We start from the raw sequence: 144179 nt of genomic DNA, 5'->3' as shown, positions 1-144179 counted from the left end.
TATGATCATGCCACTGCACTACAATCTGGGTGATAGAGTGAGAACCCATCTCTAAAGGAAAAAAAAGAAGACAAAGAGGTTAAAACCATTACCTGGCCGGGTGCAGTGGCTCAAGCCTGTAATCCCAGCACTTTGGGAGGCCGACACGGGCGGATCACGAGGTCAGGAGATCGAGACCATCCTGGCTGACATGGTGAAACCCCATCTCTACTAAAAAATACAAAAACTAGCCGGGAGGTGGCGGGCGCCTGTAGTCCCAGCTATTCGGGAGGCTGAGGCAGGAGGATGGCGCAAACCCGGGAGACGGAGCTTGCAGTGAGCTGAGATCCGGCCACTGCACTCCAGCCTGGGCGGCAGAGCGAGACTCCGTCTCAAAAACAAAAAAAAAAACCATTACCTTAGCAAAGTCCCTCCACATAGAACCTGTGATTTCCCATATTATATAGTAGTTTCAAAGAAAAAAAAAAAACAGAGGGGAAGAATTAGTAAAAAATACATACATATGTATATATGGCTTTTTCCCCCAACCAATAAAACACATCCATCTAGAAGCAGTGGCTCATGTCTGTAATTCCAACACTTTGGGCAGCATAGGTGGGAGGATCACTTGAGCCTAGGAGTTCGATGCTGCAGTAAGCTATGATGGTACCACTGCAGTACAGCCTGGGTGACACAGTGAGATCATCCCTTTAAAAAAGGACAAAAAAAAAAAAAGAGAGAGAGGTTGAGTGTGGTAGCTCATGATTGTAATCCCAGAATTTTGGGAGGCTGAGGTGGGAGGATTGCTTGAGCCCAGGAGTTCAAGATCAGCCTGGGCAACAAAGGGAAACCTCATCTCTGCAAATAATTTTTAGAATTCGCCAGAGGTGGTAACACCTGTGGTCCCAGCTACTCAGGAGGCTGAGGTGGGAGGACCGCCTGAGCCAGGAGGTTAAGGCTGCAGTGAGCCATGATCATGACACGGCACTCCAGCCTAGGGAACAGACTGAGGAGGTCCTGTCTCAAAAAAAAAGAAAAAAAAAAAGGCTGGGAGCGATGGCTCATGCCTGTAATCTCAGCACTTTGGGAGGCCAAGGCAAGCAGATCACATGAGGCCAGGAGTTTGAGACCAGCTGAACCACAAAACCCCATCTCGACTAAAACCACAAAAATTAGTCAGGTGGAGTGGCACGTGCCTATAATCCCGGCTACTCGGGAGGCTGAGGCAAGAGAATCGCTTGAACCTGGGAGGCAGAGCTTGCAGCAAGCCGAAATTGGGTCACTGCACACTAGCCTGGATGACAGAGCAAGACTGTGTAAAATAAAATAAAAACCAAAAAAAAAAAAAAAGCAAGCAATAACCAGAAAAAGTAGAAAATTTAAAACAAAGTATCACATCACTGTAGAATTTCTTCAGAGAAGTTCAAAACGAGGCCAGGCATGATGGCTCAGACCTGTAATCCCAGCACTTCGGGAGGTCAAGGCAGGCAGATCACTTGAGATCAGGTGTTCAAAACCAGCCTCTGGCCAACACGGTGAAACCCTGTCTCTGCTAAAAATACAAAAGTTAGCTGGGCAATGGTGGCGCACGCCTGTAGTCCCAACTACTTGGGAGACTGAAGCAGGAGGATCACTTGAACCCGGGAGGCGGAGGCTGCAGTGGGCCAAAATCATACCACTGTACTCCAGTGTGGGTGACAGAGCAAGACTCTGTCTCAAGAAAAAAAAAAAAATTAGCCTTTGGTGCAGATTTAATAATGTTTCTTTAATGAATTCAACCTAAAATTACAAGACAAAACAGCACTTAAGTCATTTCAATCAACAATGATGTTTGAATCACAAGTAATGGCAAGCTGCTTCATATACTTCCTGTGCTATACAAAGTTAAAACAAGAAGCAATACCTCCATTCCCCCACAAACTATAGTTTCAGCAGTGCCTTCCAGACCTTGTTGCAATCACAAGGAAACTTCTATATTTCAAAGTCCAATTAACTGTGCAATTGAGGAGATTCCACCTAATTTAATTGGAAGTGACTGATCTATAGTGTTTGATCTATTTAATCTACAATACATGTTAAAAGGAAAAAATACCAGAGAAGAACCTAATAGAATTATATAAATATTTTCCAAGCAATGAGTATGCTCAATTAAAGTCATATACAGATGCTCCTCGACTTACAACAGGGTTAGGTCCTGATAAACCCATTTTGAGTTGAAAATACTGTAAATTGAAAATGCATTTAACCTAACCTACTGAACATTAACAGTTTAGCCTAGCCTACCTCAAACATGCTGAGAATGCTTACATAAGCCTACAGTTGGGGAAAATCATCCAACACAAAGTCTATTTTATAATAAAGTGTTGAATATCTCATGTAATTTATTGAATACAATACTGAAGTGAAAAACAGAAAGATCATATGGGTACTCAAAGATCGGTATCTCCTGAATGCATATCACTTTTTTGCACCGTGGAAAGTGGAAAAACCCTAAGTTGAACCAACATAAATTAGGGACCATCTGTACTCATAGATTGCTATCAGTATTTCATATTAATATATTGGCAGTACCTAGCTGTGTGGAAAGACATTTTCAAAGATAGAATATGTAAAATCTCATTACAAATCAGACTTAACAGATGAACACTGGCAATTGACTGACGAACACTTAATTTTAAATCCCAATAAAGCAAAATGTTATCCCAATAAAAATTCCGTCATTCTTACTAGAACTGTATTACCAAAACATATACTATATTTTGAACTTCATAAAAATTTTCACCAAAAATTTGCAGAAATTTTTCTTTTTTGATATACAAGTACTTACATAATATCCTCAATTTTGCCTCCTGACTGACAAAGCCCAAAGTGTTTATTAGCTGGACCTTTTACAGAAAATATTTGGTGATCTCTGGGATTTATACTTTTTTAAAAGTATGACTGGACAACTGGTTATCCATATTTTTAAAAACACAGTAATAAAATTAGATTTTTGCCAGGCATGGTAGCTCACACCTATAATCGCAGCACTTTGGGAGGCCAAGGAGGGCAGATCACTTGAGGCCAGGACTTCGAGGCCAGCCTGGCTAATATGGTAAAACCCTGTCTCTACCAAAAATACAAAAATTAGCCAGGCGTGGTGGCGCATGCCTATAGTCCCAGCTACTCAGGAGGCTGAGGTGGGAGAGTCACTTGAACCCGGGAGGCAGAGGTTGCAGTGAGCTGAGATCACGCCACTGCACCCCATCCTGGGTGATGGAGTGAGACCTCATCTTAAAAAAAAAAAATTAGATTTTTTAATGTTAAAAAAAAAACTAATAAAATTTTTAGAATAAGATACAAAAAGTGCAAACCATAAAAGATCAATAACTGATTAAATTTTATGACTTTATAAACAAGGAGCAAACATAAGCTATGGACTTAGAGAATACATTTGCAACTCATATAATCAACAAAAAATTAGCATTCAAAATAAAATGAATTTTTACAAGTCAAATTTATAAAAAGAAAAAACAACCCAATAGAAAAGCAGGCAATTCATAAAAGGAGAAATCCTAATGTCTAGAAAGTATGAAATAATGCCTGATCTTACTAGTAATAAGAGGAAATACAAATTTTTTAAGTTTTGGGGGGTTTTGTTGAGACGGAGTCTCGCTCTGTCACCCAGGTTAGAGTGCAATGGTGTGATCATAGCTCACTGCAACCTGCACCTCCCCGGGTTCAAGCGATACTCCTGCCTCAGCCTCCCAAGTAGCTAGGATTATAGGCAGCTGTCATCATGCCTGGCTAATTTTTGTATTTTTGTAGAGATGGGGTTTCACCACGTTGGCCAGGTTGGTCTTGCACTCCTGGTGATTCACCCGCCTTGGCTTCCCAAACTGCCAGAATTATAGGCATGTGCCACTGCGCCCAGCCTAAAAAGATTTTTTACGAAAGAAAAATATAGACTGATCTGAGTACATACAGTGGTATTCACAACTAAATGATGCCTTCTCCGGAGCTGCTTCACTTGACTAGCCTTTAAAAAAAAGTGAGAAATAAAATTTTCCACAGATCAGTAATTTTTTTTAAACCTAACAATATTGACCAAGCATGATAGCTCGCGCCTGTATTCCCAGCACTTTGGGAGGCCGAGGAGGGCAGATCAGGAGGTCAGGAGAACAAGACCATCCTGGCCAACATGGTGAAACCCCAGCTCTACTAAATATACAAAAAAAAAAATTAGCCAGGCATGGTGGCAGGCGCCTGTAGTCCCAGCTACTCGGGAGGCTGAGGCAGAAGAATTACTTGAACCTAGTGAGCCAAGATCACGCCACTGCATAGCCTGGGTAATAGAGGAAGACTGTATCTCCAAAAAAAAAAAAAGGAAAAAAAAATTGTTTTAAATTAGCTGGGCGTGGTGGCAGTCCCAGCTACTCCAGAGGCTGAGGCAAGAGGGCCCCTTGAGCCCAGGACTTCTAGGTTACAGTAAGCTATGATTCCAGCACTGCACTCCAGCCTGGGCAACAGAGTGAGACCTTATCTTTAAAAAAAAAGAAAAAAACTAACAATACCAATAACTGCTAAAAATGTAAGCACGTAAGAAGCAGGAACTCTCATGTTCTATTGGTGTCAATGTGAAAGAGCACAACCCATTAGAAGAGTACTTTGGCTATATCTAGTGAGGTTAAAAATGAGTATACCCAGTCATTTCACCTATAGGTATCATTTCACTCACAGGTATGTGCCCCAGATAAATTCTCAAATGTGTGCACAAGGAACCATATACAGTTCTCTGAAACACTAGAAACAACTTAAATGAAAAACAAAAAGAGAAAAGATAAATTGTGGCATAGACATAAAACAAAATACAACAGAAAATTGTAACCAAATGACAATAGGAAAATAAATAATGATGTATTCATCAACAAAATATTAAACATTGGTTAACACAAATAACTAATATTACACTGATTGACATGGATAAATCTCCAAGCAATGTTAAACCAAAAAACAAACAAAAAAAAAGATTATGAGACATCTAATGTGATACTTTTCTATTTCTATAATGTTTTAAAACATGCAAAAACAATGACATATACTGCTTAAAAAGTATGTTTACTAAAAAGTATACACCTATAGACAAATGGTATGGTATATACATGAAATTTAGATAATGGTTAACACTGAAAAAAGAAGGCAGAGAAGGTAACGGGAAGAGGCAACATAAAGAGGGTTTCAACTGTATCTGTAAGGTTTTGTTTCTATATATATGTATGTTTTATATATACATACATGTTTTCTATATAACATATATGTCATATATATTCAAAGACAGGGTATCAGTCTGTCGCTCAGGCTGCAACACAATGACGTGATCATAGCTCACTGTAACCTCCAACTCCTGGGCTCCTGCGATACTCCTGCCTCAGCCTACCAAAGCACAGGGATTACAGGCATGATGAGCCACTGTGCCCAGACTAAACATTATGTTTTGATCCAAACAAAAAACAAGAAATAAAGTGACCAAACAAACAAACAAAAAACTGAAAAGTATATCTTTATGTAACAAGCCAAAGGAGAAAAGGAAGAAGACAGAAATGGCAGCAAGACTTTAAAACAGGCACTATTCTAGGCACTGGGGATATAAGCAGTAAACAAAACTAATTCCTTGCCCTTGTGATGAAACATTCCAGTGCAGGAAAACGACAATGCACAAGTAAATTTATGTCAAATGACAGTAAGTGCTATGAAAAAAAAAAAAAAAAAAAAGAGTAAGAAAAAACATGAAGATAGGAAAACAATAAAATTTATTTTATACGCGCTGATATTTAAAGTCATGAGACTGGATAACATAGGGAGTAAGGGTAGATGAGAAGTCTGAAAATTGAGCCCTAGACAATCCAAAATTTAGAAGTCAGGGAAATGAGACGAGATCTGTGAATAAGCAGGAAGAGAACTATGAACAGTGGTAACCTGAAAGTCAACTGATCAAAGCATTTCAAGAAGAATGATGCACTATGCAATATGATGCTGACAGGTTGACTAAGATAACTTGAGAATTGACCAATGTAAAGATATCAGTGACCCTGAACTAGCTATTTCAGTGTAACAATAGTGGCAGAAGTCTACTCTGAGTGACCTTAAGAAATAATGGGAACAGATGAATTACAAACTGCAAGTACAGATAACTCAACAAGTTTTGCTACAAAGTTACCAGAGAAACTGACTAGCCAGAAGGACATAGCTCCAAGGGGATACAGAATAAAGAAATTTTTTCTCCTGAAGATGGAAACAATTACAGTGTATTTGTATGCTCCTGGGGATGACCCAGTAGGACAAACATTGCTAGAGAGTCACTAACTACATGTGGGAAGGGACTACTGAAGGAAAATAGAAAAGAGAGGAGATACTCATGCATGAATTCAAAAGGCAAATATGACCAAAGAAAACATGTGCCAAGAAAAGGAGCACAAAATAGCACAACAGAAGATAAAGATGAAGATAGAATGTTAAGAATAAAATAGAAGGCCTTGGACATCACCTGCCATTATGAGAAGTTTGTTAGAAGGAATGAAATGAGAGAATACAATCCATTTATACTCTAATTACTGCTTAGTACCTGTTCAGTAATGTATTTTCATAGAATAGCACTTAAATCTATCGTGTAGTAACAGTACTGTCTGGCTGGGCACACAGTGGTTCATGCCTGTAATTCCAGCACTTTGGGTGGTCAAGGCAGGAAGATCACTTGACTTCAGGATCCAGGAATTCGAGACCAGCCTGGGTGGCATGGTGAAACCCCATCTCTACAAAAATTAGTCGGGTGTGGTGGTGTATGCCTGTAGTCCCAGCTACTCAGGAGACTGAAGTGGGAGGATCACTTAAGCCTGGGAGGTGGAGGTTGCAGTGACCTGAGATCACACCACTGCACTGTATCCTGAGGCAGAGTGAGCCACCATCTCAAAAAATAAAATAAGGCATAGAAATTATTTAAAATGTTACCAGTGGTTAATGCAGCATAGAATAATTATGGAGAATTCTCTTGTCTTGAGATAGGGTCTCACTCTGTTGCCCACACTGGAGTGTACTGGTGTGATCATGGCTCACGACAACGTCAAACTCCTGTGCTCAAGCCATCCTCCCACCTCAGACTCCCAAGTGGCTGGGACCACACCAGCTTGGTGGTGCACACCACAAAAAAAGCCCAGCTAATTTTTTAATTTTTTGTAGAGGTAGGGTCTTGTTTTGTTGCCCAGGCTGGCCTCAAACTCATGATCTCAAACGATCCTCCTGCCTTGACTTCTCAAGATGCTGGGATTATAGGCATGAACCAGCGCACCCAGCCAGAATTCTTAAATTTTCTTTTTATCTAAGGTTCCTGCCCTATGATGACCACATAATACTTCTTTATTGTTATTTAACACTTATCTTCCTGTAATTATGAAAAAATAAATAAAACAAAAGTCAAATCTCCCCTTCCTTTCCCCAGAGAAATAAGCTTGCTGAATACCATACCTAATCATTTCTGTACATATATATAAATACGTTAAAAACTATAATTTAGGTAAACATATAACAGTAATGTTTTTTCCTTTTACAAATGTAATTATACATTTTGTTTTGCCACTAGTTTTCATTCAACAATAAATCAGAGGAGATCTATTTCAATACATAAAACCACCTATTCTTTTTATAGCTATGTATTATTTTCATTGTAAAACTGTATCATAGTTTAATCTTTATTCAACCAATGGAAAACAAAGTTGTACCAACTTTTTACTACTACAAAAAATGCTACAAAGAAAGCTTTATTCATGGCCTTATCCAATAACTGTACACATATAAAAACAGTAATGGCTAACATTTGAGTGCTTACTATGCCAAGCACAAGCTTCCACATAAAATACACAGTATCAACATATGCATCTGTACTATTTGTATTATTTGTACTTCTGTAACCTGTCCATATTCATTTTCTCTGAAAATCAATTGCTTTAAAACAACTGGCCAAAATACGCTTAAAACAAATTTTTTTTTAGAGATGGAAGGATCTCATTTTGTTGTGCAGGCTGGTGTTGAACTCCTGGGCTCAAGCCATCCTCCCACCTCAGCCTCCCAAATAGCTGGGATTATAGGCATGTGCCACTGTGCCCAGCTTCAGAATACAATTTTAATCTAAGAAATTTCTGGCAAAATATCCCCATGGGTTCTGTGAAAATACCTGGCATGTAAGCACTCATACACTCGTGCATTCTACAAATATTATTTGAGAACCTAAAATGTGCTGGATATTGAGTGAATAAAACAGACATGATATCCGTACTCGTGGGCATTTAGCCTTGCAAACATTTAAAGTGAATTAAGTGGAAAGCAAAAAGAAAAGTGAAGAGGCAAACACATCAGCTACAGAAAGACTAGTACCATTTGTGTCAACACACAATTATAACTGATTCTTAAGCCAGTCTGCCACATCCTATGGATTTAAACTACTGCTTTAATCTTAAAATACTGCTTTATTTTTATCATTTCATGCTCAGGAACCCACAAATTTTCTTAGTATTTACCACGTATATACTTCACCCATTTTCTACATTAGCTATTTCAAACCTTCACACTCAAGGCTTCCCCTATGCATCCCACTATTTCCCCTAGAGTTTCCCAGAGGACCACCTAAGTACATTTTAATGACTACTTTACAGAAAAGGGGGGAAAGTTACCCTTTCAAGTTTTCACTGCCTGCATCCACACTAATTACAACTTCCTTCGCTCTAAGTGAAGATATTTTCTCATCTCTCTAAAATGAGTCTCTCTACATATGTTCTTAAGATTAATCCTGGCCGGGCGCGGTGGCTCAAGCCTGTAATCCCAGCACTTTGGGAGGCCGAGGCGGGCGGATCACGAGGTCAGGAGATCGAGACCATCCTGGCTAACATAGTGAAACCCCGTCTCTACTAAAAATACAAGAAAATTAGCCGGGTGTGGTGGCGGGCACCTGTAGTCCCAGCTACTCGGGAGGCTGAGGCAGGAGAATGGCGTAAACCCGGGAGGCGGAGCTTGCAGTGAGCCGAGATCTCGCCAGCTTGCAGTGAGCCGAGATCTCGCCACTGCACTCCAGCCTGGGGCACAGAGCAAGACTCCATCTCAAAAAAAAAAAAAAAAAAAAGATTAATCCTGTCACCTCACAACTATCTAAGGATCTGTTACTATTACTAGTAATTTATTACTAGTAATCTACTACTGTCTGTATCTTCAACATCTCTACTGATTCTTTTTTTCTCAAGCAAGGCATGCTCACTTCTTATTCATCTTGAAAAAAACACTCTCTTGCTACAATGTACTGTTTTTATCCTAAAATCTCCTCTCATCCCTTCCCCTTTAAAACCAAACAATGTGTACTTCACCATTCAAAATTTCTCACTCTTGGCCGGTCGTGGTGCCTCACGTAATCCTAACACTTTGGGAGGCTGAGACAGGTATCACTTGAGGTCAGGAGTTCAAAATCAGCCTGGCCAATATGATGAAACGCCCTCGCTACTAAAAATACAAAAATTAGCTAGGCATGGTGGCACATGCCTGTAATCCCGGCTACTTGGGAGGCTGAGGCACGAGAATCCCTTGAACTCGGGAGGTGGAAGTTGCAGTGAGCTGAGACCATGCCACTGCACTCAAGCCTGGGTGACAGAGCAAGACTCCATCTCAATCAACGTCTCATTCTCCATTCATCCTTAACTCACTACACTCTGGTTTCTGCCTCCATATCACTCCTTTGAAACTTTCACCAGTAGTAATTTCTTGAGTCTCCAAAAGAGACTCAGTCCTAGTACTACTTGACCTCTGTTTTATCTATCATCACTCCTTGCTTCAAGCATTCTCCTCCATTGGTTCATTTAAAAAAAAAAAAAAAGCTACTATCAGCTGCTTCCCAACTGCTCCTTTTCAATTTCAATTGTTTATGGGTTGCTCTTCTTCTGTGTCCTTATGAATATTCTTAGACTTAGAGACATGAGTTGACTTGCTAAAGGTCACATACCAGTAGATAGCAAACTAGAAACACAAATGACAAAACAAAAGTCATACTTTACATATCCCTATTCTAGCACCTATTATATTTAATGCATTTCAGTTTCAGTATCTGCTCCCTGACTCTCCTATAGCAGATCATAAGCTTCTTAAAAGCAAAAGAGTTTTTACCATCATTCAGTTCTTTAAAAACAGGGCATTTTTGTTTGTTTGTTTTCTGTTTTGGTTTTTTTTTTTTTTTTTGGCTTTTTTTTTTTTTTTTTTTTGAGACACAGTCTGGCTCTGTTGCCCAGGCTAAAGCGCAGTGGGTGCGATCTCGACTCACTGTAACCTCTGCCTCCTGGGTTCAAGCAATTCTCCTGCCTCAGCCTCCCCAGTATCTGGGATTACAGGCACCCACCACCACGCCCAACTAATTTTTGTATTTTAGTAGAGACAGGGTTTCACCATGTTGGCCAGATAGGCCTCCAACTCCTGACCTCAGGTGACCCACCAGCCTTGGCCTCCCAAAGTGCTGGGATTACAGGCATGAGCCACCGCACCCAGCCAGAAAAACAGAGAGCTTTTTCGGGTTTTTTTGTTTTTGTTTTTTTGAGACAGAGTCTCACCCTGTCGCCCAGGCTGGAGTGCAATGGCACAATCTCAGCTCACTGCAAACTCCACCTCCCAGATTCAAGCAATTCTCCTGTCTCAGCTGGGATTACAGAGGTACGCAACCACGCCTGGCTAATTTTTTGTATCTTCAGTAAAGACAGGGTTTTACCATGTTGGCCAGGCTGGTCTTGAACTCCCGACCTCATGATCCGCCTGCTTTAGCCTCCCAAAGTGCTAGGATTACAGGTGTGAGCTACCGCGCCTGGCCAACAGAGAGCTTTTTAATGCTAAATCTTATTTTCCTAAAACACACACACACACACATTTTAGTTATAAACAATATATACTCTTTCTATTCTTACTAGCCCATCAGCCCACATTAAAGAAATCAGTCAGGCCCGGTGCAGTGGCTCATGCCAGTACTCCCAGCACTTTGGGAGGTCAAGGTGGGCTGATTGCTTGAGCTCAGGAGTTTGAGACCAGCCTGGGCAACAGAGCGAAATACCATCTCTTTAAAAAAATACAAAAATTAACTGGGCATGATGGTGTGCACCTGTAGTCCCAGCCACTTAGGAGGCCAAGGTGGGGAGGATGGCTTGAACCTGGTAGGTGGAGGCTGCAGTGACTTGAGATCATGCCACTGCACTCCAGCCTGAGTGACAGAGCCAGACTATCTCAAACACAAAACAAAACAAAATAAGGAAATCAGTCTAAGGAATAGTAAGAGACAAAAGATATGTTTATTAAAGTTATACTAGTATTCATAAGATTTAACATACTTCGACCTTAAAAGCACTTACTTTGTTAAATGAGTTTGAATCGCATGAAGTAATACCCAGGTTACCTCTACTTTACAAGACAAGTGGGAGTGCAAAAAAAGAGATTTGGATTCATTTGTTCATTTATATCAGACTAATGAATTGTTGTCAATCTCCTGGAATTTATGCACATGGAAGTCATAATGATTTCTCTGTAGCTGTGAGATTTTATGATCATTTTAGCAATATTTGTGTGTCTGTGTGTATGTGAAACGAAACACACACAAATGAAATTACTGGCTCACGTACTGAATGAAGCATTACTGTTCCAGGAGGTTTCATTGTAAATATCAACAAATAAACCTATGTTCTTCCCATCCAATACAAAAAAAAAAAAAGTTATCTTATTTCCTGGTGTATAGTTTTCTTCTGATACCTTAGATTTATATAAAGCTTCTGCTCAGTATAGGTGCTGCCAAAATGAGCAAAAGGCTTCTGCTCAGAAGTGAGCCACTTCACTAGCAAACTATTCAGGAAGCCAACAAATGTTAGTGTTCTCAATGCAACTGTTCCGCTCACTCGAATTGTGATCCTCCTCCTGTTCAACAGCATACAACAGTAAACAACATAATATTCAGAAATAGCCTGTACCTTACTCAGCATACACCCACCCATTATTTTCTATAATATATTGAAATTTTATTTTATTTATGTATTTATTTTTGAGACACAGTCTTGCTCTGTTACCCAGGCTGGAATGTAGTGGCGTGATCTTAGCTCACTATAACCTCTGCCTCCCGAGTTCAAGCAATTCCCCTGCCTCTGCCTCCCAAGTAGTTGGGATTACAAGCGCCTGCCACTACAACTGGCTAATTTTTGGTTTTTGGTTTTTTTTTTTTTTTTTTTTTTTGAGACAGAGTCTCGCGCTGTCGCCCAGGCTGGAGTGCAGTGGCGCGATCTCAGCTCACTGCAAGCTCCGCCTCCCGGGTTCACGCCATTCTCCTGCCTCAGCCTCCTGAGTAGCTGGGACTACAGGTGCCCGCCACCGCGCCCGGCTAAATTTTTGTATTTTTTAGTAGAGACGGGGTTTCACCGTGGTCTCGATCTCCTGACCTTGTGATCCGCCCACCTCGGCCTCCCAAAGTGCTGGGATTACAGGCGTGAGCCACCGCGCCCGGCCAATTTTTGTATTTTTAGTAGAGACAGGGTTTCACCATGTTGGCCAGGCTGGTCTTGAACTCCTGACCTCAGATGATCCACCGACCTCCGCCTCCCAAAGTGCTGGGATTATAGGCATGAGCCCCCACGCCCAGCCTGAAAATTTATTAAGATAACCATCTCCTCACTTGTAACAGTCTGACCAAAATTTAAATTAGAAGGGTTTGCCCTTCGGAAGTTTATATATCTTTTCAGCCGGGTGTGGTAGCTCACACCTGTAATCCCAGCACTTGGAGAGGCTGAGGTGGGCAGATCCCCTGAGGTCAGGAGTTCAAGACCAGCCTGGGCAACTTGGTGAGACGCCCCACCACCACCACCACCCCCCACCTCCATTTCTACAAAAAATTAGCCAGACATGGTGGGGCAGGTTGTGATGGTGCCTCTGTACTCCAGCCTGGGCGATGAATTGAAACCCTGTCTCAAAATATTTTTTAATCATTAAAAAAAATAAAAAAGAAGTTTATATACTATTTCATTTGTTCTTTCCTCCTCCATAGAAATACAGATCATTTTACAAGCAGGTTAAACATGGAGGGTGCTTTGTACTTGTTTTATTCAATCCAAAATACCTAACATTAAGTGTTCTTCATTGTTAAAATTATTTACTATTCAGAATGCACCACGGCCAGGCCAGGTGCAGCGGCTCACCTGTGCCTATAATCCCAGCACTTTGGGAGGCCAAGCAGGGCAGATCATCTGAGCTCAGGAGTTCGAGACTAGCCTAGACAACATGGCGAAACCTCATCTCTACAAAAAATTAGCTGGGCATGATGGCACGTGCCTGTAGTCCCAGCTACTGGAGAGCCTGAGGTGGAAGGATCACCTGAGCCTGGGAGGTCAAGGCTGCAGTGAGCCATGATCATGCCCCTGCACTCCAGCCTGGGTTACAAAGTGAGATCCTGTCTCAAAAATAAAAATAAAAATAAAAAATAAATAGAAAACTACTAATCCTGCCCAACTAGAATTTCCACTCAATGCCAATAAAAATTTGAATATCAATTCCCAACCTGAAGTCCCTTAACCCTTCTAGAAGGGTTTGTTTTCTGTTTTGTTTTCTGTTTTGGTTTTTTTTTTTTTTTGGCTTTTTTTTTTTTTTTTGAGACACAGTCTGGCTCTGTTGCCCAGGCTAAAGCGCAGTGGGTGCGATCTCGACTCACTGTAACCTCTGCCTCCTGGGTTCAAGCAATTCTCCTGCCTCAGCCTCCCCAGTATCTGGGATTACAGGCACCCACCACCTGTAATTCCAAGGGAATCAACACTTGGTGAGCATTTAATACAGATCTCTAAAAAAGTGTAATAGGTGTCCTGGAAATACGCCCAACATTTCAAAAAAAGCTGAATACAAATTACACATATGCTGAAGTAAAATTCCGCAGGTTATTAATAAATGAAGACTGGTAAATCTTTCAAGATATTATTTCACCACATATTACTCTAAATGTGTCCTCCTCTGGTACTTATTCAAAAGACATATAATATGATGCTATGTACTGTAATGGATCATGTACAAAATCCTACTGAAATACAATGGAAGGAGGAATTAGTTCTGCTTAGAAAGACTTCACAGAGGGAATATCTCAGCAGAATCTGGAAGGATAATTCAGCTCTCTGGGCTGCAGATGCCTCCTAAGTGTGTTTCTGGTTACAAAAATTCACAGAATTGAATTTGGGTAAGTCTTTAAAGATCACCTAGTCCTGAGGTTTTCCACCTTCATTTTAAACTAATAACATCTTTTCTTCAAAAGTCTAATTGAAACTCCAGTATATAAAACAGGTAATATGGAAGAACTGCTCTTTTGAAAGGGGAGGGTTATTGAAAAACACTGTTGTTCTAACCAACCCCCTTCGTTTTTAAACTAAGCTGAAACACTAAGAAGGACAATGACTTGGCAAAAGCCATATAAAGACAAAAACGCAACAATTATTCAAAGAACAACTCTTAAGCATTATCTCCTCTTTGAAGTCTTTCCTTTCTCCCCCGCTGGAATTTACCAATGTATTTCATTCCTCAATATATCTAGGACGTACTTCCATTATGGCTTCTATAAAACTTTAGTGTCCTAATTTTATTTATTTGTTTTTTGAAACAGCTAAGGGATCTTCCTACCTCAGCTTCCCAAGTAGCTGGGTCTACAGGCACACACCACCACACCCAGCTAATTTTTTCTGTGTATAGACAGGGTCTCACTATGTTGCCCAGGCTGGTCTCGAACTCCTAGGCTCAAGTGATCCTCCCAATTCCGCCCCCCAAGTGCTGGGATTACAGGCATGAGCCACCATAACAGTCTCTAATTTTTTTTTTTTTTTTAATGTGTCTGTGTCTGTCTCTACTGTTTTCCCTGAAGGCATGTACTGGCTCAATCATTTTTGTATATTCACCCAGACTAACATTTATTACATTGACCAAGTTTCAGAAAATATTTAATCTAGCTTGGTGCCTGGCACAGAGCAGGACTTAATAGGTATCTGTCAAACAAATTTACCAAAAATGAGGTCAGTAAATGAAATAACACATTTAAAGCAGTTACAACAGTAGCTGAAACATAGTGTATATTCCATAAACATTAGTTATTACGTAACTTTATATAGACAGGAAAAAACCCTGAAACCATTATTGAACATTTGATCTGGAAGGCAAAAACTAAGCACCTTTAATCAAGTTTTCAACTTGCTAATTTACATATTGCCAATACAGGTTGAGTATCCTTTATCTGAAACACTTGGGACCAAAAGTATTTCAAATTTTGGATTTTTTTGGATTTTGGAATATTTGCGTATACATAATGAGGTATCTCGGGGATGGGACCCAGTATAAATACAAAATTCATTTATGTTTCATATATACCTTATAAACATAAACTGAAGATAATTTTATACAATATTTTAAATAATTTTGTGCATGAAACAAAGTTTGTGTACATGAACCAACCATCAAAAAGCAAAAAATACAAAGTCCACAGGTGTGGACTTTTTCACTTGTGGTGTCACATTGGCACTCATAAAGTTTTGGATTTCCAAGCATTTTGGATTTTTGGATTAGGGATACTCAACCTGTACAACCACCTCTTTGATGAGAAAGCAAAAATTTAGCTCATTTATAAAGATCTCTTGACTCTGGCAGCCTGGGGAAAATGTATCTAGACTTGAAGTGACAGGAGAAATTAGGCGGGTCCTAAACTTGGGGCTAAGTCACTTCTTTCTAGACCTCAGTTTTGGTCATCTGTCAAAGAGAGGTGGTGGGAAGTGGAAAAGATTATAAGGTTCTTTCTTGCTCTAATGCTGTAGGGGCTTATAACAAATTTAGAGCTAGAATCTTTCAGTTTTCAATTCACATGAGCAAGAACTTTGTAAAAAATCAGCAAATGGGCTGGGCGCGGTGGCTCACGCCTATAACCCCATCACTTTGGGAGAAGAGGCGGGCGGATCACGAGGTCAAAAGATGGAGACTATCCTGGCCAATATGGTGAAACTCCGTCTCTACAAAAAATACAAAAAAATTAGCTGGGTATGGTGGCGAGCACCTGTAGTCCCAGCTACTGGAGAGGTTGAAGCAGGAGAATCGCTTAAACCCGGGAGGCGGAGACTGCAGTGAGCCGAGATCGCGCCACTGCACTCCAGCCTGGTGACAGAGCCAGACTTCGTCTCAAACAAAAAAAAAAAAAAAAAAAAAAAAAAGAAAGAAAGAAAGAAATCAGTAAATGATACACTGAATTTGGTGTCAGATAGTAGGGGTCATTATACCAGCTCTGTTATTATTTAGCTGTGTGATTCGAAGCAAGAAGCAAACCCTCTGGGTCTCGATTTCCTCAATCTGTTCAACAAAGTTGTTGGACAATATAAACTCTATTTAAATATCAAAGTCCAGGCCGGGCACAGTGGCTCATGCCTGTAATCCCAGTACTTTGGGAGGCCAAGGGAGGAGGATTCCCTAAGCCCAGGAGTTTGAAATTAGCCTGGGCAACATCGCAAGACCCAGGCTCTCATTAAAACACACACGCACACACACACACACACACACACAAAAGATACATCATAGTCATGATACTCCATGAAATAAGCTACCTCTGAAGGAGATATTCAGGTGGGGACTGAATCACTGATTATTAGAAATGTTTAGAGGACTCCCGCACAAACCAAAAGTAGAGAATTTCAAGATTAGAAGAAACCTTACAACTCACCCAACTGAGACCCAAGTCCTCTCTAATATATTCCTGGAAGAGGTCGCCCAACCATTTTGGTAACGGAGAACTACCCATGGAAACAAGCCACTTCAATTTAGGCCAAATATGATGCAAAGTTACTTTACTGAAGTCACACCATCCTCTGGTAACTTTCGTCCACTAGTTTCATCTATCACTTAAGCGTCCCTCAAATATTTTGGATAGTGATAATACGCCCCTTAAATATCCTGTCCTCCAAAATTAAAGTACCCAACTCCATCAACCTTTTCTGGTAACATGATACCAAGACTCCCTCACCATTCAGGCTGCGTTCCTCAAAGAAACCTCCATTCTTGCTTTAGCGACTGTATTCAAATGACTCGATAAGCTTCTCCCATTCTGACATCTTAGAACCCAAGATTTCCCACTTGCCCAGCTGACACCACAGGGAAGCCTCTAATCACGCTTGCCACCTCCACCCACGAAAGCATTTGGGGTGGAAAGTGTGCCCTGTTGCTCCACTGGGAGACATGGAGACAAGAAGTCACGGCGGCACCGACAGAGAAGCCGGCACACTGTTCGCCTCCCCAGTGCAAGCCTCCTCCCTCACCGGTATTGCTTGGGGTCGCTGGGAGACTTGACGATCTCAGGGTCCCCGGCATTACTGAGAGACCCCCTCCGTCCCTCTTCCTCAGATTCATCCGCTCCTAGACGGGCAACCCGGCTGTTCTCGCCCAGATCCTGTCCATTGGGCTGCAGGTCAGGGCAGCTGCAGGTAGACTTCGCCTTGTTCCTTCCAGGCATGGCCAGAATAGGAAAGGATCTGGCAGGAGCAGAGTCTTCGCACCGACCCCGCGCTTCGATTCGCCAGAGCGCCGCGAGCTCCCGCCCGGCCTCACACAACTTCCTCCGGGTGGCACAGACTGCAGCAACAGTGACTCTCCTCAGCATTCACCACCAAGCTGGAGCGATGGACATCCCGCTTCCCAGGACCCACCTCCTCCGCGTTCCAGAGGCGGCGGCGGCCGGCGCTGGTGCTGCCGCAGCCGCGGGGAACAGGCCTGAACCCCTCCCCCAACCCAGTCTCCCTCACGCCGACTTCACTCATCCCTCCGCCCTCCCGGCCGCCGATGACGCTCCTGAGTTTAGCCAATCATGAGGGAAGAAAGTAGTCACGCTCACGTAAACAACCAATGAGAACAGGAAAGGAGAGGAACCAACGTGACCCGGACTGATTCTCGGAACAACCAGCGAGCATTTCGAAACCCAAGTGGGCGGGGCGAGGGAGAAGAGGCGGAGAGAGTGGCGCGGAGGACGACGGAAGAAGGGCAGCTGGCGCGTTTATGACGTACGCAGGGAGTGTTTTGTAACAACCACTGAGTAGTCCTCCGCGTCTCATAGAAAAATATTCCCCTAATGAGAAAACTGAGAAACGAGTGCAGAGAATTGATTCCAAAGTTTTAAAATTTCCCATTCGTGTCATAGTTTGAGTACCCTACCCCTCGGACCCGGGGCAAGCCTTCGGCTGTGACTCAGCACGTAAAAAACCAGAACGCCGGAAGTATTTTCCTACACCCGCCGGATGGACGCTGCTTCCCAGCGCCGCAAATAATTGGCTCTTCTCTACCCTACAGCCGGCCGTACGCTGGTGGGGTTTCATCCTCAAGGCCTAAGAAAGTGCTAAAAAGACCGGTCTAGACGTGCTCACTCTTCTGTGCGAAAACATTTTTTAGCTCCTCCAGCCTACTGTTAAATTCGGCCAATTTTTGAGCAGCTACAGCGTCTGCTGCCCTCAAGTCTCCTTTCGCAGTTTTTCCCGCTAGCAATGGTCTTTGGTGAGCAATGTAAAATGTGACGGAAATACAAACATAAATGAAAGCTAAAAAGCAGCCGAAATTAATAAGATGCACTATACTGACACCATGGGGTAAGAGATCCTAGCTCATGCATATGAATGAATGGAGAAAGACTTGAAGCAGGGAGATGTATTGGTAGGTACTGTATCTTCGAGGTTTTCGAGACCTCTTCTGAGTTCCAAATGCAAGGAATACAACCATGAACAAAATAAAACTTGCCTTAGGCTGGGCGTGGTAGCTCACACCTATAAGCCCAGTACTTTGGGAGGCCGAAGCGGGAGGATTGCTTGAGCCCGGGAATTTGGTACCAGCCTGGGCAACATGGTGAGACCCCCGTCTCTACAAAATTCTTTTTTTAATTTAGCCAGGGGGGCTGGTGGTGCGTGCATGTGGTCCCAGCTACTCAGGAGGCTGAGACGGGAGGAACGCTTGAGTCCGGGAGGTCGAGGCTGCAGTGAGCCATGATTGCAACACTGCACTCCAGCTTCATTGACACAGTGAGACCCTGTCTAAACAATAACAACAAAAATTTTAAGCCTTGCCTTCGTGGAGCTTGCATTCTAATGGGAAGGAACAGTAAAATATGTCAACTAAAGAAAATCAGGCTTTTAAATAATTCAAGTTAGCTTTCTTCAGAAGTCTTACTGAGGACTGCCACCTGGGAGAGTCAGAGAGTTTTTTTAGACTGCTCCAAAGCAGTGTTTCAGCCCGCAGCTTATATACAGGTGGTGGCCGCTCTGCATGTGCTTGGAAGTTAAATCAAATGTGCTTAGAAGGGCTGTGGTGGTGGCTCCGGCCTGTAATCCCAGTGCTTAAGGAGGCTGAGGCAGAAAGATTGCTTGAGGCCAGGCGTTTACAACCAGCCTGTGTAACATATCAAGACTCTGTCTCCACACACATAAAAAAAAAAAAAAAAGCAAGGCGTAGTAGAACATGTCTGTAGTCCTAGCTACGGGAGAGACAGAGGTAAAAGGATTGCTGGAACCCCTGAGTTTGAGGTTACAGTGAGCTATGATTGTGCCACTGCATTCTAGCCTGGCATTCTAGTCTAGCTTTCTTGCTGTAATAGAGCAAGACCTTGTCTCTAATAAAAAAGAAAAAAATGTACTCAGGAGTTACACTAGAGCAAAATCTCATGAAGGTTTGGGTGGAAGAGAACACATGTTTATAGATTATGGAGGCATAGTCATTAATCCTGTCAGACATATACAGGAAGAGGCAAGGTCGAGGATCGTTGGATTTATCTTTTCTAAAAATGCAGTAATTCAGGCAAGAGACATGGGAACTTGTACTCTATCCTACTTATCTTCAGGGTATTCTGGAGGGCTGTGCATAGTCACTGTCTGAGGCTGTGAAATTCTGCTGGCCAGAGAGTTTGTGAAATTCTGCTGGTAAACAGAATGAGCAGACATGGCTTCTTATGTTTGCTGCTTTGTCTCGCATGTCCAAAAAACAATAAATGCAATGAAGACAAATTGTATGGGATAGGAAGATAAGGAGCTAGGGAGGAAGGGTACAATGATTTAGGTAGAAAATGATGCAACCTAAACTGGAGCAGTAGATGAGGTAAATTGAAAAATACTGTTCAAATATTCCAGTTTGTTTCCATACATCTCTTCAAGAACTTACCAGTTTTTAAACTAAGCAACTCCACTAGACTTCCCTTCTTCAGAGCAGGAGGTTGTTGTTGGTTTTGTTTGTTCGTTTAGAGATGAGTTCTCACTATGTCTATCCAGGCTGGTCTCAAACTCCTGGCCTTAAGCCATCCTCCCACCTCAGCCTCCCAAATCACTGGGATTACTATAGGCATAAACTAATGCACCTAGTTCACAGCAGTGGTTTTTAATTAAATTTTTCTAACTAGATACAAAGGTGGGCTGGATCCAATGGCGTGTGTCTGTAGTCCCAGCACTTTGGGAGGCTGAGGAAGATGGATCGCTTGAGCCCAGGAGTTTGAGACCAGTGAACATAGAGAAAACCCATCTCCACAAAAAATACAAATAATTAACTGGGTGTAGTGATGCATGCTTGTAGTCCCAGCTACTTGAAAGGCTGAGGTGGGAGGATCACCTGAGCCCAGCAGGTCAAGGCTGCAGCAAGCCATGATCATGCCACTGCACTCCAGCCTGGGTGATAGAGTGAGACCCTGTCTCAAAAAAAAAAAAAAAAAAAAAAGATCCTGAAGTGTGAGCTGCTTTATAAAGAAGTCTCTGGCGGAGGTTGCAGTGAGCCAAGATTGCACCACTGCACTCCAGCCTGGGCAACAGAGCAAGACTGTCTCAAAAAAAAAAAGTCTCTTTGTGGTGGCGGGCGCCTGTAATCCCAGCTACTCAGGAGGCTGAGCCAGAGCATTGCTTGAACCCGGAAAGTGGAGATTGCAGTGAGTGGAAATTGTGCTACTGCACTCCAGGCTGGGTGATGGAGTGAGACTCTGTCTCAAAATAAAAAAAAAAATAAAAATAAAAGTCACTGAATCTTACCGGTTACCAGACTGTAGACATATGGTAACACGCACAGGAAAGATTCCTCTGATGCTGAGCCCAACGCAATTCTAACTCCATAGCACACGTGAGGCAGTCCATTCTTCATTCAGCCAACAAATTGAGCTCGTGGTATGTGCCAGACACTGGGAATACAGTGACGAACGAGAAATTTTCCTGTTCTCTTGGAACATAAAAGAGAACTTGTGGGAGAGACAGACATTAAACAAACACACAAATTTTAAATTTATAATTGTGAGTAGTTCTGGAAAGATACATACAAAGGGACCTAGACTGGTCAGAGAGTTACTCTAAAGAAGAGAAATGGGCCAGGCACGGTGGCTCACCCCTGTAATCCCAGCACTTGGGGAGGCAGAGGTGGGCTGATTAGATCATGAGGTCAGGAGTTCGAGACCAGCCTGGCCAACATGTTGAAACCCTGTCTCTGCTAAAAATAAAAAAATTTTTTTAAAGTTTAGCTGAGCATGGTGGCATGCATCTGTAATCCCAGCTACTAGGGAGACTGAGGCAGGAGAATCACTTAAACCTGGGAGGCGGAAGTTACAGTGAGTCAAGATCGTGCCACTACACTCCAGCCTGGACGACAGCGAGACTCCAACTCAAAGAAAAAAAAAAAAAAGTAAATAAGGGAAATGTAAATTAACGTTTGAAAAATGTATAGGAATTGGGTGTAGGAATATACATACTTGTTCAAAAGCCCTGAGAAAGCAAGTCAGTATGGCTAAATTTTAGTGTACTAATCTGGAATCAAAGGGGAAAGGAGTCCATGATCGAGATCATACAGAACCTTCCTATGAGTAAGAGGTCATTGCTTGATCTATTTTATATATCACTGGATCCCCAGCTTCTAGAATAGTTTCTGGCACACTGTGGTACTCAGTAGATAATGGTTGAACAAAAAAAAAGAGAGGGTATGATCACAAGTGTTTTCCAAGTAGACCACTCTGGCTCATGTATGAAAAACATTGGATAGTGGGGGCAAAGGTAAGACTGGAAGAAAAGAGAGCAGTTAGAAGGCTGCTGAAATAGGCAATAGAAGATGATACCTTGGATTTGAGGAGTGATAGTGGTGATGGAAAGATGTAGGTAAATATGTATTCAGGAAGTAGAATTGCCCAGGTTTAGGTAGTAATTGATTTGATGTGGCAGAATGAAGAGAGAAGTGTTAGGTATAACTCCCTGCTCTCTGGTTTTCTGGATGGATCGATGATGGTGCCAGTAACTCAATAAACAGGAAATTCTGAAAAAGGAGCAGTTTTGGTAGGAGAAGAGTATACTAGCTCAGTTTTGGACATATTAAGTTTGAGTTATTCATGAGATGCACAGATGAAGAACAGGTCTGAAGCTCAGAAAAGAGACCTAAATTGGAGATAAAAATTTGAGGTTTATTGGTTTCTAGGTGGTAACCAAAGCTTATTGAATGAGATCACCTACATTGAGACTGGGAAGTGAAGAAAGGGCCCAAGGAGAAAGCCTCAAGGAACTTAAAGAAGAGGAAGAACTCACAAAAGAGACTGAGAAGGAACTACCAGGGTGTTAAGAAGAAAACCTGTGTGATCACAGGAAAAATACCTCTGATGCTGAGCCCAATACAATTCTGAGCCCACAGCACATGTTAGAAGTGTCAGATCAGAGGCCTGGTGCAGTGGCTTATGCCTGTAATCCCAGCACTTTGGGAGGCCAAGGCAGGGGGATCAATTGAGGCCATGAGTTCAAGACCAACCTGGCCAACAGGGCGAAACCCTGTCTCTACTAAAAATACAAAAGTTAGCCAGCTGTGGTGGTACACGCCTGTAATCCCAGCTACTTGGGTGGCACACGCCTTTAATCCCAGCTACTTGGGAGGCTGAGGCGAGAATTGAAGTCCGTCTCAAAGAAGAAGTAGTCTCAGATTAGATATATAAAATATAAGAATTGGCAAGGGATCTCAGAAGTATTTTAGTCTGATGTCTTCAGATATAAAGATAAATACCTATTTAGATGAAACTCACAAATGACCAATGGGCATAGCCAGGACTTGCAAACCAGAAGTATTGTTTTCCTATTTAAAATAATTTAGAAAGTTACCATCTTTCATTTGTATTATAAAGAGTATTCCTCAGAGGAAACAGGTAAATTAAGCTATTACTTTGTTTTTGTTTTTGTTTTTGTTTTCCTTTTTGGAAACAGGGTCTAGCTCTCTCACCCAAGCTGGAATTCAGTGGCATGAGCATGGCTCACTGCAACCTCTGCCTCCCAGGCTCAAGCGATTCTCCTGCCTCAGCCTCCCGAGTAGCTGGAACCACAATCACAGGCATGCACCACCATGCCTGGCTAATTTTTTGTACTTTTTGTAGAGGCAGGGTTTCTCCATGTTGTGTGAGCTGGTCGTGAACTCCAGGGCTCAAGTGATCTGCCCGCCTCGGCCTCCCAAAATCCTGGGATTACAGGCATGAGCCACCGCGCCCAGCCAAAATATAACTATTATATAGGAAACTGAGGGCCAAGGTTGCAATGAACCAAGATTGTGCTACTTCACTCCAGCCTGGGCAATAGAGTGAGACTCTGTCTCCAAAAAAAGGGAAACTGAGGCATCAGAAAGTTAAAAAGAACTTGAGATCCCCAATAAAGTTAAAGAATACAAGATTATAATTTTTAACCTCATTTACTGAGACATTATCTTTTCTTTTTTGAGACAGGGTCTTTCTGTGTCACCCGGGCTAGAGTGCAGTGGTGCATTCATAGCTCACTGCAATCTCAACCTCCTAGACTCAAGCAATCCTCCCACCTCAGCCTCCCAAGTAATTGGGACTACAGGCATGCACCACCGTGCCTGGCTAATTTATTTTTAAGAGATGGGGGTCTCACTATGTTGCCCAGCCTGGTCTTGAATTGCTGGCCTCAAGCAGTCCTCCCACCTTGGCCTCTCAAACTGCTGGGATTACAGGTGTGCACAACTGAGCTCAACCCAGACTTTTTCTTTAAGTTTATTTTTAATTTTTAAATATTTCTTCGGTTTCAGACCCTGACAGACTTTCTTAGAGTGTAGTATTTAAAGGCTTTTTTACATTTCCACTTCATCTTCAGTCACCCTAAACTCCTTTCCATTTTTACCTCAAGGATTTCCCTCCCATCAGATTTGGTGAGTGTTGTCTCCCTATTATTCTGGTGAAAGTTTAGAAATCATGAAAATTAAAAACAGCTCATTTCTGTGTTCGATCCCTGCCTTTGAAAGTTAATTTAGTCAATGCAATGACTCTCTGCAAGAGGGACAGATCTGAGCCTTACTTATTTTTTAGATAAGTCTCACTCTGTTGCCCAGGCTGGAGTGCAATGGCGTGATCTCAGCTCACTGCAACCTCTGACTCCCAGGTTCAAGCAATTCTTTTGCCTCAACCTCCCAAGTAGTTGGGATTACAGACATGCACCACCACACCTGGCTAATTTTTTCTATTTTTAGTAGAGATGGGGTTTCGCCATGTTGGCCAAGCTGGTCTCGAACTCCTGACCTCAGGTTATCCACCTGCCTCGGCCTCCCAAAGTGCTAGGATTACAGGCGTGAGCCACCGTGCCTGGCCTGAGCCTTACTTTTAAAAATTAAAAGATAAATTATTCTTAACTTAATTATCCATCTTTATAATTGAAAGTCAGGATAAGGCAGAAATGTGAAATGTTGATTCTACATTGAGTAGATTGGAATGGTATGAGCGCATTAACGTCTTAAAGCCAAAATTATCTCCCCCTTGCTTTAATGTCTAAAATTCCCCCATTAGTGATTCATGTCCCTTTTTATAACTCCTGTTAAATGCCAATAACACCCTCGAAAGGAGTGAGAAACTAACCCATTTTGTGAATGGATATGTTTTATTTCCTCTAGTTTGAAGCACACTCTAGGCAGCTTCAGATCACTATGAACCTGGGGCAGGTGAAGAGATTGCTAGATCTAGGGGGAAAGACACAGAAAGAAGAGGTAGGTAACAAGAGAAATATTACCCACTTCAACATTTTGTCCAGGGCCCATGCTCTAAGACATTATACCTTTGGAGCTCTAGTTATTAATTGTCCCACCCACTTATTGCTATCCACATTTGACAGCTTTGTATCTAGGTCAAGAAGTAGGCATGTTCTTATGGAGTCTTCTCCCCGAAACTGAATGTGTGCACGATATACCACGCAATTTGTGTGATGATAAAAATAGTTTTCTCAGCCAGGCATGGTGGCTCACACCTATTATCCCAGCACTTTGGGAGGCCAAGGCAGGTGGATTACCTGAGGTCAAGAGTTCGAGACCAGCCTGGCCAATATGGTGAAACCCCGTCTCTACTAAAAATACAAAATTAGCCGGGCATGGTGGCTCACGCCTGTAATGCCAGCTACTTGGGAGGCTGAGACAGAAAAATCCCTTCAACACAGGAAGCAAAAGTTACAGTGAGCTGAGATTGCACCACTGCATTCCAGCCTGGGCAACACAGTGTGACTCCATCTCAAAAACAAACAAACAAAGTTTTCTCCTATACTAGAAACATAGTTCTAGAAGAATTTGGTGTTCAAAACTTCATGATAAATTAGGAGTGACTTTAAAAAATGTGACAAATGAAAGATTATTTTTATCACAAATCCAGCTAAGTTGCTCCTCCTCTCTGGACTAAAGATACACATTTTGATGCTCTGCCTGGAAAGAAGAATGTGAAGACACAAAATGATATTTAAAAATCTAATTATTTGCTTTTAAGAAACCCATCATGGCATTCCTTTGCACTTTGAATAAAATCCAGCTGCTTGCTATCACTTATATGGCTTGCTTATTAATTATTTCTGTGCTTCCTCTAAGTCTACCATCTCATCTACCATTCAGCTTTTTGCTCCAGTCCACACTGGCTTTTTAATGTCCTTCAACACACTAGAGTAGTTCCTGCTTTAGGGCCATTACCTCTACTTCTCTGCCTGGAGTGTTCTTACTCTAAATTTTGCATAGCTGAGTTCTTTACACCAGTCATATGTCAGCAAACATGTCACTGTTAAGAAAGGCCTTTTCTTATTCTACCTAAAATAGTACTGATGGTCAGGCATGGTGGCTCACACATATAATCCCAGCACTTTGGGAGGCTGAGGTGGGTGGCTTGCTCAAGCCAGGAGTTTGAGACCAGCCTGGGCAACATGGTGAAACCCCATCTCTACAAAAAATACACACACACACACACACACAAATTAGCTAGGTGTGGTGGTGCATGCCAGATACTTGGGAGGCTGAGGTGGGAGGGTTGCTTCAGCTCAAGAGGGTGAGGCTGCAGTGAGCCATGATCATGCCACTGTGCTCCAGTTTGGATGACAGAACAACACCCTGTCTCAGAAAAATAATTAATTAAAATAATACTCATCATCTGAAATTATATTATTTGTCTATTAGCTTACTGTCTATATACCCTCTCTATATTATAGGCCCATGAGAAAGTTGGTACTTCATTTGTCTTGTTCCCCACTACATCCCTAGAGTCAAAAATGGGGCCTGGCACGTAGTGGGTATTCAATAAATACTTGTCAAATTGATGAATGAATGATATGGGAAATTGAAGTTTCAAGATCCCTGGAGAGACAGAAGAGTGGGATTAGCCTTAAATTGGAGAGGAAGATCGTTAGCATTGGGCCTAGAAGGAAAGAGACACAGATAGGTGAAAATGCAGCAAAAATTTTAAATAGTTTTAGGAAGAAAGAAGCAGCAGGAATTTAAAAGAGTTCCCTTCTGACAGTCCCCAGCCTCCTCTTTTTTTTTGTTTGTTTGTTTTGTTTTGTTTTGAAACATGATACAAAGTCAACGTTGAGACTGAAAGGATAGGTAGTAGTATAGAAAGTTCTGCTTTTGTGGGAACTGGTAAATGTGATATTTGCTTTTTTTTTTTTTTTTCTTATTTAAATTTCACATGTCTTGAAGCCAAGCCCAGCTAGTAGTTTCTGTTTCTTGAGTAACTAATACTTTGTGCCAAGACTGTTACTTTCTTTTTTTTTTTTTTTTTTTTTTGGCCGGGGTGGGGACAGTGGTGGGGATGGAGTCTTGCTCTGTTGCCCAGGCTGGAGTGCAGTGGTGCAATCTCAGCTCACTGCAACCTCTGTCTCCTGGGTTCAAGCAATTCTCCTACCTCAGCCTCCTGAGTAGCTGGAATTACAGGCACCTGCCACCATGCCCAGCTAATTTTTGCATTTTTAGTAGAGACAGGGTTTCACCACATTGGTCAGGCTGGTCTTGAACTCCTGACCTCAGGTAATCCACCTACCTCAGCCTCTGGAAGTGCTGGGATTACAGGCATGAGCCACTGCGCCCGGCCTCTAAGACTGTTACTTTCATTAACTCACTTAATCCTCGCAGGAACCTAAATCTGTTATTCACCAGTTTATAGATGAAGAAACTGAGGTTGAGAGAAGTTAGATAACTTGCACAAAATCAACAATAAGAAAGTGGGACTACCAAAATTGCAAACCATGAATGTCTGATTCCAAAGATTATATTCTTTCATCTCTTACATGTTGCCTGTCACATACCTAGAATAAATAGGCTTATGATGTGTTAATTTGATCATTGATATTCTCTCTTGCTTGGGGTTAACACCCCAAGTCTAAGCTTTATTTATTTTATTTAATTTTATTTTTTGGAAACAGGCTTTCACCATGTTTCCCTGTCTGGTCTTGCACTCCTGGGCTCAAGCGATCCATTCAAGCACCTTGGTCTCCCGAAGTGCTGGGATTACAGGGTGTGAGCTACCGTGCCCAACCAACCCCCAACTCTAACCTTTAAATGTAATATGCAAAGTAACAAATGTTATAACATATACACAAAATGACACAAAAATGACAGTTGATAACTGTCATTAAGAAAGCATCTGGCTTTCCAACAGCCTGCCTACCTTTCTAAATAATTGTGTCTAAAAGTCATTTACTTAGGGTAGAGCTAAGCAAGCCTGGCACCTGTGCCCAACATGTGTGGTAACAGCATGATGATATTTGTTAGAGCATGCACAGTTAAGGAGGGTGACCACATAGGCTGATGGTGCAGTGTCAGAATTCAAGCAGAGTAAGGAGCGGAGTGGTGAGGGCCACAGTAACAATGGGAGATTGGTTACAAAGAGGGGTGATTTATCAAATAAATAAATATATTGAAGATAATGGGAAATGGGAGCCAGGCTTCTCACAGTGGGTGTAAGGAGTTACAAATATGGAAAGGCAGAAAATTAGAATGAACTCTGTGGTGTTGGATTGGAATTGTAGGTATTTGTGTAAACTCATGATTTGCAATAGGTGGACATAGAATAAAACATAGATGTGTGTGTGTGTGTGTGTGTGTGTGTGTGTGGTCAGGCACGGTGGCTCATGCCTGTAATCCCAGCACTTTGGGAGCCCGAAGCGGGTGGATAACCTGAGGTCAGCAGTTTGAGACCAGCCTGGCTAACATAGCAAAACCCTGTCTCTACTAAAAATACAAAAATTAGCTGGGTGTGGTGGCGCACGCCTATAGTCCCAGCTACTCGGGAGGCTGAGGCAGGAGAATCACTTGAACCCGGGAGGCGGAGGTTGCAGTGAGCCGAGATTACACCACTGCACTCCAGCCTGGGTGACAACGCAAGACTGTCTCAAAAATAATAAGGGGTGTGTGTGTGTGTGTGTATACATATTCTCTATGTTCACTAAGAGGACCTAGGAGCAGTGACACCCAACAGCAATGAGCACACCTAATGCCTCCATTTTGGTTTCCAAATGCATTCTTTACTAAAAGGCCATTTTCCAATAAAAAGAACCAGGGCTTCCTGGAGAAATGACTGATTCCAAGGCTAGGGCAGAGAAGGTACAAGATGAACCTGGAACATCTTGCTAAGCCACAAAGTAAAGAAGTATTCATAGAATAATGAGGACATGTCAAAAAGCCCCAGAGGCTAGCTTGAAGGGACTCTCACTCCCAGGGCCAGAATGTGGACAGTCTGAGCCTCAAAATAAATAACAATAGTAACAAATTATAACTCATTGTGTAAAATAGGAAGTAATGTGTCTAAACTGCTGCATGAATGAATGAATGAATGAATGAAAAGAGAAAACTTTGTATTACAGTATAATGCCAACAATAAATGTACAAGCAATGATGGAATTAGAAAATCCCCACTTGGCCATCATAACAGTAATGAATCAACCAAGAAACATCTATGTATGCTAAACTTCTTAGTACACATCTGATGAGGAATGGAATATTTACATAGTCTCAAAGTATCTCCCCACAAAATACTTCTTAATTAAGAAGAGACAAAGATAACTTAACAGTGGAAAAACCTGGCAAACACCATTTAATCTGTAAATTAATAATATTAGTAAGGAGACAATTGAAATTTCTCCAGCCTGATGGTATGTCATGAGGAAAAACCCAGCATGCCTTCTGTGCTATTCCTGCCCAAAATGCATAACTTGAATCTAATCAAGAAGAAACATCAGACAAATCAAATTGAGGGATATTCTATAAAATAACTCACCTATAATCTTTACAAGTAGCAAGGTCATGAAAGTCGAAGAAAGACTAAAGAACTGTTCTGATTAAAGATTAATGAGACATAACTAAATGCATCACTTTCAGTGACATTATTGGGATAACTGCTTAAACTTAAATGGGTTCTGTGGATTAGATGATAGTAATACATCAGTGTTAATTTCCTGATTTTGAGAATTTGTGAATGATGGAACATATCGGGGTGACCTACTCTCGAAGGGGAAAAAGTGACTTCTTTGTACTGTTCTTGTTACTTTCCTGTAAGTTGGAAATTATTTCAAAATAAAAAGGAAAAATGTTACAACAGATGGGAGACAAAAAGGGTACCATTTGAAACATTCGAACTATCAGAGTCTTAAATGAACAATGTAAATTCCTGAAATTGTGGGCAGAAAAATGATGTTTGTGGGGGTAATAGTAGCAATTATTCTTCCTCTACCCACACTCTCCAAGATCCTGCTGAAGACCTACCTCCTCCTAGAAGCCTTCTTTGACTATTACAGCCCACACTCATTCCATACCTGAACTTTGACTATTACAGCCTGTATCTGTTCCATACCTGAACTTGGGATACATGTTGTTGGTATCACTTCCTTGGCAGTAAATCATGTATAACCTGTGACTTCTCTTGTACTATTGTCTTATATAAATTCTGAACTCCTGTTTAAATCTTCTCATGAATATTACCTCCCTAATTATATTGTAATTAATTGAGGAGTAGATACTATATATGATCTCTTTTCCTCCCCAAAGTAGCTAACACATGTTTTGCAACCACATTTCCACATCCCAAGGACTGTCAAGTAATAATTAATCTCACTTAGCAAATGTTTTTTGCCTACTAATTATGTATCAGGCACTGTAAATAATAATTTCCTACATGTATAGGATGCATTGGCCGGGCGCAAGGGCTCACGCCTGTAATCCCAGCACTTTGGGAGGCAGAGGTGGGTGGATCACGAGGTCAGGAGTTCAAGGCCAGCCTAGCCAAGACGGTGAAACCCTGTCTCTACTAGAAATACAAAAATTAGCCAGGCGTGATGGAGGGCACTTGTAATCCCAGCTACTAAGGAAGCTGAGGCAGAGAATTGCTTGAACCCGGGAGGCGGAGGGTGAGCCGAGATCATGCCACTACATTCCAGCCTGAGTGATAAAGTGAGACTCCGTCTCAAAAAAAAAAAGAAAAAAAAAAAGAAAACCACAACTTCCAAGTCCAGTGGTTTTTCCATTCCACTATAGGAAACAGGTAAAAAGTCTGGATACAGTAATGGACTTATGTGGGTTGTATTAGTTTTCTATTACTGCTGTAACAAATTACCACAAACGTAGTGGCTTAAACAATACAAATGTATTATTTCACAGTTCTGTAGAAGTCTGACACAGTTCTCACTGGCCTAAAATTAAGGGGTGGGCAGAGTTGCATTCTTTTCTAAAGGCTCTAGAAGATCGTCTGTTTCCTTGCTATTTCCAGCTTCCAGATGTTGCTCACATTCTTTAGCGTGTGTTCTTCTTCCTCCATCTTCAAAGCAAGCAACATTATATCTCTCTGTCTGTCTTCCATAGTTGTATCTTCCTCTGACTCTCTATTTTACTTTTTTTTTTTTTTTTTTTTTTTGAGACAGAGTCTCGCTCTGTCGCCCAGGCTGGAGTTCAGTAGCACAATCTCGGCTCACTGCAACCTCCGTCTCCTAGGTTCAAGCGATTCGCCTGTTTCAGCCTCCCGAGTAGCTGGGACTACAGGCACCCGCCACCATGCCAGGCTAATTTTTTGTATTTTTAGTAGAGACAGGTCTCACCGTATTAGCCGGGATGGTCTCCTGATCTCGTGATCCGCCCGCCTCAGCCTCCCAAAGTGCTAGGATTACAGGCCTGAGCCACCGTGCCCAGCCTATTTTACTTTTAAGGATACTTGAGATTACGTTGGGCCAACTCCAATAATCCAAGATAACCTCGATATTCAGTTGATTAGTAACCTTAATTTCTTAAGTAATTTTAATTCTCCTTTGCCATATATCTTAACATATTCACCGATTCCAGGAATTAGGGCGTGGACATCTTTGGGAGGCCATTATTCTGCCTATTGTGTATATGTTCTTCGAAATTTCACTTCCCAAAGATCTACTGAGTGCTTTCGCACCTTAACTCATGGTGTGACCACTTCTTCCATCTATTGAAAATCAGTCATTAGATTCTAACAGGACAATTTGTTTACTGGTATACCAACTTTAGCAATTACTTTCTATGAAAAATAAGACAGATTTACAAAAGTTAGTATCCTCTGAGTCCACTGACTCCTCGTTCAACAATAAGGAAATTGAGGCCAGAAACATTAATAACTTGCCCAAGGACACACAGCTAGCAAGTGGCAGAGCAGGAATGCAGACTTAGGTCCTACTACAAAGCTCACAGCTTTTCCATTACACCATTTTATCACCAATAATAGCTACTCCTAGGGCCTACATCAAATGCCTGTGGTTTAAAGTTAATTCGTTCCTTTGAATTATCCACTTCTTTATGGACTGCCTTGAAAATGCAAATTCAAGGAAGAGAGGAAGTCAAATTGCCTCTGTTTGCACATGACATGATGGTATATTTAGAAAACCCCATCGTCTCAGCCCAAAAACTCCTTAAGCTGGTAAGCAACTTCAGCAAAGTCTCAGGATACAAAATCAATGTGCAAAAATCACAAGCATTCCTATACACCAATAATGGACAAGCAGAGAGCCAAAGCATGAGTGAACTCCCATTCACAACTGCTATAAAGAGAATAAAATACCTAAGAATACGACTTACAAGGGACGTGAAGGACCTCTTCAAGGAGAAATACAAACTACTGCTCAAGGAAATAAGAGAGGACACAAACGGAAAAACATTTTATCCTCATGGACAGGAAGAGTCATTATCGTGGAAATGAACATACTGCTCAAAGTAATTTATAGATTCAATGCTATTTCCATCAAGCTATCATTGACTTTCTTCACAGAACTATGAAAAAAAAACTGCTTTAAATTTCATATGGAACCGAAAAAGAGCCTGTATAGCCAAGACAATCCTAAGCAAAAAGAATAAAACTGGAGGCATCACACTACTTGATTTCAAACTATACTACAAAGCTACAGTAACCAAAACAGCAGGGTACTGGTACCAAAACAGATATATACATCAATGGAACAGAACAGAGGCCTCAGAAATAACACCACACATCTACAACTACCTGATCTTTGACAAACCTAACAAAAACAAACAATGGGGAAAGGATTCCCTATTTAATAAATGGTACTGGGAAAACTGGTTAGCCATATGCAGAAAGCAGAAACTGGACCCCTCCCTTATACCTTATACAAAAATTAAGTCAAGATGGATTAAAGACTTAAGCATAAAACGTAAAACCATAAAAACCCTAGAAGAAAACCTAGGCTATACCATTCAGGACGTAGGCATGGGCAAAGACTTCATGACTAAAACACCAAAAGCAATTGCAACAAAAGCCAAAATTGACAAATGGAATCTAATTACAGAGCTTCTGCACAGCAAAAGAAACGATCACCATACTAAACAGGCAACCTACAGAATGGTAGAAAATTTTGCCAGTCTATTCATCTGACAAAAGTCTAATATCCAGAATCTATAAGGAACGTAAACAAATTTACAAGAAAAAAAACAAACAATCCCATCAAAAAGTGGGCAAAGGATATGAACAGACACTTTGCAAAAGAAGCCATTTATGTGACCAACAAACATATGAAAATAAACTCATCATCACTGGTCATTAGGGAAATGCAAATCAAAACCACAATGAGATACCTTCTCACGCCAGTTAGAATGGCGTTCATTACAAAGCTAGGAAACAACAGATGCTGGAGAGGATGTGGAGAAACAGGAACACTTTTACACTGTTGGTGGGAGTGTAAATTAGTTCAACCATTGTGGAAGACAGTGTGGTGAGTCCTCAAGGATCTAGAACCAGAAATACCATTTGACTGAGCAATCACATTACTGGGTATGTACCCAAAGGATTATAAATCATTCTACTATAAAGACACATGCACACTTATGTTTATTGCAGCACTATTTACAATAGCAAAAAACTTGGAACCATTCCAAATGCCTATCAAAGGTAGACTGGATTAAAAAAAATATATGACACATATACACCATAGAATACTATGCAGTCATAAAAAAGGATGAGTTCATGTCCTTTTCAGGGACATGGATGAAGTTGGAAGCCACCATTCTCAGCAAACTAACACAGGAACAGAAAACCAAATACCGCATGTTTTCACTCGTATGTGGGAGTTGAACAATGAGAACACATGGACACAGGGAGAGGAATGTCACACACTGGAGCCTGTCAGGGGGTGGGGAGCAAGGGGAGGGAGAGCATTAGGACAAATACCTAATGCATGCAGGCGTTAAAACCTAGATGATGGGTAGATAAGTGCAGCGAATCACCATGGCACATGTATCCCTATGTAACAAACCTGCACGTTCAGCACATGCATCCCAGAATCAAAAAAAAAAAAAAAGGCGGTGAAAGAGAATGCTGTATTCTATCTCAGCCTAGAATACGCTGTCCTGAGGTCATCTATTCACTCCCCTGTGCTTCTGTTGTCCTCAATTACAATGCAATTTTGATGATCCCAAAGTCACTATTTTAAGAAGGCAAGTTTTGCATTAAATGCTTATTTACTATTGCTCTGGTATATTTAGAAAACAGAGCAGCCTATTGAGAAGTAAGCGCCTACTCAAATCTCCCTTCTGATTTTAAACTTCAACCATCAGGAGCCACACAACCTACTCACACCACTCTGTGTGCGGACTTTCTTGTATCTGCCCTTTCTTTCCCCTCTTCCTGGGAGGTCCCCTCAACTCTCTCCCATTCCTAACAGCCAGACATTTATACCTAGAGAATACTTCCTGGTCTGTTAGCCCTGTTTCTAAACTTTCTCCTATTCTCCAGGTACAGACAGATACTCTGTCTTCTTTCCTCCAGCACTTGGTGTTATCATTTATCTCACAACTCTCAAATTTTCTGTTCCATTGGCAGAAGGACAGAAAGTGTTTGCAGGCAAACACAGGACATCACACAAAAAAGAAAGAAAATGCAGATTCCAGCAGTAGGAGCATACCATCACTAAATATATTTTGCATTTAATGGATTTAATATTAATATTCATTTCCATTAATCAAAAGTGATGAACCCCAGTGGTCCCTGACCTGGAATAATTTTTAACATCATTACAGGGCCAGTTTAGATCATGCACCATGATGCTGGTCTGTGGGAAAATGTCCCTTAGTAAATCAGCCTAGTCAATCTCCTATAGCATCCAGGGCCCTCTGCCTTCCCAGCTCAAGCAATCCTCCCACCCTCAGCCTGCCGAGTAGCTGGGACTATAGGTGTGTGCTATCATGCTTGGCTAATTTTTGTATTTTTTGTAGAGACAGGATTTTGCCAGCCTGGCTAATTTTTGTATTGTTTGTAATGTCGGGGTTTCATCATGTTTCTCAGAGTGGTCTTGAGTTCCTGAGCTCAAGTGATCCACCCACCTCGGCCTGCCAAGGTGCTGGGATTACAGGCACGAGCCACCGTGCCCCACCTCATCCAAGTGTTAACTTTGCTTTACTGTACTCTTCTCATTGTACATGTGTCTTGTTTGGAAATTATATTCTACAGTGTCACTCCTAAAGTAGGGGGTTTTGCTAGAGTCTTCAGATGAATTCTTTGGTAATATCAAGAAACTATTGACAAGAAGTTGTGAGAAGTCATCACAAGTCAGCTTGAGAAGTTGCATGTTATTCATATAGTTGAGAAAGGAGCCCTGGGTTAAACTCACTACTTAAAAGCCATATGACCTAGGGAAAATTAGGCTATTTCTCTAAGCTTCACCTTCTTCTAAAAAAAGGATATTAATTCCCACTTAATAGAGTTGTTGTGAGAATTAAATAAAATGATTGATGTACAAGCATGTTGTAAGGGAAAAGAAAAACATATGTGATAGATGTGCACATGAGTGTATACACAGACAGCAGTGAATGAAAACAAAGGCCTAGAAGATGCTGGGTTCAAATCCTGCCTCTGCCACTTGTGTGATCTTAGACAAGTCCTAAATTCTTGAAACTCTCTTAATCTGAATTTTTCTCATTATAAAATACATTTGTCATAAGATTATTGTGAGGATTAAATGTCATTATGCTCAAAAAGCACTTATTACAGAGCCTGGCCCAAAGTACACGTTCAAGAGCTGTTGGCACAGCATAAAGATCTCGGCTCTTTTTAACCTAATTCACCCATTGTGGCCAGAATATGTGATTTCTTGATAAACCTCAAGGTGGAGCTAGAGACACAGAAGTGGGTATCTTGTTCTTCAACAAGAATGTTTGGTCTTAAGGGGGAAAAAGAAGCAGCTTTTCCATCTGGATTTTGCTAGAACACATCCTATCTCCCTTTAAATCACCACCCATGTTCCTCCATTATGAGAGCCTTTGGGGTTTTTTGTCCGTTCGTTTTGGGTTTTGTTTGCAAAAAAAGAGTCAAAGGAGCATTCAATAGATGTTGTTCTGGTTTTGGTTTTGTTTTGAGACAGGGTCTCACTTTGTCGCCCATGCTGGAGTGCAATGGCACGACCTCAGTTCACTGCAGCCTCCACCTCTGGGGTTCAAGCGATCCTTCTGCTTAAGCCCCCCAAGTAGCTAGGACTGCAGGCGTGTGCTACCACGCCCAGCTAATTTTTGTATTTTTTGTAGAGACAGGGTGGGGGAAGTGGGGAGGGTGTGCAGGGGTCGGAGTTTGGGGGAGGTGGGTGGTTTTGCCATGTTGGCCAGGCTCAAGCAATCTTCCTGCCTCGGCTTCCCAAAGTGCTAGGATTACACGCATGAGCCACTGCGCCCAGTCTAGAAGTTCTTCAATATTGTGAATTCACTTCTACTTGGAGAAAATATGTTATCTGGTATATAGAAGATGACTATATAGTTTTGAGAAAACAAACCTTTATTACATTTTATTTTCTTCTCATTCTTCAGCCCACAGCTCAAAAGCAGCTTTTGTCTACATTCCACTCATGTGACTGATTTCCTATCTGTCAGAGCCCAGTCATCTTTCCAAAGGGAATACTTACCATAGCTCCCATATTTCTCATTGGGAAATAGCTCCCATATTTCTCAATGCAAATAAGACTCCTAGAAGTCTATCTTAGCATCCCAAGATTCCAGGAATATAGATTAGGTTACAGTGGTTTTCAAAAGATCCCTTCGAAGTTATATATTGATAAGCTCATTAAAAACTCAACTCATTACTTTCACTACTATCTTGTAGGCTAAGTACCTATCATATATAATTAGAGCCTTATGAAAATAAAAAAAAAATCCACATAAAAGATGAAAATACTACCAAATATAAGCCTCAACATGCCACTACTTTCAGAAAATCATTGCTACTGGCTGGGTGCGATGGCTCATGCCTGTGATCCCAGCTACTCGGGAGGCTGAGGCAGGAGAATCACTTGAACTTGGGAGGCGGAGGTTGCAATGAGCAGAGATTGCACCACTGCACTCTAGCCTGGTGACAAGAGTGAGACTCCGTCTCAAAAAAAAAAAGCATTGCCACAGAAACAGAGCTTAGATTCCCCCAAAATCTAGCTGGGTAAGAGAAACCCCTTCATTTCTATGTATAAGTAAAGGATGAGTAAGAATTAGTTCAGTGAAGGAGAATGAAAGGGGAGAAGGATCATTCCAAGCAGAGTTCCAGGACATGAGTAAGGTCAAAGAAAGGAATGCTCTTGTAGGTTTGAAAGTAATTACATGTGGCTCAACCGGAAAGGTTGAGAGGAAAATGGCGAGAGTTAAGACAGGAGGGGTGAACTGGAGATAATTATTAAGCCCTGCATTTTATGTTAAGGAGTAAAGACTTTATCCTGAGAGAAATGGGGAGCTACCAGCGTGCATCAGATGAGGCAGAACAAGATCATTTTCTGCTTTAGAAAGATCGTTCTGGCTGCAAGACAAAGAACGGAGGAGGGCAAGGCTAGGAGGAACGTGTGCTAGATATTTTCTGTTTGCATCTCCAGGATACAGTAAGTCCTCAATGTCATCGATAGATTCTTGGAAACTGTGACTAAGGGAAACAACGTATAAAGAAACCAATTTAGCTGTAGGCTAATTGATATAAATAATTAAGTTCCTATAGCATATTTCTGGTCACAAAACATCATCAAACATCTAAATAAAGACCCAAAACACTTCCAATATTAAACCTTGAAATATAATAAATGTGAGCTATACATACATTTAAGAAAGATTAATAAAAATAAGTATAAGATAATTGTTTTCCCAATTATTCCAGATCAGGGTTACAGGTGGCCAGAGCCTATCCCAGCAGCCGAGCACAAAGTAGGAACCAGCCCTGGACAGGACGGCATTCCCTCACAGGGCACACTCACACACACGCCACACCCAGACTGGGACCGTTCAGACACATGAGTTCATCTAATGTGCACATTTTTGGGATGTGGGAGGAAACTGGAGTACCCAGAGAAGACCCACGCAGTCATGGAGAGAATGTGCAGACTTCACACACAGCGGCCTCTGCCAGGAATCAATTTTTTTCATCCGCGTCATAATGAAACGTCGCTGAACATAATGGCATTAATCGAAGACCTGCTGTACTCCCTCTACTCTACCTGCTGCGTATCCCTGAAGTTTGACCTATGTGGGCTCCTGCTGGACTCCTTTGCCCTCTGGCTTTTGGTTGAGTCCAGCATTGGGAGATAGCAGTAGGAGATCAGAGGTCAGAGGGAAAGACAGGTCCAAGAATTGATCCCCCAGCTCCTTCCCTAGTGAGTCTTTGTGTGAGGACACTTCTCTCCACCAAAGGTCACTGCTCTTAGCAGACAGCATCTGCCACACAGTTGCTCTCTTCAGATTCTGGTAATCAAATCACTCCCACCCCAGCCCTTGTTACTACCTTTGGGTAGTGATGATTAGCAAGCTGTTGCTAGCTAGCACTGGGGAAACTTTGTATCCCTTTTTGGTCTCCCTGAACCCTGCACTCATCTTGTAAATGATTCCTTTATTAAGCGCTCTTCAAATTATCTAGTTTGAGTATGCCCCCTGATTCCTGCCAGAACTCTGATACAGAAAGAAACCAGGAATAGTATGGCAGCTAGCATTTATTGCCTCCCAGGTATTCTTCTAAGCAGTTTATATATATTAACTCATTTAATTCTCACAGCAACCCTAAGAAGTATCCCGCCTTTACAGGTGTGGAACCTGAGTTATAGAGAGATTAAGGAGATTAAGTAATTTTCCCAAAGATGCATAGCTAGTGAACCAGAATTCAAATCTACAGAGTCTGTTTCCAGAACCTGTGTTCTTAACTACTATGCTCTTCTGGTGAGGTAAATTGATGGTGTAAACTGCAGCAATAGGCCGGGCGCGGTGGCTCAAGCCTGTAATCCCAGCACTTTAGGAGGCTGAGGTGGGCGAATCACAAGGTCAGGAGATCAAGACCATCCTGGCTAACACAGTGAAACCCTGTCTCTACTAAAAATGCAAAAAAATAGCCAGGCGTGGTGACAGGGGCCTGTAGTCCCAGCTACTTGGGAGGCTGAGGCAGCAGAATGGCGTGAACCCGGAAGGTGGAGCTTGCAGTGAGCTGTGCCATTGCACTCCAGCCTGGGCAACTAAGCGAGACTCCGTCTCAAAAGAAAAAAAAAAATTGCAGCAATATCAATGAAAAGGGGAAAAATGAAGAAATTTAGGAGAGATTGTTGCTAATCCCAGGAGGATCAGTTGAGATCAAGAAGCAATGAGATTCATCAGTTACGAATACAGATTTTTTTTTTTTTTTTTTTTTTTTGAAACTGCGTCTCACTCTGTTGCCCAGGCTGGAGTGCAATGGCAGGATCTTGGCTCACTGCAGCCTCCAGCTCCTGGGTTCAAGTGATTCTCCTGCCTCAGCCTCTCCAGTAGCTGAGATTACCGGGACTCGCCACCACACCTGGCTACTTTTGTATTTTTTTTAGTAGAGACAGGGTTTCACCATGTTGGTCAGGTTGGTCTCAAACTCCTGACTTCAGGTGATCCACCTGCCTCAGCCTTCCAAAGTGCTGGGATTACAGGCGTGAGCCACCGTGCCAGGCTTTTTTTTTTTTTTTTTTTTTTGAGTTGGAGTCCTGCTTTTGTCACTGGGGCTGGATGAGGCCTCAGCCTCCCAAGTAGCTGGGATTACAGGTGCCCACCACCACGACTGGCTAATTTTTTTTCTTTTCTTTTTTTTTTTTAAATTAGAGATGGGGTTTCACCATTTTGGCCAGGCTGGTCTCAAACTCCTGACCTCAGGTGATCCACCTGCCTCAGCCTCCCAAATAAAGTGCTGGGATTATAGGCGTGAGCCACCACACTTGGCTCTTAATAAATCTTTATTAATAAATCATCCCAGAGAAACAGGGGGGCACCTGTTGGAATTTAGAAATATTAGCTCTAAAGTACCATCCTCTGTGGCTGAGGACCACCCTGAGATCAAACCAGTCCTTCCTTTCCTTTGGATGCCCGCAGTACTTTTGTTGTTTTTATGACTGTCTTTAACTCTGATATCACATTTATTGGTTTATATGTCTCTCTCCCTGCCAAGCTCCACTAGTCCTGATTCATACCCTTATCCTTACTCTCATCATATGAAGCACATAGTAAGTGCTCTATAATATTTGTTGAATGAATGAATGACTCAGTACTCCTAGGAAATTATTCCCTGAGTGCCACTGCACTCCAGCCTGGAGACAGAGCAAGACTCCATCTAAAAAAAAAAAAAAAAAAAAAAAGGCTTGCTGGGAGGACCAGTAGCTGTGGCCATGCCTGTAATCCCAGCACTTTGTGGGGCTGAGGTGGGTGGATTACCTGAGGTCGGGAATTCAAGACCAGCCTGGCCAACATGGTGAAACCCCATCTCTACCAAAAACACAAAAATTAGCCAGGTGTGGTGGTGGCAGGCGCCTGTAGTTCCAGCTACTCAGGAGGCTGAGGCAAGAGAATTGCTTGAAACCAGGAGGCAGAGGTTGCAGTGAGCCAAGATTGCACCACTGCACTCCAGCCTGGGCGACTGAGCAAGACTTCGTCTCAAAAAAAAAAAAAAAAAAAAAAAAAAAAAGGGCTTGCTTGCTGGAGGGGATTTGCCCTTTTTGCCCCTTCTATTTTTTCCACCTTGTGGGGATGCAGCATTCCTCCCCTCCAGAGAACGCAGCAACAAGGTGCCATCTTGGAAGCAGAGAATAGCCCTCACCAGACACCAGTCATACTGGAGCCTTTATCTTGGGCTTTCCAGCCTCCAGAATGGTGAGGAAATAAATTTGTGCCATTCATAAATTTCCCAGTCTTGGGTATTTTGTTATAGCAGCACAAAGATAAGTGGAGTCCTTTGGAAAAGCAAACAAATGAAGAAAGGGAAAGGGGTGACCCTGATCCTAGCAGTCAAGGGATATTTATGCAGATCTAATCTGCTGAGGATGAGCAGTCTTATGGAACAGAAGTATTTCTAGAATCATATTTTTAATATAATGTAAAGAAATCTGCTCATGTGATGGGTAAAATATATACATACATATGCATATTGTACACACACACACACACACACAACCCTATGTTGAAAAATAGCTACTTATTTTTAGCTACTGTTCTTTTAACGAGTTGGTTTATTGAGTCATACAGAGAAAACCCAAGTATTTAATGTAGACAATTAATAGCTAATTCAAAGACATCCTGTATATCTACTGTGCAAAGCAGAAGCACACCATTAAGGAGGGGCTAGAGGCCTCCTTTTCTATAGGCACAGTTTTTATTCAGGCAGCTCATGCAAAAGCAGGGAGTTGGAAAAACAGCTCCCTGGCTGGGGATTGCAGCTCATGCCTGTAATTTGAGAGACTGAGATGAAAGGATCACTTGAGGCCAGGAGTTCAGGACCAGCCTGGGCAGCATAGTGAGATCCCATCTCTCAAAAAAATTGTTTTTGAGTTAGCCAGGCATGGTGGCATGAGACTGAGTCCTAACTACTTGGGAGGCTGAGGTGGGAGGATTGCTTAAGCCCAGTAATTCAAGTTTACAGTAAGCTATGATTGTACCACTGCACTCCAACCTGGGTGACAGAGTGAGACCCTGATACTGCCCCTCGCCCCCAAAAAGAAAGGAAAAACAGTTCCCATAGGTGCGCAATAGTGGACTCTGTGTACTATTACCAACTTATTCTTGAATAAATATAGCAAAAAGAATTCTCCAACTTAAGCAGACTGCAGAGGTTTTAGGAAAGGATTTAAATAAGACCTTGGGCCAGGAAGGACTTTACATTTGTGATGGCTTAAACAAACAATTTTCTTCACAGACCTCTCTAGAACTAGCTAGACTATGATTTCTCCATTCTCTCAATGTCCTTCCAAAATACCATCACTACCACCACCCTTCAGCCAAAACATCTAAGATATCAGCAACTGCCTTGTCTAGGTATCATCCCATCTGGAACGAGCATTCAGTTCTCTTCATTCAACAGATGGGCATTGGATACCCTCAATGTGCCAGAACCTGTGTGGGACCCGGGGATTGAAAAGGAAACCAAACGTTCTTCCCCAACCTCCAGAAGCTCACTGCTAGTGGTGGCAAAGACGCACATAACTGACTGGATCACCTAACACTCTGTATCTTAAAGGATCTCCCAGTAGTATCCCATAAAACGCTGGGTGCAGCTGCCAAGGCCAGAGAAGGTTGAAACGCGAATAGTTGAGAGAGGTCCTCTTCTTTGCTCTCTTACTGCCAGTGCTGGAGTGGGTTCCTTTGAATGTGTCCCATGAGATGTAATGGGGGCTGTGTTTCCAGCACCAGTCCATATTCTTGCTATCAGCGTGAATCCCTGCCCAGGTTTCAGGGGCTCTTCAGGATGCGAAGGAGGATAATTCCCTATCCCAGGGCTGTACTTAACCAAGAATTACCTTGCTCCTTCCTACTTACTGCATTGTAAATCAACCCTGATAGCCATTTTCCCAGACCCAAGCCTGCTTAGTTAGAATAGATGCAAATTCCAGTATCACTGTCTCACAGATCCCCAGCCACTGTTCCCCTTCAATACCTGTCCTGATTCCTGAGTTAGTTAATTGGTTCCATCTATTTCCATTTTCTTGGTAACTGTATTCATTCAAGGATTTATACTAGGCAGAAGTACAATGTAGAGGTTAAGGGTGGAAACTCTGGGAGTTCAGTCCTAGCTGTGTATTAACTAACTGTATGACCTTAGGCTGATTAACTGTCCTCTTTGTTTCCTCATCATAAATTGGGGATAATAATATTACTTATAAGGATAATAATAGAACCTGTCTCATAAGGTTGTTGTGAGGATTACATTGATGAATATATAAAGGGCTTAGAATAGTGCCTGGAACCTAGTAAGAGCAATATAAATGTTAGCTGGAATTGATCTAAGTTCTAATATTAACTCATTTAATCTTCACGATCACCCTAAGGGGTTGGTACATTTATCAATGAGAGATTTTGTAACAGATGTTTTAAGTAAAACAGAGGCTAAGTAACTTGCCCAAGCCTCTGACAGTACTGCATGAACAAAACAGGCAAGATATCTGTTATCATGGAACTTTCATTAAACAAATAAAATAATTTCATGATGATAAATGTAATGAAGAAAACAAAATAAGATGAAGGTAGGCCGGGCGTGGTGGCTTACGCCTGTAATCAATCCCAGCACTTTGGGAGGCCAAGGCGGGCACATCATCTGAGGTCAGGAGTTTGAGACCAGCCTGGCCAACATGGCAAAATCCCGTCTCTACTAAAAATACAAAAATTAGCCGGGCATAGTGACGCATGCCTGTAATTCCAGCTATTCCAGAGGCTGAGGCAGGAGAATCACTTAAATACGGGAGGCAGAGGTTGCAGTGAGCTGAGATCGTGCCATTGCGTTCCAGCCTGGGCGACGGAGTGAGACTCCATCTCAAAAAAGAAAAAAAAAAAAAAAAGATGAAGGTATGTGATAGGGTCACTTCTCTAAGGAAGTGACATTCCAGGGACTTGTTGCCCTTCCCTGCTACTGGCCTGTGTTCAGAGCCACTGTGGTTTACTTCAACACACTTCAATAATTCTGCATCTTGGTGAAACTATTGGAGTCTCATTTCCTTTGTTTAAGGAGGTCCCCGGACCCCTTAATGGCCATTTGCCTACTGCTTATTTGTTTTACTTCACAGGAAAATGTATTCTGCATCATTGGACAATCTACTCCACAGATAACCAGAAAATTACAATACAGCACAGGAAGTTCCATGGCAAAGGAAAGCAAAAGGGGCTATGGATTCCCAGAGGAGGTGCCTAACTGAGCTTGGTGGACAGAGGAGTACAAAGAATAGCATATGCAGAGGCTCTCATCTAGAGTGTGCCCCCCAAAATAAACAAAAAATAATAATAAAGTGTGCCCTAGTCATCTTCTCAAACCAATGAGAGTTTGCCTCTCATTTTTCTTGTAGCCCTATAGTTTCAAAATACTGTTTACTTTGTGTGTGAAGGTGGAGGAAACAGGCACTTCCAGGATACTGTTAGGCAGTAGTACCCATGAGGAGGCCCACATACTTCTGCTGGGATCTCTTGGGTACCTCGAGTGTTTCTATCTTCTACCAGGACACTGCGGGGGCAGGGCAGGGGGAGCTTTACTCTCAGGCTTCTGCTAGCTCATATAGCACCTGGGTTCCTTTCCTAGGGCTGCTGTCACAAAGTACCACAAAACTAGGTGGCTTCAGAAAACAGAAACAGATTCTCTTAACAGTTCTGGAGCTGGCAGTCCAAAATCAAGGTGTCAACAGGGCTGGATGCATCTGGAGGCTCTGAGGGAGCACCTGCTCCATGCCCATCTCTTTGCCTGTGGTGGCTGCCAGCAATCTTTTGCATTCCTTGGCTCATGGCTGCAGTGCTCCAATCCCTGACTCCGTCCCTGGAAAGCCTTCTTCCCTTTGTACCTCTGTCTGAATCTCCCTCTCATTTCTTTTCTAAAGACATCAGTCATTGGATTTAGGGTCTACCCAAATGCAGTATGGCCTCATCTTAACTTGATTACATCTGCAAAGATGCTATTTCCAAATAAGGTTACACTCACAGGTACCAGAGGTTAGGGCTTGAACATATCTTTTGGGAGGATATGATTCAACCCAGGACTGCATCTTTGTGCAGAGTGGAGACAGTGCCCACTCTGGATGGATGCTGCCCCTCTGCTCATGGCTTAGTGAGGAGACAGCACCCTTGTGTGAATTACACCAAAGAGCCCTTTCTCCTAGTGCAGCTCCACACCAGGACACAAGGCTTTGCACTCGGAGTCTAGGCTGATTTCAACTCCCATTTAGCCTCCCTCTGGCCCCCTTAGCAGGACACGGCTTGTTCAATCACATGTACTGACCTTTGACTGCTCTGCCCTCAGCTGGCTGCTTCTGTTCTGCCCCTCCCCACATCCCTACCCATCCTATTCCTTTCATCCCCATATCCTGAGGGTATAACCCATTCTCATTCTCAGTCCAGTTTTTGGATGTCTTTTGTGGAGTGATCTGATTCTGTAGCTCCTGTGACTAGCTGGTACGTTTGCCTGGACAACATCTATTATCTTCTCTTCTGGAAACAGCACCCTAATTTTCCTTTGGGGCAACCATGCCTCTTCCACTTGCAGTTCATCTGGTTTGGGTGGGACTGACCCCACATTACAACTCAAGATTGGCATAAAATCTAGGGTTGGCCAACCAGAACACCCCATCCCCTGGCATAATGATTAATCCTAGACTATTCTAAGCATGACCAGGACTTTTGCCAAAACTACTGAAGGAGAGGCATTCTCTCTCTGTCCAGATGGCTATATGAGTAGGATAAGGCTGGAGTGGCCTGAGAATAAAGCTGACCCAGAGAAAAGTGATGCTGAGAGAGAGAGAATTCTGACAATATAATTTAGTCACCTGCTTCTATCCATGCCTGAAGCTACATCTAGCCCTGGGCTTTATAAGTAACATGAGCTAACAAATTTCCCTCGCACCATGATCCCCTCTTTTACTGTGTGACTACTAAAAGTGGGTCTATGTCCCTTGTAATTGAAAGAATCCTATAGAGGGATCTTTAAAATGCCAAGAAGGGAAAGGAAGGGAAGGGGAAGGGGAAGGGAGAAATAAAGAAAAGGAAGGAAGGAAGTGAGGAAGAAGAGAAAGAAAGAAAGAAAGAAAGAGAGAGAGAGAGAGAGAGAGAGAGAGAGAGAGAGAGAGAGAGAGAGAGAGAAAGAAAGAAAGAAAGAAAGAAAGAAAGAAAGAAAGAAAGAAAGAAAGAAAGAAAGAAAGAAAGAAAGAAAGAAAGAGAAGGAAAGGAGAGAGAGAAAGAAAGGGAGAGAGAGGGAGAGAGGGAGGGAGGGAGGAAGGAAGGAAGGAGAAGGAGGAAGAGGATAAAAGAAAGGAAGGAAGGAAGGAAGGAAGGAAGGAAGGAAGGAAGGAAGGAAGGAAGGAAGGGAGGGAGGGAGGGAGGGAGGGAGGGAGAGAGGGAGAGAGGGAAAGGAATTCCAACTGAATGCATCTCTGACACCTCCATTATCTCTGCTCTGTGCTTCCAAAGTTCTGTGACCTCCCTGGCCCACCAGGGTCCCCATGCCTGAGTGCTGGCAGATGAGTAGGAGTTAACCAGGCTAAGAAAGGGAAAAGGTTTCTAGCACGTCATGGTGGGGATGGAGTAAAATTGGACTGAATATGCTGCCTGCTTAGACTTATTAAACTTTTTGAGGAGAGGTGGGGGTAGGGAGTAGGTTTTGCCCCTTCCTGGGGCTGCGAGTTCTGTCTGCATTTGGTTTCATTTTCCTGTGGACTCTCTGCTTTCCAGCTCAGCAGCCTTGTTCCCACGTGCCGTCCAGCAATGTATCTTAAACCTCCGCTATGAGCTAATACTGAGGTAAGCTGCTGGGAGGCACACATTGCCCCTCGTTATTCTCTGCAACCTCTGTACCACCTAGCACAGAGCCACAGCCCAGCGGTTCTCCAGAAGTGCACACTAATAGGCACTCCCTGACCTCTTGCAATGTCAGTCCTTCCTTCACCATGAAGCCTTCTCTGATTGTTGTAGTCCATCCTGATACCCTGCTTTCCTGAGTCCATCATGAGCTATTGCATCATATTGTGTCTTTTATTGCATCGGTGCTGGATCTGTTTTCCAGTTCCTCTTAAAGATCTCTGAATGCAAGAATCTCTACCCAAAGTTCATTTTTTTGAGATGGAGTCTTGCTCTGTCGCCTAGGCTGCAGTGCAATGGGATGACCTCAGCTCACTGCAATCTCCGCCTCCTGGGTTCAAGCAATTCTCCTGCCTCTGCCTCCCCAGTAGCTGGGACTAACAGGTGCCCACCACCACATCTCGCTAATTTTTGTATTTTTAGTAGAGATGGGGTTTTGCCATGTTGTCCAGACTGGTCTTGAACTCCTGACTTCAAGTGATCCACCTACCTTGGCCTCCCAAAGTGCTGGGATTACAGGCATGAGTCGCTGCGGCCAGTGTCCTCTGCCCGAAGTTCTTAGCACAAACTCAGGAAAGAGTCACTCTACAAATGATACACAATTCAGAAGAACTTTAATGTATATACCATCATTGCCACTATAATAGAGATAGAAGATACATTAAGAAAATTCAGTTTGTATCAACAAAACAGATCAACACAGAACAAGGAAACACCATAGACATTTGTAAATGAGATCTTCTCTTTTGCTACTGTGTATATATATTCCTTTATATTTATACAAACTCACAACACCACATGACATTTCATATTTCATATGCCACTGAGGAGAGGTGTCAGTATACAGAACATAGGAAGAAGAAAAAAGCAGGAGAACATCTGCTTAATTCGAATCTGATGGGGAAAGACGTGAGAGCTATTGTTCCTCTCTCCGCTCAGGCCTATCGAGAGACAACTTCAGTTTTTGCTAATTGTTCCTCCTGAGGAATTCTGCTCATACTGCATCTCCTAGGTTGGCATGAGACCAGCCTGGTCCCCGGTTGAATAAATTAGAAAGAGCAGTTCAGGGAATTGAAGATGACATGCAAACTGCATACGGTGACATCTCTCTGTGTGGCCGCAGAGATAGATCATCTGCCCCTGGCTCCTGGATCTGAGGGAAGCCGCTGCTGCTCAACCTGCTCCAGGGTTTAATTTTGTTGGGTTTGTGGGGCTGGCAAGGGGAATGTGTTCCTTTCCTTCCTTCTCTCCCACAAGCAGAGGAAGTCATATGTAGACAAAACAGATGTTTAGGTATTCTCTTCAGCAGCCTTCCTCTTGCTCCCCTCTATTACCCCCAGATAGGTGAAGTTCAGAATTAGGACTGCCCACTGCAGGGGGTACAGACCCTACCCTGTTCTGAGACTAACCCTGCCATTTACTGCCTTCTCTATGTAGTCTTGGATAGATTGCTTCACTGACGCAGGCCTCAATTTTCCTCATCTGTACTGGGAATAATAAAACCCACATCACAGTGTTGTATCAAAGATCATCAGGGCATGGATAGGAAAGTGCTTTGGGAACTGTAAAGCGCCGAACACATGATCGATGATTTTTGTTATAATATTTGAATGTTATGTCTCCTGCCTGCTCCTCCTGGACCCCAGCCCCATCACAGCTCACTGCTCTGTTCATCCAGGCCCAGCATGTAGTGGCTGATTCTTCTTGGCTGCTTTTAGCCTCCAGAAGTTTCTCTGAAGCCAACCAAACCTCTGGGTGTAAGGCATGTTGACCCGGGTATTTTTGGTGAGGTTAGGTTCCTGGGACAGGAATGTGTATTGAGGTTGGGGGAAGGAGCTGAAGGAAGGAGGGGATCCTTGGAAAGGTCTCTGGGAGGGGTGTATTCGGTTTCATTCTGAGACGAATACCATCTTCTCCCCAAGACTCTCACAGTGGCTCCACCTTAAATGTCCACAGCATTTCACTTTCTGAAAGGTACTTTTATTTGTCTCTCATAACTATTTTGTGAAGTAGGGAAGATTGTCAGCCTCATTAGGTGAAAATATGTTGGTTCAAGATCACAGTTAGTATGCTGCAAAGTCAGGACTCAAACCCAGGTCTCTGGAATCCTGGTTTTCTGAGTGTTGAAGGGTACCTCTAACAAAGGCTCCAGAGCACTCTAAACTCTCATTCTGGGCTCACTCCTCACTCCTGGAGGCTGATCTCTGGGGGAAGGAGGAAGTGCATGAGGTACCTTTCTGTCAGGTGACTGGTGGCAGCCCCTACTTTAACCCAGCCCAACAAAGTCATGCTACAGAGCTGCTCATGGCATTTTCCTGGACTCTCCTCCCTTGGTCCTGGCTGGATTCTTCCACCCTGATCCAATTAGTAAGCCCAGACTCCATCTCCTACTTACACAACGCCCCTTCTCTTGCTCCTTTGCTCACGGTGTTTACACTGGCTTTCTCCATTCTCTGGTTCTCAGTCCCCTTACAAAAGATCCTGGATTAGATTTGCCTGCCTAGCTCTGCCTGATTGGGATTACTTTGTGTAGTGCCAACATCACACGTTCGGCATCTACCGTGTGTGCATGACACTGTGCTAAGGGTTTTACACCCATTCTGCATTTAATCCTTTCAACAGCCCCGTGAAGTAGATATTATTACTTCATTTACATATGAAGTAACTGAAGTTCACTGAGGCTCCGGGAGTCATCTTCCCAAAGTCACAAAACTAGTTAGTGACAAAGACTCAAGAATTGAACCCAGGTCTGTCAGACTGTAAGCCCTGTAGCCTTAACTACTCTGCCTTATGACTTTCTGAAACCTCATCCTGTGGTCTGATGCTTACAGGGGTTTGAAGATAGTTTACTACATGCAGTCCTTTTAGTTTCCAGGCTCCTAGCTGCATGGCAGAGTTTGTCCTCAGAAAGATCTTGCCCAGCTCAGCCTTGCACACACTGGTCCATTAATTTAGTCCTCCTTGAGGTAGAATGCATTTCTGGCACATAAACATGGCTGCTTGGTGTCTCTTCTCAAACAAATGGGACTATGCTCTATTCTCAACAAGTGTCAGAGATTCTTGTTTCTCTTCTTCTTCTTGTTACTCTTTAGGAACCCCTAGCCTAGGATAGTCAGGCATGGACCATCCAGACACAAATTGCTAAGATACTTTTTGGCAGCCTCAGAAACCAGGACCATACACCTGGCTAAGTGATGAGGCGGTCACACAGCCTTGGCTCTTTTCACTGCACCCGAGAAGAAAGGAAGCTTTAGTAATGAAAGGATTGCTGCCAAAATCCTGTTTGCCCCTTGCAGCTCTTACAGAAAACAGCCACAGAACCCCAAGGCATCAGCATCAAGAGAGCCCCTAGAAACTATCTGGTCTAAGCTCCTGAAACCCAGAGATAAGAATGACTTAACCCAAGCTACACAGCCTCTTAGCTTTATCCCAGTCCACTGTTAACCCCAGAAAGAGATGCATGCGAATCTGAAAGGAGACAGGAATCCTAATCCTACTGCTCAGGGACTTGCTGACTTACTTTGCTGTCTATTAGTCTTTCAGTGACATGATTTTCTACCAACCAAAGTCTTTTATTCACGTCTCCCAGAGATTTCCTATTTAAGCGTTTGCTATTTGGCCACTTGAAAAAGACAGAAGAGAAGTAAACAGAAGCACACAACTCAGTCCAGTCAGTAGTTGACTCTCAAGATGGTGGATGTCACTGAGATGGCTGAGAAATAGGAACGGATGTGGAGAAAGGAGTGGCAGTGGAGTTAGCTGTTTTGTCTACCTGCTGGAAACCTGGGAAGCCAGACTCTGTGTGGACAGTGATCCCTAGTCATAGGAACCTTTGCCTGTACTGTCATCAGTGTCCATGGAGAACTGCTTCTCACCTTGAGAAATCCCTCTTCTTCGTTCCTTCAGGTACAGGAAGAGAGGATGGAGATGAGGGTAGGCTTCTTTTCCAGATTATACAGTCTGGATCAGAAAGTCTATATCAGTGGGATTTTCGGAAAGACCCAGTTTTTTTTTTTTTTTTAATTAGAATTTCTATACTTTGGAGCTAGAAGGACATATAAATGAGAAAACTGAGAACCAAAGAGGAGACAATATATTTTTGGTTGCAAGTGATAAGAACCTAACTCCAACATGCAAAGCAAAGGGGGGTTTTATTAGAAAGATACGCTGAGCTTTCTAACAGAATCAAAGGAAGAGGTGATCAGCCAAGCCTCCAGAAACCAGAATCAGGGTCTGGAAAACCAGAGGTCACACTCTTTCTCACCTGTCTCTGCTGCCCGCTGCCTAATGGCCTTGTTTCCTCTTACTATAGACCAGAATCTACACAGGAGTGGACAATAAACCATCACAGTTTTAGACCTCATATCTTCACATATTTGCCACTCAAGTGGAAAAAGAATAGGTCCAGCTTATATAAAAATCTTAGGGAAGGATTCTGATGGGCTCTACTTGATCACATGCTCCCTTTAATGACAGTCTTCGCTAGAATCACCTGGTTTGGGTAAGGGAGTAGTAGTACTACTAAAGAAGAGACTACTATTTCTGGAAGGAACAAGGAGAGAGGTGAGAGTTGCTTATTACAGGAAATGATTTACCAGAGATCCTATAGCAAGTTAGAAGCAGATTCAGGCTAGAAACAGAATCAATAAAATAGGTACTATTAATAATGGAAGTCTCTGAATTCTCTTTGTTTCTTTCTTTCCTTTTCTTCTTTTTTTTTCTTCATTTCTTTTGAGAGGGGGACAGGGTCTTGCTCTGTCACCCAGGCTGGAGTGGCACAGGAGTACAATCATGGATATGGCTCACTGTATTCTTGACCTCCAGGGCTCAAGCGATCCTCCCACCTCAGCCTCCCAAGTAGTTGAGACTATAGGTGCAGGCTACCATGCCCAGTTAATTTTTTGTATTTTTTGTAGAGACAGGGTTTCACCACCTTGCCAAGGTTTGGATTGTTTTTGTATGGGGTATTGAAGTAAACCTCAGTGTTACTGAGCTGTTCATTTATTTAGATTTTTAAGAGATTGCCATTGAGGTGGCTCATACAAACAATCTGAGTGACTCAGGAGGCCAAGGCAAGAGGATCGCTTGAGGCAAGAATTTGAAACCAGCTTGGGCAACATAGCAAGACTTTGTCTCTACAAAAAATAAATACATAAATAATATATATAGAGAGAGTTGCTCCTGTGAGAGAAATGGACTAATGGGGAGTAATTATGTGAGTAGGGAAACGTTAGGAACTCTGTGGTAGCTCTCTAGGGCAGAAAACAATGGTGGCCTGGACCAAGGTCACGGCAATGAAAATGGAGAAAAATGATCAGATTTGAGATATATTTAGAAGTAAAACTCTAGGATCTGCTGCTAGATTAGACAAGGAGGCTAAGAAAAAGAGAAAAATCAAAGAATTAAGGATGGCACCTAGTTTTCTGTGAAGACTGGGGTTCAAACAAGTTTTGGGGGCAGAATCACAAGTTTCAATTTGGACATGTTAAGTTTGAGACATGAAAATGTCCAGTAGGCACTTAGGTACACATGTTATTATCAAAGACTTGACATCTAAAGCCTCGGGACTAGACGAGTACGTCAAGGAAGGAAGTACAGTTAGAACAGAAGGCCCAACTGTTTTTGGAGCCACCTTTTCTGCATATACTGAATCTTTCTGCTGGGCTTCTGGCCAGTAACTTCAGGTAGGAATTACAACCATTATCTATGGTGAATCCTGTGAAATGAGAAGTCAGATTCGTCCCTTGGGGATAGCTAAGAAGTATCCAAATGGACTGTTTAACAAGCATCAAAACTTCTTCATCTAGAAGTGTCTTGATTCCTCCAAAGTAAATCCTTCGGATAACTACTAAACAAATGATAAGACTGCCCTGCCCTAAACGATTTTGCCACTTGTCTTTGGTGATACCATCAGAGCCACGTTTTAAGACCCCAGGACATCTACCAGACATAGTTTCAGAGAACTGAGGGTGCTTCCTGTGGTAGATTGAAAAACTGGTCACTGTATTTTGTAGCTCCTTCCATAAGGAGATGGCATCTATTCCCCCAACATTTTTTTTCTTTTTTTTTTTGAGACTGAGTCTGGCTCTATCACTCAGGCTGAAGTGCAGTGGCATGATTTGGGCTCATTGCAACCTCCTCCCCCTGGGTTCAAGCAATTCTTGTGCTTTAGCCTCCCAAGTAGCTGCGATTACAGATGCCCGCCACCACGCCCAGCTAATTTTTGTATTTTTAGTAGAGATGGGGTTTCACCATGTTGGTCATGCTGGTCTAGAACTCCTGACCTCAAGTGATCCGCCTGCCTCAGCCTCCCAAAACGCTGGGATTACAGGCGTGAGCCACCGAGCCTAGCCCTATTTCTCCATTTCTTAAAACTGGGCTTGGCCAGGGAACTTGTGTTCATCAGTGAGACATTTGCAAATGTGATGAAAACAGAGCTTGAAAAGTGCTTCTGTGTTGGGTCTTGCCCTCTCTTGCTTTGAGGAAACTCCTGCCACCATATGGACAAATCTGGGCAGCCTTCTGGAGGATGACACCACAGGGAGAAAGGCCTCAACAGCCCCAGTCATCTCAGCTGGGACCCCAGACATACGGATGTAGCTATCCTAGACCATCCTGCCTCAGCCAGAAGAACCACCCAGCCAACCCACAGAATCATAAGAAATGATACATGTTTGTTGTTTTAAGCCTATAAGTTTTGGAGTGGTTGGTTATATCCTTCAGAAAACAACAATGAACTCATAGCCAAGCAGCCTAACAATGTTTCACAGGTACAGATATTCCTTCTCCTATCCTTACTCTTCTTAGGGCATTTGTATTTGATCAGCCATCAAAGGTTAGCACTAAAAGATGAAAGCTGAGTTGAGGAATGTAAAGCAATGGCCAGTGGGCAGCAGAGATATTTGGGAGCAGTAGACTTCCAAGAGCCCCTGAAACAGTTTCTCAAAGGTGATTCAGGTTTCCCAGGTGAATGTTCTCATAGCATCATGTGCCTTTCCTTTAGAGTACTTTGTAATTATATTTGGGTGATGATTTGACAACGTCTAGACTAAACCATGAAGCTATACGTTTCATGAAAGCAAGAACGGTGCCTAATTTGCCACTGCTCGCATCCTGGCACATAATATATATTCATTTGTTGAGAAAATAAATGAATAAATAAATTTGAATTTTGCCTACTTCATATAACGGATCAGGACCTTAAAAAGCCATCATTTAACAGTATTTATAGCTCATGGACTAGTGTTTTGCATCTACTTCCAGCCACAGGATGCTACTTGATTCCCCAACTATGGCAGGTAATTGGGTGTAGGCTTGGGACGGGGAATCTGAAATCAATGAGATCCCAGGACACTGATTATTGTAGTTCTTTTCCCTTCCCCCAAACTGTTGGCAAACAAAGTCAAACAAACATTCCTCATATACTTCTTAGCCTTCCTGGATATACTTGATATCCAAGCAAGGAGCTTAGTGGCAGCAGGAGCAGGTGATAAGAGTTGGGGAGTCAGGTCTGGAGAATGGTCTTATTCTGCGGATGTTATAAGGCTTCGGTCACCAAGCAATTGTGGTTATTTAATTAACTGAGGTTATTTAACTCTAAGAATCCTTGGGCACCTGGTACTACCAGAGGGTATATCCCATCTACCCTTCTAAGACAATCTGAAGAAAAAAATTTAAAAGAGCATGAGTCAGAGAGAGGAGGGTTCAAATGATATTAGTGGGTGACTTGAGCATGTTAACTTTTCCAGGGCCATTTCCTTGACTACCAAATTGGGATAACAATATTTTAGAAACAGCACCTCCGTTAGACCATAAGGACCTTGCAGGCAGGGATCATTTCTTTTCACCTGTATTTATCTAGTGCTTAATAATGCTAGGCCCTAGTCCATACTCAAATAGCTAAGTGTCTTCTTAGAGGTGATCCAGGACCTAGTCCTGGCGCCATCACTGCAGTACTCTCAGAATAATTAGGAGATTTCCTTCTGATCCTTGGACGTCAACCTTCCCTTCTATAAGATAGGAGGCTGGAACAGATCTTCTCTAAGCTCCTTTCCAGATCTGATGATCAATGAGTCTGTGACCATTCAGTACACTATACCCGACTGCTGCTCCTAGAAGTTAATAATGCTACAGACTGAGGAGACAATAAGTCACGAATCACTTTGTATTTACAGATACACATGCATTTAAAATAGATGTTGTAAACAAACACAATACTGTATCACACTTTTGGCCTACTTTTGCCTCTTTAGTAGTCAAGAGGTTTTGTTGTTGTTGTTGTTGTTTGTTTTGTTTTGAGATGGAGTCTTGATGTGTCACCCAGGCTGAAGTGCAGTGGCACGATCTCGGCTCACTGCAACCTCCGCCTCCCAGGTTCAAGCAATTCTCTGCCTCAGCCTCCTGAGTAGGGATTTCAGGTGCCCGCCACCACGCCTGGATAATTTTTGTATTTTTAGTAGAGATGGGGCTTCACCATGTTGCCCAGGCTGGTCTTGAACCAGGTGATCTGCCCACCTCAGCCTCCCAAAGTGCTGGAATTACAGGTGTGAGCTGCTGCGCGCAGCCAGAAGTCAAGAGTTTTAAAATATTTTATTTGGATTGTTTAGGAAGATTAAATCCAGGACAAGTTGCCACTAACACATATTATGCAGCTTGAACCTTGGTGGCTAATTGCGCTATTACTGTGATTGATGACCACTATGCTGCAATCAGCTGGAAGCTGCTGCCTTTCATTCGACAGAAATGAGGTCACAAAGCAGGGCTGGGGAGCTGCCATCTCACAAGTAGGTCTGGTTGTCTGTTGCCCAGTAGATGAGCTTGCCACTATAACATTTAACTCTTGATTCCATCTATTGTGAAGACGCCTGTTTCCTTGAACTGGCTCCTGAGTTTTACAGAATTTGACAGTTTTAAAAAAAACAATTTGATCTTTGCCTGAATATTCAGTAGGAGAGAAAAGATTATTGGATACAGATACTAAAATACCCAGGGGTCATGAGAACCTTGGTCTGAAATCCTAGTACTAAAGTAGATGAGTGTTAATGACCAGAAAAAAACCAGTAATTATCTGTGACACTGTATACAATGTTACAGTGTAAAAATCACACCCAGAATCACTGCCCTCTGAAGCAACCGTATTATACCCATGGTCAGAAAAGTTAATCAAGTCACTCTTCACAAATGCCCCCTTGCTGGAGCATGGAGGCTGTTCAAAGTGGAGCATGGAGGCTCCTGCTGCTTGGGAGCCTGCTAAGTGTTGCCTGGCAGAGGCAGGTACAGGGAAAGCCAGCACTTGGGACTGGGAAGCATTGGGCATTTTCTACCCAGGCCCATGGGATCTGTTGCCTCAGAGACTGACTCGCCCTTCCTGAGCATGAGACATCCATCACCTCGGATTAGTCTGAGTAGTTGAGCAATGTGTTAACAGATTAGAGATATACATCTTTTCTCCAGTGGACTTGGAATCTGATGGCCTTGGAATTGAATCCTAATGTGGCTTTAACACTCTCTTGGTATGTGATCCAATTCTCGTAATCCCTCTGGATCATAGTTTGTCTATAAAAGATGCAGCCCAGAACGTGGTTAAGAACACAGACCTTGGAACCTACTGCCTGGATGTGAACTACAGCTCTACCACTTACTTCCTATGTGACCTTAGAGGTCAAGCTAGAACCTCTTTGTACCTTTGTTTCCTCATCTTCAAATGAGGCTCACTGTAGTGCCTCCCTCACAAGATGTTGGGAAGATAAATGAGTTAATGCATGTAAAATGCTTGGAACAATGTCTAGTACAGAGTAAGCATGACATCAGAGTTGGCCAAGACAACACTGGGATACCGATCCTGATCTCTCAGGTTTGTTTGGTGATCAACTGAAATGGTGAAGGTAAGAAAAAAGAGTCACCAAGTTATTAGTGCCAAAAGGGACCTTAAAGATCATCCAAATAAGCTCCCTCATTTTATAAGTAGGAAATCAAGACTCAAAAATGAGGAGTAACTGGTCCAGAGTCACAGTTGATTTAATGACAGAGTCTAGGTCTCCTGATTCCAAGTCCAAAGCTCTGTTCTCTGCATTGCATCAAAGAAAGCAGCATCTTTGTAGAGCTGACTCCTTTAAAAAAAAAAAAAAAGAGAGAGAGAGAGAGAAAGAGAGAGAGAGATAAAGAGAGAGAGGGTCTTACTCTGTCACCCAGACTGGAATGCAGTGGCATGATTACAACTCACTGCAACCTCAAATTCCTGGGTGCAAGCAATTCTCCTGCCTCAGCCTCCCAAGTAGCTGAGGCTATAGGTGTGCACCACCACATGTGGCTTTTTTTTTTTTTTTGTAGGGATGGAATTTGACCATATTGCTCAGGCTGGTCTTGAACTCCTGGCCTCAAGTGTTCCTCCTGCCTTGGCTTTCCAAAGTGCTGGGATTACAGGTGTGAGCCACAGTGCCCTGGATGGTCCTTTTATTTAGTCATTGGACTAGTTGCTAGCTAATGTACTTTTCTAGGACAATGAGCCTCATTTGAAATGAAGAGAAAACTGGGGAGAGACTCCCCCTGCCCGCTGACTTTTGAGGTGGCTGAGGATTCAGACCATGATATAGAAGAAAGATTTTCTGGAATCATTGCCAGTTCTATGTCATTATTTCAGCCCAAACCAAATATGTCCCTGTGGCCAAGCAAGCTAGAATAATGAGCGAATTCATTCTGGTCTCTGAGTTTCTTTTCTTTTTTTCCTCAGGTGTTTAATTAAGGGGCTTCCACCAGAAGTGGTTTCCCACGCTCTCTGGTAGAAACTAAGGTTTCACTCCCAGGAGAACGGGGTTGGGATCGGGATCTTTTAGTTCAATTTTCTCAATTTTTTCAGGGTCATACCACCTTAGATTTATTTTGCTTCAAATCACACTTCTCAGTTAGACTGCTCAAGAGCAATTAAAAGATAGATTGCAGGAAAGGGGCAGGATGGGGAGAAGAGCCTATGAAGAACAGCCAATGGAATTATAGAGGTATTGACCTAGAGAAAAGGCAAGTCCCAGGAGTCATGATTCGTGTTCTCAAATAGTCCGAGGGTGTCACAGGGCAGAGAGAGCGGAGACTGTGAAGTCTCTGACAGCAGAGCTGGTACCAACAGGGAGGGAAGAAGAAGAATTTCCAGGAGGCAGATTTGAGCTTGAAGCAAGGAAAACTTTCTATGAGAGTTAACCAAGATGGTGTGGAAAATGAGCTCTTGTCCCTGCCTAGAAGGTGTGCTTTAGAAGAAAGAGATTTGGTTGTTAGGCTTGACAGTCACTTGTCAGAAAAAGGAAGGTTAGAATTGACTAGTCAAACTAGGTAAATTTGGGAATCCCGTCAACTCTAAAATCCTCAGGTTCTAGAAGTCTAAGAACCAATCGCCAATTTTACTAAGTTCCCACAGTTAAGAACCAATTGGAAAGCAGCAAAATCAGAAACTCATGATCTGTGTCTTGATCTTGCCTGTTTCTTTTTTTCTCTGTTTGTCTTTCTTGAGCATACGTGCCTGCTCTTTCCTATAGCAGGAACCTCTGACATTCTGTAGGGGATAATCATTTTCTCTTAAGTGTGTTTCTGACTCAGCCTTTGCTCCTTCAGCATCATTAGAGAGTCTGAGCTCTCTGAAGATTAGCTCTGCCTGTCACCACAGCAACTGCCCAGGCCCTGTGGGCATCCGTGGTAACAGGCACAGGGCTTTGAGAGCCCAAGCTTGACTTGTAGTGAGAGAAAGCCCCACAGGGAGCCCGATAGGAAACAAGCACGTTGTGCTTTGGGAAGTTGTCTTTAATAGGATTAGCTATGCAGGCGAGCCTCACTTTACGCAATTGGCATGCCCCTGAAGAATGTGGGTGTGTCAAATTTTGGTAAATGGAGGAACTCTCATTTTAAAGGCAGAGAAGAGACTGCTTTTAAGTCCCTGTAGTGAATCCCCTTCATAAAACAGAGTCTTCTTTTGCAAAGTGAATCTCCACCCATGTAGTGACCTGTTCTGTTAGTCTAGTGCTGAGTATCTATTACTGGGAACATCTGCAGAGAACCCTGGGGGCAGGCAAAGAATAGCAGCAGCTCATCTTGGTCGGGGCTGAGAGTGGACAGTGTGTAACAGGGAGAAGCAGACTGGATGTGGGGCCACAACGAGGGGAGGTCAGGAAGGTGGGCCTTGCCTAGCATGAGCAGTTCTGCTGCAGCAGCGGTGGGGTGTCCGAGAGACGCGTGTTCTTGGAGGAGCCCAGCATCGAGGGGTCTGTGTCCAGCGAATCAGACATCTTGTCGCAAATGGCATCCACCAGGCGCTCGAAGGCCTGCCTTACACTGATGTTCTCCTTCGCACTGGCTTCAAAGAAATCAAACCCTGGAAAGAGGAGAGATACGGATAAGGTCTTTTCCCATCCCTTCTGCTGGAACCCTTCTGTGCCCTCAGCCCAAGCACTCTGGATTAATATTTCCCGTGCTCAGGAGTGAAGCAAAGAGGCCCAGTTCCATGGACAGGGGATTCTGCTTCAAGGAGATGGCACAGGGCAGGAGTTTCCTGCACTGGTCTTTCAGTCAGACTGATCCTAGCTGTACCACTGCCCAGCTGTTTAATTCCAGGCTAAGTCACTTATTCTCTTTACAAATCAATTTCCTGGTTTGTAAAAAAGGGATAATTTTACCTACCTCATAGAGTTATTTCAAGGATCAGGCAAGACGATGTATGTGAAATGTATAGCCCTGTGCCTGACACAAAGGGGGTCATTAGTGTTTGCTGACAGAACAAATGCATAAATGTGTGTCCACAGCACTTCACAGTTTCCAAAGCACTTTTCACATAGATTATTTTATTTGATCTTCATGTTGCCCCTGGGGAAGAAGTGTCAGTCAGATCCTCTCCACTTCACTAATGCAAACACTGGCTTACAGAAGTAAGCTAGCTTGCCCAAGATAAGGAAAAGCACCAGTATGAGAAACCCAAGTTTTGGACTTTTTCACAGGGATTTTCCTCCTCTTTCCCCTGCCTCTCATTCCCCCTAGGCTGGCCAGCTCCAGTCTGGGCTCTAGGAGGCACCTCAAGATTCACACTGAATAAGTCTTCTTTGCCCTTTCCACCCATAGCCACACTGGTTTATTTCCACTTAGTGGGGTTTCCCCTCCCTGAATTCCACTGAAATGATCCAACAGATCTCACCCTCCCTCCACAAACCCAACAAAAGGCCCAGGGAAAACTACATCTGAGGTGTGCAATGTTCTTGTCTATTTTGTATCTTGAGACCCTTAGCGACACTTTCTGTGATGAACAGAACTTGGTTGTCCCAAGAGACACAGCAAAGGCCCTCCTGTTTCAAAAAGGCTGCTTTCTACCCGAGGAATCTTGGTCAACTTGGTGGCAGCCCTTAGAAGCAAAAGTGGCACTTTCCATCAGTCCCTGGCCCTCTCCCACTTCTCTTGTCTGTCTGCCTTCCTCTTTCCCTTCTTTCGGAGCCTTTCCCCTGTGTCCCTTGCACTTTCTCCTTGGGATTCCTAATATCTTTGGGGCAACTACTATATGCCAGACACTATGCTAGGAGCTTTACTGATATCATCTTTAATCCTCACAATAACCAGTTGGGTAAATAACATCTCCAATTTATAAATGAGAATATGAGGGACAGCATAACTCACACAGTCATGTGGCTGTATCAGCGGAAACTGGGTTTAGACCTGGGTTTGGCTGTCTGCAAAGTCCACACACAGCTCTGCCTCTCATTTCTTCCCCCTTTTCTCTTTCACTTGGCTTTTTTTTTTTTTTTTCTCCTGATTATACCTTTTTCTTCCTTTACAAGTGTCTTCGACCTCCTCTGCTTTAATCCAACTAACAGTATCTGAGTCTGGGCAAGTCGCTTCACCTCTGCTCACTTAACCTCTCTAATTCTCAGACTCCTTGTTGTCAGATAAGGAAAACAACAGTGGCTTCCTACCAAGAACAGGTGGGAGGAGTGAGTGAGATGATGAATACATTGCTGTAAAAAAGTGGCCTGTTATAAAGACAGTTTCTTTCTGTTCTTTCAACTTGTTCCTCCCACCTCCTATCCATCTCTTTCTCCCTCTTTTATCATCTTCTCTAACAAAGGAGGGATCTCTTTCCCCCTCCCTCTTTCTCCCTATTATTCCACTGTCCACAGAGAGGGCTGAAGCAGACCAGGTATAAACAAAGCCCCTCTTTTCCCAGCCTTCTGGCTGGAAGGCACACGCCGTTCCTGCCAGCCCACCCCTCCAGCTGACAGCCTTTCCCGTGGCCTATTTCCTGACCTGAGAAAGACAAGCGGCAGAAGTGCCTGCTAATTGTGGACATGTGATGAAGGAGGCAGCTGCTGGCTCATTATCCTCAGGCCATAGAAACCCAGTCAGCTTCAGAGACCCTCCAGCATATCGTTTTTCCTGTATGAACATCACAAAAATTGACTACCCAGTCTTTGACTGCCTTATCACAAGTGGCAGTGTTTGGGGAGGTGCGGGGAATGTATTGCTTATTTAGTAAAGAGGCAGACAGGTAAATAAGTAAATAGGTTTTCAGTTCAGATGAAGATGAGGACACAGTTCAAGGCCAGGGATACAAATCCCTTGTGAGGAAGTGGCACTGAGGGGAGGACATGCCACATTGTACAGAGGGCAGCTACTAGCTGCGTGATCTTGGGCAAGTTGCCTAATTGCTCCCAGTCTCTGTTTCCTCATCTGTGGAATGAGGTGAATACTACCTACTCCATAGGATAGTAATGAAAATTAAATCCATGAAAGTATATGACATGATTGGCACGCGAATACATGGCAATTCTCTTTCCTATATGTTCCTGGCCCACCTTACTCCCAGCTTCCTTGAACCTCTACTGTCTCCCAGGGCCTTTGGGAAAATCTCTTTGTCTTCATCACTTAGGGTCAATCAATAAGCCAGGTCTTTTTTTTTTTTTTTTTTTTTTTAATTTATTTATTTTGAGAGACAGAGTCTTGCTCTGTCGCCCAGGCTGGAGTGCAGCGGCATAATCTCAGCTCACTGCAACCTCTGTCTCCCAGGTTCAAGCGATTCTCCTGCCTCAGCCTCCTGAGTAGCTGGGATTACAGGTGCCCACCATGCCCGGCTAATTTTTGTATTTTTAGTAGAGATGAGGTTTCACCATGTTGGTCAGGCTAGTCTGGAACTCCCGTCCTCAGGTGATCTGCCTGCCTCGGTCTCCCAAAGTGCTGGGATTACAGGCATGAGCCACAGTGCCTGGCCCACCGAGTATTGAACATTGACCTTGTGTCATGTCTTGTGTTGAGTGTTAGAGATACAGACACAGGGAGATCAATTATAGTTGTAGAAAAGAAATACTAATAAAGGCATCAGTCTCTCACATCTGCAGTTCACATTAACAGTTCACAAATACAAAAGCAATCATGTGAGTGGGGTGGGGCAAGGTAAAGGTTATCACTTGTAATTTGCAGACAGGAAAACTGAGACTCAGAGATGGGCCAGAGGTCTATCCCTTATGTCTCCTTGTCTCACTCTCAGTTGGAACAGCAACAGAACAAGCTGTAACATTCTAACCCAAGTAGAGGAAACCAGGGGTCATGCAGGGATGCAGGAGAGGGAGAGGCTGGCAGGGAAGGAGAGGAGGAGGAAGCTTCTTGAAGTTAGTGAGGATGTGAGCCTTTAAAATCAGAACTCAGGCCAGGTGCGGTGGTTCACGCCTGTAATCCCTGCAGTTTGGGAGGCTGAGGTGGGTGGATCACCTGAGGTCAGGAGTTAGAGACCAGCCTGGACAACATGGTGAAACCCCGTCTCTACTAAAAATACAAAAATTAGCCAGGTGTGGTGGCACACACCTGTAATCCTAGCTACTCGGGAGGCTGAGGCAGAAGAATCGCTTGAACCTGGGAGGGGGACGTTGCAGTGAGCTGAGATTGTGCCACTGCACTCCAGCCTGGGGGACAGAGTGAGACTCTGTCTCAAAAAAAAAAAAAAAAAAAAAAAAAAAAAAAAAAAAAAAAAAGGTCAAAACTGAGCAAAACTGGCTAGGTGCCGGTGGTTCAAGCCTGGAATCCCAGTGCTTTGGGGGTGCTAAGGCAGGAAGATTGCTTAAGGTCAGGTGTTCCAGACCATAAATAAATAAATGAATACACAAATAAATTACACTAAAAAGAATTAAGCAAAACTCTTCACCTAACTTCTTCTCATTCTTCAGGACTCAGCTTACATATGGTATCTTCATTCTCCTCTGTGCTTCCTCCTGCCATAGCACTTTTTACACTGCATGGCAGAAGTCCATATAGACAGGGAGCTTCCCCAAACAGGAACTATGTCATTCTGAGTCCCAGCACCAGCTAGAAGAGTAGGTGCTTAGTGAATGTTGGTGGAATGAATAGTTGAATTAAGGAGGTGGGAACGAGCAAGGAGGGTGTGGTTGAGGGGATATGGATAGTGTGGGTCATGAAAGCTCAGCTCAATGAGCATGGTAGACCTTGTGCTGGGCATTGGGGACAGTGAGGTGAATCAGACACAGCCCCTACCTTTGAGGAGCCCCTAGTCTGTGTGGAAGATAGACACACTGACAATATTACAGGGTAATAAGTGTTGGAATGGAGGGAAGCCGGGGTAGATTGTCAGGGCACACAGAAAGCATCTAACCAAGCCTGGAGACCAGGGAAGGTTTCTTGGAGAAGCTGATGCTTAAGCAGATATCAGCTAGACAAAGACACGTCACTGTGAGTGTATGTGTGAGCACAGGCATGTCTAGCATAGCACAACAGGCAGGGGAGACAGCATGAATACAGCACAGATAAGGGGGCAAAATCAGCCTTGGTCTATGCCAAAAGGGCCATAGCAGTTTGTTATCCTTAGAGCAGAAAATCCTAAGTGGTGAGAGATGAGTCAATAGGGGGCCAAACAGGGGGAGCTCTTGTGTCATGCCAAGGAGATGTCTTTACTGTCATCTCAAAGGTACCCGGAGTGTGAGAACTCTGACTCAAGTTACCAACTCATGGGTCTAGCCAGCTCAAGGGCCTCTTTTGCTTAGCAGAATAACCCCAAATGCACCCCACCCAATTACTGCCAGATTCCTGAAATATTCTTCATTAGTAGGTCCATAGGTAACCTTTTCTTCAGGTTCATTAATAAGGACTCTTAGGAGCTGAGAATCTAATGAGGCCAGGAAGATGACAACCAATTAACCAGACTAGCCCCCAGTCCTTTTCTCCTCCTAATTGGCTTCAAAACGACGACATTTCTGCTGTCTTTAATGGGGCTCAGTTCCTAACCGAATCTGAGATGTTCCCCCACCCCTCAAAAATGATGTTTATCAATTGTGTCCAAAGGCAGCTGTCACAGACCCATAGACTGCATCCACACTGCCTGCTTCTGAATATGACCTCAGAATTCTTTTTTTTTTTTTTTTTTTTGAGACGGAGTCTCACTCTGTCGCCCAGACTGGAGTGCAGTGGCCGGATCTCGGCTCACTGCAAGCTCCGCCTCCCGGGTTAACGCCATTCTCCAGGCTCAGCCTCCTGAGTAGCTGGGACTACAGGTGCCCACCACCTCGCCCGGCTAGTTTTTTGTATTTTTTAGTAGAGACGGGGTTTCACCGTGTTAGCCAGGATGGTCTCGATCTCCTGACCTCGTGATCCACCCGTCTCGGCCTCCCAAAGCGCTGGGATTACAGGCTTGAGCCACCGCGCCCAGCTGACCTCAGAATTCTATTCAGAAACTTGCAACCAGCTAAACTCACCTCTCCTCATCCCAACACTACTCCAGAACATGTCTCCTCCACAGTTCAAATCCCTTCTCCATCCTGCTCTGACACTGCCTCATCTCTGTCATTTATCAACATTCAACTCACATCCTCTGGTCACTGATGATTTGGGCTCAGTGGGACTCACTGTCTTCCTTTCTACTCAAGGCTTGTTTTCATTCTCAGGAACTTTGAGTGTCATGTGGACAATCCATCCGCCACCTTGGACGAACCTTCTCTTCCATTTTGCTTCAGCTATTCACCTGTCCCTGTAACTTGAGCTATTTTGACTTGGATTTGTGTCACTGGAATTTAAAGAGGTCTGATCAATTTAGTATCCAGCCTCACTGGCTGAACACCCAAGACCTGGCATGGCCTGGTCTCTACTTCCCCAGCTTCATCTTCCTGGCTCACACTATGCTCCAGAAATACCAGCGCTTCGTCATTTTGTGCCATTGCTCATGTTATTAATCTCTAGCTCCTACTCCTAATCATCTTCATTACTCACCTGTGGAATTACTGATCCCAGAGAAGCTTCACTTTTTCTTCCCCACAACACCTCTACCACTCAGAACATACAATGTCTCTCTCCCCTGCACTCTCATGGCACTTTGTGTGATTGTTTCAGTCAGACTCCAACCAGAAAAATGGGAACTATTCTTTAAACCAGAAGGAATTGCTTATATAGGTGATGGAAGAACTAAGAAGCTAAACAGAATACTGAGGAAACCCAGAGATTGTCAAAAGCAAAAAATACTAGTATTAGAGCTAAAAGAAGCTGGAACCATGAGAGCAGGAGTCACAGTAGAGAAGCAGCCCCTGCTGGGGGACCAGCCGAGGCAGGGGGAAAATACCTGGATTTCTCCCTTTTCTGCATCTCCAATCACCTGCCAATATCTTCCCTTGGCTAGTCCCAGCCAGAAGCTACTATCACAGGAGCCTGGGAAACATAGCCTGCAAAGGTCAACCCCTCAGAAAAGGTTGCAGGAAAAAGAACAGGAGAGGATGAAGAATAATAGCAAACAGGCTGAGGACCGGCATAGCCATTGACCCAAAGAAGGTTATAATTATCTGTTTACAATTTTGTTTCCCTAGTCAGTGTGTATCTTGAGGGAAGGGAACCCACTCACCTCTGTGCCCCCAGAGTCCATGATGTGTTCAGTGACTGTAAACTGCCTTCCCTGAAAGAGATTTTATACCTCCACATTACCACTAGCTTGCAGTGCCTCCTTGTGGGAAGAATACGTCTCCCCACTCCATCGACATCAAGTTTGATTACGTGACTTACTTTGGCCAATGGATGTGGGCAGAAGTGATGTGATCCAAGTCCCAAAGAAGCTTTAAAAGGCTTTGTGTGGTTGAGCCATCCCAAACGGACCCCAGAGTAAGAAAATGCATGGAACAGAGTTGCAGCTGACTTGTAGTTGGTATGGAATGAGTGAGAAAGAAACCCTTATTATCTAAGCTCCTGACTCAGGGTGTGTGTTACCACAGCATAATCTAAAGCAATCTCACCAACTTTGTGACTGAGGGTGGAAATGTGAAGAGAAACTATGACAGGTTTTTGGAAAAACACCATTGGATGATGTGACATTAGGATTTTGAGTCCAAAGTCTGAGTTTGAGTACGGGGCCTGCCATCTAATACTTACATAGCTTAGAAAAGTTACATAACCTTAGAGTGGGAAAATAAAGACACAGAAGTGTGGCGCAGCTCATTGTGTGCAAGAAAATGCAAGTGGTCTGGACTCAGCTTCTTCATCCAGAAAATCACTGATTTACTGTACTGATGATAATATACTATGTACTATACAGCAATACAGATACTGTATTACTATAGTATGATAATGCAGCTTTCCATGCTAGGAGTGACAGCAAAGGTCACAAGAGGATTTTCATGAAAGCATATTGTGAATTTTAAGTCACTGTTAGTTATCATCAATGCCAACCAGGCCTTTCTTTCTCTGCAACCAGACTCAATGATGCAAGGTTCCTATAGTTGATCTCAATCTAGAAAACACACACACACACACACACACATTTATTGAGCACCTAAAATAAACAAGGAAGTGTATGAGGGTCTGTGGGGTCTGAGTGATGAATGGGGAATTGGGTAAATTGAAATCACAGAATCAAAGTGGGATAGGGCCAAACAGATCTTCCTATGCAACAAATCCAAACTGCATGTTTTACAGATCGGTAAACTGAGACCCAGAGACAGCAAATGCAATGCTCAAAGTTGCATAGTAAAGTAGTAGCAGAAGCAGGATAAAACTCTGAATCTCCTAACTCCTAGTCTGGGCATGCTTTTCCCACTACACTATGATGGTATGTGTGTGTTTCAAAATTACATTTTGGGCTGGGCATAGTGGCTCATGCCTGTAATCCCAGCACTTTGGGAGACCAAAGCTGGCAGATCACTTGAGCCTAGGAGTTTGAGACCAGCCTGGGCAACACAGTGAAACCCCGTCCCTACCAAAAAAGCAAGCAAGCAAACAAAAAACATAAAAGTTAGCTGGGCATGGTGGTATATAATCCATGCCTATAATCCCAGCTATTTGGGATCAGGAGGCTGAGGCAGGAAGATTGCTTGAGTCCAGTAGGTGAAGGTTGCAGTGAGCCAAGATTGTGTCACTGCACTCCAGCCTGGATGACAGAGCAAGACCTGTCTCAAAACAAAATAAAACAAAACAAAAAACTATATTGTGGATGGTCTCTCCCTCCTTTGTAGGCAGAAAAACATTTCTTTCCCTTTTACTAGCCTCCCTGGGTTCTGGCCGGATCTCCAATCAGATCCAGAAAAAGGGACAAGAAGCCCCTTTCCGAGGGGCACATGGAGGCAGAACCCTAAAAGGTCATGCTTCCTGAAATAAAAGTCCCTAAAACTCCTCTACTCTTCCAAACACCCATCTGCCTCATCATCTATATGATCTCAACCAAGTCCCAGGAACTTTGAGGATATGGAAGGCTGACCACATACAGCATTTTTTTTTTCTTTTTTTAAACAGAGTTTTGCTCTTGTTACCCAGGCTGGAGTGCAATGGTGCAATCTCTGCTCACCGCAACCTGCACCTCCCAGGTTCAAGCGATTCTCCTGCCTCAGCCTTCCAAGTAGCTGGGATTACAGGCACCCACCACCACGCCTGGCTAACTTTTGTATTTTTACTAGAGATGAGGTTTCTCCATATTGGTCAGGCTGGTCTTGAACTCCCGACCTCAGGTGATCCACCCGCCTCAGCCTCCCAAAGTGCTGGGATTACAGGCGTGAGCCACCAAGCCGGACCTCACAGCTTTAATAAACACGAATCATTAGCCATATCAATAGTCTTGACTGAGTGAGCTGGGAAAAGCTACAAGAAAGGGAATCCTGAGGAGGGATCCCATAAAGCAGAGAATGGCATTATTGCACTGGCAAAGACACTACTGAAACTGACTTAATACCTGAGACAGCAGAGGGGTAGGCACTGGGTGAGGCTGAGCATCCCCCATCACTGTTCCCAGATCTGATCATATCCTGGCAAAATTCTTAACATGGTCTACAAGATCCTGTACCTTCTGATCCCTGCTCATCTGTCCATCCTCATCTCATGCTACTTTCCCTTATTTAGTCCCTGTGCCATGGCCTTCTTTCAATTTCATGAATATTTCACGCTTTAACCCACATTGGGACTATTCTTGATGTGGAACATGCCCCTCCCCACACTCTACTCTTTGCCTGGCTAGCTTTTTCTCATCCTTTTGTTCTCACCTTAAGTGTTACTTTCTCAGAAAACCTTAACTCTCCAGCCTAAAGTTAGGTTTCTCTCTTGCACTTTTTTCATAGCACTTGTGGTGGACTTACGTTAACTTCTATCTGCCCCCTTCATTCCCTCCTTTAGGAAACCACCATTTTAAACAGTTATATTAGGACTATGTTGCCATACTTGCCTCCTGCAGCCACTGGGATGGGCACATGACTCACAGGTGACCAATCATAATATTCCCTGCTATTGATACATAGTGGTTGGGAGAGAGAAGGTCTCTTTTCGCAGGAATTGGGAAGCCATGAATCTGCCATCATCCCTCTAACTCCCCATGCAGAGAGTCTGGCTATAGAAGGAGGCTGAGGGGATAAGTAAAGCTGAGAAATGGAGAGTGCAATTGAACCCTGGGTCTCATGGACTTCCCAGTTACAGGAGCTCATACATTCTCTCTTTTTTTTTTTCCTTTTTCGAGATGGAGTCTTGCTCTGTCACCCAGGCTGGAGTGCAGTGGGGTGATCTCGATTCACTGTAACTTCCACCTCCTGGGTTCAAGCAATTCTCCTGCTTCAGCCTCCCGAGTAGCTGGGACTACATGCTCAGCTAATTTTTGTATTTTTAGTAGAGATGGGGTTTCACTGTGTTGACCAGACTGGTTTCAAACCAGGCTGACCTCAAGTGATCCGCCCACCTCAGCCTCCCAAAGTGCTGGGATTACAGGCTTGAGCCACTGTGCCCAGCCAATTCTATTTTTTTTAATTAAAGCTAGTTTGATTTGTGATTTTATCACTTGCAATAACAAGAGTCCTAACTCAAGTAGAACGTATCACAATTTTAACAGCTGTATTGAGCCATAATTCATATACCATACAGTTTACCCATTTATTTACACAATTTTTAATTAATATTTGTATAAGTATTTGTTTAATGTCTCTTTCCCCATTAGTTCCATGACAGTAAGGATTGCAGCAGTTTGTTCATCATTCATTATATCCTAAGTGCCAGGGCAGCACTTGGCTCAGCGTGCTCAATAAATGTTTTTCACTGAATAAGTAAAATGTATTAATGAATATCTACCCTATGCTGGGTCCTTAGGATAATGAAACAAATTAGACACAATCCATGCAGTAGAAGCCTAGGAGGAGAGATAAACATGTAAATAGGCAAGTTCTGGTGATCAATAGCAGAAAGCTCAGGGAGTTGAGTTGGGCAGAGATGGGTTACCTTGACCTGCCCAAACCTAACCAATTAATTAAGGTTGTCTTCAAGTGCCTTCCTAAAAACACTGCACTAAGATTTAATCTCACGTGTTCTATCCGTGTTCCTAAATACATTTGATAGGTTTATACGACTCCACTACTTGCTAATGGTATAAGCTTGAGCAAGTTATTTAACCTCTCTGAATCTCATTTTTGGACGTGCTGTATAGTACCTACCTTGAAGGTTTATAAACAGACTTAAATGAGATAATTAATGCTAAACATATCACATAGTGCCTTGTTAAATATATATTAGCTATGATTACCACATATGCTGTGTAGTGAAGTTAACTGGTTAGGAGCACAGGCTCTGGGAGCCAGACTACCGTGTGGGTTGAAATACTGGTTCTATGCTCTTACTAGCTGTGTGACTTTGGCAAGTTACTCAACTTCTCTGTGCCTCACTTTTCTCATCTGTTAAACACACACAGACACACACAGACAGACAGACACTCAGACAAACACACACACACACACACAAAAAATGTGGAGATAAGGAAAGAACATATCTTGGAGGGTTTTAGGGGGGTTAAATTAGATGCGTAATACTTTAAAACACTTAGAATAAATAGTGCCTGACACGAGGTAAGCACCTAATAAGTGTTTAACCAATTCACCTTTAAAAAAATCTTAGAATGGCCATGTGCGGTAGCTCATGCCTATAATCCCAGCACTTTAGGAGGCCCAGGCGAGTGGATCACCTGAAGTCAGGAGTCCGAGACCAGCCTGGCCAACATGATGAAACCCTGTCTCTACTGAAAATACAAAAAATTAGCCAGGGATGGTGGTGAGTGCCTGTAATCCCAGCTACTCGGGAGGCTGAGGCAGGAGAATCGCTTGAACCCTGGAGGCAGAGATTTCAGTGAGCTGACATTGCCCCACTGCACTCCAACCTGGGCGACAAGAGTGAAACTCCATATCAAAAAAAAAAAAAAAAATCTCAGTGAGAAGGGCTTGGCAAGCTGGTATATTTTTTTCTAATACATATCCAAATATGTATTAGAAAATAAATACAGAAAATCATCCTGCACAATTCCAGTGGCACGAGTCCCCTCTTTGGGCAACACTACTCCAGACTCACACCATCCAGTGATTTATGGTTCCCTGACCCACAAGGCTGTTCCTTGCCTCTGCCAGGGTTATGCCCCTGCCTGGAATGCCCTTAACTCTCCTCTTCACTTGACTGGTCCTACTTATCTTCAAGACTCTACTTGGGCATCATGTTCTCTGACCCCAGGAGAATCAGGTTCCTCCTCTATGCTCCCCCAACATCCCTCTGTCACAGCCCTGACCACTTGGACTATGACTGTTACTGTGGGCTGTCTCACTGGATCGAGCTTCTTCAGACCAGGGAATGTTGCCTATTTCACAGCTCAGGGCCTAGAACAGAGTAGGCATGCAGGAAGTCTTCACTGGACAATAAAATAAAGAACCCAAATACTTAACATCATAAACTTAATCAAAACATATTTTTGCATCCTCCGTGTCTGGCCGTATGCTAGGCACAGTAGGCACAAAGACAAACAAGATTCATTTCCTGTCTGCAAGGAACTTTCGGGAGACAGACAAGTAAATGAGTGCATCCAAGTATGATGGGTACTGTGACTCTTCTATGTGTGGGGTGCATTAAGTGAGGGAACAAATAAAGAGCTCTGGCTGGGGGCTAGGAAAGGTTTCATAGAAGATGTGAAGTGCGAGCTGTTTTGAAAGCCGAGTGGGGGCTCACTAGCTGGATGAGGGTAGAAGATGGAGAGTAGAAGAGAGCATTCCAAGCAGATGAAATATAGGCAGTCCAGGGAGAGTGCTGGGAGCCTCCAGGGAGACTGCAGGTTGAAAACCTAAAGGGACCATCTGAAGTTCTCGAGGTGTGGGCTTCATCACTTGCTTATTGTTCTATGGACCACATGGAGGCACTTTCTGGACTCCGAGAACCTCTGCGATAGTGCAGAAACAGCAAGGCCCAAGATGACCCAACCTCCCTGTTTATTAAGCACTTACAGTTTGATACAGTTTACAGGCCACCTTGGGGAGAAGAAAGTATATGACACACACATACTCATAATGCACATAATACAAATATATAAAACACACAATTCACACTTGTATTTTATACAGATTACCCACCTGTAAGCCCACATATCTGTTCTTCAGAAACTATCAGAGACTTTAAACTCTCTACTCTTCAATACTTACAACACTTAGGATGTGAGATATACTTAGGGAGACTGGCTAAAAGCTAAGCAGTACATCTATTCTAGAGGGAGATTTCAAACTTTCAAACCTAGGCATGGAACTCTTTTTGGAAGGCAACCTTACCCCGGACCCCAATACATAAAATAAAAGCAAAGGTAGGTAGAGTTCTGCTTTGAGGCCACTGAGACAGGTCTGGGCACCTAGGCCTCAAAGGAGCATGAGGATCAAAATATTTTAACCTTGGAAAAAGTCAGGACATCGATGAGCTACATACTCAAACCACATAATTTTGTTCCTTCATACAGTTCCTTTTGTTGTGAATTGTGTTTTGGTGAGAAGCATGAGTTTGCATTGAGATAAACTGTAAGAACAGCATATAAATACTCAGTGCTGGAAAGATGTTTGATATTCAGGACATGGTCACATTCAGCATACAGAGTCTGCTCTACAGTTGATGATGAAGAGGAGTGCTTCTCTGGAATAACGGGTTTGTTTTTATACTAGGACACTCTAAACCATGTAACTGATTATGTTTCCCTCTTGGCAATGGTTGCTAGGAAGCTCAAAGGCAACATTTTGGCCCAACTCTTGCAGGTGTCCAAGAACTTAATACTTACCCTAGCTTCCTCTTATTTTTCCCTCACCCTTGCTTTCCCTTTGCTCCAATTTTCTCACTTATTTATTTTTATTGTACTGTGACAATTTTTATAAGACATCTCAAGTACTTTGTGGAAGGAACTGGTAAAAAAAAGAGTTTATAAATTTAAAATGTATTTACATATTCCATATAACAAAATATATACATATCAAAAATGAATTATCTAAAACTCACAGCACAAAGCCCATATGTACATCATACAAATATAAAACAACACACACAGATCACACAGGTACATAATTCACAACAACACCAGTGTCATAAATACAAACACACTCGTGCCCTGTTTACCCCACTCTCATGAGCATGTGTACACCTGCGCACGTGCACACACGTGTCATGTACATACCAAGCTGCTCTGCGAGGAGCCGGCCCTTCTCAGCGGGAACAACCCTCTCTTCCTCCATGTCACACTTGTTCCCCACCAGAATAACTTGTGCATTGTCCCAGGAGTAGGTCTTGATCTGAGTAGCCCTAAAATGAGATAGAAAGAGATATGTTAATCATATTCCTCTAGACTGAATGTCTGTGTCCCTACCTCCAGATTTACATATTGAAGCCTAATCCCCAGTGTAATGGTATTTGGATGTGGAGTCTTTGGGATGTAATTATGTCAATGAAGCTAGAGTCCTCATAAATGTGTCCATACAAGAAGAGAAAGAGGCTAGAGCCCTCTTTCTCTCTTGGCCATGGGAGGATACAACAAGAAGCTGGCTGTCTCCGGATACTGGAGCTGCTGAAGACTTGATCTTGGACTTCTTAGCTCCAGAACTGTGAGAAAGAAATGTCCATCATTTAAGCCACCAAGTCTATAGCATTTTTCTTATAGCAACCCAATCCGACCAAGACACATACCCTCCTATGACAAAAAGAAAACTGCAAAGTGTGAAGAAATGGTTTCTCTACGACAGGACTAGCAACACCCAAGTTACTGCCAATTAATTCAGCTGAGGACAGACAGATACCTGTCCCTGCTGACTGTCACAGATGCTGACTCCTAAGCCCTAGCTGCAAACCTCATCCATCTCTTTGAAGTCCACCTCTACCATATCTGGCCATCCCTCTCCTCACTGGGCAGAGAGCTCTTTCTAAAACAGGTATTTGATCACAATGTATCCTTTCTTAAAAGCCTTCTCTGGCCCCCAGCTAGCTATGTGATCGAGTCCAGATTCCTCAGTTCAAGATCATTCATGCTGTGCCTCTCTAGCCTCATTACCCATTTTCCTGCCTCCCAACCTTTTCACTCATTCCCCAAAAGCTCTTCCATGGCTTGTGCCTTTGCCTACACTGGGAATTCCTTCCCCACAACTAACTCATCCTCCAGGGCCCAGTGCTGATCCCACAACACCTTGAGGGGAGCCTCTTCAAGCTTCCCCTAGATCCACTTAGCCTCCACCTCCTCCTATGTGATTCATAAACCTTCCCTGAAGCCTTGGATTATGATTATGTGCAGAAACCAAAATGTCAGCAGTGGTTACCTTCACATAAGATGATTATAAGAATTTTTAAAAATACTTTTCGGCCAGGCGCGGTGGCTCACACCTGTAATCCCAGCACTTTGGGAGGCCGAGGTGGGTGGATCACGAGGTTAGGAGATTGAGACCATCCTGGCTAACATGGTGAAACCCCGTCTCCACTAAAAATTTTAAAAAAAATTAGCCGGGCATGGTGGTGGGTGTTTGTAGTCCCAGCTACTCGGGAGGCTGAGGCAGGAGAATGGCGTGAACCTGGGAGGCAGAGCTTGCGGTGAGCCAAGATGGTGTCACTACACTCCAGCCTGGGTGACAGAGTGAGACTCTATCTCAAAAAAAAAAAAAAAAACAAAAACAAAAAAAAACAACTTTTCAAATTTCTGTACTTTTCACATTTTTGAAAGTGAGCATGTATTACTTCTATAATTAAAAACAAAATTTTAAGAGGAAATAAAAAAGGACTCTTTTATATTATGGAGACATCTTTTTGTGGAGATGAGCCTAACATTCCCCAAAGATCCCATCAGGTAGAAATGATTACTTCCTCTTTTGGTCTCCTGCACATTTACCATGGCACCTATTACACTTGGCTGAATTTCTATCACTCCCTGAGGGCAAGGACTGGCTTATTTATCTTTGGGATGCCAATACCCAGCACAGAACACAAAGCAGAGAAGGTGTCAGTGAATGTCTGATAAATGAACGAGCTAGTGAATGGTTAGTCCTGAAGCAGATCTTGAATCTGACTCTACCCTGACACTGACAATCCAACTCAACCCTAACTGCAACCTGAACCTATTACTGATCTTACCACCAACCTTCTCATTTATGGTGAGAAGCCATTCCCCCAAAGGATGGAATTCACTCAACCACCACTTCTTGTGGGCCCACAAGAAACCAGGCCCCATTCTGGGCACGGGGCTTGGATGGCAGGTAGGGGTGAGGCTGAGACCAAGTTACCCACAGACAAAACTCAAAGGCCAGGGCTTGGGAGAGATAGACACTCAGTCTTCAGACTCAAGACAGGTAACTTGGTCCAGCTCTCCTTATCTCCCATGCTACTCTTTTTTTTTTTTTTTTTTGAGACGGAGTCTCGCTCTGTCACCCAGGCTGGCATGCAGTGGCGTGATCTCGGCTCACTGCAAGCTCCGCCTCCTGGGTTAACGCCACTCCCCTGCCTCAGCCTCTTGAACAGCTGAGACTACAGGCGCCCACCACCATGCCTGGCTACTTTTTTGTATTTTTAGTAGAGATGGGGTTTCACCATGTTAGTCAGGATGGTCTCGATCTCCTGACCTCGTGATCCACCTGTCTTGGCCTCCCAAAGTGCTGGGATTACAGGCGTGAGCCACCGCGCCTGACACTACTCTTTCTTTCATCTTCCTCCCTCCTCCCACCCCATTTCCTCTCAGCTCCCAGACTAGCAACAAACTCAGGTTATTCTTGGAGGAATCATCACCAGGTGTTAAAGTCACCGTGTTCCTGAGGCAGAATGAACAGAGACTGAGGGAGGAAGGGAAGGGGGTCAAGGCCAACAGGGAAATGGGCAGTGTGGAGACACTTCAGGGGAGATGTGATGAGAGAGAAGAGGAGCAGGGAGAGGGGAGGAAGGGAGGAAAATGATGAGTGGAGAGAGTAAAGGAAAGAGGAAGAGAACAGAGGAAGGAGAGGAGAAAAACCCAAGGTAGAGAGAAGAAAGAGTTATTAAAAAGGAAGGGGCAGAAAGGAGGAAGAAGAGGATAACCAAGAGGCAGAAAAGGAGAACACGGACCCCCAGGAATGACAGACATGCTGATGACACCCTGAACTGCTGGTCAGAACAGGGTAGTGTAGCAGGCAGCCCACAAGGTCACTCTCAGCTCAAGCTGTGTATGTGAAGCCAACACAGCTTCACACAATTATGACAACTGCTCCCTGGGAGAAGTGAAATCCTCAAAGGGTCACTATTGGGCAAAAGGGAGCAGGAGATGAGCCCAGCACTGGCCTGCCCTGCTGCTGTGTGCCTGGCCTGCTCGGCCTCTCTGATTCTGAAGGACAGCCACCGCACAGATGTCCCACCTTCCCCCATCCTCATCTGAGCAGGGACACTGGGTCCTGGCCCTCCCCCTCATGTATCCTTCCCCTCAGACTCCCTTCTCCTGGGAATCGTGCCCCCGGAGGAAAGCTATAAGTTGCTCAGAGGTTGCAACTCTGGGGTGCTGTACTGATTTCCATTGTATATTGAGCCTTGATGAACTTGGACTGTATGTGCTCCTGGACACCCGGCTCAGCCCAGGGACAAACTTTATAGAGAAGTGCTATGTGGATTCACTCTCCACTAGAGCTACAGTAATCTTCCTGAAACACAAATCTGAACCTGTTGGTTTCTAATTCATATGTCATCATCTATGGGACAGAATCCAAACTCCTTATAGCAGCACACAAAACCCTTCGTGACCTGTGCCCTTCAATACTCGCACCTACCTTCTCACCTTTGCACATCTGTACTCGTTTTCTGGAACATCCTTATTCATTTGTCCCTCGAGCTAACTCCTGTTCATCTTACAAAATGCAGCATATGTGTCAGCAACTTCAGGGCACTTTCTCTGACTCCCTAAACTGGGTCAGAGAGCCCTCTGCTGGGTTCCCACAGCCCTGATGACTCGCCTCATCACTACACCTAGCACACGTTTTCTTTTCTTTTTTCTTTTTAGACAGAGTCTCATTCTGTTGCCCAGGCTGGAGTGCAGTGGTGTGATCTCGGCTCACTGCAACCTCCACCTCCCAGGTTCAAGCAATTCTCCTACCTTAGCCTCCTGAGTAGCTGGGATTACAGGCACGTGCCACCACGCCCGGCTAATTTTTGTATTTTTAGTAGAGATGGGGTTTCACCATGTTGGCCAGGCTTGTCTCGAACTCCTGACTTCAGGTGCTCTGGCCACCTCGGCCTCCCAAAGTGCTGGGATTACAGGCGTGAGCCACTGCACCAGGCCTATCACATGATATTTTCATTCCTGCTTATGGATCTGTCTTCTCCTCTCATCTGTGAACTCCTGAGGCCAGGAACCATGTCTGATTCATCTGGGTCATCTGGGCTTCCCTAGCACGCAATACAGGACCTAGCACATGTTAGGTTTTAATGAACAGTTTGCTAACTTAATGAATGAATATGAGTCTCATACCAGTCTTGAACAGCATTGAAGGACTCTTCATTGGTGATGTCATACATCAGAATGAAGCCCATGGCCCCACGGTAATAGGCTGTCGTGATGGTCCGGTACCGCTCCTGCCCAGCTGTGTCCTGGGCAGGAAAAGAAAAGAAGCAATCTCTTAGAAAGTCTGCTTTGGTTCCTAAAAAGTCCCCAAGACAATTAACTAATAACCCAAGGCAATTTTTTTTTTTTTTTTTTTTTTGAGACGGAGTTTCGCTCTTGTTGCCCAGGCTGGAGTGCAATGGTGCGATCTCAGCTCACTGCAACCTCTGCCTCCTAGGTTCAAGCGATTCTCCTGCCTCAGCCTCCCAAGTAGCTGGGATTACAGGCATGCACCACCATGACCAGCTAATTTTGTATTTTTAGTAGAGACGGGGTTTCTCCATGTTGGTCAGGCAGGTCTCGAACTCCCAACCTCATGTGATCCACCTGCCTTGGCCTCCCAAAGTGCTGGGATTACAGGGGTGAGCCACCATGACCAACCCAAGGCATATTTAAGGAGCATCTATTATGTGTCTTGTATTGTGCTTGTTGACTAGAATAAAATGATTTTTAAAATCTCATAGAATTTAATAAGAATAATTAAAATCCTAATGGAAAAGTGGACAAGAGGCATGAACAAGTCACAGAAGAAACGTTGAGTGTGTAATTATTACATAAAAAGTTTTTTTTTTTTTTCTTTTTTTTTGAGACGGAGTCTCGCTCTGTCACCCAGGTTGGAGTGCAGTGGCCGGATCTCAGCTCACTGCAAGCTCCGCCTCCCGGGTTTACGCCATTCTCCTGCCTCAGCCTCCCGAGTAGCTGGGACTACAGGCGCCCGCCACCTCACCCGGCTAGTTTTTTGTTTTTTTTTTTTAGTAGAGACGGGGTTTCACCGTGTTAGCCAGGATGGTCTCGATCTCCTGACCTCGTGATCCGCCCGTCTCGGCCTCCCAAAGTGCTGGGATTACAGGTTTGAGCCACCGTGCCCGGCCTTCATGTAATTTTTTTTTTTTTTTTTGAGACAAGGTCTCACTCTGTGACCCAGGCTGGAATGCAGTGGAGCAATCTTGGCTCACTGCAACCTCCAACCCCTGGGCTCAAGCGATCCTCCCACCTCAGCCTCCTGAGTAGCACACCACCATACCCGGCTATTTTTTGTATTTTTAGTACAGACGACATTATACCATGTTGCCCAGGCTGGTCTCAAACTCTGGAGCTCAAGCAAGCCACCCACCTCAGCCTCCCAAAGTGCTAGGATTACAGGTGTGAACCACTGTGCCCAGACTTCTTCATGTATTTTTCTTATCTCTACGATGAGCATGTATTACTCTTGTATAAGAAGAAATAAACAGTTTTTCAAAAAATGACTTTAAGACAATTCTTAATCACAAGTAGTTCATAGTCTAGTTGGAAAGACAAACACATAAGCAAGCAACAAAGACAAGACCAACAGCAAACTGGGATGCTTCCAAATTTTCCACACAGTCCTCATGTGAGGGATCAGCCAATCTTCTCTGTATCATTACAGTTTTACAATGTGTGATGGTAAGCATGTATAAAACATGTCCTCATATATTATCTCCTTTAAATTCTATGAGATTCCAGTGAGGTAGGTGTCATTATTATTTACGTTTTATAGTTGAGAATGCAAAAAATGCAGAAAGGGCAAGTGACTTTCCCAAGGTCAAGGTCACAAAGCTGGTGACAAAAAGCTAGGCCTTAAATCTGGGACTTTTTTTTTTTTTTTTTTTTTAAAGAGACAGGGTCTCACTCTGTCACTCAGGCTAGAGAGCAGGGGCACAATCATCACAGCTCACCACAGCCTTGAACTCCTAGGCTCAAGTGATCCTCCCACCTCAGCCTGCCGAATAGCTAGGACTACAGGCGCTTGCCACTGTACCCAGCGTTTTTTTGTTTTGAGATAGGGTATCACTCTGTCATCCAGTCCTGAGTGCATGATCACAGCTCACTGCAGCCTCAAATTCCCAAGCTCAAGTGATCCTCCCACCTCAGCCTCTCAAGTAGCTAGGACCACAATACACGTGCCACCCTGCCTGGCTAATTTTTTTTTACTTTTGTAGAGACGAGGTCTCACTATGTAGTCCAGGCTGGTCTGGAACACCTGAACTCAAGTGATCCTCCTGCCTCAACTTCCCAAAGTGCTGGGATTACAGGCATGAGCCATCGTGCCCAGTCAAATCCAGGACTTCTGATTCCATGTCTAATGCAGGTACCACCATATCTCCATCAATGAAAGATTGCTTTATTCGCAAGCATCTTCTGAATGCCATCTATAGTTATAATAAAAATAAATAATGAGAAAAATAATTTCAGTATGCCATTATTTTTATATAGGTTGCACCTGTTATACACAAATGTTGGAAAACCCTGGAGAATATATGCTGTTACTCTCATCTTACAGGTGAGGAAACTAAGATTCATTCAGAACTAATCTGTCTCTCTCCTGCACCCATTACAAAATATTGCCTTAGCCATGAACTATACTTAGTGTGATAATAACATGGAACAACCACCACACCTACCCTCAGGAAGCCTCAATAGAGTTGTGAAGGTAGCTAAGATATAACAGCGAATTGATAATTAGCAATATGAGGTAATATGTCATCAGCACCAGATATTTAAAAAAATGAGTTAGCTGGGCATGGTGGCTCACGCCTGTAATCCCAGCACTCTGGGAGGCCAAGGTAGGTAGATCACTTGAGGTCAGGAGTTTGAGGCCAGCCTGGCCAACATGGTGAAATCCCGTCTCTATTAAAAATACAAAAGTTAGCCAGCCTTGGTGGTGTGCACCTGTAATCCCAGCTACTTGGGAGGCTGAGCCAGGAGAATCACTTGAACCCGGGAGGCAGAGGTTGCAGGGAGCTCAGATGGCATCACTGCACTCCAGCCTGGGTGAAAGAGCGAGACTGTCTCAAAAGAAAAAAAAATGAGTCACACAAGTTCAGGTAAAGTAGAAACATGGTGGTTTGGGGTAGTCATGGAAGATGTCAAAGAGGAGATAATATATCCGTTAGGATAGGCTGGGTTCTTCAGGAACAAGCAATCCCAAATCTCAGTAGCTTAAACAACAAGGTTTTATTTTTTATTATTATTACATATCCATTAAGGATTGGCTGGGTGCTCTGCTTTTAGTCATCTTTATTCCAGGATAAAGACTGACAGAGCAACTACCAGAGGGGAAGAAAGTATGTGAGTCATGTATTGGCTCTAAAAACTTCCACTTTTCCTATTTCATTGGCCAAAGAAAGTCATAAACCCACACCCAACTTTCAAGGGGTAAGCAAGTGCCATACTATCATATGCTCAGGAGGAAAACTGGGACTATATGGTAGAAGGCATAACGATCCCCATGGGTGGAATCTGTACCAAGCCCGGGAGCATCACATGAAAATGTGCTTATTTGGCAATATAAGGAGAACAACTTTTCTAAAGAAGAGTTTTCCAAGCAGAAAAGTAAAGGAGTGGTATTTTGGCAGATGGGAGAGTTTTTGACAGTGAGTACTCCTGAAGAACTTAAGGAATGGTGGGAGATGGGACATAGGTAGGTGATGAAGCTAGAAAGAGGTCTGAATACTATGCTATGGGTTATGGACTTTATCTTTTAAGATCAAAGATTTTGAGCCAAGGGATTAACATAATTAGATCTGAGATTTAGAAAGATCACTCTAACAATGGTGTAGAGGATGGACTGGAAGGAGAAAAGACAGGAGGCAGGAAGGCTGGTTAGAACATCTTTGCAGTAGTACAGGTCAGACTAAATAAGAATTTGAGCTAGAATGGTAACAACAGGCATAGAGTAAGAACAGATTCATTGAGATATTTAAGAGGTAAAATGACAGGGAATGGTGATAGATTAGATGAAGAGAAGAAAAACAAAGATAGCAGTTGTTTCTGTCAGGTCTTGGCTTCTCCATGTCCTCAGCAATTCAGCTCTGGCCCAGACTGGCATAACCTTACTCCATAAAACAAAACCTGCATCTAACATACTCACCCTCCTTGGAGAGCATACAAATCACCATCTCCTTTTCATTGAGCAAGGTCTTTGAGCATCTTACTCTCCATCTTACTCAGCTTATCAAAGTATTCCTTCTGAACACATACAGCAGTTCTCCCTATGAGTTCTGGAAGATATTTTCTCCAGCTCATGAGTGAGTGGGAGGATAAATGAATAGATTAATGGATAAGTGAGTGAATGAATAAATGAGTGAGTGAACATTTAACACTGGAAATCTTAGACATTATTGAGAGATATCTGCCATATCCACATCAAAGCTCTGTGTGTTTGTAATTAAGAAACATCAAAGCAGTATTTGATCCACTCCTCCCATGCCCTTGCCTCTGCTTCCTGAGCTCCTCAGAGCCAACTCCAAAGAAGAGACCGCCCACTGATCTGTAGGTTCAGTCCCTAAATCCTGTCCTGCAGGATTTGGAATTAAGCCACTCTTCCTGGTCTAGAGGCCCAGGCAGGATTTCTGAGTGCCTGCACTGCCATCAGGCCTCAACTCTCCTCAGTCTACCTACACTATGCCCTGTTATTCTGTGAGAATGTCTAGTCTTCCATCTCTGCCTGAAGCCTAGCCCTGTGCCCAAGCTCTCCAAAAGAAGAGTCTTGTCACTCAACTGAATCCCAACTAATTAGAAATTCTGGTATATACCATATAAATGAGTTTGGGCATGGAGTCAGTTTTATCTCTGTACTACCAGTATGTAGCACAGGGCTGCGCACACAGTAGCAATTCAACCACTGTTTGTTAAACAAAAAGGCCATATAGTCTTGAGGTTAAGACCATGATCTTTGGAGTTAGGCTTCTGGGTGTGAATCCTGATTCTACCACTTACTCACTATGTGACTTTAGTACACAGCCTCTAAAATGGCTTCTAAAATGTCTCCTGATATTCATGCTTTTGTGTAATCGTCTCTTTGGGCAACTTACCTATTGGAGCCTTAGTTTCTTCATCTATGAAGTGGGAATAATAACAATACTTCATTTTATTGCACTTCGACTTATTACACTTTGCAGATATTGCATTTTTTACAAATTGAATGTTTGCAGTGACCCTATCTCAAGCAGGTCTATCAGAGCTATTTTTCCAACAGTATGTGCTCACTTCATGTCTGTGTCACATTTTGGTATTTCTAACAATATTTCAAGTCTTTTCATTATTATTCTATCTGTCATGTTTATCTGTGATCAGTGATCTTTGATGTTACTATTGTAATTGCTTTGGGGTGCCATGAACCACACCCATATTAAGGCAGTGAACTTAATGTTGTGTGTGTTCTGAATGCTCCACCAGCCAGCCATTCCTTCATCTCTCTCCCTCTCTTCAGGACTCCCTATGCCTTGAGACACAACAGTATTAAAATTAGGCCAATTAATAACCCTACAATGGGCCGGGCGTGGAGACTCACGCCTGTGATCATAGCATTTTTGGGAGGCCAAGGCAGGTGGACCACTTGAGGTCAGGAGGTTGAGACCAGCCTGGCCAACATGGCGAAATCCTGTCTCTAATAAAGATACAAAAATTAGTCAGGCATGGTGGCAGATGCCTGTAATCCCAGTTACTCAGGAGGCTGAGGCAGGAGAATCACTCGAACCCAGGAGGCAGAGGCTGCAGTGAGTCAAGATCACACCACTGCACTCCAGCCTCGGTGACAGAGCAAGACTCCATCTCAAAATAATAATAATAATACCACCACAATGACCTCTAAGTGTTCAAGTGAAAGGATGAGTTACACATCTCTTGCTTTAAATCAAAAGCTAGAAATAGTTAAGCTTAGTGAGGAAGGCATGCCAAGAACTGAGATGGGCTGAAAGCTAGGCCTCTTGTACCAAACGTTAGCCAAATTGTAAATGCAAATGTAAATTTATTGAAGGAAATTAAAAATGCTACTCTTGCGAACACATAAGTGATAAGAAAGCAAAACAACCTTATTGGCAATATGTAGAAAGTTTTAGTGGTCTCTGGATAGAAGATCAAACCAGTCACAATCTTTCCTTAAGCCAAAGCCTAATTCAGAGCAAGGCCTTAACTCTCTTCAATTCTATGAAGGCTGAGAGAGGTGAGGGAACTGCAGAAGAAAAGTCTGAAGCTAGTGGTGGTTGGTTCATGAGGTTTAAGGAAATAAGCTATTTTCATAACCTAAAAGTGCAAGGTGAAGCAGCAAGTGCTGAGGTAGAAGCTGCAGCAAGGTTATCCAGAACACCTGCTAAGATCACTGACGAGGGTGGCAACATTAAATAAGTGATTTTCAATGTAGACAAAATAGCATTGGAAGAAAATGCCATCTAGAACTTTCATAGCTAGAGAGAAGTCAATGCCTGGCTTCAAAGTTTAAAGAACAGGCTGCCTCTCTCGTTAGGGGTTAATGCAGCTGGTGACTTTAACTTGAAGTCAATGCTAATTGACCATTCTGAAAATCCAAGGGCCCTTCAAAATTATGCTAAATCTACCCTGCCTGTGCTCTGGAAATCGAACAACTAAGCCTGGATGACAGCACATCTGTTTACAATATGGTTTACTGAATAATTTAAGCCCATTGTTGAAACCTACTCTCAGGAAAAAATATTCCTTTCATAATATTCCTGCTTATTGACAATGTGCCTGGTCACCCAAGATCTCTGATGGAAATATACAAGGAGATTAATGTCTTCATGCCTGCTAACACAACATCCATTCTGCAGCCCATGGATCAAGGAGTAATTTTGACTTTCAAAGCTTATTTGGACCTGGGCAAAGTAAATTGAAAACCTTCTGGAAATAATTCACCATTCTACCATTAAGAATATTTGTGATTCATGGGAGGAGATAAAAATATCAACATTAATAACAGTTTGAAATAAATTGATTCCAAACTTCGGAGTTATGGATGACTTTGTGGGGTTCAAGACGTCAGCGGATGAAGTAATTGCAGATCTAAGATCTTGTGGAAATAGCAGGAGAACTAGGATTAGAAGTGGGACCTGAAGATGTAACTGAATTGCTGCAATCTCACGATAAAACTTGAATGGATGCAGTCGCTTCTTACAGATGAGCAAAGAAAATAGTTTCTTGAGATGGAGTCTACTCTGGTGAAGATGCTGCGAATATCCTTGAAATGACAACAAAGGATTTAGAATATGACATATACATAGTTGGATAAAGCGGTAGCAAGGTTTGAGAGGACTGATTCAAATTTTTTAAAAAGTTCTACTATGGGTAAAATGCTATCAAACAGCATCACCGTGCAACAAAGAAATTTTTCATGAAAAGAAGAATCAATCGATGCAGCAAACTTCACTGTTGTCCTATTTTCAGAAATTGTCACAGTCACCCCAGTCTTCAGCAACCACCAACCTGATCAGTCAGCACCCATGAACATCAAGGCAAGACCCTCCACCAGCAAAAAGATTAACACTCACTGAAGGCTCAGATGACTGTTAGCATCTTTTAGCAATAAAGTATTTTGTTGGTTTGTTTGAAACAGGGTCTCACTCTGTTGCCCAGGCTGGAGTGCAGTGGCGGGATCAGAGCTCACTGCAGCCTCAACCTCCTGTGCTCCAGTGATCCTCCCACCTCAGCCTACCAAAGTGTTAGGATTATAGGCATGAGCCACCACATCTGGCCTAAAGTATTTTTAAATTAACATATGTAAATTGTTTTAGGCATAATGTTACTACACACTTAATAGGCTACTATAGTATAAACATGGCTTTTATACATACTGGGAAACAAAAAATTCATGTTACTTGCTTTAGTGCAATATTTACTTTATTGTGGTGATCTGGAACTGAACCTGCAACATATCTGAGGTATGTCTGTACCTACCTCAGAGTTTTGTGAGGATTAATAATGTTATTATATGTGAAATGCTTAGAACAGTTCCTGGTGTGTAGTAAATACCACACAGTCACCAGTTATTGTTTTTGTACTTCCAAAGACAGTTCCAGCAGCAGGGCCAGCTTCCCAGGGTCTGCCCTGCTAGAGTGGATGGGTCTCATGCTATATGAGTCATTTCCCATTCCATTCAAACCTGCCCAGGGCTGCCTCCAGCCAGAGCATCAGTATAATGTTTCCCTTAAAGAGTAGCAACATGGCCTGATAGAAAGAGAATGGGTGAACTTAAGAGTTGAGCAGGCCTTGACCTAACTCCCAGCTCTGCCATTTATCAGCAATGTGATTTTGGACTGGTTGGTTATTTTCTCTCTCTGAGGCTCAGTTTCCTCACATCTGGAATGGAAATAAAAATGCCTATTTGGTAGAGTTTTCATAGTAATATGTTTTTTAAGTGTCTGGCTTATAATAGGTATCCAAACATAGAAGTATTTATTATTTAATTTTTAAATTAATATTTTAAATAATTGAGCCTTAGTTTCCTCAACTAAGGTGGTGATAATAATATTATACTTTGAAGTGATTGTGTGAGAATGACAGATAACGTAGGGGTAGAGCCTAGCAGAGCACTGGCCGCATGGTAGGTGCTCAATAAAGCCCATAGTAAGTGCTGTTATTACTGTTGATATTGTTGACACTTTTATTTCACTTAAAGAAAAGCAAGGCTGGGAACACAACACTCCAGCTCTCACTATCCTGTGCTCTATGGAAAGCAGCCCAGAGAATCACTCCTGAATCTTTCCCTTTTATTTTTAAAAATCACATTGACGAACATTGATTCTCCTCCCACTGACGAGAGTCAGAAATAGAACCACAGAGGAGATGGGAAGGAGGAGAATGAAAGAGGAATGACTCACTGGCTACTTGAGGAAGGAGACCATGTCATCAAGAGAAATCAATTCACTTCTACACAACAGACATTCATTGAGCTCTTCATACGGGCAGAGGATTATGCCAGAGAACAGACATGAGAGTGAGCACCACTGCTCTGGTCTCCCATAGCCCAGTCAGTGTGGCAGACAGACACGTGGGCAAGAGAGAAAGGGACTAATGTTAACTGAACACCCACTATGTTCTGAGCACTTTGGTAAGTGCTTTATATATGAGACCCATTACATTATTTGTGGTAACAAAATAACACTGTTAGTTGGGCATTACTACATGCCAGGCACATGTTAGGAGGCACCTTTCTTATTTTATTTGATTTTCAAAACACCCTTCTGAAATACTACTATCTCTATTTACAGATGAGGTAAAGTTTTAAATAACTTGCCTAAGATCTTGCAGTCAGTTCATTTCAGACTGAGATTCAAACCTGGTCTGTCTGATTCCAAAGCCTGTGCTGTTTCCAGGATGCCGTTTACATTATTTCTCTTAATTGTTACATCAGCTTGAAGGAGGACAAGTTTGAGTCCCCATTTGATATATGAATTAACTGAGGCTCATGGAGGTTAAGTAAATTGCTAGGGTCACAAACAATAAGGAGGCAGACAGAATCCAAATTCTGGCCAGGCACGGCAGCTTATGCCAGTAATCCCAGCACTTTGGGAGGCCGAGGCAGACGGATCATTTGAGCTCAGGAATTCAAGACCAGCCTGGGCAATATGGTGAAACCTTGTCTCTTCAAAAAATACAAACATTAGCTGGGCATGGTGGCATCCTCCTGTTCTGTAGTCCCAGCTACTTGGGAGGCTAATGTGGGAGGACACTTGAGCCCAGGAGGTAGAAGTTGCAGTGAGCTGAGATTGCACACTGCATATCAGCCTGAGCGACAGAGTGGGACCTTGCCTCAAAAAAAAAAAAAAAAAAATTCAAATTCTGTCTTTTGACCAAAGCCTGTGCATTTTCAACACAGCCTAAAGTCCAACCTGATTTGTACTCTTGATCCTCTTCAGCCCCCAAGATCCTCTCCAGCCTCCCAATACAGGAGGCCCTCTAACCATGTCTAAGGCTTCCAGGGACCAATCATCTCCCCTCCACCAGAGCGTAAGATTGGAAATCACCTGGAAAGCTTAAATGAAATCACATGTGATCCAACATACACTCTCCATTTCTTTTTTTTTTTTTTTTCTTTTTTTTTTTTTGAGGAGGAGTCTTACTCTGTCGCCCAGGCTGGAGTGCAGTGGCGTGATCTGGGCTCACTGCAAGCTCCGCCTCCTGGGTTCACGCCATTCTCCTGCCTCAGCCTCCCGAGTAGCTGGGACTACAGGTGCCTGCCACCACACCCGGCTAATTTTTTGTATTTTTAGTAGAGAGGGGGTTTCACCATATTAGCCAGGATGGTCTTGATTTCCTGACCTCGTGATCTGCCCGCCTCCGCCTCCCAAAGTGCTGGGATTACTAGCGTGAGCCACCGCGCCCGGCCCACTCTTCATTTCTTTGTAAAGTTTTCCTCATAGTCGTCACACATGCTACATTCATTTCTGCTCTACATCTCTGCTCATGCTACTCTCTGCTACAATATACCCTCTGCCAGCTTCTCTGCTTGTCTTGACCATCAGATTTTTCGATTCTAGAGTTAAAAGGAAATCTTAGAAGTCATTCAATCCATCCTCTCACTCAAAATAGGAATTCCTTCCACAACATGCTTGTATTGAGTGCTTCCAACTTGGACACCCACCACCTCACAAAGCAGCCATTCCACTGATGGACAGTTCTGATTACCAGAACATTTATTCCTTTTGTTGAGCTGAAATCTACATACAGTAATTTCTATCCACTGATTTAATACTGTTCTCTGGAGACACAAAGGATAAATCTAATTCTTTACTCATGTGGCAGCCCTCCAAATATTCAAATCTTTACACTTCCTTAACTCTTAGAGTTTACAATGTTTTCTTCTTCTTATCTCAGTTTATTCCCTGAGAAACCCTGTGAGATAAGGACCATTATCTCTATTCTACAAAAATGGCAACTTAGGCTTGAAGAGGTGAATGACAGGAAATCATGAAAGGGGGCTTAAATAAAACCAGGTCTTCTGTCTCCCAACAGACCATCCTCTTTCACAAAGCTACTTCACTGATTTAAATCTCTTGTCACGGGGGCCTTGACTATTAGCAGAACAGCCAGAGAATAGTGAAGGGAAGTTGAAACCAGCTGAAGGAAGATGTTTAGCCCTGGGGAGGGAGTGGGGGTGACAGTGCTGCTACCTTCAACTATTTAAAGTGCCTAAAGGCACTTCTCTTTTCCATTTTTTCAAATCTTCACTTGGTGCTGATTCTGTGCCAAGCATTGGTTAGGTCCTGAAGATAAACAGATGAACAAGCCGGTACTTGCTTAAAGTCTACAGTGTCTGTTATCATAGGAGGTAAACATGTATTGGGTGGGGGTTCTGAAGCAGGAGAGGCCCATTCCTGGAGAACCTTCCTAGTGCCCTTCCCTGAGGTAATGCTCTCTCTTCAGAGCTCAGCTCAGCAGAGAAGCTGACCATCCTGGAAAAGTCACATGCTCCAATTATATGCTTTCCTGGCACCATGAGCTTCTCCTTTGTACCACTCACTCCCACTGTAATTTTGTATTTATTTGTGTAATTATTTGATTAAGGTCTGTCTCCCTTGCCAAACTACCAGTGCCACAAGAACAGGATGTCTGGTTTTGCTTACTATTGCATCTCCAGTGCATGCCACAGCACCTGGAACATAGGGCCAGAGTGTTCCAATAAATATTTGTTGAAAGGATAAAGGTATGGGGGTGTCTGTAACAATTTGGATAGAGCACATAGAATGTCAAATGGTCCTTCTGAAAAATCCAAACCTACCCATCTCCATCTGCTGGCCTCCCAAAGCCTACAAGATGGAGTCCAAGCTTCTCAATAGATACAGACCCTTCAGGATCTAGCTCAGGCGTCCCTGCTAGTTCCTTTCCTGTCATTCCTAGACTGAAACAACGAGCTCTGGTTTTTGCCTTAACTACTTGTGGTTTCCCAGCTCCCTTACACCCCTGGGCCTTTGCATATGCTGATCTTTGCCTGGAATGCCCTTGCCTTATATAATTCACAAACATATTCAAAGGTCACATCCTCTGAAGTTTTCCCTAACCTTCTTCCCCCACAAATTCCTCCCCTGCCCTTTAAATGTTTGCCATTACACTGGAACAGGATTTTTCTCAGCCCCTTTGCCAGGCTCACAGAAGGAGACACCCCATTGACTCAGGCCCTCTCGGATGCACCTGAGGGCAAGCCTCCAGCACAACTCCCGTGGCCACTCCAACTGCACATTCAGTCCCTGGCAGGAGGGGATGTGTGAGTGAGCAAGTGCAGGGTCCAGCCAGTCGTTCCGAGTGCTGACATGACAGCAGGCTCTGTGAGGGGCTTGTGGCTTGACCAGGCATGTCACCCCAAGGGGAAGGTGGCAGTGCCCAGGCAGGGGTGCCTGCAACCTCAAAGCCCCAGAGGGGTGTTATAGTGTGCTAATTAGCTCTTTCAGCCCCACCATCAGCAGCCCAACAGACAGTGGCATGCTAACGGCTCAGTCAGCTCCTTGCCCTACTCTAGCCCACAGCTCCAGGACTCGCTTGGCCCCACCACTGCTTCTGTCACATGGGGTGGCTGCCTTCCACCGATGGAGGGCAGGAGGCCACAGTGCCACAGCCTTTTGGGTACCCACATTTGGTGGGTCCCAAGCCCTTGTCCCACATCCAAGAAGAATGAGGTCACATTGACAACTGTAGGGTGATAAGGGTGGAGAATTTTATTAAGCAATGAAACAGCTCTCAGTAGAGAGGGATCAGGAGGGTGGGGTCTTTCACCCAAAGTCAAGTCATCTCCCCCAGTGTGGCTGAGTCTGGGGTTTTTTTAGGCACAGGACAGGGTAGGGGTGGGCTGTGGGTAGTATTGGAAAAGGCAACATTCAATTGGTTAAAACGCATTATTCAGAAAGAACCAACCAGGAAAGGGTGGGCAAACAGGAACAGAAGTTCTCACTCTGGGTCAAGGGTTTCATCCAAAACCAGCAGCAGTCCAGGATGTTTTGGGCTTAAAGGTGGGGTTTCACTGGGGACCTGTCCCTATCTGCCTAGGCATTTGTCTGCCTCCTGCTGCTATCAATATCACTGCACACATCACATTTGTTATAGTTACCGGTTTGTTTTTCTGTCTCCTCTTTCAGGCTATGAGCACCCTAAGATCAAGTCATATTTAGCTAAATCTCAGGCCCTCAACCATAGCACCTGCCACATAGTAGGCACTTACAAGGATGCTAGCAAATGAAACTCAAGGGCTGACTGTGCTGAGAAGGGAAAACTCATTTAGAACTTCAGGATTGGTTGGAATAGGGTCTGTGAGCTCATATATACCACCTCCTTTTTCTGGGCACATTCCATGTCGTAGACAAAGAGAGGGAGGCCCAGAGCAGTGACAACTTGAGAGGTCACACAAAGGTTAAGAGGTTATCTCTGGGGTCTTCATCCCTGAATCGTGCCCTGTTGCCTGCCCATTCCTCCAGCCATACTCCTCTCTCTCCCCATCTTCAATCCAGGCAAGATTAGGGGGTGGGGATGATGAGCACCAGGGAGGCAGGTAATGAGCGCTTTCAAGTTAGCTTTCCCCCATGCCCTATCCTCCAACCCACAGCTGCTCAGCTCCAAGCACTTTGTTTTTCTGCAGCATCTGGGAGCTGAGACATTATGTCCCAGGGGAATGGAAGGAAACTAGAAGGGGAGAGCTCTTTAGGAAGAAGAGAGCAGTTCAATGGAGCTTGGGAGACACAGAGGACTGAAAGTGGTAAAAATGGTCCTTTGGAGCTAGCTTAATATTATACCTATCTGTCCTCAGCCATATAGACCACATTATAAAGCACCCTACAGTTTACAAGTACTTTTATCACATCATCTCACGGGAGCCTGACAATGAATCTGTGATGCAGACTTCTTTTTTTTTTTTTTTTTTTTAACAATTTCAACTTTTGTTTTAGGTTCAGGAGGTACATGTATAGGTTTGTTACATGGGTATACTGCATGATGCTGAGGTTTGGGGTATGACTGATCCCATTACCCAGGTAATGAGCATAGTACCCAATGGGCAGTTTTGCAGCCCTTGTCCCCAATGCAGACATTTTAGAACCAAAAGAAATCAATCTTAGAGTTCATCCAGTCTGACTCCTTTCTTTTACAGATAGAAAAACTGAGACCTAGACACTCACTGACTTTCCCAAGGCCACATAGCTACTTATTTTTAGGCTCAACTAGGACTCAAATTCAAATATTCTGACTCCACATCCAGTGCACTTTCTAGCCCACCATGTATCACTGTCACTACTGATTTACAGGTAATAAAACTGGAGTCAGCCAGGTGCAGTCATTCATACCTGTAATCCCAGCTGAGGTGGGGGAATTGCTTGAGCCCTGGAGTTGGAGACCAGCCTGGGTGACAAAGTGAGACTTGTGTTTCTACAAAAAATAAAAAAATTAGCTGGGTGTGGTGGCCTACGCCTATGGTCCCTTAGCTACTTGGGAGCCTGAGATGGGAGAATCACTTGAGCCTAGGAGATGGACGCTGCAGTGAGCCATGGACATGCCACTGCACTCCAGCCTGGGTGACAGAGCAAGACCATGTCTCAAAAAAATAAGTAAATTGGAGTCCAAGAACATATAGGTAGCAACTGGTTAGGTCCTCGAGGGCAGGCGGTAGAAAAGAAGTCACTGGAATCCAGGACTAGGGATTCTAATGTGCCTCCCTGCCCTCTGTAATCCTATCTAACCTTTGAGGTCCAGGTCAAGTGCACCTTTTTTGGGAAGTCCTTCAGGACCGTGTCTAAATTCATCACCATTGCTTCCAGTCTTCCACAGAATGTACTTGAACCTTTATTTTAGTGACAGCAGAGCACAGACCCTTAAAGATAGAAAGCCCTTATGGGAGTAATTAATTCCACATATATTCACTGATCTTAGCCTGTGCCATATGTGATCCCTACCCTCAGAACACTCACAGTCTAGTAGGGAAGTTAGACACATGTGATGAATCCTATGAGAGGTGTACACACCCATTTTACAGATAGAAAACAGGACCCCAGAAAGATGAATGCCCTGTATTCTTATTTTTGGCATTGGTCTCTCACACAAAACCCTCAAATACTCTAAACTCAAAAATTCTCATGGATATGGCTATTGATTTCCATGATTTCCACTAAGATATAGGCATTACTTTTTACTTCAAGTGGATTAGCTGAAGGTCATAGGGCTTCCTTGCATTGTTCCTCAATGTATGTGGCATATCTTAGGTATTCGATAAATATTTTTTAATGAATGGATCATAGCACCTATATCAGGAATTTGCTTCTCCTCTCACCTACATCTCTCATTTAGACTATGGAGGAGGGGCTGTGTCTTGTTGTTTCTGTACCCTCAGTGTCTACAGCAATACTTGGCACCTGGAAGGTACTCCAAAAATACTGAATGACGCTTTGGGAGGCCGAGGCGGCCGGATCATGAGGTCAGGAGATCGAGACCATCCTGGTGAACATGGTGAAACCCCGTCTCTACTAAAAATACAAAAAAATTAGCCAGGCGTGGTGGCAGGCGCCTGTAGTCCCAGCTTCTAGCAAGGCTGAGGCAGGAGAATGGCGTGAACCCAGGAGACGGTGGAGCTTGCAGTGAGCGGAGATCGCACCACTGCACTCCAGCCTGGGCGACACAGCAAGACTCCGTCTCAAAAAAAAAAAAAAATACTGAATGAACAAAGGAATGAATAAACAAATAAAGGAATGAACAAATGAAGAAAAAAGAAGATAAAAATGAAAAATGAAAATAAAAGATGGATGGATAACATAATCTCTGCGTTGCAATAAATTAAAAACATGACATCACCCCCAAACACACCCCTTTTCTGGAAACTCCCTCTTTCCTCAGCTTCTGTGAAGTCTCTCTTCCCCTGTTCTCTCCCTTCAGCTCTGCCGGCTCCTGCTGTGTCTCCTACACTGGCTCCTTATCCTTCCCTGGGCCCTCACTTTCGAGTTTCAGATGGAAATTTCCAACTGTCGGCTGGGCACCTCCACTTAGTCTGAAACTGTCCAACATGTAGATGGTTGACTATTAATCATGACCTATTTCATTTGTGTCTTCTCCAGCTATTAAGCCCTTATGAGTACCCCACGCATATCTGGGCATATAGCAGTATTCTAAAGATGCCTGCAGAATGAACCATCATTCATAATACCCCAGTGCTTTGGCATGGACAAATTTAGCATCAGAGTTGCCAATTCATTTCCTCATCACTCTTTTTGCCTCCAAATTGACATCAGCACCATTCACAGCATTCTGAGAAGTCTCTCTGGGGAATTTACTTCATATGCCACCCGCTGTACCCTTTATGTGACTCACCCAACTCCCTTTCAAGACAGGAAAATGTGGGGAGAGAAGTGAGGTGGGAGAGAGCCAGGAGGAAAAAAAGAAGCATGAAACAAGATTATACTTAATACATCCCCAGGTCACAGCAAGCAAAAGGAAATGAAGAGAGTCAGGCCTCGTGCTGAGAAATTGCAGGTGATAAAAGTAAGACTCTTGTCAAAAGACAATTCACAAAAACTAATGGTAGACCAGGCACAGTGGCTCGCTCCTGTAATCCCAGCACTTTGGGAGGCCGAGGCAGGTGGATCATCTGAGTTCAGGAGTTCAAGACCACCCTGACCAAGATACTAACCCATCTCTACTAAAAATACAAAAATTAGCTGAGTGCAGTGGTGCACACCTGTAGTCTCAGCTTCTTGGGAGGCTGAGGCAGGAGAATCACTTGAACCTGGGAGGCAGAGGTTGCAGTGAGCCAAGATTGTGCCACTGCACTCCAGCCTGACAGAGCAAGGCTCCATCTTAAAACAAACAAACAAAAACAAACAAACAAAAAAACTAATGGTTAATAAATATATAGATGATTTGTTTAATAAATAATCAAAGAAATGCAATTGAAATTATGAGATACTTTTAGTTAGCTAAACTAAAATTAAGATAACATTCAATGTTCACAAAGGTAAAGTAAAATAGGAATTTCACTACAAAGAATCTGTCTAAAGGAAACCATCTGAAACCCAGGAAAAGTTTTACACATGGGGATAATCACTGCAACATTATTGGTAACAGCTTCAAATTGGAAAGTAGTTCAATGTCAAACAATGGGGGGAAACTAAGCTTTGAGAGGCCAGAGATTGGGCCTCACTCTTTTACCACTGTTGAGTGCCTGACACATGGTAAGTGCAACAAATATTGCTGGATGAATGAATGAATGGATATGGTTCGTCTTTTGCATAAAGTACAATGAAGTCATTAAAAATATATAAAGATTTTCTAACAATGTTAGCTATGCTTATGTTATAATGTCAAGTTTAATAAAATTGAATATATAATCTGACCTCAACTGTGTTAAAAATTCATAGAAAAGAAACTGGAAAGGAGCCAACCCAAATGTCAGTAACATTTTCTTCTTTATGCTTGGCTGTGACTTCAAAATATGTTTTAAATAAGCATATATTAGTTTGTATAATTAAGAAAAAAACTAGATCCTTAGTAAGCACTGGCAGTTGCTATCCTTACTGTTATTACTAGTCCAGGGAGAAGGAAGTATAGGAAAAGCATGTGAACCAACCATGAGCTGATCACTGTTGTAGCTGGAGGATGGAGTTCATGTACTACTTATTCTCCCTCCTTGAGTGTGTGTTTGAAATTTTCCATAATAAAATAGCTTAAAAAATAGAGAAGCCTGAAACAGCACAGCATCTGGGGAGAAAGCAAGCAGTTCCATTTTCACTAGTCTGTAAAACACCGTATTTCATAGATTCTCAGATGTCTACTTTTTCACATTTTAGCATCTTTTAAAAAGGATGTATCTTATAATTGATAGCATCTTAGATTCTTGGAAACATAATACTTAAAATAGTAGACAGGAGAGGAAGTAGGAAGTGAGGCTGTAGCTAGATCATGGAGGTCTTGAATGCCAAGTCAAGGTGCTTGGATGTCGTCCTAACGAGAACAGAAAGCCACTGAGGCCTTTAGTGTGCCCAACATAGGGCCTATCACCCAGAGGACATTCAGTTAGTATGTGCTAAATAGTAAGGCCATTGAGGATCAGGTCACTGCTGCTTCTGCCAAAGGCCAGGGGACGTTGACTTTTGTGGGCGAAGTTTGAGGCCTTGCCGTCCTTCTCCGTCTTGTCATCTCATGAGTTTCAGTTCTCTCCAGTTTTGCAGGGCAGAATCATTGGGTTGTATATTAAGGTGATTTTTATCCCTCTAATTCCTCAACTACTTCTATTTTCCTGAAAGCAATAAATATTTCCCCAGAAGCTGAGCCAACACCATAGCTGATCTGAATGTCCACAGCCCTGGGTTCCACAGCACCCTCTGACATGACATTCCAAAGCCAAAATGTTGGCTTGGCACCTGGCCCAAGGACTTACTCTTATTTTTTTTTTTTTTTTGAGACAGAGTCTCTCTCTGTCGCCCAGGCTGGAATGCAGTGGTGCAATCTTGGCTCACTGCAACCTCTACCTCCCGGGTTCAAGCAATTCTTCTGCCTGAGCCTCCTGAGTAGCTGGGACTACAGGCATATGTTACCACACCCAGCTAATGTTTGTGTTTTCAGTAGAGACAGGGTTTTACCATGTTGGCCAGGCTGGTCTCAAACTCTGGACCTCAAGTGATCTGCCAGCCCCAGCCTCCCACAGTGCTAGAATTACAGGTGTGAGCCACCGTGCCTGACCCTTGGGACTTACTTCTGAACTCATTTCCAAATGGAGACACAAGGAGTTAACATATACAGGGCAGGCAAGAGGAGTTCAGAAACTTAACTAGACAGAGAAATCAGGAGTCCAGGATCCCCATCCTGCCCTGGTCTGTGTTTTCCCTCTGGTCTCACAGCTGCTTTCTTTCAGGAGTTGGCCCAAGTCACCATAGCAGACAAGTCCCCTGAGGATCATTTGCATACAGGTGGCAGAGTATTCTAAAAATAGGATCAACACTCATCTCCACAAAACAAATGCCTTGAAATTTATTTACAAGGGACAGGGGACAAGCAACTGAGGAGCAAGGAGGAGCCTGTCAGAGGCAGCCTGACAGTGAATGGCAAGGGAGCCACACAGCTGAGGCTGGGAGGCCGGAGGCCTGGGTACGGTTTAATCCTACCACTAACTCGTTCTGTGGGCTTAAGAATACTGTGCACCCTAGGCCTTGGATTCTCCTCTTTAAATAGGGATATTAGACTAGATTACTTTTTTAGGGCCCCTTCTAGCTCTAAGGAGTCAGGATAAATAGTAATAATTATTATAATCAAATAATAATAATTGTTAACATGAATTAAGTACTTACTAAGTGTCAAACACTGTGACAAGCACTTTTCATGCACTACATCATCAATCTTCACAACCAGCTCTTTGGAGTAAGACAAAGAAACTGAGGCACAGGGAGGTTAAGTACTTGCCCAAGTTAGCAAATGTCAGAGCTGGGAATTTAACGCCTATGTTATACTGCCTGCTAGGATGCTAAACTTATCCCTGGTTTTCTAACTAACAATTTCACTGTCTTCAGCTCTTGCCGCCCCTCTCCATTCTTTTCTCCTCAGGTTCTGACCAATCTGGAAAACTCCATAGGTGCCAAACACTGTGTTCCTCTAAGTCTCAGTGCTTTGCTCATGCTGTACCCTCTGCCTGGAACAGCCTTTTCCCCTTCCCTGCCAAAGCAGTCGCTAATTACCTTTCCAATTCAGCTCAAATGCTTCCTCCTGCATGACTCGCATTTCCTCCAATACCCACAGGCAGAAATAATGACTGGCTGCCATTTGTTTAGACGGGCTGTGCCAGGCACTGTGCTAATTCTTACAACAACTTTCTGAGCGAGGTCCCATTTTCATACTTATTTTACAGATGAAGTAATGAGATTCAGAGATTAAACACCTTGCCTGAAGCCATACAGCTGGTAAAAGATCTGAGCCAGATAGTCAAACTTCACAGCCTTCCTAACTTCTCTTCTATCCTCTCTCTTGTGAAACTGTGTATATGAATTGCCAAGGTGCTTATCTTTCCACCAGACTATAAAATCTTCTAGTGCTTTTTATGTAAACTCTATATAAACTCTTTTAGTGGTTTTGTTTGTTTTTGAGTGATCAAATGAACTGCTGGGAGATAATCTGTAGCAGCATAACTGGAGGAAAAATTAGGCTAGAGTCAGGACCAAACTAGAGGAAAGAAAAAAAGGTGAAGGCCCTCACTCTGTCGATCTTTCTCTGCCACTTTAAATCCCTATTGGTACAAGACAAAAATATATTTTAAAAATATTCCCTGCACCTTGGCACCCACTTCTGTCCTCATCACATCTTCCAAGAAGCCTCTTAAAATTACCCTCATTCTGATCCTCCCCTTAATTTTAGTGTCCCTTCAGCACTTATGTGTCATTTAATTAAACACTGTAAGCACTTAATGAACAGGTAGTGTGAAGGGCAGCAGAAAGAGTATGAATTTTGGAGTCAAGCAAATTCTAGCTTTGTCACTTCTTGGCATGTGACCTTGGACCCGTTGCTGTCTTTGACTTTCTGAGCTGCAGATCTGTTAACTGCAAAATCGGTTGGATAATAATATCCTTTTCTTGGTATTGTTGGGAGGATAAAGTAAGATAAGTGTTGTGACAGTGCCTTGGTAAACTGTAAAGCTCTGTATAAACAGTCGTCTTCATTTAGTCTACTGCTTGCCCTCAATAATCTGCTGTTCTTCCCCCTGGTGTCAACACCCAGAATGGGCCTCAGATTCCTGGTGAGCTAGAGCTGTAGCAAAGTGAGAGAAGGGAGGAGCCCAAGAAAGCAGGGCTGGGAACCACCTGAGCAAACTTCCGCTGGAAGGAAATTAAAGGGCTAATTAAGCCTCCGTTGGTGGTAAATTTCCAAGCTAGCCTTTGGGCTCAATCAGTTGACACAGCAACACACAGGTCAGGGGAGGCCGGTATCCTGAGAGGACATTTTCTCTCCTCACAAAATGGCACCTCGTGGCAGCCTGAACACAGGGTCCAACCTCAGAGTTGCCACCGATTTTCTCTAGCTTCCCTTTCTCTTCTCTCTTACCTTCCTTATCTCTTCCTCCCCGTGTTCTAGCTGAGGCAGAGGAGGCTGGGATGTCCTGGGATGGCTCTAGTACAGCACTTGATTGTTGACTAAGGTTAGGTCTCACTTTTTATATGCAGAAGTCCAGTGGGAAGAGCCCAGGCAAGGGAATGAGTCCCAAAAGCCTGCATTCAGGGCCCACTTAGCCCATTTATCAACTCTAATAAAGTACAACACTTTACCCTCTGGGCCTCAGTTTCCTCAAGTGTATAATGAGGATGACAAGACCTCCTCTTGTGATCAAACGAGATCTCGTATGTATCAGATGATTGGACTGGACTGGTGTCCACAGTGGTGCTGAGAGGAAAGCCGGTAAGAAAGTGGCATACTTATTCTAGAGAGGCTAACCCAAGAGGAGCCTCAGACCTTCCAGCCACTGAGGGGCAGAACTGATAGGGGTGGGGGTGGCACAAAACTTGATCTGAGGACAAGAGAGAGATCAGGCACTGCAAGTGCAGAGAGAAGAGATGGCTTCAACTTTGAGAGGTATACAGCCTTAGCTGGAGCACTGACTTTCATTTTGCCAATCTTTGTTAAACCCTTACTATTTGCAAGGCCCTGTGCCTGGTGCTGGAGCAGTAGACATGAATCAGACCTGGCCCCTGCCCTCAGGAAGCATGCAGTCTGGGAGGAAGACAGGTGAGTTCCAGACACATGCAATACAGCTGGTTAGTATGGAAAGGGTCCTTAACCACCACTGAGTTGTGGGGAGGTGGGTCAGCAAAGGTTTCCCAGAAGAGATGATACTTGAACTGAGTCTTTAAAGTCAAATGGGAGTTTGCTGATAGAAAATGGGGGAGGAGGCCAGGTGCAGTGGCTCATGCCTTTAATCACTTTAGGAGGGCTGGGCAGGAGGATCACTTGAGCCCAGGAGTTCAAGACAGCCTGTGCAAAAAAGAGAGACCCTGTCTCTATAAAAAAAATTAGTCGGGTGTGGTAGCACGTACCTGTGGTCCCAACCACTCCAGAGGCTGTGGTGGGAGGATGGCTTGAGCCCAGGAGGTTAAGGCTACACTCCTGGGTGACAAAGCAAAACCCTATTCCAAAAAAAGGAAGAGAAACAAAAAGGAAATGGGGGGAGAGAGGGAATCTCTAGAGAGGAGGAAACAACCTGGGTAAGGCAAGGAGCAAACACATGCATCCTGGCTGGGCGCGGTGGCTCATGCCTGTAATCCCAGCACTTTGGGAGGCCAAGACATGCGGATCATGAGGTCAGGAGATCGAGACCATCCTGGCTAACACGGTGAAACCCCATCTCTACTACAAAAAAAAAAAAAAAAAAAAAAAAAATTAGCCGGGTGTGGTGGCAGGCGCCTATAGTCCCAGCTACTCAGGAGGCTGAGGCAGGAGAATGGTGTGAACCCGGGAGGCGGAGCTTGCAGTGAGCCGAGATCGCACCACTGCACTCCAGCCTGGGTGACAGAGCAAGACTCCATCTCAAAAAAAAAAAAAGTGCATCCTGACTCCCAGCCCAGAAGAGCCTAAGGAGACACGATAATTCAAGTCAGTTGTGTTCTAGATGGGATCCTGGAACGGAAAAGGAGTATTAGATAAAATCTAAGGAAAGTGGAATAAACTAGGGATGTTAGCTAATAATAGCATATTGATATTGGTTAATTATAACAAATGTACCCTACTAATGCACGATGGTAATAACAGGGAAAACCACGTGAGGGGTAAATGGGAACTCTCCGTACTATCTTTGCAATTCTGTAAATCTGAAACTGTTCTAAAAAATAAAGGTTTTGCATTTTTAAAACTGCATCGTGTGTTCGGGTTGGGGGTTTAGAGTACATGTGGGTGGTGCATGGACTGCATGAAGGGTGCAGATGGGGCTGGGGAGGCAGAAATGGCCAAGAATGTGTTGAGGGGGATGCAAGAGAGCTCCCCCTAGGTTTTAGGCACTGGAGTGACAGTGATTATGAAGGGCAAGCCTGAGGGCAGGGAGCGCCACCTGGGCAGCTGCAGTCCAAGGGGGAGAACAGGAATTTAAGGTAGGAAAGGGCAAAGGGGAGAGCCAGGCTCACAGTTGACTCTCAATAAATGTTAATGGAACAGAACTGACCAGGGGATGCGTTCAAGAGAAATTTGGGAAATAGAATGGATATTTCTCATGAACAATCAGATGAGTAGGACAAGAGCAGAGAGGAGTAAAGGACGACCCTCAGTTTTGAGCTGGGGGCAGTGGTGGGGCACTCAAGAGAGGGGGCACCATATCCCCCAGGACCTGCCCTCCCAGCCATCTGTGCCTGAGCGCAGAGCCCCTGCGTCATTAGCACAGAGTTCACAGACTTCACAGAGGAAGGAGAAGCACAGGAGCACAGACAGGATAAGAGTTTTCAGCTGTCGCCTGGCAACCCAAGGTGTGGGGCAATGGTGTTGGGCAATGGGGTGGGGGAAGGAGGATTCTGCAGAAGAAAGGGATTATATATCCTCAGTTGAATGGCCTCCCCTCTCCTTAGCAACACATCAGGCAGGTTCCAAGCAAGCTAGGAGAATCTCCAGCCTTAGATGGCAACTGGACGACTTCAGGGGCAGAGCACTGCTGCTCTCTCCATCCATTTAAAATGGGAGTAAAAGGGCCACAACTCACAACTAATTTCTCTGTTGATGACTCCGCCTTTTAAGTCCTGTGGCTCGCAATCTTCAAGTGGTGGTAAGCCTAAGATGAGTCATGGCAGTACAGCATAATAGAAACCTCATGAACTAATCCTGGCTCTCCCCTTCGCTGTATGACTTTGGGTAAGTTTATTTAGCACCTAATATGTTACAGGCTCCATGCTAGGTCCTTTCCCTATATTATCTCATTCAATCTTTACTACAACACTAAGAAGTAGGCATTAATATTCTCCTATTTCACAGCTGAGGAAACAGAGTTTCAGAGACATTACTTATCACACTGCTGGTATCACGTGTTCTTTCCACTTATACCACAGCTGAAGTAACTAAGCCCCCAACCACTCCTCTCACCCTGTGCCAGAACATGCAGCAGCTTCTTCAGAGACCACCACATTCAGTGCCAAGTCACTTAATTACATACCTATACATTGGTGTTGCTCAACCTTGGATGCCCATTAGACTGCCCTGTAAAGTTGTAGTAGGACAGAGAGAGAGGAGGGCTGGTAGAAAAGGAGGGGAGCTGGATGCTAAAAGGTGATTCCCTTTCTGAGAGTGTTTGCTTGGAGGTTCTGATTTTTAGCTGTGACGTTGACTCTCAACCACCTGTGAGGTCCCTGGGGTACCACAGGGCAGTGGAAAGAGTGGGAAAGGCAGTTTGGTGTGAAAAGAACACTCCAGTGGCAAACATCCCTAATTTTGAATCCCAAATGTGCTATTTTCCAGACTTGGTAAGATCTGGTCAAGTCCCTTAACTTCTCTGAGTCTCAGTTTCCTCATCTGTTCCAGGCACCATCGCTGTGATAATTACAAGGAAAAAATTGCAAGTAAAGCACCTGTAAAGTATGTAAAAAGTGCCCCCAAAATTATAATTCTTAACATTTTCACCATTTACAGAGTGCTTTACCTATGTGAAGATATAAAAAGGGGAAGAGGGGGACAGGGCATGGAGCATACATGGGTTTTGAAGCTAGACAGACCTTTATTTTTATTTTATTTTTTTTGAGACAGTCTCGCTCTGTCACCCAGGCTGGAGTGAAGTGGGGCGATCACAGCTCACTGCAGCCTCCACCTTCTGAACGTGATTCGCCTGCCTCAGCCTCCCAAGTAGCTGGGACTACAGGCGTCAGTCACCAAGCCCCGCTATTTTTTTTTTATTTTTAGTAGAGACAGGGTTTCACCATGTTGGCCAGGCCAGTCTCGAACCCCTGACCTCAAATGATCCAGCTGCCTTGGCCTCCCAAAGTGCTGGGATTATAGGCATCAACCACCACACCCGGCCTGAAGCCAGATAGACCCTGATTCAAATCTGGACTCTGCAACTACTATTTGTGTGAACTTGAGACAGCCACCTAACTCCTCTGGACCTCAGTTTACTTCTCTATAAAATGGGGATAATAACAGAACCTGGTTCACAGGGTTAATGTCAGGATGAAATCAGTTCATAAAAGCACTGAGTACAATGCTGGCATGAAAGCCCGTGCCACTGTCAGCTCACATCGGCCTTGTGGGAGATAGTATTAACCCATTTAGGGGTGAAGATCTAAATGAAAGCTGCTATTCGTTGCCACAATTATTGATGTGTGAAGTCAAGAAGAATGCCAGGCATTCAGAATAAGAACCACACTTTTGCCAGACTCTGGGCCTCTAAATGCAGGGATCAAAAGGAAGCAGGGATCCTCCCACACACACCACACAACCACTATCTGTCCTGGGACCACCTGTATGCTTTATAATTTGTTTTGTATTCTCTTTATCCCTCTGTTCACGTCAATTACGGCAAGAAGCCCATGTCTCCAAAGCCATCCCTGATCACTGAACTCCAATTGCCATATAGGTCGGTACATCATCTTTTCTAACACTATCTCCTCCCCTCCCCACTGAAACCTTTCCCTGAGTCTTCTGAAATTCAGTCAGTCATCAGAAAAATCTATTTTTGCTCAGTCTCTCATCTGAACATTTCTTTTACCTCCTTGCTGTCATCAAAACCCAGCTCTCCCTGAGGACATGGCTTCTCTTAAAGCCTCCAAATTGTTGCTCACTTCCTCCCTCATCACCCTTGAATCATGGGGCTGGAGGTGGGATAGACGTTGTTGCTTCTCACCCCTGCTTTCATATCACTCTCTTTCCCTCCTTCAAAAATACAAAACAAAACACCTCCAGCTTTCGGTATCATGAGATTATACCACCCACTTATCCCTCTACTGGCCAGTGAAGCTCCTGGCTCACTGTTACTCTCTCCATAATTCTTGGTGATTTCAATATCCACATAGATGAGGCTTCCATCACCTTGGACTCTCATTTCCTTGAATGCTTCTCCTCCAGTGATATTGATCTCTGACCCTACCTCAGTCACTCACTGGCACAGTCATATCCTGGCCCTTATCATTACCAATAGTAATTTCAAGCCTCCCATACTTAGACCACTATGCTCTTTCCAGCTCACTCCTCGTAGATTCCCAGCATCAACAGTCTTCTTTCCCTACCACCTTTTCACTGTCCTTCATCCCTTGTGTTGTTACCTCCCTCTCGGTCCAACTTGAATTCTAAGGTCAATCGTGACATCCCTGCACATGCCCCTGACTCCCCAGGCCCTCTTGCTTTGTTATACTCAGCAAAACCACACTTTCGTTAAAGTCAACTCTCTGCCTATTCTATGCCTTTATCCTCAGAGCAAAACATGGCTGGAGAAAAACACATAATCATGCTTCAAATTCATGAGCTGATGAATTTAAATTTATGATTGCTAATTTCAAATGAAGTCTTAATGCTAATCAGCAATCAAATTACATTTCCCCAGTCTGTTCACTCTCCCACCTTCCTAGATGACATTCTCCTGTCTCTTCGACTCTCCAAACTTCCTCCCTCATCCTCACTCTCCACTGATGACCTTGCTTTATTAGAAAATTGTACTTAAGAGAACTCGAACCAGCACGTGGAACCCCAAGCTGCACCTGTGCCCAAACCCGCTGCTTTCTCCCCTGGGAATGTAGGTGCACAGTCTGTGCTCCTAGCAAGGATTCACCCCCTGCATGCGATCCTATCCCCTCTCCCAATTCAAGGATATTGTCCTGGCAGTTCTCCTTTGTTTCCAAATCATCAGCTTTGTATCTTTGTTTCTTTGTTGGCTTGGTTTGTTGATCTCTATTCAATTGTTCTACCGGCATACGAACGTGCTGCTACTTCTCCCATCTTAAAAAACTAAAACCTCTTCTGGTTCACTTCCCCATTCACCTTCGGCTACCACCCCAATTGTCTCCTTTTCTTTAGAGCAAAAATCCTTGAAAGTGCTATGTCATACTTGAGGTCTCCAATTTCTCTTCTGCCATTTTTAGCAGGCTTTCACCCCTCCACCAAAACAACTTGTATCAAGGTTATCAATGTACTCCATGTTGCTAAATACAGCAGTCAATCCTCAGTTCCCATATTCATAACCTGGCAGCCATATTTGACACAGTTGATCTCTCCTTCCTCTGAAAAGCTATCTTTACTTGGCTGCCAGGACACCACACTTTCTCATTTCAGTTGCTCTTTTTCAGTCTCCTTTGCCGATTCTCCCTCATCTTCCCAACACCTTGGTGTTGGAATGTCTCCAGGTTCAGTCTGTGAACCTTTTCTTCTTCCTGCCTTCACTCTTTCCCTTGTTGATCTTATTTGGTATCATCATTTAAAATACTACTTGCTAATATATACATGCAGATTCATTTATTCAACTGCTTATTAATATCTTTACTTGGTTATCTAACGGGCATCTCCAACTTAGCATAACCAAACTGAATCACCAACTATCTCCCTAAACCCTGTTCTTCCTGCAGTCTTCCCCATCTCAGTTAGAGGAATCTCCAAACTTCTAGTCGCTCAGCCCAAACCCTCAGCAACATCCTGGACTTCTCTCCTTCTTTCTCTCCCCACATCCAATTCAATATTCAGTATTTTCAACATACATGCAAAATCTGACTACTCTCACTACCACCGCTACTACCTGCCTAGTTCAAGCCACCATCATTCCCAGCCTCAATTGTTGCAAATCCTAACTGGTTCTCCCTGCTTCTGCCCTTTGCTCTTCGCAATTTATTCTTGAAACAGGCATAACTCTGCCTCAGATAAATCCGCCTCAGATAAATCCTGTTAAGTGTTAAGATGTAAGTCACCTGGCCAGGCATAGTAGCTTACGCCTGTAATCCCAACACTTTTGGAGGCCAAGACAAGCGGATCACTTAAGGCCAGGAGTTCAAGAGCAGCCTGGCCAACATGGTCTCTACTAAAATACAAAAATTAGCATGGTGACGCACACCAGCACACAGAGGCTGGTAATCCCAGCCACTCAGGTGGCCGAGGCACAAGAATTACTTGAACCTGGGAGTCAGAGGTTGCAGTGAGCTGAGATTGCGCCATTGGCTTCCAGCCTGGGTGATAGAGCGAAATTCTGTCTCAAAAAAAACAAAAAAAAAGAAAGAAAGATGTAAGTCACTAAAATGTTAAAATGTTCTGGAATTAGTGATGATAGTTGCACAAGTCTGTAAATATACTAAAAATCACTGAACTATACTCTTTAAAAGGGTGAATTTTGGCTGACCCGGTGGCTCACCCCTATAATCCAAGCACTTTGGGAGGCTGAGGTGGGTGGATCATGAGGTCAGGAGTTCAAGGCCAGCCTGGCCAACATGGCGAAACCCTGTCTCTACTAAAAGTACAAAAATTAGCCAGGTGCGGTGGCGGGCACGTGTAATCCCAGCTACTCGGGAGGCTGAGGCAGGAGAATTGCTTGAACCTGGGAAGCGGAGGTTGCAGTGAGCCGAGATCATGCCACTGCACTCCAGCCTGGGCAACTGAGCAAGGCTTCATCTCAAAAAAAAAAAAAAAAAGGTGAATTTTATGGTATATAAATTTTATGTCTATTGAAAAAATATTATTAAATGTATCTTGGATTGGATCCTGCAATGGTAATAGAACATTTGTGGGAAAAAATTAGTGAAATTCAGATAAAGATGGTAGTTTAATCATATTGTACTAATGTCGATTTCTTAGACAAATGTACCATGGTTATATAAAATGTTAACGTTAGGGCAACTGGGCGAAGGACACATGGGAACTCTACACTATCACTGCAACTTTTCTATAAACCTAAAATTACCCAAAGATTTAAAAATTTTATTAAAACAATGTAAGTCAGAGCATGTCATTCCACTGCTCCATGTCTGCAATGCATTTCAATGCGTGTGTGCTTGTTGTATATCCCCCTTCTCCCCTGCTTCACTGAGTGCCCCTAAGAGGTAGGGATGTTGTCTTACCAATTGCTGCAGAGCCCAGCACAGTTAGGCACACAAAGGGTCCTTGAAAGCAATTATGTTCTTGCAAATGTCATTTCTTCCACCTGTAAAGCTCTTAACCTACATTAACCTGAAAAACTCAGACTCATTTGTCAAGACCCTGTTCGAATGTCCCTTCCTTTATGGGGCCTGCAATGATTTTCCCAGGCAGAGGTAGCTGTTCCTACAACACTTTCTTCATCCCTTTAATACATCGCTTGTATCACATTGTAGCTGTTTTTTTGCCCTCTTATGACAATGCCTGGCATATATGTACATGATACATGTTTATTGACTGAATTAATGAATACACAAATGGCTTGTAGATTATTTCTTTTTCTCCTATGCCAGTTTGGATAGAAGGAAAGGAGGTTGTGGCCCTAAATAGTGTGTCTTAGAGACCCCTTGAATAGTCAGTCAGGATGGCTTGTTAATTCATTTGAAAATTACAGAGGCCGACTAAGCCTGATTTGACTTCCCATGGTCTTTGTTGTGATTTTTAAAATCAGATTAAACCTCCTCTAGCAGCTGGTTCCTACAGGCTTTGGGGAGATAAAAGTGTCAGCATGTTTCTGCAGCCACACCAGGAAACTTGCTGCCTAGAAAAATCAATTCTGATTATCATAAGAGCTGAGCACAGGATGGTGTACTCAGGAACTGTCCTCACATTCCTGCAGCCACAGAGACTTGTCAGAGCAGCCGTTTCCCTGTTCAGCCTCCAGACTCTTCTGTGTTGGCCACTGATCTCTCTACAGGTCTCCAGCTTACATTCAAGACTAGATTGCACCTTCCTGAATGTGGCAGGAGGAGCACTGGAATGGGTCAAGGGACATCACCATGAGCCCTCAGTAAAGTCCCTATCTCACTCTGAGCCTCCTCCTATCTAAAATGAAAGACTGAGGCTGGGCACCGTGGCTCATGCCTGTAATCCCAGCACTTTGGGAGTCCGAGACAGGAGGATCACCTGAGATCAGGGGTTCGAAACCAGCCTGGCCAATGTGGTGAAACCCCATCTCTATTAAAAGTACAAAAATTAGCTGAGCGTGGTGGTGCATGCCTGTAATCCCAGCTATTCGGGAGGCTGAGGCAGGAGAATTGCTTAAACCCCGGAGGTGGAGGTTGCAGTGAGCCAAGATCACGCCATTGCACTCCAGCCTGGGAAACAAGAGTGAAACTCCACCTCAAAAAATAATTAATTAAATAAAATAAAATGAGAGACTGAGATGTGATGAGCTCTAAGTTCACAGGCTTGTTGACACCTAACAAGGTGACAGGAAATCTTAATTGGCAGTGTGAACTTAAAACATGGACATTACCTGCTTCAGAGTCTTAAAGGATGGGGGAATTTCTATCAGGTCTTTTCCTTTTTCTTTTCTTTTCTTTTCTTTTTTTTTTTTTAGATAGGATCTTGCTGTCACCCAGGCTGGAGTGCAGTGGCATGGTTATAGCTCAAGGCAGCCTCGACCTCCCAGGCTCAAGTGATCCTCTGGTCTCAGCCTCATGAGTAGCTGGAACTACAGGCACACGCCACCACACACACAGCTAATTTTTAAATTTTTTGTAGAGACAATGTCTCAGTATGTTGCTGGTCTCACTCCTAAGCTCAAGTGATCCTCCTGCCTTGGCCTCCAAAAGTGCTAGGATTACAGGCACGAGCCACTACACCCAGCCAGGTCTTTTACATGTTACTAACAGATGCTGTAGTAGTCAGAATAAGAGTCTCCCAAATATATAATCCCTAGAATCTGTGAATATGTTACCTTACATGACAAAAGGGATTTTTGCAAATGTAATTAAATTAAGGATCTTGAAAACGGAGGATTGACCTGGAATGCCTAGGTGGGCCCATTATAGTCACAAGGGTTTTTATAAGAGACAAGCAGGAGGTTCAGAGAGGTTGGAAGATGTTCCACTGTGGCTTTGAAGATGGAAGAAGGGGCCCCAGGCAAAGGGATGCAGGCAGCCTCTGGAAGCTGGAAAAGGCAAATTAAAGATCCGCCCCCAGATGAGGCCCTCCAGAGAGAACACAGACTGAAACCGGCCAACAACTTGATTTTAACCCAGTGAGACCCATCTTAGACTTCTGACCTCCAGAACTGTGAGATAATAAGTTTGTGTTGTCTTAAGTCACTAAGTTTGTAGTAATTTTAGTGCAGCAATAGGAAACTAATACAGAAGCCCATTAGACAGCTACCCAATCTCATATAATAATCCATTGCTATACATTCTTAAATTCTAGGGAAAAGTCTCTTGATATCCTATTCTTCTTCCTCTAATCAGAACAAGAGAGCTATGGTATTCATTTTATTTCACTTTTGGGCTCATAATTTCAGTCTCATTAATTTTTGGAGAGCAAGGAATGTCACATTTATATTAATATCTCTATCCCCAGTATCTGGCACAGAATACATTTGTTAAATGGCTGCTGAAGAGCCACAGTCCTCCTTCGTCCAAGTTTCTGGTATGATTACCTTTCCCACATTCCTATGTTCCCTTACTTATTCGTATATTACTGGCCCTAAGATACAGATCCTTGACATTCCCAGATTTAATACTCACTAGCTTTAATATTTATAAGTGACTCCAAAGCCACATTGTGACCTAACATTTCATGGAGGCTGCTGTGTGGACATAAGGCAGATGACTGATAAGTGAACCTTACTGACTGCCCAGCACTCCATCTCACCCTGACTTTGTTCTCAGTTCCTGTTTATATGGGGAGTTACTCTCATCACTGTGGAATTCAGATTCCCAGGAAATCTCTTAAAACTCCTCCTGTTTGTCCCAGTGTTTGTCATTCTGTCTAACCCCCCTTGGGTTAGACAGTGAACCCATGGTCACTCTTATCTATGTCTTTAATTATAGTAAGAGCTATTGGGCAGGAGCAGTGGCTCACACCTGTAATCCCAGTACTTTTGAGAGGCCTAGGCGGGCAGATCACTTGAGCTCAGGAGTCAGAGAACAGCCTGGAGAACATGACAAAACTCTGTCTCTACAAAATATACAAAACTTAGCCAAGTATGGTGGCATGCACCTATAGTCCCAGCTCCTGGGGAGGCTAAGGTGGGAGGATTGCTTAAGCCCGGGAGGTCGAGGCTGCAGTAAGCCATGAGCGTTCCACTGCACTCCAGCCTGGGCGACCCTGTCTCGAAATTAAATACATGAAGAAAATGATAATTTTAAAAAGCTGTTGGAGGAGGGACCCTCCTTTCTCTGTCCATGGAGATGGAGGCTCCTCCTACAGACCTGAGTGGAATGCTTTAGGCCTTAAATATTAGTAAATCTGGGCCACACAGACTTTGACTTTGAGTGAATGTTGTACGGGCTAATTACAGCCAGTGGCCCACGTTGACCTATGACTGGGTTTGTGTGTCTTTCTGACTCCAGAGTAAAGTATTAGCAAGCCCCATTTGCCGGAGGACTTTAGCCACGGCTTCATCCTCGTTTTTATGAGTAATAAGGCTTTTTTTTTCTTTTTTTCTTACATTACTCCCCTTCTCTCTGACTCCTGCATCTATTTCTCAATGGGTTTAGGTGGGGAAAAAAAGGAATGCTATTTATCAATCTCCCTAGAACCTTAATAAAAACTACAATTTGTTGAGTGTTTACTCTGTGCCATGCACTATGTTAGTGCTTTATACACATTATCTATGTATGTCTTTAGTTATACTAAGAGCTTTTAAATCATCACCAACACAGCAACAGATCCAACTAGAGACTACTTACTGCTGAGTGCTGGTTGCACTCAGTCTCTACAAGAAATATAAAATTTAGTCAGGCATGGCATAGCCAGGCACACCTGTAGTTCCAGCCACTAGGGAGGCTGAGGCGGGAGGATCACCTGAAACTGGGAGGCAGAGGTTCCAGTGAGCTGAGATCACACCACTGTACTCCAGCCTGGGAAACAGAGTCAGATCTCATTTCAAAAAAAAAAAAAAAAAAAAACTAGAACCCAGGACCCAGAGTCCCAGGTGAGCTCATCCTCTGGATTGTTCTCTTGATCAGCACCAGACAGCCTCTGCAATGGGCCCCACATAGAGGTGGTGGAAGTCCCCTCCATTCTTCTATTCCCACAGGTCTCCAGGGGTTGCTTGGCAACCAGCACCCAGCAGTAAGTGGCCTCTAGTTGGATTCGTTGCTGTGGAGTTACCAAGTCTCATCTCACACCTGTGCATGCTCTCGCTCCCTAATAATGAGGCTTCTCTCCTACCCCCACCTCCCCAGTAAGACTTTCTTCTCTGATCCACAATCATTAGCTTCTCAGGAAACAAAGGGAGCTCTCAGGGACCTTTGTGGTGAAGGCCTCCAGGGAATAAGGCACTCCGAAGACCCTCATACCCCAGAGATGACAGAAATTCCTATTGTGGGTGGCCCTGCTCAGCAATGCTCATAACCTCCTCTTCTTCTGTCTGGAATCCCCTAAGAGAGATCAAATGGGCTGGAGGTATTTAACTGAACACTTTATACTGTGCTAGTCAGTCACTAAATGCTGTTCCAACACTCTAAGTCACTAAATGCTGACTTAGAGTCAGTCACTAAATGACTGACTTAGAGTCAGTCACTAAATGCTGTTCCACAGATGGAAAACCTTAGAAAGCAACCCAGTGGCCAGGCATGGTGGCTCACACCTGTAATCCCAGCACTTTGGGAGGCCGAGGCAGGCGGATCATGAGGTCAGGAGATCGAGACCATCCTGGCTAACATGGTGAAACCCCGTCTCTACTAAAAATACAAAAAAAAAAAAGATTAACCGGGCGTGGTGGTGGGTGCCTGTAGTCCCAGCTACTTGGGAGGCTGAGGCAGGAGAATGGCGTGAACCCAGGAGGCGGAGCTTCCAGTGAGCCGAGATCGCGCCACTGCACTCCAGCCTGGGTGATAGAATAAGACTCCACCTCAAAAAAAAAAGAAAGAAAGAAAGCAACCCAGTGACCCCTTGCATGTGGACCTGAAGGCAGAGAAAGGAAGGAACCCAATATGTATCACATTCCCCAGACACAGTATTATCTTATCATATTTAGGCCCCCTCACCACCAGCAAACCTATGAGGCTTTTATAGTTGAAGACATTATCTATTCATAAAAATGAAATGATTTACCACAGCTCACAAAACCAAAAAAAAAAAAAATCACAAAACTTTTGTGTACAGAAGTGATATATACATAAACACACATAAATGTTCCCCTCTTTCCTTTTACAATGAAAGCAGTCTCCCCCTATCCCTGGGGGATAAGTTCCAAGCCCCTCAATGGATACCTGAAACCTCAGATAGTACCTAATCATATACAGTATACACTATGCTTTTTTCTTTTTTCTTTTTTTGAGATGGAGTCTCGCTCTGTTGCCTAGGCTGGAGTGCAATGGCCCAATCTTAGCTCACTGCAACCTCTGCCTCCTGGGTTCAAGCGATTCTCCTACCTCACCCTCCTGAGTAACTGGGATTACAGGCGCCTGCCACCACGCTCAGCTAATTTTTTGTATTTTTAGTAAAGGCGGGGTTTCACTATGTTGGCCAGGCTGGTCTCGAGCTCCTGACCTTGTGATCCGCCCGCCTCAGCCTCGCAAAGTGCTCAGATTACAGGCATGGGCCACCGCACCCAGCCCACACTATGCTTTTTCAATTTGATAACCATGATGGCTACAGAGTGTCTAATGGGCAGATAGCAAAGACAGCACGGATACGCTGGACAAAGGGATCATTCATGCCCTAGGCAGGACAGAGCAAGACAGTGCAATATTTCATCATGCTACTCAAAACAGTATGCAATTTAGGCCGGGCGCAGTGACTCATGCCTGTAATCCCAGCACTTTGGGAGGCCAAGGTAGGTGGATCACTTGAGGTCAGAAGTTCGAGACCAGCCTGGCCAACATGGTGAAACCCCATCTCTACTAAAAATACAAAAATTAGCCAGGCATAGTGGTGTGCGCCTGTAATCTCAGTTGCTCCAGAAGCAGGAGAATTGCTTGAACCCAGGAGGTGGAGGTTGCAGTGAGCTGAGCTCATGCCACTGCACTCCAGCCTGGGTGACAGAGTGAGACTCTATCTCAAAAAAATTATATATGTAATTTAAAATTTATTAGCTTATGTCTAGAATTTTCTGTTTAGTATTTTCAGATCTAGAGGACCCCAGGTAACTGAAACCTTGGATAAGAGGGGACAGTAATTGCTCATCAAATTCTGTAAATTGTAGTTCTAAATCTTTCTCCTCATTTCCATCCTTTATGTCATTTTGTCACTCTTAGCGTTATGGACTGAATGTCTATGTCCTCCCAAAATGTGTATGTTGAAGCGCTAACCCTCAGTGTGCTTGTATTTGGAGATGAGGCCTCAAAGGAAGTAATTAAAGTTAAATGATGTCATAAGAGTGAGTTCTGATCCAACAGAATTTGTGTCATTATAAGAAGAGACACCAAAGAGTTTGCACCTCTCTCCCCCATGCCCATGCACCAGGGAAAGGCCACAAGAACACAGAGTGGGAAGGCAGCCCGAGGGGAGAGCTCACATCAGACATCAACCCTGCTGGCACCTTGATCTTAGACTTCTAGTCTCCAGACTGTGAGAAAATTAATTTCAATTGTATTTTGTTATGGCAGCCAGAGCAGAATAATACACTTAGTTCAGCCCCATATAATTTACCCAAGCCCTTGCATGCTTGCTTGCTTGCTTCCTTTCTTTTATAGCTGGTCACTACTATATTTGTGTATTAATTTTTAGATAGCTTTTTGAGGTATAATTGATACACAAAAAAATACACTTATTTAATGTATACAATTTGATGAGTTTGGATCCAAAACTTGGTTTCTTTGCCTCATTTACATCTACCCTTCAAACTGAAGCCAGGAATTTTTCTAAAATGCAAATCTAACTTGTTTAAACCGTTTTATGGCTCCCAGTGCCTATGGTGGTGGTCTCCAACTTACATCCCTTTAAGTAAGAAAAATTTAGATACAGCATGCACAGTATCTACATGTAGATTATATATCTACATGTCTACTTCTATACACAAAAGATATTAAAATATATAAGTTAAAATAAACAATACTTAAATGTTTAAAATCTAATGTATTCATGAACAGTCCAGAAAACTTTATTTTTGCTGCATAAAAGCACAAACACACACATAAAAACCCTTTGTTAATTTCCCTTCAGCAAAAGCAACGAGAATGACCGTGTCATCTATGGCCATACCACCCTGAACATGCCCGATCTCGTCTAATCTTGGAAGCTAAGAGGGGTTGGGACTGGTTAGTACTTGGATGGGAGATTGACCATGTCAGATCTAATTACATTGTCATTGATTTTACCTCCAAATGTGGCTGACAATGAACTTGTGTTGGGAGTTGGAAAAACATCAGTTCAGCCATTTTCTTTACGCTCATTTGGGTTCACTATAATCTTCTAGTATAGTCTTCAATCAGAGGTTTCTTTATAGGACTCTTTAAAAGCCATATATCCATTATGACATTTCATTTAGTTAAAACTAGATCATGTAATCAATAAATCCACTTAACCAGGCAGAAGAAAACCACAAAAGCTCACAACTGGCCGAACATAAACGAAGAAGTGAGTCAGTCCACTGTCAACCCCTTAGAAGGGCAGAATGGCTCCTCCTATCTCAAGATTTTTTGAGTGCAGGCTATCTGACCATCTGATATGGTGATCAAACAAAGACGCTTCTGACAATCCACATAGTAAATACAGTAAAAAATATTTTATATTCAAAGATTAAAAGTAAGCTCTAATAATTTCTTCAGTTCCCTAAGGAGTCATCAAGCATGAATTCTCTGGCTGATGACAAGAACTTTCTGTTTGCCGTGGAAGATCTCTTTGAACCCCAATCTGCCGCCTATAGCCTCTCCAGCAAATTTCTCTCTCAGCACCAACTCTGCTCTTTCACAACCTTGATCCAGTTTTACTGTATTGCTCACCACGCCCCAAATATTCTGTGCTCACATCCCCCTGTGCACGAACAGCAAGGATGATGTCAGATAGCACAAGTGAAAGCACCTGGCACCTAATAGGTGCTTTTAGTAAACGCATGTTGACTTTCACCTCAAGCTAGTTAAACTAAGTGGTTCTACAAAGTTAGCCTGCCACAAAACCACCTGGAAAACTTGTCATAGCACAGATCGTTGTCACTCACCCACCAGAGTTTCTGACTCAATAGTTCTAATGTGGGCCTGAGAAGTTGCATTTCTAACAAATTCCAAGGTGATGTTGATGCCATGGGTCTGGGAATCCGTGAACTAGACGACTCATATAGCTTCTCCTATTTCTAATGATCTCTGAATCCTCAATGCCTTTAATAGAGAGCAAATGAACAATGAACTTTTATCCCTATATAATATTTGACATTATCATGAAGGGAAATATGAACTCTATAATACCGCAGATGCACAGTGTAGAGAAAAGAGCATATACTTTTGAATCAGAAGATCTTCTTGAAATCCCACTTTATAGCAGTGTCGTTGACTTAAGGTAAGTTAACTAATCTCTGAGTCTGAGTTTCTCATTCGGCAAAACAGGAGTGTATTAAAGTAGTACCTGCTTCATAGTGTTAATTGTGAGATAATATATATGGGAAATAATTTGTAAAAAGAAAAGTACTATATACAGACTGCCCCAATAAGACATACGCATAATGTATTAATGTACATTTAACATGTAGAATAGAAAGATAATAAATAATACATGTTTTGGCTGGGTGTGGTGGCTCATGCCTGTAATCCCAGCACTTTGGGAGACCAACACGGGTGGATCACCTGAGTCAGGAGTTCAAGATCAGCCTGGCCAACATGGTGAAACCCCATCTCTACTCAAAATACAAAAATTAGCCAGGCATGGTGGCACACGCCTATAATTGCAGCTACTCAGGGGACTGAGGCAGGAGAATCTATTGAACCTGAGAGGCGGAAGTTGCAGTGAGCCAAGATAGTGCCACTGCACTCCAGCCCAGGCTACAGAGTGAGACTCGGTATCGAAAAAAATAAAATAATAATAATAATAATACATGTTTTGAATACTTTAAATCACAAATTTTCAAAATTTCCAATCCAAATACGAATTCATTTTTGAAAACTATATGATCTACATGTTGCTATATCATCTAAAATATGCACATAATTTTTTAGTACTACTGGTAGATACTAATAATAGTAGTAGCTGTGGCAGCCAGCTTCCAAGATGGTCCCCAGTGATACTTTCCTCCCAATATCCACACTTTTGTGTAGTTTCCTCCCATGCTGAATCAGTGACCAATAGAATGCTGTAAGGCTAAGGCTAACTCACAAGGGACATTGCCACTTCCTGTGGCCTTTTACATCTCTCACTCTGGGAAAAGCCAGCTCCTACACAAATAAAGACACTTAAGCAGCTCTGTGAAGACACTCTAAAAGGCCAAATGGGAAAGAAGTAAGGCCTCCTGCCAACAGCTAGCACCAGACATGTGAGTGTACAGCCTTAAGATCCTCCAGCCCCAGGCTAGGTGCAGTGGCTCACGCCTTTAATCCCAGCACTTTGGGAGGCCGAGGCGGGTGGATCACGAGGTCAGGAGTTCGAGACCAGCCTGGCCAACATGGAGAAACCCCATCTCTACCAAAAATACAAAAATTAGCTGGGCATGGTGGCGGGCACCTGTTGGTCCCAGCTACTCGGGAGGCTGAGGCAGGAGAATCGCTTGAACCCAGGAGGTGGAGGTTGCAGTGAGCCGAGATCATGTCACTGCACTCCAGCCTGGGCAACAGAGCAAGGCTGTGTCTTTAAAAAAAACAAAAAAAAAGATCCTCCAGCCCCAGTCTATGTTTCAGATGATTGCAACCTAAGCCAACAGCTGGCTACACCTCATGGGAGGCCCCAAGCCACTCCCAAATGCTTGATCCACAGAAACTATAAGATAATGAATTATTATTGCTGTTTGACACTACAAATTTATCTATCTATCTATCTATCTATCTATCTATCTATCTATCTACCTATTTATTTGAGATGGAGTCTTGCTCCGTTGCCCAGGCTGGAGTGCAGTGGCATGATCATGGCTCACCGCAGCCTCGACCTCCTGGGTTCAAGCAATGCTTCCACCTCAGCCTCCCAAGTAACTGGGACTACAGGTGCCCACCACCATGCTCAGCTATTTGTTTTATTTTTTGTAGAGATGAGGTCTCACAATGTTGCCCAGTCCGGCACTATGAACTTATAAAGTGTTCTGTTATAGGACAGTAGATAACTGATACTGTAGCTAACATTTAGTGTGCATTTACAATGTTCCAGGAACTATGCCAAGGAACTAAGGACCCAACAGCCTTATGATGCAGATGCTATTACAATCCCCAAAGAAGAAAGGGTGCCCCAGAGAAGTTAAGTCATTCAGTCAAGTTCCATGACTAGTAAGTGGCAGAGGCAGAATTTGAACCCAAGTCTCTAACTCCAAGCCCCAGTTTCTTGGTCACTCATTTAGACAAGCCAACATAAAACCTCCTGTATAGTTAAACAGCAGAAGCAACTGAACCCCTGGAGGAGAGCAAACTTGTATAAAGCTAGCAGAGGGTAACCCAGGGGCCACACCTGAAACAGCATTAATGCCTGATGCTGCAAGCCCCAGAAGTTCCAAGCTGGCCCCACCTCCCAGCCCTTATATTGTCAGGCCAGCCACCTCTCAGGAAAATCATGCCCAAGATTCCCAGGACTCACCCAGATCTGTAGTTTCACCCGCTTCTCGTGACGGTAGACCGTCTTCACCTTGAAGTCGATGCCCACAGTGCTAACAAAGGCCGGGGTGAACGTGTCATCAGCATAGCGGAAGAGGAAGGAGGTCTTCCCAACACTGCTGTTGCCAATGATAAGCAGTTTAAACATGTAGTCAAAATTCTGGTCAGAGGCGTCTTTGACTCCAGTTTTACCATCTGTCACTGAAGCCATCTGCAAGAGAGACCTAGGGTCACTCAGGAACAGACCTTCAGTGTCACCTTGAGTCACCAACCTTCTAATGGTCACCCCACCATTCACGCACGCACTCCTTACCCCAGCAGCACTGAGGAAATGCACAATACTCAGAATCACTCCATCACTACACCTGCCCCAAATGTTGTCTCAGCACTGGGGTGGAACCCAGCTCCTCCCATTCATTCCTTCAGCAAATATTTACTGAGCACATTGATCTGGGGCAAGCCCTGTGCTGGTCATGGGACTTACAAATATGAGTCAGACATGGTGCCTGACCTCTAGGTGGACAAAGACTAGAATAAAAGGTGGGTCAACACAGAGTAACAAAGCAGTAGATAAGTGATAAGACAGAGGAGTCCTGGCTGAGGAAGTCCATGAGAAGCATCTTACTGAGCCTGGAGGCCCGGTGATCAAGGAAAGGCTCCTGGAGGAAGCAGCTCCTGAGCTATTGTGGAGAAAGGAAAAAAAAAAAAAAAAAAAAGCCAAGAACAGCAAACACATGCACATCCAAGGAAAGACTCAGTAAAGAGCTATCACTCTCTTGCTTTAAAAACTTTTATGACTCAGGAGGCTGAAGTGGGAGGATCACTTGAGGCCAGGAGTTCAACGTTGCGGGGAGCCATGATCATGCCACTGAATGCCAGCCTGGGCAGCAGAGCAAGACCTCATCTCTAAAAAATAAAATAAATAAAAAATAGAAACTTTCATGGCTTTCCACAGCTCTAAAGATCAAGTCCGAACTGTTCAACTTGACAAATAACCAACTAACCGAAGAGCCAACTCTCTAAGCTTTATCTTCCTATACCCCTTCTCTTCACCAACCTGTGCTTCCTTTAGATCTAATTACACACTTTATGACAAATAAGCCACATTATTTCTTGCCTTTGTCCCTTTATACATGTATTCCTTCTGCCTAGAATTCTCTTTTCCTCCTAACAAACACCTACCCATCCTTGGAGGTCCAGGTCAAGTGCCAGCTTCCCTGTGCATGGCAGAGACAGGCACTCCTGCCCCTGTGCCCTCAGAACACTGTAACAGCTCTTATATCACTTCAGCACTGTTGGAATGAGCAGCTGGGCCTTAATGGACTTCATTCCTAGATGTCTGGTTTCCAGCACGAATCCTAGCACATAATGAACAGTCAGGAAATGTGTGCTGAATTCATCACAGTCACTTCATCACTCTGGGGCTCAATCTCCTCATCTGGAAAATGGGGAGAACAATTTCCACCCTGCTCTTCTCACAGGGCTATCACAGGACTCAAACCAGATAACAATGGATGAAACCATTATCAACTGGTAAATTCCACACAGGTGTGAACATATGTCCTTATTATTCCAAAGCCTTCAAAGCCTAGGTCCTTTATTTGTTCACTCATTCATTCATTCATTCATTCAGCAAATATTTAATACATGCCAGACCTTTCCTGAGACCCCAGCCTTCTCAGTTCTGTCACCCTCTGCTTTCCTAGAACACCCAAATCTGAACTCCATAATTCAGCACTTGGTCACATGGTCTTATTTAAGTCTTTAATTGCTTCTCCTATGTCTTGGAAGCCTCAGGTACCCTGCTTCTCCACCTGAAATCTCCCCTTGTGCTCAGCACAAGGGTACCCAAATGGCTGGATGAGTGGTCAGAGGAGGGTGGGAGGACAGCATTCAAGTGTGATGGTGTCTGGATTTTCATTCTTGTTAGGAATTCCTTTTTTCCCCAAGGGAAAATAAAGGGCATGAGGCTGGTGGGTGTGGCTCTTTGGGCCTCTCAGGTGAGCTGTAAGGATAAGGAGCTGATTAATGTAGGTTTGAAGCTTTCTTGAAGAAAAGTTAGACAAATATGTAAGATTGTTAGCAGCCTTTTAATAAAAATTCCTTGCATATGTCACCACTGGACTCCTGTGGTCTCTGTTCTTTCTTCTCTTTGCTCCCAGCTCTCAATCCTTATCTGAGACTCTAAGTTCCATCCCTGTATCAATCTGTCCCATGACAAGACTCACTAGGCAAGTGTGGAACATGTCCAGGACACTTGGAGACCGAGGCATAGCACTTACATGGAGGAAGAAAGTGAGGCTGGAAGGGAGGGTGCCATTGACTGCTTAAACCATCTCACAGCCACTTTTCAGCTTTTCATGGTACTAGGTACAAAGGCTGTTGCAAGAACTTGCCATGCAAAAGCATTATTATTATTTTTTTTTTTTTTTGAGACGGAGTCTTGCTCTTTTGCCCTGGCTGGAGTGCAGTGGCGCAAACTTGGCTCACTGCAACCTCTGCCCCCTGAGTTCAAGCGATTCTCCTGCCTCAGCCTCCCAAGTAGCTGGGATTACAGGCATCCACCACCATGCCTGGTTAATTTTTGTATTTTTAATAGAGACAAGGTTTTGCCATGTTAACTAGGCTGGTTTGAACTCCTAACCTCAGGTGATCCACCTGCCTCGGCCTCCCAAAGTGCTAGGATTACAGGTGTGAGCCACCACTCCTGGCCACATTATGCTTTTACTACATTAAAACAAGGGACGCGACCACAACAACCTCACACCATCCTCCACTCTGTTGTTTGCCAGTCATCTTTCTTTGTTCACAAGAGAAAATTCTTACTATGAATGTATTCGTTATAAAAAAGTTGAAAATTATATTATATGAAAGTGTAAAAAAGAGAATTTAAAATTAACTGACATCTGGCCAGGCACGGTGGCTCAGGCCTGTAATCCCAGCACTTTGGGAGGCCAAGGTGGGTGAATCATGAGGTCACGACATTGAGACCATCCTGGCTAACACAGTGAAAACCCATCTCTAGAAAAATACAAAAAATTGGCCGGGTGTGGTGGTGGGTGCCTGTAGTCCCAGCTACTTGGGAGGCTGAGGCAGGAAAATGGCATGAACATGGGAGGCAGAGCTTGTAGTGAGCTGATATCCATGCCATTGCACTCCAGCCTGGGCAACAGAGCAAGACACCACCCAAAAAAAAAAAAAATTAACTGACATCCCACCCACTCAGAAACTATGGCTGTTAACATTTTAGTGTATGTCCTTCAATATTTTTTCATACAAGAGTGCCACCTAAGGCCAGGTGCAGTGGCTCACACCTGCAATCCCAGCACTTTGGGAGGCCCAAGTGGGAGGATGGCTTCAGGTCAGGAGTTCAAGACCAGCCTGGGCAACATAGGGAGACCCCATTTCTACAAAAAGTAAAAAATTAGCCAGGTGTGGAGGCACACATCTATAATCCCAGCTGCTTGGGACACTGAGGCAGGAGTATTATTTGAGCCCAGAAATTTGAAGCTGCAGTAAGCCATGATTGTATCACTGCACTCCCTCTTGGGCAACAGAGCAAGACTGTCTCTACCAAAAAAAAAAAAAAAAACCCTCCTCTCTCCAGTCCACGCCTCCAAGATGACAAAGAAAAGAAGGAACAACGGTCGTGCCAAAAAAGGCCCGCGACCACGTGCAGCCTATTCACTGCATGAAATGTGCCCAATGTGTGTACAAGGACAAGGCCATTAAGAAATTCGTCATTCAAAACATAGTGGAGGCCACAGCAGTCAGGGACATTTCTGAAGCAAGCGTCTTTGATGCCTATGTGCTTCCCAAGCAGTATGTGAAGCTACATTACTGTGTGAGTTGTGCAATTCACAGCAAAGTAGTCAGGAATCGGCCTCATGAAGTCTGCAAGGACCAAACACCCCCACCCGGATTTAGACCTGCGGGTGCTGCTGTACGGCTCCCACCAAAGCCCATGTAAGGAGCTGAGTCCTTAAAGACTGAAGATGGACTATTCTCTGGAGAAAACTAAAATGGAAATTGTACTTAAAAAACAGGCCATCTATTTTAATATTATATTTTATTTGTTAATTTAAAAGGTAATACACACTTATGGAAAACAATTCAAGCATATCCTATTTGCAAGTATTACCTTTTTTACCAGCTGTAGTTTAATTCTTATTTTATTTTATTTTTTGAGACAGGGTCTCACTCTGTCGCCCAGGCTGGAGTGCAATGGCGCTATCTTGGCTTACTAGTCTTGACCTCCTGGGCTCAAGTGATCCTCTTACCTCAGCTTCCCGAGTAGCTGGGACTACAGGCATGTGCCACCATGCCCAGCTAATTTTTGTACTTTTTGTAGAGATGGGGTTTCACCATGTTGTCCAGGCTGGTCTCAAACCGTGATCAAGTGATCTGCCCGCCATGGCCTCCCAAAGTGCTAGCATTACAGGCAAGAGCCACTGCACCCAGCTGCATTATTTTCTTAATTCCTGGCATCAAAAACAAGTAATATGAAACCTAAAGGTTTAAACTGAAAAGTAACTCTTGCTTCCATCTTTGATTCCTGATCCAGCTTCCCTCCCCAGAGGCATACATGTTATCAATTTATATATCCTTCAGAGATAGCCTTTGCATATATAAGCAAAGAGATCTAGTTATACTTTTTATTTATATACAAATAACATACCATGCATTTTAGTCTATACCTTCTATGCATACTGTAATAGCTGATATCATATGCACAGAAGGTATAGACTAGAATATATGGTATGTTATTATTTAGCAAATCACTTAAATTTTAAAAGTACAATCATGAACCGCATAACAACGTTTCAGTCAGTGACAGACCACATGTACAATGGTGGTCCCATAAGATTATAATGGAGCTGAAAAATTCCTATTGCCTAGTGACATAGTAGCCATGGTAACGTTGTAGCACAACATATTACTCACATGTTTGTGTTGACACTGGTGTAAACAAACCTACTACATTGCCAGTTGTATAAAAGTACAGCACATACTATTATGTGCAATACATAATACTTGATATTGATAATAAATGACTATGTTACTGGTTTCTATATTTACTTACTACACTTTTATTGTTATTTTAGAGTGTACTTTTTCTACTTAATTTTTTTTTTTTAAGTTAACAGTAAAACAGCCTCAGGCAGGTCCTTCAGAAGGTATTCCAGAAGAAGACATTGCCATAAGAGATGACAGCTCCATGCCTATTATTGTCCCTGAAACCTTCCAGTGGGACAAAATGTGGAAATGGAAGGCAGTGATATTGATGCTCCTGTACCCTGTGTAGGCCTAAGCTCACGTGTGTATTTGTGTCTTCCTTTTTAACAAAATAATTTCAAACATACATTTTAAAACTAAGGAAGAAAATAAAGAAAGAAAAGTCCAGGTTCAGTGGCTCATGCCTGTAACTCCAACACTTTGGGAGGCCAAGGTGGGAGAATCGCTCAAGCCAAGGAGTTTGAGGCTGCAGTGACCCATGATTGCACCACTGCATTCCAATCCAGGTGACACAGTGAGCCTTCATCTCAAAAAAGCCCATACAATGTATTTGTACTTTAAGCTAAGTGTTATTATAAAAGAGTCTATGGCTGGGCATGGTGGCTCAGGCCTGCAATCCCAGACTTTGGGAGGCTGAGGCAGGCAGATCACTTGAGGTCAGGAGTTCGAGACCAGCCTAGCCAACATGGTGAAACCCCATCTCTACTAAAAATACAAAAATTAGCCGGGCGTGGTGGTGTGCGCCTGTAATCTCAGTTACTCAGGAGGCTGAGGCACAAGAATTGCTTGAACTCGAGAGGTGGAAGTTGCAGTGAGCAGAGATCCACTGTACTCCAGCCTGGGTGACAGAGCAAGACTCAATCTCAAAAAAAAAAAATAAATAATAATAATAAATAAAAGAGTCTAAAAGGTTTTAAACATTTTTTAAGTTTATAAAGTTTAAAAGTTATGGTAAGCCAAAGTTAATTTATTATTGAAGAAAAATATTTTTAAATAAATTTAGTGTAGCCTAAGTGTACACAGTGTTTATAAAGTCTCCTGTAGTGCATGGTAATGTCCTAGGCCTTCACATTCACTCACCACTCACTCACTGACTCCCCCAGAGCAACTGCTGGCCCTGCAAGCTCCATTCATGGTAAATGTCCTATACAGGTGTACCATTTTTTATATCATACCATATTATGGCTGGGTGCAGTGGTTCACACCTGTAATCCCAGCACTTTGGGAAGCTGAGGCGGGTGGATCACTTGAGGTCAGGAGATAGAGACCAGCCTGGCCAACATGATGAAACCCCATCTCTACTAAAAATACAAAAAATTAGCCAGGCATGGTGGCAGATGCCTGTAATCCCAGCTATTCAGGAGGCTGAGGTTGCAGTGAGCTGAGATTGCACCACTGCACTCCAGCTTGGGTGACAGAGCCAGACTCAGTCTCAAAAAAAAAAAAAAAAAAAAAAACACTACATTTTTACTGTACCTTTTCTATGTTTAGATGTGTTTAGATACACAAATACTTACCACTGTGTTACAATTGCCTGCTGTATTCAATACAGTAACATGCTGTACAGGTTTGTAGCCTAGGAGCTATAGGCCATCTATTCCATATAGACTATGTGTATAGTAAGCTATACCGTATACCATATAGATTTGTGTAAGTATACTCTATGATGTTCATACAACTATGAAATCACCTAATGACACATTTCTCGGAACATATCCTTGTCATTAGCAATGCATGACTGGATTTAAATAATTCCGAAAGTACTACAAATGTATGATATTTTGAGAACAGGCGCAGTGGCTCAGCCCCGTAATCCCAGCACTTTGGGAGGCCGAGGCGGGCGGATCACTTGAGCTCAGGAGTTTGAGATCAGCCTGGCCAACATGGTGAAATCCAGTCTCTACTAAAAATACAAAAATTAGCCAGGCGTGGTGGCGTACCCTGTAATTCCAGCTACTCAGGAAACTGAAGCACAAGAATTGCCTTGAACCCAGGAGGCGGAGGCTGCAATGAGTTAAGATCGCACAACTACACTCCAGTCTGGGCAATAGAGTAAGAAACTGTCTCAAAAAAAAAAAAAAAAAAAAGAAAGAAAGAAAGTATGGGGTGGGCACAGTGGCTCACGCCCGTAATCCCAACACTTTGAGAGGCCAAGGCGGGCGAATCACAAGGTCAGGAGTTCGAGACCAGCGTGGCCAACGTGGTGAAACCCCGTCTCTACTAAAAATACAAAAAATTAGCTGGGTGTGGTGGTGGCTGCCTGTAATCCCAGCTACTCTGGAGGCTGAGGCAGGAGAATCACTTGAACCTGGGAGGCAAAGGTTACAGTGAGCCGAGACCGTGCCACTGCACTTCAGCCTGGGCAACAGTGGAGGTTCTCTTAAAAAAAAAAAAAAAAAAAGTATGAATGAGACTTTGAAACCTCTAAAAAAATAATAATAATTTCAGTTGACTACATTATATTCCATCCTATAGATGTGTCATAAGATCAATTCTTTTTTTTTTTTCTTTTTTTGAGGAGTCTCACTCTGTCACCCTGGCTGGAGTGCAATGGTGCAATCACAATCTTGGCTCACTGCAACCTCCACCTCCTGGGTTCAAGCGATTCTCCTGCCTCAGCCTCCCAAGTAGCTGGGACTACAGGTGCTCACCATCACACCCGGCTAATTTTTGTATTTTTAGTAGAGACAGGGTTTCATCATGTTGGCCCAGCCAGATCAATTATTTAATATTGTCACTTTCTTTAGGAAGTTGTTTTTAAGTTGTTTTTCTACTCTTAATTATTATAAATTAAACTACAGTGAACATTACATAAATTTTTGTACATTTTCCTAATTATTTCCTTGAGAGAGATTCCTTGAGGTGGAATTACTGGTCAAAGAGTCACTTTACTAAAACATAAATTTGATCTTTACCACCATTTCATATCCTTTATCTTATTTTATCCTCTAAATAAACCTGGGAAATAAAGCTGGAAAGACAGGATGATTATTTCCATTTGATCAAGAAGGAAACTGAAAGTGAGAAATTAAAAGGATTTGCCCAAATCTCACAGCTAACAGCCGAGACTAGACTTAGTACCCTGCGGTGTTATGAAAAAGTTTAAAATCAATGCTCTACCCCTCAGATGAATTCTTAGGTAAGTCATATTCCCTAAGCCACAGCACTTTTACCTTAAAATAGAGAAAATGCCACCTACTTCACAGAGCTTGGTACAAATAGAATGAGTAGTACTATATGTAAACAATCTGACACAGTTTCTCGGTCCACGGAGGTACTGAACATATATTATTTCACTGGCACCTTTAATTCACTCTGCAGGCAAATCTTGTTCAACTGCCCTCTCCCTGATCGTGGCTCCATTATTTGGGCCTGTTTTACAATTAACTGTTTGCTCCCTCTTCTGGATTCAAGGGGGCTTTATCCATACTTATATCTGATCAACGCTAGACCTATAGGAAATCCTTAGAGGGTGTTATGTCTTTCAAGAAACACATATAGAGCATTTTTCAAGTGCCAGACTATCAGTGTAAATGTCAGATTATTGGTCTTCATTTTTCTGATGTAGCCCAGCTTCACACTCTTAAACTGCTAGAATTAGAAGGGACTTTGGAGTAGCAGCTTTATTGTAACAAAAAGCCTGGCTACTGGGCCCAGCTTTCCCAGTAACTCAATGTGTAAACTTGGCCAACCTACTTAAATTCTATGCCTCAGTGTCCTCATCTGACAATAATACCTACTTTCACAAGGCGCTGTGAATTTTAAATAAGAGAATTGTATGTGCTGAGAAAAATACTTGTAGCCTTGTGTAGAATCAGTGAGAAATTTGTCTACCTTTATTAGCTATGACTGCCACAGATATGAGACTAGGGAGTGATGGCAAGAGTAAAAAATTGTTTCAGTTCCTGATCTACCTCCATTTATCTTATAGGTAAAAAAAAAAAAAAAAAAAATGAGGCTCTGCAAAGACAAGTGATTTGTCCAAGCTCACACAGCAAGTCAGTTGGAGGGTCATGAATGGAACTTCTGTTACCTAATGGCTTCCAGGTTTCACGGGATTAAGGAAAATGAAAACCATAACAATTTTAGAGTGAATAAAGAAGCATTCTGGCTGGGCATGGTGGCTCATGCCTGTAATCCCAACACTTTGGGAGGCCAAAGTGGGAAAATCACTTGAGGCCAGGAGTTCAAAACCAGCCTGGGAAACAGTGAGATTCCATTTCTACAATTTTTTTTTTTTTTTTTTTTTTTTTTTTTTGAGACAATCTCGCTCTGTTGCCCAGGCTGGAGTGCAGTGGCGCGATCTAGGCTCACTGCAAGCTCCACCTCCTGGGTTCACACCATTCTCCTGCCTCAGCCTCCTCAGTAGCTGGGACTACAGGCGTCTGCCACCACGCCCAGCTAATTTTTTGTATTTTTAGTAGAGACGGGGTTTCACCATGTTAGCCAGGATGGTCTCAATCTCCTGACCTTGTGATCCGCCCGCCTCGGCCTCCCAAAGTGCTGGGATTACAGGCATGAGCCACCACACCCAGCCAAAAAAAATGTAAATTAGCTGGATGTGGTAGTGTGCACCTGTAGTCCTCAGTACTTGGGAGGCGGAGGCAGGAAAATCACTTGAGTCCAGGGGTTCGAGGTTACAGTGAGCTATGATTGCACCACTGTATCCCAGCCTGGGTGACAGAGTGAGACCCTATCTCTAAAAATAAAAATTAAAAAAAGAAGCATCCCCAACATCCTGAGTGTCTTGCTACCATACTGTACTTGCCATACCACACCGTCAGCATCTGCTTATGCACACGCAGCATGGCTTTCCCAGTAGGTGGTGTGAGAATGGGGAGAGGCAGAGAGCTGAGTTCGGCTGGAAGGCTCATTCAGATGGAAGCCCCCAAGGGGATCTTCTTAGGAGGGGGCGGCCAGGGGCTACTCAGACATTTGGAAGACAGGCAAAAAGCATCCCAGCAGGCAGCCGCCTGAGGCAGATCTAAGCAGACAGGTCACTGCACAGTGGTGCGTGCAGAATTGCATTTGTAAGATAAGCATCAATCAAATCTTTCCTCTATTTTGTGACAGTCACATAAAATGATAGAGCTATCTCCGTGACAAGCAATACAGATGAAGGCCCAGGGACCATCTGGGAAGTCATCCCTGTCCCAGGCTGGGGGAAAGAAATGGCTCCTCAAAGGGTGGCTGTGAAAAACAAATAACCCTTTCAATCTGATAGGCGGCAGAAATAAGCACCTAAGGAAGAAGCCAACTTCAGCCAGGAAAGAGCAGGGGAAGAGAAGGAGAGAGCCCTAAAATCCGGCGAGAAGAGATCAGCTCAATAAATGGAGTGAAAGAGTGAATGAAGGAACTTACCTTTTGTTGGAAAGAGCATAAGCCTGAGTCCAAGCGACCTGGCATTTGAAAGATAAGCCCTGGCTCTTTCAGTGGTCCTGTAAACGTAGGCAAATCACACTCCTGGCCTCAGTTTCCTCATCTATAAAAGGAGTTCATAAAATGGCTTCCTGGCAAAACTGTCACAAGAATTAAAACCTGTATATGGGAGGGTGTTTTATTAACCCCTTAATTTTTTTGTTTGTCTCTGTGCTTCATAGTTTCTTCTAGCAAGTCATCCTGAGTAGTGGAAATAGTTTGGAGTTCCAAATCAAACAAACTAGATTCAGCTTCCAGGTCTATCATTTATTACGTATGAGACCTTGGCAAGAAATTTTACAAGATTAAGACAGTTTCTTCGTTCATAAAACAAGTGTTGTTGGGAAAATTATAGGTAATGTGGGTAATACACCTACAATAGTACAGTAATTTCTTGGTATAGGCAAGGGATTGGCTCCAGGACCTCCACCTATACTGAAATTCACACCTACTCAAGAACCACAGTTGGCCCAGTGGAACCCACCTAGACTAAAAGTTGGTCCTCTGAATATACAGACTTTGCCTCCCTTCACTACTGTATTTTCTTCTCTTTTTCTTCTAAGAGATGGGTATCACTCTGTTTCCCAGGATGGAGTACAGTGGCCTGATCATAACTCACTGTAGCTTCAAGTTCCTGGGCTCAAGCGATCCTCCTATCTCAGCCTCCCACATAGCTGGGATTACAGGTTCGAGCCACTGTGATTGACCCACCATGGTATTTTTTTTTTTTTTTAATCAGTGTTTGGTTGAAAAAGAAAATTGGGTATAAGTGGACTTGCACAGTTCAAACCCATGCTGTTCAAAGGTCAACTGTATATGCAATAACAAGGGCTCAATAAATGTAATTCCCTGTCTTCCTACTTGAAGCATTTCAGTGAGAATAATGAGGGAGTTGGGCAAATGTGGACCTCATCCTCCTCCTTTAAGCCACACTCTCCTTTTCTAATTCAATCTGTCTTTAGATCATTCCTCACTGCTAACCCATCACCACCTTTTCATTGTTTTCCCAGGTATCTTAGAGCTACAGAAACAATATCATAACAGCTACCATTTATTGAGCACCTACTAAATGTCAAGCATTCTACAAGATGCTTTCAATGCATTCCATCTTGCACACAACAGATGCTTGATATTCATTTCCTTCCTCCTCCAGATTGGAAAGAGATAGCCATGGGTGTGTCCACTGACAGAACGGAGGCACACCTGCAGAATAACATCAGTGTCCTCTCTCTTTGTACAGTGTTTTACAGTTTACAAAGTTCTTTTCACCTACATTATCCTATTTGATTCTCACAACAATTCTTGGAAATGGATGAAGAAATTGAGGCAGGAGCACCACCACAGCTCAATTATTCATTCAATCAACATTCACTAAGCACCTACTATGTACCAGGCTCTGTACTATACTTTGGGGAGATGGAGAGAAACTCTAGGAGCTGCAAGCTCAGAGGGGAAACCTATTTAAAGATTTTCTATAGGTTACTGATGCCTCCCTTCATGTCATAATCTTTAAGAAACTGAAGATTTATTTCTTGGACTGGAGATGCTTTTAGATTTTTGCCTTTTCCCATACGGTTTCCTCTGATAGGAACACACTTTCCTCCACTGCTAGCTAAATCCTTCATGACCAGAAAGCCTTCTCCAACCCACCCACCTCCCCAAGAATGCCTCTTCTCTGGCTCCCACAGCACCAGGGCTTTCCACTTCTATATATAGGGACTTTCACAGCTTCCATTGTCTTCCTCTGTTTATAGGCACAGAAGAGGTGGGCACCCACCTGTGCACACACACACACACACACCCTCTCCTTTTACTGTCTCCCACCCCTTTCCATCTGGATTCCAGGAAGCTGGGGGAAGAGGGCCCATCTTGTTGTGTTTGGTTTTTTTTGTTTTGTTTTGTTTGTGTGTGTGTGTGGTTTTTTGTTTTTTGGGTTTTTTTTGTTTTGTTTTTTTGAGAGCCCATCTTTCTCCCAACCCCTCCACATCTCTCTTAGCTTCCAAAGGCTGCTGCTCTGCCCTCTCCAAAGTTCCTTCCACGTTGGGACTACAGAACAGAGTTGAATGACTTTTTCTGTCCATGATTCTCTTATTTTCTGTGACCCCTGGTGCCCATATAACAAGGTCCAGTGCCTGGGTCCCCTCCTTGGACTCTTGAGTGGCCAAGACACCGCTAGTGCCTGGGCCCCACTTCAATCCCCATCGTCTTTCCACTCTTACACCACAACCCACACCTGGCCTCCTCTCCAGCCTGACCCAGCGCTCCACCACCCTATCTATACCCTCCGGGTTCTCTCACGATTCCTCCACTCGCAGCCGCCAGACCCTACTCTATTCCAGAGCCTCCTCCCCACTCCTGACCAGAATATAGGCCCCTGTGTCCATTTCCAAGGCCACTTCCCTCTGTCTCCACCACCTCCCTGCCCCCTTCCTCTGCAGCTGGGTAGACCCAGCCTGGCCTCTCACCCTTCCATTCTCCCAGGCTTCCCGCCCCCAAGCCCCACCCCTCGCCTTCCATCTACAGTTATCCCCACGCTGGTCCCCAGCTGGGCTTCACCTCCGACCCCAGCTATCCCTACCCACATCCCCCATAAATGACCCTTTTTCGACCAGACACTGCCCTGCTGCCCTTCCCCATCCCAGCTATCCATACCCACATCCCCCACCCCCGACCCTCTCCCGACCAGGGCACCAGGGATGCTCCCCAGCTGCCCAGCGCCCCTTCCCCTCGGCCCCTGAGTCCCCTCCAGCTCCAAACGACCCCCGCCCAGCCAGTCCCCTCCCCTCAGCTCCTCACCTCCAGGCCTTCCCCCGCGCCCCCGCTCTAGCACCCCTCAATCCTCTCCCTCAGCGCCCCGTTCGCTGCCTCTCGGCTGCCCGGTACCCCCCTTTCCGCACAGCCCCTCTCCGCCCTCCTTGCAATTCCGTCGCCCCCCACGCCCCCGTTTCCCCCCAGCAATCCCTCGCTGCCCTCCAGTTGCCCCCATCTCTCCTCCCAGCCCCAGCGCCGTCTTTCTTGCTCTCCTCCCGCCCTTGGAGCTCCCCCGGCTGCCCCCACGGTCCGGGAGACCCCTCCCTAGGCGAGCCCCACCTCTGCCGCCGCGGAGCCCCCTCCCTCGCTCCTCCCCCGGCTCCCCTCCGCTGCCCCGTGCTCCTTCTCAGCGCCCGCTCTCGGTGCCCAGCGCCGCGCGCCGGGGATCGGTCCCTGATCTTCCGCGGGCGGGCTGCCCGGGCCGCGCCCCTTACCGCGGACTCCGAGTGCGGGACGACGGGTTCGCTCCCGTAAGGTCGGCGGGACAGTAGGACCTGGCGGCGGGAGGGAGCGGAGGGGGCCGGGGCAGGGCTCTGCTGGGCGCTGCGGTCGGGTCGGGTCCTGTCCTGTCTTCACAGTGGCGCCTGAGGGCTGAGGCTCCAGCACCAGCGCTGCTCTTCTCTGGCCGCGTCCAGGCCCCGCCTAGGGGCGGAGTCTGTGTTCGCCCCGCCCCGCCCCTCAACGCCTAGCAGGTGTAAGGAATCCGAGGTTACTTAGGACCTCCAGGTGACTATCGTGATTTATCTTAATTGTCATGCCTCGTTCCATTGACTGAACTTACTAGGGTAATTAGCTTTGATGATACTGTAGCTAATGATGGGTAACAGTTTTGCCATTTCCAAACTGCTTTCTGGTCCGTTCTATCGCTCCCTCTTCACAAAAGCCCAGGGAGGGAGGCTGACTACAAGCGGAAACGAAGCCAGAAACCTGGACGCTGTCCTCTGCCCTATCTGTGCTTCCTTCACACCCCACATCCCACCGCCTTAACATATCCCTGCCCTGCCTCTGTGTCTCCATTGCCCTTGTTCTGACTCCGGCATCATCACTTGTTGCTTGGACTAATGCAACAGCTTCCTAATTCCTGCCTTCACCCTCCAATTCATCCTATAAAACCAAGAGGTAGTGTCAGCATGGCCATTTCCACCCTTGTACAAAAATTATTTCTCCTGTGCTCTCCAGTCATACCACCCTCCACCCCTCCTCATCACTGACACCCAATTGCTCCTTATGCATTAAAGATTGCAGCCCCTGGCTCATGGTCATCCTCACTAGCCCCTGTTCTGTGCCATCCTTCTGGTGACTTCAGTAGCTATGAGATTTCCTGGTCCCACTCATTCTGAGTCAGATACCAAAATCATTTTGACACAAGCCTGAGCAACCCTTTAAAAAATGTCACCATGTTACTATCAACCTTGTTTAAGAAAACTCTTGGCCAGGCACAGTGGCTCACGCCTGTAATCCCAGCACTTTGCGAGGCTGAGTGGGCAGATCACTTGAGGTCAGGAGTTCGAGACCAACCTGGCCAAAATGGTGAAACCCCGACTCTACTAAAAATACAAAAATTAGCCAGGCATGGTGGCCCATGCCTGTAGTCCCAGCTACTCGGGAGGCTGAGGCAGGAGAACTACTTGAACCCGGGAGGCAGAAGTTGCAGTGAGCCAAGATCACTGCACTCCAGCAGTGCACTCCAGCCTGGGAAACAGAGCCAGTCTCTGTCAAAAAACAAACAAACGAAAATCTCTCAATGGTTTCCCATTATCAGGAGGCTGTCAACAGGAGTAGGAAAATGTTCTTGCCTGGCCCGGCCCTAGAAAGTCCCACTTCCACTAGAGGAGGCAGATACAGGAGGCAATTAACGCCCCACCCTCAAATCCTGATGTGGACTTCCAGTCTTCCTGAGGTCACAGGAGCCAGCTGACAGCTTGGTCTAGAATCGTCTTTCCTCACACTTCTCCCCCATCTCAGATCTTAGACGTCTAAGTCAAATACCAAAACCATTTTCCCCCCAAGTTCCATTATGACCCTGTCTACAGTGTACATCTCCAGCCTAGGAACCACCCAAGCTGACAGCTCCTCTACTTGTCTGGCCTCTGTCTCAGATGCTTACTCTTCCGAGCTTCTTGCCAAGCCCTTTCACTCACACTGCCCACCACACTGCCAGCCCTTTTCTCTGTGCCTTCTAGAATCCTGTTCTTTCGTCAACAAACTCTCATATACTCTCTACTTCTTCAGAGTACTCAGATGACTTCTTTGCCTGAGCATTCTCCAGGTACTGCCTCCTTTGCTGCCCTCTGCTAGAAGGCTTCTCATTTTTCCACTCCCCATATACTATAAAACCAGGATGTGGGGTCGGCTTGGCCATTTCCACCCTTGTACAAAAATTCTTTCTCCTGTACTCTCCAGCCATACCCACCTCAACCCCTCCTCATCACTGACACCCAATTGCTCCTTATGCATTAAAGATTGCAGCCCCTGGCTCATGGTCATCCTCACTAGCCCCTGTTCTGTGCCATCCTTCTGGTGACTTCAGTAGCTATGAGATTTCCTGGTCCCACTCATTCTGAGTCAGATACCAAAATCATTTTGACACAAGCCTGAGCAACCCTTTAAAAAATGTCACCATGTTACTATCAACCTTGTTTAAGAAAACTCTTGGCCAGGCACAGTGGCTCACGCCTGTAATCCCAGCACTTTGCGAGGCCGAGTGGGCAGATCACTTGAGGTCAGGAGTTCGAGACCAACCTGGCCAAAATGGTGAAACCCCGACTCTACTAAAAATACAAAAATTAGCCAGGCATGGTGGCCCATGCCTGTAGTCCCAGCTACTCGGGAGGCTGAGGCAGGAGAACTACTTGAACCCGGGAGGCAGAAGTTGCAGTGAGCCAAGATCACTGCACTCCAGCAGTGCACTCCAGCCTGGGAAACAGAGCCAGTCTCTGTCAAAAAACAAACAAACGAAAATCTCTCAATGGTTTCCCATTATCAGGAGGCTGTCAACAGGAGTAGGAAAATGTTCTTGCCTGGCCCGGCCCTAGAAAGTCCCACTTCCACTAGAGGAGGCAGATACAGGAGGCAATTAACGCCCCACCCTCAAATCCTGATGTGGACTTCCAGTCTTCCTGAGGTCACAGGAGCCAGCTGACAGCTTGGTCTAGAATCGTCTTTCCTCACACTTCTCCCCCATCTCAGATCTTAGACGTCTAAGTCAAATACCAAAACCATTTTCCCCCCAAGTTCCATTATGACCCTGTCTACAGTGTACATCTCCAGCCTAGGAACCACCCAAGCTGACAGCTCCTCTACTTGTCTGGCCTCTGTCTCAGATGCTTACTCTTCCGAGCTTCTTGCCAAGCCCTTTCACTCACACTGCCCACCACACTGCCAGCCCTTTTCTCTGTGCCTTCTAGAATCCTGTTCTTTCGTCAACAAACTCTCATATACTCTCTACTTCTTCAGAGTACTCAGATGACTTCTTTGCCTGAGCATTCTCCAGGTACTGCCTCCTTTGCTGCCCTCTGCTAGAAGGCTTCTCATTTTTCCACTCCCCATATACTATAAAACCAGGATGTGGGGTCGGCTTGGCCATTTCCACCCTTGTACAAAAATTCTTTCTCCTGTACTCTCCAGCCATACCCACCTCAACCCCTCCTCATCACTGACACCCAATTGCTCCTTATGCATTAAAGATTGCAGCCCCTGGCTCATGGTCATCCTCACTAGCTCCTGTCCTGCCATCCTCCTGGTGACTTCAGTAGCTATGGGAGTTCCTTGTCCCTCAGTCCTTGGCCTCCACATCACCTTGGCCACCAGTTCCCATGGTCACTCTTGAGCTCTTAATCACCCACTGCTGGTACCTCTGTAATAGCAAAATCAAACATGCTACACTGAACTGCTCCCTCACTCCCTTTCTCCCACAAGGCCCTACTTTCCTCATTTCAAAATAGGTAAGTTGATAATGATTATTCTGTCTTCCCAGGAATAATGAGATAGCATATAGAGCCATCCTTTTAAAGTTGTGAGACAATATGAGAACAGATGGTATTGCTTTTATGTAGTCTCAGTTCTTCTGGTTGCTTTCTCCTTCTCCCTCCCCTGAAAAGTGGTGTAGTAAATTAGAAAGGGCACACACAGGCTTGGGGCCAGGCAGACCTGGTCTTCAGTCCTTGCTTACTGTGTGATCTTATGCCAATTACCTCATTTCTCTCGCACACACACCCATTCCTCATTTGTAGAAAGAGCAATAATAAGATCTGCTTCTCAGAGTTGTTGGGAAGATCAAATGAGAACATGAGCTACTGCAGAGGACTTGATAAAGTGCTAGGCACACAGTAAGCATTCGATAGATAGGAAACACTGTGCTTCGTATAACAGAAAAAAAAAAGTGCTATTTTTAAACCACAACACTCTTCCAGGAATAACAGATCCCAATGCACAGAAGGTCCTTTTGTCCTGCTTGGGGCCTCAATTGATGAGTGTGAATATGTAACTTTGGGAGAAGAATTTGCTCTCTATGTTTAAATGGGGGGTAGGAGTAGGTGGGGCGTGATGGCCCATGCCTGCAATCCCAGGACTTTGAGATCACCTGAGGCCAGTTCGAGACCAGCCTGGCCAACATGGTAAAACTCTCTCTCCACTAAAAATACAAAAATTAGCCGGGCGTGATGGTGGGTGCCTATACTCCCAGCTACTCGGGAGTCTGAGGCAGGAGAATCACTTGAACCTGGGAGGCAGAGGTTTCAGTGAGCCTAGATTGTGCTACTGCACTCCAGCCCGGGTGACAGTGCAAGATTTCATCACAAAAAAATTAGGGGTAGCGGGAGGCGGAGGTTGCAGTGAGCCGAGATTGCACCATTACACTCCAGCCCTGGCAATAAGAGTGAAACTCCATCTCAAAAAAAAAAAAAAAAAAAAAAAAAAAGGTTGGGTGTGGGAGGGTTGCGGGGAGGAGAATTTGGAATTCACTTGACAAAATGGGAGGGCAAGTTAATAGAGAGAGATTGGAGGGGAAAAGGAAAAAGATGAGTAAGAAAATCAATATAAGGATAGGTGCTACATAGGTAAAAAGTCAGAAGAAACTCTCCCATGGTATATTGGCAGGAGTGTTTCAGCAGTGGAATGCCTAAAATGGGATGAGTTGTTTGTTACACATAGGACATGACCATCCTATATGACTCTCAAGGCTTCAGGAAGGGCTATTACACCCAGGAATGCTTTTTGAGAGAGGGGAATTGTGAAAGTGCATGAGTAGGGAGTTGAGCAATGTGCTTTGTTAGGTCTCAATTGAAAAAGGAGACTGGAAGCAGAGGTAACTGTGAGACCACAAGCCCTTGTGGAACTTGCAAAAACTTGTGTAGGACTTCGCACTTACATGAGTCGGGAAATGTGAATATTGAGGTTCAAGCCCATTGCATTTGGATCTTAAAGAGGCAGAAAAGCTGCCAGAGTGGCTCACACCTGTAATCCCAGCACTTTGGGAGGCCAAGGTGGGCAGATCACCTGAGGTGAGGAGTTTGAGACCAGCCTGGCCAACATTGCGAAACACCGTCTCTACTAAAAATACAAAAAAATTATCCGGCGTGGTGGTAGGTGCCTGTAAATCCCAGATACTTGGGAGGCTGAGGCAGGAGAATCACTTGAACCCACGAGGCAGAGGTCGCAGTAAACCAAGATGGCACCACTGCACTCTAGCCTGGGTAACAGAGTCAGACTTGATCTCAAAAAAAAAATAATGAGGCAGAGAGACCACATCTGACATTTGGGTTGTATCATTTATGCCCCCATAAGCTACCTTCTTATTGACCAAAGTAACCACCTGAGGGAAGAACAACACAAATCAAATTATACTGGACTGTCTTCACTTCCAGATCCAAATGCCCAAGTAAGAATGGCAAGGAAAACAAAATTCTTTTTTTGAGATGGAGTTTTGCTCTTGTTGCCCAGGCTGGAATGCAATGGTGCAATCTCGGCTCACTGCAACCTCTGCGTCCTAGGTTCAAATGATTCTGTTGCCTCAGCCTCCTGAGTAGCTGGGATTACAGGCACGCATCATCACACCCGGCTAATTTTGTACTTTTAGTAGAGACAGGGTTTCTCCATGTTGGTCAGGCTGGTCCCAAACTCCTGACTTCAGGTGATCTGCCCGCCTCGGCCTCCCAAAGTGCTGGGATTACAGGTGTGAGCCACTGCACCCGGCCCCTGAATGAAGACAAAATTCTACCTTTTGTCTTGGCTCAAATTAGTTAACAATTATATTCATTGAATCCTTAAATTACACTAAGATTATTTGCATCTTTTATCTCATTTAACCCTCAATATAATTATGCAAGTTATAGATTATCATCCCTTTTTCATAGACAAGGCAAGACAATTGAGAAAGTTTAAGTGACTTGCCCAAGGTCATACAACCGATAAGTGGCAGAGCCAGATAGCAGGTCTGTCTGACTCCAAGGCCAGGGCATTTTCTACTAGATCTAGAATTATATTTTGATTGCCCAGTGAACACCATGTGATTAAGAGTCCTGCAAGGGCAAGGCGGCACATGCCTGTAGTCCCAGCTACTCGGGAGGCTGAGGCGGGTGGATAATTTCAGCTATTCTGGGCTATAGTGCATTATGCAGATCAGGTGTTCTCACTAAGTTCAGCATCAATATGGTGAATTCCCGGTAGTGTGGGACCAGGTTGCCCGAGGAGGGGTGAACCAGCCAAGGTCAGAAACAGCAGGTCAGAACTTCTGTGCTGGTCATGGAGATCTGCAGTAGTGGGATCATGCCTGTGAATAACCACTGTACTCCAGCCGGGGCAACACAGACAGACCCTGTCTCTATATTTAAAAAATAAATAGGTCGGGCGCGGTGGCTCACGTCTGTAATCCCAGCACTTTGGGAGGCCAAGGCGGGCGGATCACAAGGTCAGGAGATCGAGACCATCCTGGCTAACACAGTGAAACCCCATTTCTACTAAAAATACAAAAAACTAGCTGGGCTTGGTGGCAGGCGCCTGTAGTCTCAGCTACTTGGGAGGTTGAGGCAGGAGAATGGCGTGAACCCGGGAGGGGGAGCTTGCAGTGAGCCGAGATTGCACCACTGCACTCCAGTCTGGGTGACAGCAAGACTCCGTCTCAAATTAATTAATTAATTAATTAATAGGCCAGGCACGGTAGCTCACACCTGTAATCCCAGCACTTTGGGAGGCTGAGGCGGGTGGATCACCTGAGGTCAGGAGTTCAAAACCAGCCTGGCCAACATAGTGAAACCCCATCTCTACTAAAAATACAAAAAAATTAACTGGGCGTGGTAGTGCATGCCTGTAGTCCCAGCTACTTGGGAGGCTGAAGCAGGAGAATCATTTGAACCCAGGAGGCAGAGGTTGTAGTGAGCCAAGATCACACCACTACATACCAGCCTGGGTGATGGAGAGAAACCCTGTCTCAAAAAAAAAAAAAAAAAATGAATAGAGTCCTACAACAAAATTTCCTTTTGTAGTTGCCAGAGTAATCAGCCTTCTCCAACTCCTAGTTTTACAAGAAGTATAAAATTAATGCTCTTTTGTTATTAGGAATGGGGGTCTTCCTATATTGCCCAGTCTGGTCTTGAACTCCTGGCCTCAAGCAATCCTCCCACCTCAGCCTTCCAAGAAGCTAAGATCACAGGTGTAAGCTTTTTATTGAATGAGAATCAGTGGCTTAGAAAATGTAGTGGCACAAGTGGATGTCATTTGGAATGTTCAATTTTTCACAAGGTGAATCTTTACCCTAGTGTGAGTCCCTCGTGGCCAGCTTAGGAACTCAGATGTGTTGACAGGTCAGACATTTTCATCCAACCTATTCAATAGATTGCTCCATACAATAGGGTAGCTGAAGCAGGTACCTGTGAAACAGCTCAGAAATATAGGATTCAATGAGAGGAGTGATGGAAGATAGGGCAGGAAAGAGAGGCAGAGGCCAGATGGTCCAAGGCCTTGCACATCATATTCGGGATTTGGGACTCTACCTTGCAAACAAAAATGGTTTTAAGCAATGGAGTAACACGGTTACATATTCTTATAAGAAAGATAGCTCTGCCTGTGGAGGCAGAAGGGGGGAATACAACAGATTGGGTGGGAAGGATAGGGAGCAAAGAGATAGGAGATAGAGAAAACAATAAAGAGATTGCTGTAAAAATCTAGATAAGAGATGAATAGGACCTGAGCTAATGTCATAGCAATGGGAAAGGTAGAAAGCACACGGATTTGATACATATTTAGGAGGTAAAGTTCCCTGGACTTGGTGACAGATTAAATGTGAGATATAAAGAAAAGGATACCAGCCTAAACAACCAGGTAGATAGCAAAGCCATTTACTGAAACAGGGAGCAAATAAATTGTTTTTGTTATCTATTGATGCATATAAAAAAACACTCCCAAAAGTTCAGTGGCTTAAAGCAGCAATAATTCATTATTTCTCATAATTCTGTGAGTGGCTAACTGCCTCCTTTGCTGGTTTCACCTGCGATCATTCACAAGCTGCAATCGGTTGGAAGGTCTGCTGGCCTGGAAGATCTAAGATGTCCTTATTCATAGGTCTGGCAATCAGTGCCAGCTGAGGGTTGGGCACTGCAGTTTTTCTGCCTGTGACCTCTCATCCACTAGTAGGCTAGACCAGCTTACGTAGTGGTCTCAAGGCAGCATTCCAAGAGTATAAAAGCAGAAGACACAATCTCTAAAGACCAAGCCTTAGAAATCGCACAGCCTCACATATGCTGCATTGTATTGACCAAATCAAGTCACAAGCCCAGTCCAGATTTAAGGGGTAGAAGAAATAAATTCCACTTTTGATTGGGAAGAAGAGCAAAGTCACATGACAAAAAGGCACAATATAAGGAACAAGGAGTCTATTGCCTTTAACCAAACTACTACAAGAGTAGAAACAAATGTGGGTAATGACAGAAAATGATGAGTATCTCAAATACCACCTCCGGCACAAATCATTCCTTCCTTCTCTGTGCTTCAGTTTCTTCATTTGTAAAATGAATGAATGTGCAAGTCCATTCCTCTCACCAACTGCTGTTTACGAGGTGAAAGTGGTTAAAACGTACAACATGCCAGGGCACACACTGTCAGCAGGGGTGGAATCTGAGACACACACATAGGAAACATTCAACATGTCAATGGTCAGAACCCAGATACCACCCACCACCCCCTCCCTCCCGACCCCAACCCTGCCAGTCCTTCACCAAGCCCAGTCCATTCTACTTCCCAGGAACTCTTCATTCCACAGCCACGGTCTCCTCACTGTCCTGCTCCTGCAATAGCCTCCAATCTGCTCTTAGTCTGCACTCCATACTGCAGCATAGGACTCTTCCTAAAGCCAGCTTGAAACCTCCCATTGCCCTGCTCAGAAGCTCATCTGTTTAATAAGCCTAATGACCCCTGGTGATCTGTCCTCGTCTACCCTCCAGCCTCACTACTGGTCACACCTCCTTCACACCCTGAGCTCCCCCAACATTAAACTACTTGCAGTTCTCTGAATGTGACCTGCTCCAATAACATCTTTGTGAATTTGCATCTGCTTTCTTCTCTCTACCTAGAATGCCATTCAGTCATCTATTCAATAAATTGCTGGTTCACTCACCCAACTAGCAAATATCTCCTGAACACCTGCTATGCAGAGATGAATAACATATGGTCCCTGACCCAAGGAACTCAGTGTCTGGTGCGGGACAGTAGACTATAAGATCCACTAATCTGTACTCCACAAGAGGAAAGGCCATAGTACTACCCAACAAGGCACCTCCTAAACCATTCTTAGAAGAGCTCAGGGATAAGTATATAAATATTAAATACTTATTGCTGAATAAATAAGCATATAAGTATTAACTAAGGATTTCTTCTCATATCTACCATCTCATTTAACTTTCACAATGAACCTGTGAAGTTGGGACTGATTCATGCCATCTTAGATGTGAGCAAGTAGTAACTGGCCCATGGTTTCTTAGCTACTGAAAGCAAGGAAAGCCAGGACTCAAATTAGCCACAATAAGAGATTTGGTGAGACATGGCTATTTTCTCACAGTGGGACAGATCAGCAGGGAGGAATCTGAGATGTTAGACCTGGCCCCATGCTAGGTCCTGGGATGTAGACTTAAGAATTAATTAAACTGAGCCATCTAGGAAAAGTGGGAGTTAAATGCATGGAGACGCCACCTAGGCAGATGGGCCAGCATGAACAAAGGCCCAAAGGGTGGGAAATGATGTGAAATCTTCAGAGAACTTGGAGTCTCTAGAAGCATAATGGGCAGAGTAGCAAGTGATGCATGAGGCAGGAGAGCTAAGTTGGAGCCAGAGGTCAGGCAAGGCCTGGGTGGCCATGCTAAGGACAATGGACTCCATGATCAGGGCAGTGCAGAGCTGTTACAGGCCTTTATCCGAAGGGAAGACTTGGCAAAAGTTGTGTTTTAAAAAGATCTTATAGCCTGCACAATAGGGATTGGATTGGAGGTTCCAAGATACTGGGAGCAGGGAGATCAGAGAAAATGCTGGTGGAGTGACTTCAAAATAGCTAGGCTGGCCAGGTGCATTGGCTCATATCTGTGATTCCAGCACTTTGGGAGGCTGAGGTGGGCAGATTGCCTGAGCTCGGGAGTTCAAGACTAGCCTGGGCAACATGGTGAGACCCCGGCTCTACTAAAAATACAAAAAATTAGCTGGGTATGGCGCAAGCCTATAGTCCCAGCTACTTGGGAGGCTTAGACAAGAGAATCACTTGAATCTGGGAGGCAGAGGTTGCAGTGAGCCAGGATCGTACACTCTAGCCTGGGCAACAGAGTGAGACTCTGCCTCCAAAAAAACAAAACAAAACAAAACAAAATAGCTAGGAGCAGTGGCATGTGCCTATAGTCGCAGCTATTTAGAAGGCTGAGGCCTGAGGACCACTTGAGCTAGGAGGCTGAGGCCCGAGGACCACTTGAGCCCATGAGTTTAAGACCAGCCTGGGCAACATAGCGAGGCCCCATCTCAACAACAACAAAAGAGAGAGATGATAAGACCTGAGCTGGGAAATGCACTGGGACATGAAAGAAACAAGATTTGGTGACTGATTGGATGTAGATGAGGCTAAAGAACATTAAGGCAACCAGGAGAGTTTTCTAACTTGGGTAGTGTCATTTGCTGTGAGAAAGAGAATAAAAGAGACAGTCTTGGGGATAGAGGGGCCAGAAGAAGGGGAATGGTGGTAAAAGCAGCAACTGCTCTGGAAATAATTATTCATACTTTATTTATTGCATTTAAATTTAATCGAGCCGATTAGTGTCTCAGTCAGGCCTCTCCCACAGAGCCCAGAAGCAGAATCTAGCACTATCAGTTCCCTGTCTCTGCCTCCCCGGCCCTCTAGGCCTCTTTTTTTCCGGTTATTAAACAGAGAGAATACCCATTCCATAATTTAACACAATGACTGGATAGCACCCTGTTATCAGAGTATTCATTTGAAACTTAATCATGGTTTTAATGAGGAGCCAGAGGAACCTCAAATTAGCCCCCCACCAAACCAACATGGAGCCCCCTCTATAGCCCTAACCTGCTCACTTCCAAGAATGGGAGACTACCTTCTCTAGGGCAGACCACTTTGCTTTGGGATAATCCTTATTGTTAGTAAAGTCCTCTGCTAAAATCTGCCTGTCTGTAGCTTCCACCCTCTGGTCCTAGTTCTTCATCATTATATTATTCATTCATTCATTGCACAAAGATATGTTGATCACTTAGTATGTGCCAAGCATTGTTTTAAGCACAGAGTACACAAACATGAACTAAACAGGCAGAACCCCTGCTCACACAGAAGTTAGGAATCCACAGAGAAGAGACAAAAAATAAGCACACAAATGATCTATGATAATTTCGGATGGTGATAGCCATATTAAGGAAATATTCCAAAGAGATTATTATTTTAGGATTATTAAACAGGGACAGCCTCTCTGAGGAAGTGACATTTGAGTTGAGACCTGGTGGATGAAAAAGAATCAATCCATTTTAAAGATGATTTAGGAAATTAAGAGGCAGAAAGAACAAGTGGTTTTCCCAGGGCAAGACAACAGACAAACAACTAACTAGAACCTTCCCGCCTCTGCTGGGCACAGTGGCTTGCACCTGTAATCCCAGCATTTTGGGAGGCTGAGGCGGGAGGATCACTTGAGCTCACAAGTTCGAGACCAGCCAGAACAACATAGTGAAACCTCACCTCTACCAAAAATAAAAAAATTAGCAAGGCATGGTGGCATGCGTCTGCAGTCCCAGCTGCTTGGGAGGCTGAGGCAAGAAAATCACTTGAACCCAGGAGACAGAGGTTGCTGTGAGCCTAGATTGTGCCACTGCACTCCAGCCTGGGTGACAAAGCGAGACTCCGTCTAAAAAACAAAAAAATGTGTGCTCACCCTAGGCACAAAGTTCTTCCTTGGTCTCATATCATCCACCACTGACCAGACCCCTTTCTGAACTACCTCTGTTAAATGAGGGAACTGAATTAAAATAAGTATAATCACTAGGGTGCGGTGGCTTCCACCTGTAATCCCAGCACTTTGGGAGGTCAAGGGGCAAATTGCTTGAGTCCAGGAGTTCAAGACCAGTCTGGGCAACATGGCGAAACCCCGTTTCTACTAAAAATACAAAAAATTAGGCAGGTTTGGTGGCACATACCTGTAGTCCCAACTACTCGGGAGGCTGAGGTGGGAGGTTAACTTGAGCCCAGGAGGTCGAGCCTGCAGTGAGCCCTGATTGTGCCACTTCACTGCAGCCTGGGCAACAGAGTGAGACCCTATCTCAAGTAAATAAATACATTAAATAAATTAATTAATATAATATAATAAATTAAGTTTTGGAATCAGGCAGTTCTGGGTTCAAATCCAACTTTTACCATTCACTAATTATGTGATTGAATTTCTCTAGACCATAGGTTGCTTATCTGTAAAAAGAGGATGAAGATTATTTCACTGGCTCTTTGAGAGAGTTAAATTAAAGGTGACAATGTATGTAAAATAGGTGGTGATGTATGTAAATAGTATGTATGTAAAATGGGTGAATAGTACTAGACTATTCAATAACATCAGCTACTTTCAGCATGATAACTAAGTACATTATGTTTGCCAATGAGTCCACCTTCAAATAAGTGTCCAGGGAATGAAGAACAGTTACCAATGGCTTAGGATCTATAAAACAAGTCAGAGTAGGCCGGGTGTGGTGGCTCATGCCTGTAATCCCTGAGCTTTGGGAGGCCGAGGCAGGGGGATTGCTTGAGCCCAGGAGTTTGAGACCATCCTGGGCAACATGGCAAAACCCCATGTCTACAAAATACAAAAGTTGGCTGGGTGTGGTGATGCGCACCTGTAGTCCCAGCTACTTAGAAGGCTGAGGTGGGAGGATCACCTGAGCCCAGGGAAGTTGAGGTGTGATTGCACCATTGCACTCCAGCCTGGGCGACAGAGTGAGACCCTCTGTTTCTCAAAAAATACTCTGTTTCTTAGAAAAGCAGAAACAAGACAGATGCCTTTCTAATTTTGGAAGAATGGCTCCTATTCGTCTTTCCTGGAGGGCTTGCTAAGTAAGAGAGGTTGTTAGGCGAGCCTGTGACCTTTGGCAAAGGTAAGTCTCACACTCCCTCTTGTGTCCGAAATTGGAACTGCGCGCTCTCTGGACTGACCAGTAGCCATGGTGCTGAAATCAACCTGATTATGGGGGCTGAATGGCAGGGAACTAACGTTTGTTAAGCACCTACTATATTCCAGGAACCTTCTGAGGTAACTTCCATATATTATCTCAAGTCTCATCAACCATTCAACAGAAGAGAAAACTGAAAGTCAGCAAGGTTAAATGACTTCTCCAGGTATTCGTGGATAATAAAGTACAAAAGAGACCTAAAGAGAAAAACTGGAAAAAAATCAGTGATATTGATTGTACTACAGGATAAAATCCAACCTCCTTAGCAAATATGATTAAATTCTTTTGTCTTCAACTTTATTTTCAACCGCCTAACCCCCTAACACCCTTCGTCCTTGTGCTCTGGCCACACAGAATGACTTAGAGTTCTCAGAAATTGCTTTAAATCTCAGCATTTTTGTCCAAGCCTTTGTCTCTTTCTTAGGTGACTTCCTCAATAACCCTCCCTGATCTAGAAAATTCCTTCCTACACATCCTGCCATCCCATCCATCTTACTTGGAGATAATTTAATCACCCTTTCCTTTGTACTACTTTTGGACCTCAGACATTATATATATACACATATATTCAATAAATACTTGTGGAATGGCTATATATATATATATACCACATATATATAAGACACACGCGCGCGCACACACACACACATACACATTCCAGGTCCTATATACTAGGTTTTGTTTTTTCTTCCTTTTACAATATCTTTTTTTTTTTAGACAGAGTTTTGCTCTGTCACCCAGGCTGGAGTGCAGTTGCAAGATCTTGGCTTGACCAGGCGCGGTGGCTCACACCTGTAATCTCAACCCTTTGGGAGGCTGAGACGGGTGGATCACGAAGTCAGGAGATCGAGACCATCCTGGCTAACACGGTGAAACCCCGTATCTACTAAAAATACAAAAAA

At 43.9% G+C, this 144179-nt stretch overlaps 2 protein-coding genes and 1 pseudogene across 4 annotated transcripts in view; 1 reads left to right on the top strand and 2 right to left on the bottom strand.

Annotated features, from left to right (window-relative positions):
• The window catches only part of NRDC (nardilysin convertase), a 100712-nt gene extending 82913 nt beyond the window's left edge, over positions 1–17799 (bottom strand). Inside the window, exon 1 of one of the 3 annotated variants that reach the window (XM_007978765.3) lies at positions 17322–17799. In XM_007978765.3, the coding sequence (XP_007976956.3) occupies positions 17322–17662 (341 nt within the window). In that variant the 5' untranslated portion in view covers positions 17663–17799. The remainder of the gene's footprint in view (positions 1–17321) is intronic. The other 2 variants (XM_007978764.3, XM_037999828.2) reach the window with 2 other exon arrangements.
• Positions 17800–47154: 29355 nt separating this feature from the next.
• Positions 47155–130221, bottom strand: RAB3B (RAB3B, member RAS oncogene family). Its single transcript, XM_007978763.3, has 5 exons — positions 130035–130221; positions 116339–116566; positions 76757–76875; positions 72473–72597; positions 47155–58909 (listed from the first exon to the last, which is right to left on the bottom strand). The coding sequence occupies exons 2-5, from the start codon at positions 116564–116566 to the stop codon at positions 58722–58724; spliced, it is 660 nt and encodes a 219-aa protein (XP_007976954.1). The 5' UTR covers positions 130035–130221; the 3' UTR covers positions 47155–58721.
• On the top strand, positions 119977–120338 carry LOC103224820 (small ribosomal subunit protein eS26 pseudogene; annotated as a pseudogene).
• Positions 130222–144179: the final 13958 nt, after the last annotated feature.

The sequence above is a fragment of the Chlorocebus sabaeus genome, chromosome 20, assembly GCF_047675955.1.
Source record: "Chlorocebus sabaeus isolate Y175 chromosome 20, mChlSab1.0.hap1, whole genome shotgun sequence".
Taxonomy (NCBI): Eukaryota; Metazoa; Chordata; class Mammalia; order Primates; family Cercopithecidae; genus Chlorocebus; species Chlorocebus sabaeus.
This window is presented reverse-complemented; position numbering and strand designations above follow the sequence as displayed.

What these genes read in the sequence shown, in the direction of transcription:
- RAB3B (XM_007978763.3), bottom strand. Translation starts at nt 116,566, where the DNA reads ATGGCTTCAGTGACAGATGGTAAAACTGGAGTCAAAGACGCCTCTGAC. An exon ending in GGGTGAAACTACAGATCTGG is followed by an intron (nt 76,876 to 116,338) that starts GTGAGTCCTGGG and finishes TTTCCTGCCCAG; the next exon opens with GACACAGCTGGGCAGGAGCG. An exon ending in TTCAATGCTGTTCAAGACTG is followed by an intron (nt 72,598 to 76,756) that starts GTATGAGACTCA and finishes ATCTCATTTTAG; the next exon opens with GGCTACTCAGATCAAGACCT.